This window comes from Chaetodon auriga, chromosome 8 (assembly GCF_051107435.1).
Source record: "Chaetodon auriga isolate fChaAug3 chromosome 8, fChaAug3.hap1, whole genome shotgun sequence".
Lineage (NCBI taxonomy): Eukaryota > Metazoa > Chordata > Actinopteri > Chaetodontiformes > Chaetodontidae > Chaetodon > Chaetodon auriga.
The window spans coordinates 8388250-8507860 of NC_135081.1; the positions used below are offsets into that span (position 1 = coordinate 8388250).

Here is a 119611-nt window from a genome sequence, read left to right on the forward strand (position 1 = left end):
AGCGAGGAAGAGGAGAACTCACGGCGAGTGAAGCTCATCTACCAGTGTGATTTAATGTCATCTGCTGGCTCGCTAAAGCCCCCCCCCCCCCCCCCCCCCCACCATCCCTGAAATGTTGAAAAAAGGACTTCTATTCAAGCCGGCATATTTTTATTCCTCCTCTTCTCTCTCATTTCACATGGGCTGCAGATGCCTTAATTGTGCTCGCTCTTCAAGGCAGCCTTTTCGCTTGCTCTTGATAAGTCTTTGATATTCTGTGCTTCACTAATTGTAGTCGCTGCAGTACATCTATCTTTTTTCAATTTCCTGATAATTAGCCTCTAACTCTTTCATCTGTCTTTTCAAGTGCACTAAATCTCCTTCTCTAATGAAAGTTACACTGAACCCAACAAGGTTGACGGCTGGTAAAGAAAAAAAAAAGGGAAAGGGAAAAAATACTGACGACTCTCTCCCTCTATCTCTCTCCCTCCCTCTCTCTCTCGCCATGGGCAGGCCCTGTCCTTGCGTCTCTAACGTGAAAATATTCAACCAAAAGAACACAGGAGCCGTTTAATAAGAACATGCTTCAAAATGACTCCAGTTTAATGGATGGGAGATGTGAGGTGAGCGGAAGAGCTAACCTGGAGCGATCTGCTAAAAAGATCAAAAAACTCAGAAATCACTCAAAGCCACCGCTGCACTCCCAAAAGACCACCGTCCTATCGAGAGGCTCGGAGTAATGAGCTGGATTGAAATATAACTGAGAGGGGGGCTATGTTATGTATATGATAACATATTAGCACAACATGATTCGAGTGTGACAGCCTAGTTTGTACTCCAAAGCCCACCCTCAACTCCTGCTTTGGCAGGATTTATTCTTCCTGCATATTCAAAAGCACAATCAGAGCAGAAAGATGAAACGCCAGAGAGGCAGACTGGGATAAAGGCTATCTGAAGCACAAGGAGTGTTGCTCTAATAGTTTTATGTCTTTTGATTCAGTGTTTCCACGGTGGAAATGTGTTATTGAGAGCATTAACGAGAGAAATGCAAACACGGACGGCGTGAGAGGAGAGCAGAGAGGAGGAGAAAAAAACAGGCATCAAAATTGATTTTTCAATCATGCTTGCTGTTTCAAGAGGGCGTCACATGTTCTAATGACCTCATCCCTCTTGTAGTGATGTGAGTTATTTCACACCAGGCCATTTTAAACTAAGAGGAGTAAGGTGGGTGGGGGGTTAGTGCTGCCGCTAAGTAGGGCTCAAAGCGGTGAGGGTAGTAAAGAGGAGAGGTGGGGTGGGCTAAGGGAATGGTTAACAGGGTCATTTAGATTGGATGGGAGATCGATACTGAGAGGTAGAGAGGAGGTGCATCTCTGTCACTGTGATGTGTGGCTTCTGTGTGATTGTTCTGCAGATTACGTACAAGGGAGGGGAAAAAGAAAAGGGAAGTGCTGTCTCTCCCTGTCTGTGTGTGTGTCTGTGTGTGTGTGTGTGTGTGTGTGTGCTGTGAACAATCATGTCACCGTCCTCCAGTGATTTAAAACACATTTCATGTTTTTTGTTTAATATTCTATCCCCGCAGAGTAGGAAATGAAATGCAATGTGCAGTGAATGTTAAGCTTATCAGTTTTCTTTAAAGATTTATCACTTTTTTTTTTTTCTTCTTTTTGAGGGGGGGGGGGGGGCACTGTGATGATTACATGTGACCAATCTATTCATTTATCTAAAGGAGACATGATGATAAGATGCTAATTAAATCATGCTTTTGGAAAGTATATGTACGGGAGGTCACGGGTCCAAAGCCACAATTAGACAATATGCTCCTTCTCCGCTGCAGCCTCTGCAGAGGTGCCCTTGAGCAAATCTCTGAACTCTAATAGAAAATAATCTCAACTCCGAGAAAAAAGCTTAGAAGAGGGTAGGAAATTGTGACAGGACTCTGGCTGTGTTGGCAGTATGCAGCTACAGGAACTTTCCAGGTGTGAATATGCAGTGCATGTGAGGCGGGCAGGGTGTAAGAGTGTTAAGGATCATTTAATGATCATGCTACGCCTCAGTTCCCGATTTTGTTCTCATGTATTCGTTATCATGTACTCTGTCATGTCAGTGTGTCTGTTTGTGCGTGTGTGTCCTCCTGTCACATGCAGCAGTCTGGGCTCCAGTGCTGCCTGCAGCATTCCCTGCAGTGTGTTATGGCCTTCTGGCAGACGTGCAAGGCGTCGAGATAAAACTGTTTACACAACATTAGTAGAGGGAAAAGTCATATGAGAGGATCATAGCAGGTTCCTTCATAATGGAAATCCTCACCTTTAGCCTGTTACTGGAAAAACGTAGCTGATGCAAATTCATGTAAAGAACTTTTTTTCACCAAAACCTGCAAAGAGTGGTGCTGATTCACAATATTAAAATAGCTGTAAATCATAACACATGACATCATAATAAAACTTTCATGTTAAAATCTGTTTATAGCACTTTATAGCTCACTTATACAGCACATACTGAACTTTCTCCATTCAACAGTGTACTCGAGTCATTTATTTTGTATTTGTTTTTTTCTAATGGCGGCTATATCCAAGCAACGAATTCCTGTTTGGCTATATCCAGCAGCAGTCATTGATTAGCATATAGAAAGAAGATCATGCTGGTAATTGGCAGCCTTGTAAAACTAGAAGACCACAAAAACACTCTACGGGTTTTGTCCGACTCCAAACTCTAAGGCTAGTTTTAATAATCAGAAACAAAAGTCAAACCACATAATACCTCACTGATCCCTGCAGGAACACTGTGTGTTCTTCTGGCTTCACAGAGGTCAGAGGTCAGGGTCAACAGCAGAACAGCTTGTAGGGACTCAGTGTGTTGATCAAAGACCCCTCTGCAGGCAGGACGCTTGCTGACACAGCTGCTTAGATCCAGTCTGAAGGACATTCTCTGTAAACACACGGAAAGAAGAAAAACATGACTCACTCACTGACACTAATACTTCTGTATTTGTTCTTGTTCGGCCTGACCTTTATCATAGCAAAGAAGTTCATATAATGTTTTTGCTTCAGCATCTAAGAATAGATTAGATATGTCACATGTCTCATATTTAAAAAGCAAGATGGGGAAATAGATATATGCCATACCATGGGGTTCCTCTCTGAGTCTTAGTGTCACCAGCTGGATGTATTCAGTTGATCCGCAGATCGCAAAGCACCATCTAGATTGACTGTGTAATGATGGCGGGCACACAGCGACGGGATCATGTAAACTTTTGAAATGTGTTTTACTGGATGTGATCACAGAGTATCTCCTCCAACAACAGCCATGTGGCTAAAGGCTTAATCTCTTGGTAGGCCTTGTTATTTTCTCTCAGCCCCCCCATATCTCTACTAAAGTGGCTCAGCTCTTAAATCAAAATAGAAGGAGGAGGAGGAGGAGGAGGAGGAGGAGGAGTGGGGGTAACAGGAAACGCAGCTCACATCTCTTACACTCTGTCCCTGTTTGGAGGGCTGGGATGTGACATATTTTGTTTTTTATTTTTTTTTCTCCCTCTCATTGTCCTTCTGCCTGTGCTGGGATGTGGGAGGCGGATCAGATATCACTGCCTTGGGTGTTCGCCAGTGCCGCTCGTTCATCACGCTGCCCTCCCTTCCTCGCCTCCCCCCCTTTCCCTCTGGGGCTTCTGGGAAACGATGGACGGAGGGATGTACGGCCAGGGACGACAGGTGTTCATCTTCCAAAAAACACACCAATCAGGTGCTCACATCTCCAGCCCTGTCACGATCTGGCCTTCTGTAATTTGATGCAGGTTCCGGCGACTCATTAGTAAATCTGGATCTGAATTCTCTGCTATCTCTGTTATTTTGCAGCAAAAGTGTGTTCTGGCATTCATTGACTATTTATTTTTCATCGTACTGCACAGTGCTTCTGGTTTGGAAGTCCAGCATATTTGTCAGTACCCAACACTGTCTACTGTTGTAATGAGGCTGTTTTGGGACTAAACTTTGAGGGACTCTGCAGGGACTCTGGCAAAAGTCTGTACATCTGACATCATTTGCAGCTGAAACTTTGTGACCTGCTCATATCAGTAACATTTCTGGTCTGGTCAGTACGGTGAAGTCATGTCAAATCATTATTAATTTAAAGGAAAGACTGGTCCCAGATGTCCCCTGACACATTAACTCTAGCTGGTTTTTCACTCGCTGTTGGTGCAAGATGAAAAATCAACGAAATTATTTCATATCAAGACATCAAGGCAACCGTCTTTTCACCCTAATAAGAGAAGCAAATGATAAAAGAGATCTAAATATGCCATGAGAAATCAGTCCGTTGCTTGTGACAGCTGTGACTGACAGTTTTCGACCGAGCTCTTCCCACATGTGAGGGAAATCTGGAAGTGTGCGTTTCACAGTCGATGAGGTAACATGCTGAAACGTCCGCGGACTCCTTTAGAACGTCTTTGACAAACATGATGGAACATGACGAACTCATCTCATGTTTGACGCGAGGTCAAACCGTGTTAAACACACAGAGGTGGTTTATTTCTAAACTGACACGCTGGATGAAGCGCCCGTATGAGTGCAGGACGCTCTGACAGTGAATGACACTCGTTCCGTAGCCTTCGACCACGGGGTTTAAGCGAAAGCGTGCGTGCCTGAGTGTGAGTGTGTGTGTGTGTGCTCTAAAATCTCGACATCGCCGGGCAGCAGCTCTCCTCACATGTCATGTCGTTTATTTTTAAACGCAGAGGTGACATCAGTGAAGCATCAGGTAATTGCACAGTAATTAATTTACAGTCCAAGTGGTTCCTTAAAAAGTGTGTTGTGAAAAGTACAATGTGAAGTGTCGTGATAGCTGTCACCGTGCAGCGACGGCTCAAAGTGATGCGAACGCCGAGCAGCTGCTGGGAAGGCGAGTAAAAAGCGAAACAGAGTTGTGCGTGTCACGGCTTGATGGATCATTTTGGCGTTCGTTTCTCTACTAACTTGGACTTTCTTGGGTCTTTTTTGAAAAGCACGATCATTTAGCCTACCTAAGAACAACATAGGTGTCAAACTGGACTTTTAAGGACAAATAGCGGCATTTACTGTATGCCCTCCCCCCCAAACGCACACACACACACACAGAGTTTTGTTTGAGCTAATTTAATTTCTTTCTCAAGGGTGGGAAAACTAGCTGCCTCTTCAAACTTTCAGAGTATGTAATTTGGTGTAAAACAGTAGCACTTTAGGCGTTCTCCACCAGTGAAATTAAATGGGACCCTGCGGGGTTGTGTTGTAGGGTATTAAGTAATGTTTATTGATGTTTATTCTCCGAGGGAGCTGCGTGGAAAAAAATCACTCTTCAGCTTTGATTAATTTCCCCCCTTGCTCCACGTAAACGATGAAGCTGAAGCAAAATCGCTCTTTAGCCATGACTAAGAGAGACTACAAGTGGAGCATCTCTCTTTAAAAACCCCTCATGCTGTTTTATGTAAAAAATGGACTGTGACCGTGAGGCCTTTTTTGAAAAATGATGGCTGGAAGCCTGCAACACGATTCATCACCTATGAATTTGAGCAGCTGGTATGTCTTCTTTTTGCTCCTCGTGGATGGAGATCACAATTTAACATGGCCGCGGCTTCAGTCAGAGCAAATCCAATCTTGTTTTTGTCATTAAAACGGAGGGCAAAGATTAAACAAAGGGAAGAGTTTGGATCAAAACATAATCATTTAAGCTTGTCCTGATTTTGGTAACACATCATACTACATTTAGGAACATTTAGTATTTAGTTAATTAGAGGACAAAAGTGCAAGCAAACACTTACAATTTCACTGTTTTACAGAATAAGATAACAGCCTTTATTCACTTCCATCAAGTCTCAGAAATGTCTGCGGTGGAGCTTCTGTTTGTTTCTTCTTTGAATCACCTTTTCCTAAGTGTTCCTGTGTGTTTCTGCTTGGCTGGCTGCAGGACTGACACCTCTCCCCAGATCCGAGCATGTTCAGTCGCCGTCCTGCTTGCCCCCTGTGCCAGCCTGTCATCTTACCTAACCCATCACTCTCTCACAGCACAACAAGTCCCCACCTGTCACACACACACACAACACACACACACACACACACACACACACACACACACACACACACACACAAACACAGAAAGTAACTTCTCTTCTTCACTCAATGATAAAATGAAATGAAAGGCATAAAGAAAACAATGACAGCGTTGCTATGACAACCACAGGCTGAAACCGCACATTTCCATCCTTTCTCCAGCTCTTTAACACAAATCTGTGTGCGGATAAACCTTTGAACTTATTCATAACGTAAAGGGAACGCACATACAAATTGAGGGCCACTTGTGAGACAAATATACTGTAACCTTGCTTTGCACATATGCACTCTATATTGCTGGTAGTTTGCGATTTGTGCTAAAAGGTCTTATTTGATGTAAGCTATAGGCGATAAGAGGCAGTGCTTTACAGTGAATTAAGAGCATCAAAGAGGCGCTGTTAGGCATGATGCAAAGCACAGTTAAAGCCTCTAAGCCATTCTGAAATCACTGTGAAGCACTGCATTGAGTGGCTTATTGCTTTTAGAAAATGACGTTATTCTAATGTTATTCTTCACTTAAATAGTCCACGATAGGGTTAGTCTGATTTATTAGTATGACTTTATTGGAACTCTTATTAAAAATCAGATCTGTACCTCTTCAGTGGTTTGCACGTCCATTAAGACTGACATAATGCAGAGTGATCAGAGGCTGCAGGAAAAGGGTGGATTCAGGAGAGAACAGGGTGGCACAGACGAGAGCTTTGCTCTGAAGAAGATCACTGGGCGGCGTGTTGAATGGAACACCCTACTGTACATCCATTTCATTGACTTTCAGAAAGCCTTTGATAGCCTGACACCCTATGGAGGATTGTGAGAGCATATGGAATCATTCCAAAAATGGTCACACGGATGGGGTTGAATGCCGCGTCACTGTTAATGGAAAATCATTTGAATGGTTCATTGTGGAGTTTGGTGTGCAGCAGGGGCGTTCCATGTCTCCCAATTTCTCCCATCGCCATCGACTGAATTATGAGGAAGACAATAGCCGACAGATCCAGGACCTTCCACTGTTTTCCCAACTTCAAGATCTAGACTTTGCTGATGACCTTGCTGTTCTCTCTGAGAAAACTGGCAGACTGAACAAGTTCACAACCGACAGGCTTGAACATCAGTGACTCCAATGTGCATTAATGCCACTCCAGATGGTGGACGGGGACACTCTCGACTAAGTCGAGGACTTTACTTACCTTGAAGTGTTTTCAGTAAAGACAATATAGCACAACAAGACATCAGAGGCTCATTGCTTTTGCCAAGCTCCAGCCTATCTGGAAGTCAACAGCAATGTAAATCCAGTGGGGTCTTATGGCTTCGGAATGCTGGTAAGTGACAACACATGACATGAAAAAGATCGACACTTCGAATTCACAATCAGAGCTGTGGACTGTGATGTCTCACAATTAAACCAAACAACAACCAATTTTTAAACAATTTCTATCAACTGTTATTAATATTATTGGCTGTTAACATTGTACTGTTTATGTCCCATTGCTTAATGCATGGCTAATATGAGCAAAGTGTGGTCTATAATGTAATCGCTCCTCTGTGAGCTGCTGCTTTATATTGCTCTGCTTGGTTTCATGTGCTGAATTGTGGATGTTTTGCTGCTTCCTGTTGCTCAGCATGATTTGTGCATTGTCCTGCAGAAACTCTGCATGCAGAGTTTATTGTCATTTCAGTGCCTTGTTGTTCGATATCTGTATTTCTTCACCTGTCACTTCATTGGTTTCAGAACGTCCTTGCCTTGAGACTGCCATGCAGTTGAAAAACACTGGCACATTTACACCAAATTAAATGTAATGTTGATTGATGTTGATGAATGTGCGCTGTCCTTTAAAATGAAGGAAATAAAGAAAATGAAACCTCCATTACTTGTAACTAAATCTCTTTAGTCTCAAACACCCACCCATTCACATACACACACACACCGGAAGGCCTTATAATAAGTGACAGCTGTGGTTGTGAGAGGCCAAATCTGCTAATGACCCCCTGTCATATTCATTAGGGAGCCTCATCAGTGTCTGCGTGGCTGCAGTGATTGTCAGGCAGTTTACCGCCTGTCGCTAACACCTGAAAGCCACTTACACCTGTGCTGGTGGCTACAGGTGTTTAACTGCTGGGGTGTATTATTTTCCCACAGCCTGTCTTATCTTCATCATCATCAAGATGGGATCATTTTTCCTCTCTTCTGTGATTTTTATTTTAACACCCCTGGACCTCATCAACTTTCACTTTGAAAAGGTTGAATTTTGACCAATTCCATCAAAAAACAGTGGGAAGTGGGATTTTTTCAAATGAATTTCATTATTCTATTTAGGCATCAAAACAACAACTTACCTGTATTGATTGGCAACCAGAAGCCCAGAGTACATTGCTTTAACACATTGCTTCCCAGCATTGAATGCAAGTCAGAGCACAGCTAAAAAGCAGTGCAAACAAAGAGCGCTGGTAAATAAACTCTGGCCCATAAAAGACTCTGTTCATCCATAACCAACATCAGCTCGGTAAGTGACCTGTACTACATCACACGCTGAAGCAAACAATGAAAACAATAGCTGAGTAACTACAGTACCAGTCAGACACCAAACAAACACAATACCCGCAGCAAGTCAAACTGCACCACATCACACTAAAAGAGATTTTCAGTTCCAAACTTTATTCATTTTGTACAGGAAGAGAGAGTTGATGCATTATTTCGAGCAGGAGAGAGTTGCATCAGTCCTCTCCGTTCTGACTGAAGTCAATAAGCTCCATGTTGCCTCATACTGTCCCTTCCCCCTTCCCCTCAGCACACTGCATTGTGGGACATCCTGTTGGTTTATCTTGCTCTGCTGCTTGTCTGGTGGCTGTCTGAGCCTTGTCCATGTTATGTTCTGCTCTTTCTCTCTCTGCCCTAAAAGAATGACGGGGCTTTGAAAGGCCTGGCTGTCACGATCCTTCAATAGCAGCCGGCTAATTGCTGACCCTAACAGGCCCAATTAGCACTTACAAGCTTGGCGCAGGGGCCCATGGGAGCCGTCTGCGCAGACATGGGGATGAGACGTGGCCACCGCTACATCGTCTTAAGCACAAAGAGCAGCCACACGGCCGCTCCTCTTTCTATCTGCTTCTCTTGGCTTTATTACCCCTGCTGCCTCTCTCTCCATCTTTCTCCATCTCTTTCCATCTTTCACCCATCCTTTAGTCTCTGTCTGCCCAGCCGGGCTCTTTGCTTAGGCCCTCAGAGCCCTCCTCAGAGAGATCTCTTGAAGTGCAGGGAATCAGAGGCAGAGGAGCGCTCTGGGAAAGCTGGCTGAGCGAGAAAAAGGGGCTCCAACGCTGAAGCTGGTATCACGACAGCAACAAGCGTGTAATCAGCCCTCTTTTAAAGTGGCTTTTCAAAGAGGATGAGGGCTAATGTGCGCAACTTAGACTGATATTTTCGATAAAGCCCCACATTTAGTAACTGGCAAATATATCAGGCTGGCTGTTCCCCTTTGAGTGTGAAATGTGATAAAGACATACATCTTCCCACTGATAAGGAAAATGCGGGGAGGAGCTAGAGTGGTTGGCACACAAAAGAGGTCTGTCAAGACATTGGGAGTTTGGTGATTTTACAAGCCATAATTCTCTTGCTGAAAACGAAAAAAAAAAAAAACTGCAGAGAGGAAGATGATTAACGTGGGCCGGACTGCTCGTCCCTCATCTATTCTGTTATCTTCATTATTTGGAAGGCATTAAAAGAGGCCAGGGATGGCAGCTCGGGGAGAGGGGCTCAGGAGGTGGGGGAAGTTCTATGTGCTGGGATACTAATTACAGTGTCCACTAATAGCGCCTCAAGTAAACCAGGCCAATGCATCTTGCTTGATGAGAACATGCATCAACCAGCTTAATTGAGAGTAAAATGAGGCAGGCGTGCCACAGGACCTATTAATCAACATTGATGAATGAAAGTGTAATTAGATGTGGAAATACAAAAAAAGGGGAAAGGAAAAGCAATCGGTTAACTTAAAGTTAAGGCTACAGTTGTTCACTAACACGATGCAATATTGTGCACATTAGGCTTTATCTTTCAGATGCCTCTCCCTGCCCAACTTTTTTTTCTTTTACGTCGTGGAAAAATATATAGGTAAGAGTGTGTTTGCTGAGGCATCATTTTGATTATGTAGATATTGTACTTCCCGCGCATTAATAGTAAGTATTGCTGCACCTGCAATACAGACTGCACCTGCTGCAGAATACACACTCTGGCCTAATTAGTTTATTCAAAGCACCTCCATCAACTACAGCGCTTGATGCATTCATCCCTGCTCTCCTCTAGGCCACGATGATCATTGCTAATATGGTCCACTCACTGCTACATCACTACTGTTACTTCCAGGACTGGATTAAGCAGGTGTGACACCAGGCTTTGCCGAACTATCCATATAAATAATGCTTGTCTGTGGCAGTGCACTTGAGGCTAACAACCATCATCGTTTTTAACATGATCATGTCAACACTTTCAAGGGTTACTTAATGTCATGAGACTTGGGATCTGTGTATGATGTAGCGTGACATATTCAGCCTTAATCTGTGTTTATTGTTCATCATATTTATCTTGTGTTGCAGCGTTTTCGCTCCTTGACATTGACATTCATTGCCGGTCCTGCGCAGCCCCATGAGCTATGTGAATAAACACAGCAAACACAACACCCTTGAAACGCCATAATCCCTTTTGTTTTGGTGGAGGCTCTTTTCGCTGTGTATGCAAGTGGGAAAGCCTCTCTGTCTTCACACACACACACACACACACACACACACACATGCGTGCATACACATGGAGACATACAAACAAACTCGCAGGCACAAATGTGCGCACAGACACACAGACACAGACACACACACACACACACACACACACACACACACACACACACACACACACTTTCCTCTCTCTGCTCACTTTCCCTTTCAAAAGCTCTTATCTATTTATAGACTTTGATATGTAAACCTATGAAATCTTACCTCAGGCAAGACAATCAGGCCTGTTCTTCTTCAATCCGCTGGAATCAAAAGACAGAAAGGGGAACAAAAAAACAGATGAGAAAAGCGAAACACAAAAGAGACACAATGTAAGAAGAGAGAGGCAGAGGCCTGCTTATACTATAGGGTTGATAATTACAGCCAAAGACAAGGCAGATTAGGACGACGTTTTCACCAAATGCTTCCTGAAGAGGAGACTGACAGAGGAAGCAATGTGTTTTATTTTTGAACCAAACGCTCACATTGCCTCCCATCGCTTTGCATTAAAAGAGCAGGACGGCGTTGCTCTGCTGGTGGAGGAGGAAAGGAGGCCGGCGATCTGTCATGGGACGGTGCACCCGATATCTGAAACGCGCCATAATGAAGTGGACATTGGGGGAAATAAGCGCAGCAGATTTACCAAATTTGGTGAGCGGCAAGTCTAACGCGGCATAGCAGCATGGGGCATGAGAGGTCAGCTCCATTTTCTCCTGCACCCACTGACATCATCTAAAATGGCCTGGCTGAAATTAGCCTAACCCCCGGAATGACATATCTCTCCGCATAAGCCATGTGGACGCGACGAGCGGCTGAACGTGAAATCCAAATCAACACATTGTTTTTGCAGTGTCAGAAGCAGCCAGGGAATGACCATCACTCTCTGGCTCGGGGATATTTGTTGTCAAAACGGTAGCTCTGCAAACTGTTTGAAATAATCTAATCCAGCGAATCTTGACTCGTTAGGGTCATTATGCAGGCTTGACCTCGTTCTGTAGGGATGGATCTCAGCTCAGCAAAGGGGTAGAGCAGGCGGACAGGGGCTGTCTGCAGAAACACGTGGAACTTCCTCCGTCAATAAGTGTGACGCATGTTGGCTTCAGAGACGGGTGGTTGCCTGGTGGAAGAAGCACGACACCCGTTGACTTTAGAGCCCTTTACGCCGCCGGCACCAAACAAGACAACACAAATACAGTCATTTTAAGCAAGGGAAAAACACACATTGTAGGGCTTAAGAGCACTGAACTATTGTTCTGTGGAACGAGGGCCCCTGCCTTCACAGAAAATGTCTTCTTGACCAATATAGATTACACAGGACATTAACGTATGGATACCTAATGAAGCTCTCTATTTATTGATCTGAACCTACGCTTGCATGGTACTGTTATTTATACATTTTACAATACTGTCCAGCACGCATGATTACAAGGTCTTCACACAAAAAGCATTTACTGTTTTTAGAAAATTGCACTTTTGAAATTGCATTTCCGTTTTATGCTACTCTGTACTTTTACTCCACTAATTCTCAGATTGTAGTTCTTTTTCTTTTACGTACAAAACACATCATCAGTGTATAAAACATGCTGCATTTCAGAAATAAAGCTACCTACTATAAAAAAAAGCAACAACTACATAGATGTTAATGCAAAAATCCCAATCCAGTAAGAATAAGAATAAGAATAAGAATAAGAATAAGAATAAGAATAAGAATAAGAATAAGAATAAGAATAATATTGACTGGGGCTGTTTATCTGAATACTTCCTCCACTACATTTCAACTGTATGTAGAGCATTTCTAGTTCAATAAACTCTTCTGGAATATAGCACTGAAGTATTGATTGCGTCTTAATCTTAATCTTCATATAGCCCAATAACATGTCACCTCCTCTGACACCTCATCATACCTGCACAAATTCAGGCATGACTAAGCATTCTTCTTTCTTTTTTCCACTAAATTCATACCTCAGTTGTAGCAGAAATTATTTATGACGTGCAGCATAACGTTCACCACATTGTATAGCAGTCAGGCCTAATGTGAATAAACTTTAATCCTCAAAAGGAGACATGAACAAACTCAGATTTCGGCCGGTCTCCCTCTCCGCCCCTGGTGATAAACTGCTGATTTCACCGTCATCTCCATCACTGTACCCTTATGTGGCCAATGGAAGAGGCAATCCTCTTTGCTGTCTCCTTGTGTCTCAGAAATAATAAATACACTTTTTTTAATGGCTGACTTTATGTTGCTTTTGCAGCAGAGCTGTCGCTTGGGTAGTAACACTAAAGATGCAATCACGGCAGTCGGCGGGTGGAAGATGGACGAGTGAGCGGGACAGGTGGACAGGTGAGATAAGGAGGTTTTGTGAGAGGCAGTCAGGCCTGGATTTGTGTGGCTGTCCGCTGCCGGACGCTTAATAGCTGATGGCAAGCTGTGATTGTGATGAACATTTTAAATCTCTGGTCCAGTTTACCTTGACCTTTTTCCTTCTTCTCTTCTGTTGTATCGCATTGCTGGAAGCTCATCCGTTGTGGAATATTAGTGTCTGTGTTTCACTGTGCGCGTCACTTGGATCTTAACTGTGAGATTTATGTAATGGGCTGTTTTTACAGAAATAAACGTATGACTTATTTTACAGTCCGGCCTGTTCAGTACGGGAGAGTTTAGCTGCCGGTTCAGTCCATCAAAATTACAGAAGAAACACATTTTCCCAGCTACCTCTATTTGTATGCAAATACTTGAGATTTGCTTTGTCCAGGGTTCGAGAATCTGTCTCTTACAAGCGGGTAAAATGGAATTTTGTTTGTGTCGTCGAGTGCATTGACAAAAAACTTCAACAACTAAAGCTTGTTACTCCATCACTCTGGATGCAACTGACACCTTAAAACAAAGCTCAGTCTACTCCACTCCCCTCGTCACAGGTTCTATCTGTGTGTTGGCCTTTTCAACCAAAGATTTTAATTGTTTTAAATGAATCCCTTTACCGGCCTGAAGACGTGAAACTATCCAGTAAAAGCAGAAAAAATGCGAAAAAGAAACTTTGTGCAGGAGGACGTCATTTTCTGCTTTCCTAGCCAACTAATTATCGACCACTCAGATTCATCTTGAGACCTGTTGAGCGGTCCCGACCCCCAGGGTGGGAACCACTGCTCTGGATTATCCACAGATGTGGTTTCAACAGTTTGCACAGGGCCTATTTCTTTAAAAGAAACCAGTGCCAGTGGGTCAGCTACAATGTGTAAACAGCAGTAAAATAAGTCAGCTTTACCACTGTCAATCAATGAATTAATCAATTCACATCCATTACATGAAAGCTTTTACATTTCCCATGATAAATGCCTGCTGTCACTTTACTTGGAAAAATTCTCTTGTGCAGAGGGGGTCGTCTGTTGTACATTTATGGGAATATCAACTGTGGTTTGTAATAGAGGAAGATAGAGCAGAAACAGAAGAGGGTAGAAAGCAGCTGTGGCTGATCAGATAATGGAAAGAACTCCACCTCCAAAAACACAAACTTTATCCGCAGAAAATCCCAGAAAGAAGACATCACAGCGTTGGACACTGGCCGAGCTGTTTGACTGAAGGGATCTCTTTGAAGTGCAGCATGATATATCTTAGAAATGATGATGGAGACAAGTAAAAACAACACAAATCTTACACAATGGCAACATGTTTGGCCCTTATGTAAAACAACTGCTACAAGTGGTGCACATAAGTGGTTTAAAGCCAATCTAAAATGCATAACAGGTCTATACATTTCCTCTCCATACCGTTCAGTCTCTCGCTGTTTAGCCTCTCCGAGAGTGATCGATGCTCTCTGGCCCACTCTGTGATGAAAGAGTCATCCTTTTGTTTTCTATTGCTGGCGGATTTGAGCGAAGTTTGATGGATGTGGGTGGACTTGTCACACGTGGGTGTTATCTCTTTGTTGTGTGAAATGGAGACAAAAGAAGAGGAGTGGATGAGAAGACTGTGATTTTTATCTCTGAAGTGCAAAAATGTTTCTCGGCGCAACACGGGAGGGAGTGGGAGAGAGATTAGAGCCGTTGAGGAACAAAAATAGATTGATCAGATAGCACGATAAGAATAACGGATGGCTTTGTTTGTTAATTCTCATTGTTTTTTTGTCTATGTTGTGTTTAACATTTCCCTGATCCTCCCCTTTTGTCTTACCTTACATCCTGCTTTTTCATGAGCAGTAAATATGGAAACGTCTGTATTTACACCTTGCAGTAATTAGGCTCCTTGCCTCCATAGATTAAAAAATAACCTAATTAGGAATATTATTGTTTTGCTTGGCTCCACACCTGTGCAGCATTCTGCATGTGTGTCTGAGTGTGTATGAGTGGGTCTTGTGTGTGTCCTGGCCTCCAGGGTGGCGGTCCGCCTGCCTGGTGTGTGCTCCCGGCTCCAGGGCCTCCGTGAGTCATGAAGGGGAGTCAGACGCGGCCTCCCAGGCTGTCAGGACCAGGCTAGGAACACGCCCCGGATTTACCTGCACTTAATCCCCATAGAGAGGTCAGGTCCCAGTTCCTGCAAAAACTCCTCCCTCATGTGGACGAAAACACCTGCGATCCATTTACTTCTGAGAAACAATGTTCTTAAAGAGGCCCCGCGGGAGCCCAAAAACATGTGTGTCGGGGGGACTGTTTGTTTGTGTTTGTGTATATTTATAATAAAAGGGCTGAGCCATATGTGCGTGCACATGCATTTTGTGCGAAGACATGACTGCATTTCAGCGGGAAAGAAAGCAGGATTTGACGAATCGCAGCAGACAGTTCAAATTACTTTCATGACTTTACTCTATCATCCTGAATTTGCCAATGCGAGTCTTCTTTTTGCCTCTAACCATGTAACCTTTTACTCAAATCTGACAGATGTGCAAGTAATGATGCCTTCTGCAAGCGAGGCCTCGTAGTCTACAGACCCGCGTCTCCAAAGGCGCAAACACTACCTGAGGGCTCTGATAGAGATGATTTCAATTCTTCTCAGCCGTTTAATGATGGATGAACCTGCAGCTGCAGGAACATTTGACAAGCCGCTGTCAGCTGTGACAACCGGGACTGAGTGACTGAAGGAAGGGAGGCAGGAAGGAGCAGATACACACATGGCGACGTGCAGACAGACCACAGATGATGGCAGATGGAGTGAAGGGGGGATTGTAAAAAAGATCGCCGTTCAATCAGCGGCATTGACAATATGGTGTCAGCCCCTCACTGGGGAGACGTGACAGGCTGGCAGGTGGGCTCCTGCTGTCTGTGTCACTGACTGGGAGATCAGGGCCGACATGCAGAGATTTCCCACAACCCAGGCTCCGGGTTCTGAAGCTTATGATTGCGGCAGAGGCCGCGGTGACACATGAACTCACTGTGGCACACACAAGCGCGCGCACATGCTCGCGCACATACACACTCTGCGGGTGTAAAGTTACATCGCCTATCGCTAATTACCGCCACAGAGCCAGCATTCGGAGCTGGGGCTCCAAATTACACGGCTCAACCACAACAAGGGCGATGTGCCCAGGAGTCATTTGTCAGACTAATTATTTGTCTTGGGCTTGTAATTGCAGTGAGAACAGGTACTCAGGTAATTGTGTGGTAAGCTGCAATGTTAAGTGATGCTTTCCCTCCATTTTCAGGCGAGATGAAAGGAGTAACTGCAGTGCTGAAATACGTTGTTCAATCTGGCCTCCCAGTCAGACATTGAGTCTAAAAATATATGCCACAGATGAGTAGAAGAGCACCTTGATGTTAGGATCATCAGCACTGGGTAATGGTTCTTTCCATTAGACTGGCTACTTCCTGACTTTATGTAAATAATCAAGTCCCTAGTGTATGCTGCAAAATAAGTTCATTAATCACAATCCACACTCAGTGAAGGTAGAATACTATGGATGTACAAAGTAGAGGAGTTAAAGTCTCATATCTGTTGAACAATAGCTGTGGTAATTCAAAGGAGCACATTTCCACTTTGTGCAGTATTATGCAGCTGCATACAAATATAAACACACAGGCCACTGTCATTTGCAATGATGTTTGCCTCACTAGCACTGTCACCTATCATCATAATTATGACTGCGCTCTCTGTTATTCTTATTTTTAAATGTGTATCCCATGATTCCTCACAGGGGTTGCACAGGGACGACTGGACACGATGTCAGGTTGAATATTATAATGAGCAAAAAATAAATAACTCATCGAGAAGTATAAACAGAGGAATTTTTGTATTTGCCCTGAATCCAATAGCGGCCCTCCCGCTGTCTGTGAGACTTGTCTGATCTGGACAATGGTCACCGGAGTCCTCCGTGTCTCCTCCTGACGAGCAAATCAGTCTCACCACGCGATCGTCTCCGGCCATCTTGTAATGCTGCTCCTGTGCACAATATCGCCCAGGGGCCTCCTCGTTCTTTTGTGTCAGGGAACACGCAAGCTCTTGAAAAGGATCCATAACTATCAGCGACAGCCGGGGCCAAGCGTGGCCGGCCTCATGCAGAAAAGGCCACTTCTACATGAAAAGGTAGAGACGTAAGAGAGGCCTCTACCTTCCCTTACCTTACGTTAATGTGGTGCATGGCCTGGTCATGTCTTTTTCATGTGCGCTGGGGCAAGAAATGCCGGCTCTGTCATTAATATCAACAGGCACGCCGACAGTCCCTTCGGATAAACAAAATGTTCTCTCTCATGAACAGAATGTGTTTGGGTGTCCGTCAGTATTCAGACACCACCTTTAGCTTCCACTCCAGGATTAAGTGTTTTGCAGCTCAACACAGTCACCGTCTGTGTAATGTGCATGATCAGTGTGTCTGTGGAGGATGAGAATAAGGAGTAGGCGTGTGTTTTTTCTCTTTCTTTCTCCTTTTCTCTCTCTCCTTCTCTCTTTCTTTCTCTCCACACGGAGGAGACACCACGGTGCCATCTGCTTTGCATTTGTTTAACAAAGATTTATTGTGCAGCAAGACACTAATCCAAAACACACACACTCACACACACACACACACACACACACACACACACACACACACACACACACACATCTCGCCTTCTTCTCGTCACAGGCCGCGAAAGAAAAAAAAAAGTGAGGGATGTGGGATTGGAAACGCTTGGCGCTCTCTTTGTCAACTCTCACTCTGACGAGAGGAGAGAGAGCCGGCTGGCACACAGAGGTAGGAATGCCAATTATGGCCTCCTCTGCCTCCATGTGGCACACACCAACACGCCGATTTGGAGCTACAATTATAAACTTGTCATACACGTGTTTATGGTGAGGTGGAAGCATAAAAGTGCATGACTTTGAGCAAAAAAAATATAAAAGATGCAATCAAAGCAGGGAGAAATTGCTCATCTGTAGCTCTGCAATGACAGGATTCATTTGTAATGTGGCACAGAAGGTGTTACACACTTCAGCATCAAACGCGTTTCAGTAGGCAAGGATTATCTTCTTCTCATAAAGGGAAAACAGGTCAAAGTGGCTCTCAGGAACAGCTCTTATCATGTCAGCTTGGGAGGCAGGGCGATGTAGCTTGGCGTGTTACTCCTCTCTGTCCTGTCCAGGTGAACCATCGTATCTGCTGACTCCTCCTGCCCTCTTTGTCACCCGCATGCCAGGTAGAGAAGAAGGGTCCCGGGGGCAGGGGCTGTACGCCCCTTCGACTGGAAAAGGCCACCACAGAGGGTTGGTAGGGCCCCTCAGAGACGACAGAGAGGTTAGAGGGCCCCAAGGATGAGGCGGTGTAGAGTCTGTCGAGCCTCCTCTGAAACACTCGTCGGCATGTTACCCCACTCCAAGAAAGGGCCGGGGGTCCCCATCTGCCAACTGGTACTACCAGGGTGTTCATCATTTAGGGGCTAAACACCAAGAGGCACAGCCATACACACAACTGAGGCACATATGAGCATGTGTTCTTATGTATATGCACTTGTACAACCAAACAACACATACCCACTTGCAAAAGCACAAGCACGCACGTGCGCACACACACACACACACACACACACACACACACACACACACACACACACACACTCTCTCACACAAACACACTCACATGCCCAGTCAGGATGTAACCCAGAACCTCCTATCCAGTGCCAGTGTTCAGTGCTGAGCCCTCCAACCTCGGGGTGAAGCCCCTGCCAGTTCACCTGCCAGGGCTGGACAAGCAGAGCACTTAGCGCCCCAGAAAGGCCACCCTCACCCCCACCCGTCCACACCCACTGTGTTACTCAGGGTCAAGGAGGCTTCGCCCACGCTCCCGTTAGCTCTCTGCCAAGCATCACCCAGTGTCACCCGTGCACAAGGCTCGACAGCCCACGTTCTTTAAGCCGCTCTCGCCGTAACTGCTACACTTGTGAGCGGTTACTTCCCGCAGCTTCTCATCTCATCCAGGGTGGCATGTTACTTATTTCACAGTGGGTTTTTATGTTGTACAACACAAAAGATACATTAACTCATACATTAACTTTAACAATCCCGTCACTTATTTTTCACACAGATATTCACTTCGTAAAAATTTTAGAGGACCGACAAACTCAACAAAAATATGAAATAATCGTCAAAGGCTTTATGTTTTGTGTGTTTTACTGTACAAAAAAGAGAGGAATACAGAAATCAAATGATTGCATTTGTGTGGTTTTCCAAGGCAGAATTTATTACTTCAACGGTGGTATTTATTGCCTTGAGAAAAAAAAAAATACCTCCACTTCTCCCTCTGTGCTAAATTAGCCTGTTGTTGGTGCGTGCTGCATGCTGTGCAGGGTTGCATTGCTGAGAAGAAGGCCTGCTACTGAAAAGAAGAGACATGAATGAGGAAGAGTACACAGATGAAAAGAAAGATATCCACCCTGGGAATGCAAGCAAACAAGAGGATGTGGCCAGTTTTTCTCATGACCCCTTTATTTAAAAAAAAACGAAAAAAAGTAAAGAAACAATCTTTTTTTCTAGTCTCAGTAATAGACAGAGCTTTCTGCATTCATCCCCCATCAAAACAGCAATCAGTCACTTTGAGCAAGCAGGATGGTTCCGTATGGAATTTGACCTGGTTAACCGGGGCTGTGTCTTACAAGACAGTTACACAAAACTGAGACTGACAAGTGTTGTTGTAAGGCACCTCACATACAGAGCAAATGCAGTAGTGTGTATGCTGTGTTAAATAATGAACAGTAAGTGGTAAATTCCTATTAGTACACACAATTTGTAGAAGAATGTTATGAGTTTTGACAGGCAGTTTAGAATTTATTTTATTTTACAAACTGTGTGTGTTGCGCTCCCTCTGACTCTGCTTTTCAGAGGACACTCAAGTTCTTCTCTCCTTTTACTTTCGGTGCTTTTGCAGTGTGATGGTAAGTAATCAAGCGAAAAGTGAATGTCTTGATATTTTTACATTGTTTATACATTTCTGTTGTTTTTCTTTTTTTTTATTTTAGTTTTTAGTTTCAGTAGTTCAGTTTTTTGAGAGTTAGATGAGAAGATTAATGCCACTATGTCTGAGCAATAAATATGAAGCTACAGTTAGCAGCTGGTTAGCTTACCTCAGCACAAACACTGGAAACAATGGGAGTCAGTCTGATCGTAATGGTGACACCAGAGGCACCAGGAAGTTCCTGTCCCAAGAAATAGCCTGACAAACAAACTCCCCCGTAAAACCTAAACATGACTTTTGTCCTTTGTAAGATTTGGTTTTTGAACAAATTACTGTCTGCAAACAATTGACATATACTGTGTTAATTAGTGGGCTTTAGCTTTGCTGGTAGGACAGTTTCCAGTCTTTATGCTACAATAAGCTAAGCAGCTGCTGAATATACCTTTATATTTAGCGCATGAAATTGGCATTGATCATCTCCTCTAACTCTGGGCAAAAAATCAAATGTGTGTTTCCCAAAATGTCAAAGAAGGGCTGCTGTGTAGCTTGCAATGCTTGAATGCACTATTGTAACCGTGTTGGTGAGCGTGGGTTCTTTTGTGACAAGCTTTGTCTCCAGACCTCAACGGGGAAGTTTTGCTGGTGTCCTTGTCCACTGTACAAAACAACACAGACTTAGATCCATGACTCAAACAGAATACCATTAACGTCCAAAACCCAAAAAGACAAGTTTGGTCACAGCCTTGGCATAGTATCAGATATGCAAAGCAGAGCTATGTTGATAAATAGCAAAAGTAAATGCAAATGAGGAAATACATACAAAATATAGCTCAATTGTGAGAAAAAAAAAAAAACTGTGAACCTTTCATCTTTTACTTGTGCAAGTCAGCTGAGTGTGTGTACTTGTAGGCTTTGGTGTGGGATGTTGAGGGATCTGCAGAATGAGAAGGGCAGACTGAGGATGGTGATTGCCGTTGGGAAGAAACTGTTGTTGTGGCAGGTGGTGCTGCACTGATGCACCAGAACTGTCTTCCAGAGGATAAGATGTCAAATAGGCGCTTGTCTGGCTGGAAAGGGCCAGCAGCCATCTTTTCTTTGCCCTTTTCTTTGCTCTGCCATCCTACAGGTCTTTGATGGAGGGCGAGCGGCAGCACACTAACCTCTCAACTCCTCAAATGACATCCTGCAGTGCTGAGAAAAGGCAGAGGCATTATAGTTGATGTAGTTAGACCACGCTCAGCAGTGACATGTTGACATGTGAGCCCAAGTAGACGTAGGAAGAACATCCTGTGTTGGGGCTTGTTAATTACATTGGAGATGTTTGCATCCTTTTTAATGGTGTTGCAGACGATGGTCTCGAGGGAACTTGAATGACTCCACTGTGTTCACAGTAGCGCCATTTGGGCCTGTGGGTTCTTGTGGATGTCAATCCTCACCGACACCATCTGGACAGTTTTAAACAGAAGATTGTTTGTTTAAGCCTACTGATGAAGAATTTTTTTGTTGTTGTTGTTCAAATGAAAGATAAAAATGGGAAGTGTCAGTTTTTCCTTGGGTGGCTCACCAATCAGCAGTCCCATCTTTCCCCCGCTCTGAAACCCATGTAGCAGCATGAATCTCTGTCACTGCCAACATTGTTATAACAACACACTCCTGCAGATTCATAGTCCACAACATCAGGAGGGTACTTTGATCCTCATCCAGACGGCTGAAGCCCAGCTGGACTCCAACTTACCCAAGTTATCACCCACTACAACACTTACTCTGCACCCTGCACAGTCTACCGGTGGCTGCTCGAATCCACTGGTCCTGACCTGTTGTCTGGCTCATCCTAAATTCAGGACACTGTCAAACCAAAAACCCACCCCATCCACTATGCTTTGCTATTGCCAAACTGTTTTTTTTGTCCCATACTATGAAGAAGGCCATGCTATCGTCACACAGCCACCACAGAGCTGAAAAATGTTGCCAAAAACTGCAGTTCCTTGAGTGTCCACTTGAGGCTGCTTCCAAAACAAGTCAATATTTACTGTATATTTAAATGGCCAAATTTAAAGCAGTAGAAGTAGAAGTAGACGTAAAGTCAGCATTCACTAATAGTGGTAGTAGTCACTGGTGCCAGGTGAAAGGTCAGTCTTTTTCTCAGAATATGTGAACAAGCAGCATTTGGGACCATATTCAGCATTTGCAACCAGTGTGAAATCATTCAGTCTGTGTTGAATAATGTTCAAATTAAGGCTGAATGAATGAATCAGGTTGCAGGTTAAAGATTAAAAAGTTTTATTCTGTCTAACTAAATGAAACACCAATTAAAAAGCAATCCACGCTGGAAAATCAGTGACATACAGTAAAAGATATGAAAACAAATGCAGATAGAAAGTGTTGCTCTCCTTGGTCCACTGTCACAATAGACTCGCTGCTAAACTGCTTTGAATTTGCCTGCAAAAACATTATCCCTCTGTCTTTCTTTTACATGCGGGTCTTCTAACACAATCCAGGCCCCAGGGACAACTGAAATTGCACCAACCTCATTTACATGACATGTATTGGTAAATCCTGAACAAAACAGAAAAAAAAAAAAAATCTTGCCTGTTTTATTCTCCCAGAAAGTAAGGCCCCACTCTGTTTTCAACACTTAGAGGACACACTGTGTTTTGGGGTGAATAAAAATAGTGTAAAGTCTCCTCTTTTGTTTTTTACCACATCAGGATATCTGGAAACTGCACGCTGGCGTTAGCTGGGTGGTGGAGACACACAGGGGAACTCTCATTACATCTCTGTCCTCATCCATCTCACCTGAAACAATCTTTCATAAACACACACATGGCCATATACACTACATGCACACACAGACACTCCTCACATATCTAATTAAAACAACAGCAATATGGTATAGGGGAGAGAACGGGTCCGAAGGGAGACGGCCTGCAAAACATGCAGTTTCATCTACGCTGTTGTTTATCATATTCACATCCATTGTTCCCCCAATGCTCCTTCCTCTTGTTGTCTGTACCCACCAGTTCTCCATCTTCCGTTCGAGATTAACTTTCCAGTCCTTTCTGTCTCTCCCTTTGGCCCTCCCCTCCTCTAATTTACCCTCCAACCCGCTGCTTTTGCCATGTACAATTACAAAGGGGAGTGCTAGTTAATGTGCACTAATAATGTTCAAGCTGAGAAGGTTTGTCAGTAATAATTACTTCCTGCAGAATGAGTTATAGTAGTCACAAGATGTGGATAAATACCTACCGTTGCTCTGCCTAATTTTCAATTTCCAATGCAATTTGATTGTCTCCTGGTGCTATGTAAATCATTTTGTTTTGTGTGTGAAATTTGCCACAGGTGACAATGAGGAGAGAGGAAAAACAAAAACCTCAACGCAGAGATGTGTCATCTTACATTTATGCTCGAATTGAAAATAGTCATTGAATTTTAGATTTGTAATGATTTTCATTTCATTATGATTTTTGGAGTTTCACAAAAAATTACTGAATGGTTTTGTCTCATCACAGGTACACAAGAAAAAATAGCCTTAAAAAGCAGGGAAGGGAGGGGTTGGTGACGGCACGTCCCTTCAAAGTGGATCAAATTCCAATCTTAGATTGCCTCCTTGGATAATGTGGAAATATTAGAGAAGCCTTGATCTAAAATGGAGCATGGAAATGAAGTGGCAGAGGGAGCCCTGAGGACAGGCAGCAGACACAGTGCTGGGCCAGCCATACATACCTCTGGGAGGCTGCAAGCACAGCCTGCCTCTCCTATGTAAATGTCCCATTCCACACATTAGTCATACTGCCTTCACCGTGCACTAAAGTGCGCCTCGCCCATCAAACCCTGCCTGCCTCCATGAAGATCCCTCGAATGTTCCACAGATAAACCCCAGAGGCCCTTCCTACCCCGCTACCACCCCCACCTTCAGGACCACAGAGCGGCGGATTGGTTAGATACCCCAGGTAAATGGTGAACACTCTAATGGGACACTTGAATGCTGATGTCAGGAATTTTCTGATATGGGCAAATTGATAATATCTGTGAACAAAATACCTCTGGATAAAGACCCTTGTCTTTTGGCTTTCATCAAAATTTACTTAAATTGTTTTTCATCATAAAAAAAATTGCATGAAACAGTGTCATAAAACGAGACAAATACATGATGGAACTGCAGATTGGAAAATCAGAAATCAGCATTTAGCCTTGAGTCGCTGGCTATCGATCACCATAACTATTGACTTTCTCATGTGTGTTGATTTGTTTCTGGTTGTAATGCACTGTCAGTCACAGAGCTCTAAATTACAAGTTATGAACCAACTGAGCCAGGAGCAGCCCAACAGTCCCATTACCCTCCTGAAACCTTATGAGCTCCACCTTATGGCTCTCTGCCCTGCCCTATCCCACACCATCAGTCCCTTCTTCTCCCTGCACTCTTTCTATTGTTGAGTGGTGAGGTCTGGGCCAAACTGGCTAATTTATTCCACAATTAATTGGTCTCGGGCTGTATGGCTGATTAAAACCTGTAATCGGTTACAGGGGGAAAGAAGGAGAAGGGGGCTGGGGTACCGCTGCTAACCAAATGACTATATTAAACATTTCACTGTCCAACCAGATTTATAATCTCTGAGACGACGCTTTCGATTTTTATTGTTTCATCAGCTGATAAACTGTGAACGCTGTCGGCTGTTCAGTATTTACACAGTTTAATCAACAGTGCCATTGGATATTATTTTTCGTGTAGAGTATTTTTTTGTATTGTTATTATTCAACACAAGTTCCTCTGAAAATATAGTGCAAACATATAAACTGTGTTGTTTTTTTAAGCTGCACTCAGCAATATCTTTATATTGACAGTGCATAATTTAAGACACATCACAGAAACTGATTACACGACTCTGCATTGCGGAGTGCTTTAGCATCTTATTTAGCCTCTTTTGTTTTGGTTTTACGACTCATATTCAGCAGGTGGACAGAAGTACAACTCCAAATTAATGCTAATGTCACTGACGCTGCCCCCAAGTGGACAAAAATAAAACCTTTTATTGCAGCTTTAAGTTTGTGTGTCTGTGTCTATGTAGGATACCATGAAAGTGATCCAATAATGACTCACGATAATACAATTACAATTTGGATGAGATAATTACTACTTTAACTGCCTCTTGGACCATAACTAACTGAGCCCGGGTTGTCTTGTCCGTTCTGAAGCTCTGAGCCAGTTCATCCTCTGAACATAGGTTGATTTGTGTCTTTCTGTGCAGGCAGAAGGAGGAAAAGCCAAGAGTCAGACATCACAGAGATTAATATGTTAGCAGCATGACAGAGGTCTTTTTTATCATTATGAACATGGCCGCTTTAATCACGCTTTGCTGATAAATACAGCAGGTATTCAGACTTCTAACTCCTCAGCGGGATGTGACTGCTCCGTCTTTCCCAGGGTCACTGACAGCAGTTTGCCGTTCTTAGCATCTTCTAGCATTTCCTTGATGGTCAGGTTGCTGGTTGTGTTGGGCAGACAGAGGTAAGGTGATTCAGCCTGATTGCTATTCTAATCAGGCTCTATATATGCTGGACTCTTGGCTCCAAACCCCACCAAGTTAATGTCATTAAATAAATAATGAAAGATATGTATTATCTATCACTCCATCCAACATGGGATCATCTATGTATTATGCATTACCTTCTCTAATTTATTCATTAAGACAAAACGAAAGTCTTGTTAGCCTCATTTCTAAGACATGAGCCCAAGCCATGCTACACTCCACACTCATACACCCCTATTTATACACAGTCACACAGGACTACAAGACTGTTTGCCGCCTGAGCGACAAGTCCACCGGTGATTAATTGAAATATGTGACGAAAAAAAGCAATAATTGATTTTATGTGATGATGCTCTTTTCATTTAAAGTATGATCGTGTTTTCTGCTGTCAGACAGACGAGAAGGAGGAATAGCCTGCTTTCAAAAGCTGCTTCAACATTTACTTTAAAATTTGTTTGGAGAAGGTAGGATTTGAATTTGAGTATAAAAGTGACTCTTTTTCTTTTATTCCATTTAACTTTGCACACTCACAATCTTGTGTTTTTCCCTTTCTTTTTTTAAAATGTAGATATTTATTGTTTATTTCATATTTGCCTAAAGCAGACCTATTATGTCATACACACGTAAATATTACTATTGGTCTTAAATTGTGTTTTACACACTTTGAGAGGCATTGTGCAGTTAATAGTCAGAGTGCAAATGTCTGGTTTACAGTGATGGAAAGTAATTAGACAAATTTATGTAATCACTGTAGTGATAGTATAATTTTTCTATACTTGTAATTTACTTGAGTATTTCAATTTTCTGCTGCTCAACACTTTTTTCTCTTCTACATTTTCTACATTTTACTCCACTGCATTTATCTGACAGCTATACTTACTGATTACTTTTCAGATTTTACGCACAAAACATATGATTGGTTCATTGAAAATGAATAATAGAATAAAATACAAACAATTTGGTCCATCTTGACCAGCTAAAGCATTAAAATGCTGTTTACATGTTGAAGAAGCAATAATGATCCAAGTATTTATAATAACTGACAGGGTTCATGATAAGCACTTTTACTTTTAATACTACATTTTAATGCAGATACTTGAGTACTTTTAAAGTAAAATTTTCTTACAGGCATTGCAGCGTTACTTCTTTTACTTTGGTAAAAGATGCAAGTTCCTCTTCCCCCACTGCCACATTGTTGATGAGGGTACTGCTAGAAGAGCAGGGTGCTGGTGATAATGAATGAGTGTGTAGACATTTTTCTATATTTTAAGTGTGAGGCAACATTTCTTCCCCCCCCCCCCTTCTGCTGTAGTTGTGTGATAGCCTCTGTACCCCACACAGCTCCACACACCCACTCCTGTTCCCACACTCCTGCTCCACAGTGTGCAAGTGTCAATAAAATCCATAGCAGGTTAATCTCCCACCAATGGGAACATGAACACTTTATCCAAAGCTGCATATGTTTCACACCCGGGGTCGATTTACTGTATGTCAGGGGCGATATTAGCATTCATATTAGCTGCTCTGCCCATGTATGATATTCGTCATTGCCATCCCTTTAGCACACCAACACAGTTCAGGGATACTTATCTCATGAGCCATAAATTAGGGGATGAATTCCCTCCGAAACATCGAAGGCGAAGGATGGAGGATGGAGTCATTGTGCTTGTGTGGTGTTTTGACACTGTAATGACACATGTTTTACAATCACCCCCTTCCCCTTTTCATTCGGAGGAGTGGACCTGTCCACTCCTGTTGGAGAGAAATGGGCCTCTCGGACATTACCACCTCCTCTCAGGGGACACATAAATGAGCGAGTGGCAATATGGGGAGACTATAGGAAGAAGAAGAAGAAGGTAGAACTGGAGTGTGTCCAAACACTGGAGGAGGGAGGGAGTGTGTGTGTGTGTGTGTGTGTGTGTGTGTGTGTGTGTGTGTGTGTGTGTGTGTGTGTGTGTGTGTGTTTGGGCGAGTTGATGGGGTGATGCAGAAAGGGAAAAGAGAGAAAGAGAAAGAGTTTGTTTTTAATTGCAACCGGGGCTGCTGCACAAGCACAAAGGTGCATCATTACTTACCTGACAGAGCGCCACAATCACAGGCCCTCCCTAATAAATACTCGTTACTAAAAACTAGAATATAAATAAAGTGAAGGTCACATCTGAGGGAGGCGTGATCTAGTCCAGAGGTGTCTTACCCATCAACCCAACCTCCCTCTCTCTCCCTCCCTCTCTGCTCTCTTTCTCGTACTCTGCCTCTCTTTCTTGCTCTTTCTCTCTCGCGCTCATTACAGGAGAAGCCATGCAGTGCTGGTTAGGAGAACGTGTGATGAGCCTTGGGAGATATATCCACTGGGAGGGAGAGAGGTAGAGAGAGACTGAAGGGGAAGGGGAATAGATAAAAAAATGCTGACTTGTCTTCAAAGGAGGCAAAAATAATTGAAATGGGGTGTGTGTATGTGTGTGTGTATGTGTGTGTGCGTGTGTGCGGGAGGGGTGGGATGAGGTGGCCGGGGTAGATTGAGTGGCTCCATGTTCGAGTTGGTCATTAATTGAGGAGGAATGTGAAACACTGTGTGGTCCTCCGCCGACACTCTCGCTGACACACAAGGGGAGATTGATAGAGGAAACGGTGTGATAAAGATATGAAAGGGGGAAAGAGAGGGAGAGGGAGAGGAAGTGAGCGGCGAAAACATAATAAAGTGGAGGGAACATTGTTGGGCCTGGCTGAAACACGGAGGAGGGAGAAAGAGAGAGAGTTCAAAGTGTGCCTAGACTGAGTCCTGTCCTCGCCGTGTCCTTCCTCGAGCCCCGAGTCACGCATCGCTCATCTTGTCACATTGAACTCCAGATGCTCCTACCCTGGAGAACGCTCTGGCCGTGGCCATTTTTCTTCATTCTCGCTAACAATTTGGTAATGAAATATTGATTTTTAGTTAGATTCATATTGATGCCATTAGCTTTGCATTGATAAATCACGTTTGGCTGCTTGTCTAGCGTGGCAGAGCAAGAGCCAGGGCAGAGAGATTACAATCAAAGCCACTGATGTGTTAATTTGATGGATATTTCCCCTTCACCAACCCCACACACACCCCTCCTTCCTTCTTTCTTTATGTTTCACTGCGTTTCATAACATTGTTTTTTTTTTTTTTTTTTATTACAAAGCACCCCGTGAGGATATTTATGTCCATGTCCATTTCTCCTGAAATAGCCTTTCAGCCGGACTGCCTGTGGCAACACTGCACAGTCTTAAAGTCATTTCATCTCTTATAGACAAGACAAGGATATGAGGGACTGTTTCACACCCGTTGAGCCAAATGAGGGAAAACAGGAGAGGGCACGACTGTTTCCACGCCTTGACACTGACAAAAAAGCAGCAATAGTGATTCGCAATTTATGAGGGGCCTTTTTGCATGCGATAACCATAATCTAGGAGGGAGAGGAGATATGGATTTTATTCAGTTTTTCAATATTTATTGTCAAAAATATTGGCAATATATGTGAAAGCAGGGAAAGCAGCTCTCAGGGTGCATTTTTTAAGCAGAGGCTCGTTTAAACGTCTCAAAATGTTCGAGCTCTCTTGAGCGTTTCACATGCTAGGTTGGGAGGATATAACATTTGAGAAACATTAGAATCATTTTCCAGATTAGGGCGGTTTTTAAATGAGTCTCCTGCCGCAGCTTCGCCTTCCAACTGCAATATGTGTCTGCACACAGTCATCTTAATGAAAGGAAATGATGGCATTCACTTTAATGACGTGGAGTTCAAGGACTGCTTATTGTTCCAGAGAAAAGCCATCTTTTTTCACGGTAATATGAGTCTTTCTTTTCTTTTTTTTTTTTTCACGGTGCAATTTCATTTTGAGAAACAGACACCGAAGGTTAAACGTGCTGTATAAGTTGTCAAAATACGAGAGAGAATTCAGGATGGGAAACAGATATATTGATAACATGCCCTCGTACGGTTATCATTGTTTTGATAATGCTTCATCTCAACTTTCTGGCCATTATGCAAAACAGAATGTAGTCCTAATTATCACAGACACATGAGCCGCTCTGTTTTACTCTAGTTATGAAGCAATGTTACCGCAGATGATCAACAAAACTTCTCCCTCTAACATCCAGCACACATTTCTCTGCAGCTTTTTAAAGAAATGAACCAATGACAGCCCAATTTACAGCATGTTTACTGTGTGTGTCATAAAACAGCCCGCCGTTTACATTTGTTCTCTAATTTACTGCTCTGCGTGGAGTGAATCTCCCACATGCTACTTCTCCAAATATTTTGGTCCAAATGTGATTTTGTTTGATAGAATGACAATAACTGGTATTAAAGGGAGGCAGATGATTCCCAGACGTCTGGGGTGCTCTGACATTTACTCGAAACACAATTAAACCCCAGAGTTATGGCTTCTTTAGGGTTCCACGCTTTCCCTTTGATCCCATACTGCTCCCGTCTCCTGTCATGGATTATAGGGCCAAACGGGCTATTTGGGGAAAGGCCAGTCAGGTCCAAATGGGGCTGGTGGAGGAACACAGGCTCCACTGGCCTCGGGGAGAGCTTCGATATGACTGTAACAAATCTAACAGTCCAACTGGCTGCCCTCCAGTTTGGCTCCAACCTGGTTGATACTCAGTGCCATTCTTTGAAATAATGTTGAAAATAAGACAATAAACTAGCAGCAATGGATCTAATTATTACCTAGGAGGAGACATTTCTGTTTTGGAACTCCACCTAACGTCGGAGCTCCGTTTTGGCTTCGGACAAGTGTCGTCCTGTCTATTGCTGTAATTTGGCCCTGGTCTGATTCCCATCACTCCGAACTTCCATCAAGTCCAAGATGCTGCTCCTCATTGATTTGGCTTAGAGTCCCCACCTCTCTGGAGAAATTCCCCCAGCTCAGGAGGATTTACTATTGATCCCCACTTCCTGCGGGGTGATATACCTTCCTCCACACACATTTAGTGTCGAGCTCACCAACAGGGTGTGCGGTGCAGATATACAGAGAATATTATGACAGAACAGATAGACTGAGAGGGAAAAGTTTTTCCCTGAGAGGCTACTCGGAGAGAGCTGACCCCTCATTCAACTAAGAGTGAAACACCTCAATTTAGATTCTGCATGCGCTGATCGATGCGTCTTTATGTTGCACTGCCCTTTACAGTAGTGTACGATCAAGCTCTTTATTACTTTAATGCCTTTCCAGTGATGTCATCCTGAGGTCATGCTTGGACGCAGGGGCTGTCAGTGGCGTTTTGATTGGCAGAGGCACTGTTGAGGCTCAGCCAATGGCGGCACGGGGTGGCAGCTGGTTGTCATGAGAATGGGTAGGCAGGGGAGGGGCTTCGTTAGCGCCTCAGCCATGCAATGGAATCGATATCTACCCCCCGAGGCATCGCTGTGTTCCCTCGGCCAGCCGGCAGAGAGGGGAGGACAGCAATGCTCACACTCACTCCACAGCTCCAATACTACAGCTCACAGCCACTAAATGAGTGGTAGAGAGAGGGAAAGAGGAGGGAAGGGGGCTGTGGTGGAGGGGGTCTGAGGAGAGAAGACAGAGCAGTCAAACATTTCAGGGCCCGCCATTCCAGAGTAATGAAGCATAGCAAGAGAATATACCTCTGCAACATTTGATAAAGATGGGCTGACACACCAGTCCAAATAGGTTCCTCTGTACGCCGGCACATGTCTATCCATCACCGCTCCGCATTACAGACAGGAAGAAAGGAAAGGAAGGGGGAGGGCAGTAACAGGGAGGGGTGCAAATAGACAGCAAAAAGAGAGTAAAAATTGACTGACAGAGAGAGAACAGGTGGGGAGGCAAGGGTGGATAGAGAGAGGTGTGGGTGAAAGGGAAGGGAGAGAGAGGGAGTCAGTGTATCCTTGGCAGCTGGTGGATCCTATCAAGGCCGATTGGTTGGTGAATGAGGCTCGGGAGGCCCGTGTCCTTGTACCCACCGGTTTGTTTTCCGCTCACTCCCTCACTCCGCTCCTGCAGCGAAAGACAATAAAGAAGCAAATGAGTAAACGTTGCACATTTTACGTCCTCATCATCCCTGCACTCTGTCTCTCCATCTGTTACTCCCTCACCAGCGCCGTAAAAAAAGAAGAGAGAGGACAGGAGAGAAGAAAAAATGAGGGAGAAAGGCAGCGGTTGTGTTGTGTGCCTGCAGTCGAGTGGGTGAAAGTTTTAGTCAGGTTAACCTTTGAACCTTTGAATCCCTGCTGTTTCATTGCCAGGAGGTGAAAATTTCCTGTTTGATCCCTACCTGATTTCTAATACAGGGGAACAGAATGACATGTAAAACAGAGAACCAAGCACTGTTTATAGAAAGGTTTTTGATGATATGATATATCAACAAGAACAAGTACAGTACTCATAGCTGCAGATTTTTACTCCTCATCTGTTGTAATCTTTGGGTTTGTAAGAACGTCTTGTGTCCAGATCGAACGTGAGGCGAAATGTAGAGGTGGTGCAATTACATATAGAGTCAATGAAAAGGTGTGATGAGACCCAAATTCCCCCAGGATGACTCTCTGGTGAGTTCTGAGTTCAGTCAGACTGAGCTCAACACAAACACACAGAGACACTTCCACACTCACAGTCAGTGCATCCTTTGCTAGCTAGCTGCCTGTGGCTGTTTGCAGTGGATAAACACTGCACAGTGCACGAGTCAAATGTGCCTGACTGACACTAATTGTAGCTTTCTGACATGATAGCAAATATAAAAAACTTGAGGATAGGATGGTTTGTTTTAATTCATAAAGGTCAACGAGGCTGGTCTGCATTCAAGCTAGCAGCTGTGCAGCAGTGCTTTAAACTTAATGCTGATGTCAGTCTGCTTGCAGACTCTGGCAATGCTAACAGGTTTGGCAGGCGTAATATCATGTTCACTATTGCTAGTCAACACTATGACACGATGGTCATTTTCCAGGTTTTCCAGGTACTTGGTTATTTATTTGATAAATTTAAATTTACCTGATGAAGGCACCAGAAGTATTGAAATTCACACACACAAAAGGCATCTTTATGGTGGCGCTAGAGGAAAAGTCAGAGGATCACTTAAGCCTGAAGTATACATCCTCTGGGGAACATAAAATCTCGGTTTGCATGTGGACAGTAAAGGGAAAGAATGTGGAGGAAGTTAGTGCCTGCTTCCCTCAAACAGCAGTGACCTATGACCTTTATAAGTTGACAACCGGAGAGAGTTCAAACATTGACTAAAACACTTGTGTCCCTTCTCGATGTTAGAACAGCTCCACCTGTCCTCTCCTGTTGTGCCACAGAGGCCTGTAATGACATGAATAATAAGCCCATGTTTTCACAGTGCAGACGTTCGTTGAGCAGCCGAAGCAGCCGACTGTCTACAGTATAATATGAAAAATCTAGTAGTAATATTACTGGCCTGTAATTTAGATTTTGAGCTTCAGAAGGCGCCTGCATAGACTTTTTAAGCTGAAACGTGCTGCAGCTCCAGTCACCTACTTGTAGCGCTGCCTACCATCATTGCACAGTTATAAAAAGTGGAGTTTTGAAAGCCAGAAATCTCAACACCTGGCCCAGTAATTGTTGACTCAGTTGATATTGATCAACAGCCACAACAAGCCCCTGCTGAGATATCACGGTTATTTTGTGCTACTGGACAGTAAAAACTTTTCTTTTTGCTCCTTTCAGCGAATTCTTTTTGGAGAGACTGTGTTACTTGGAACCATAAACAGTAAGACAGAAAGAGAGAAGAGAGACAAATACAACAAATAAGCCTTGCCATAACATAACGGAACATGGCTGTGCGTCATCCCCAGGAGGTTGTATACGGAGGCCCGCTGCCTGCTGGCCAGCCAGGTACGCTGCTTTGCTCTCAAGTCTTGCGGTGATTAATGAAATCTTAACGGCAGGCCAGACACAAATATTCATCACCTGGCTGCCCCTATTGTAATGCATGTGGAGAAGCCGGAGCGTGACAGAGGAGAGGGGAGACGAGAGCCGGCCCAGAGACAAAACACAACATGGGGCACAGGGATTATTACCAGGCCCACGGAAACAACGCTTTTTGTTCTCCTCAACAAAATGGAGGCATGTGATTTATGGACAGCCAGCATCTGTTTGGAGCAAGGGGAGACACAGATTCATGTCTGCTATTATGGGCTGTCCATGTTACTGGGGTGAGAATTTGAAAGGGAGGGGAGGTTGTTGGTTGGGTTGGTAGGGGGTGCTTGCAAGACCTTCTGGGAAAGTACACTGTGTCAATTCCTTGTCGTACCGTGAATCTGTGACATTGTGGCGTGTGGGTGAGGTGTTATATTACATTGTATATCACAAACAGATGTAGGCCTACGAGCCACCCGGGGGTGGTTTTTGGAAAGAGTCAAGTGTTCGGTGGGTGGGACAGAGAGCTAGACACACAGAGACACAGGAAAAAAAAAAAAAGTTTGATACACCAACTGATAATGTGTTACCACACAGAGCATGAGGGAGGATGAAATCTATTGTATCATCATTCCTTGCAATAAATACGGCTTTGTGCGCAAGACTGATATGATCATTTTGATTTATGACATGCGTGCGAGACTTCCAGGAATCCCTAAGACTTTGTGTTCACAGGGGTTTGTGTGTGCGTATGTGTGTGTGTCTATTTTAGTGTCTTTTGAGAGGAGCAGAGGCAGAGGGACAAAGAGACATACATAAATACAGAGAGAGGGAATGAAATGGCCAAGCAGCGGAAGTGAGACAGAGTGCAGTAGACAGTGAGGGAGATTGTGTGTCGGTGTGTGCAGTGTAGCATTGACTCCTGCATGCTCCCAGTGATAGATAGTGTCAGGTTAGGCTGCTCAGTGGCAGGTCTCACACTGTCAATGCTATGGCTGTGGGGAGAGCAGGGGCCTGAAATGTTTTAACACCCATCGCTGATCCCTGTCAACATACACACTAACACACATGACATCAGGCGGCGCCGGCTCGTACGCGTCATGTACATGTGCACCTGAGTGTGTGTTCTCACATGCGCGCGACCCCGGCGTGCCCGCGCGTAACAGTGCACACTTCACGTTCCTTTGTGCATGGCATCATCTTGTCTCATAGCTGAAAAAATAAAAAAAATACTTAACATCTCAGAATCACAGCCTTAGAAAACAATTATACCAGCCCAGTTTTTTTTTTTTTTGTTTTGTAAGGATCTTTTTTTTTCTTTTTTTTTTTTTTTTCCTCCAGGCAGCAACAGAGAGAAAAAAGGCCCTCATTGTTCCATTGTTCACATTGTGTCATTCTTTGCCTTGGAACAGCGATTGTTTGCTGCACAGTTAGGAACACAATGGTGTTCACATAAAAATGAGCCACTTAGCTCTCACACTAAATTGCAAATTGCATAGCACTGCAGAGGAGAGTCAGGCTTTCCAAATTCGCTTATTCACATTTTCCGCTCCTTACCAGCCCAATAAAACCAGCCGCTTCTGCTGAGGTGGACAGAAACGGTGACAGCCGTGGCATACACTCTATCTGTATCCTGTGTTTTGATAGAGTAAGAAAAGAGATGTTCAATTATGTGGGGAGAATTGTATTATCATTCGCCGTAATCATCTGGAATCAAAATCAATAGCCTGTTGCAAATAATATCTAACAACAAAATCTAGGGATTAACCAGAAATGCAAACATGTGCAGCACAGTTCATGAGGTGTTAGGGGGAAGTGTAATAAGTTTGACATATATGCCTCCAGCGGGAAATCCTTTCTGTTTCCTTGAGAGCCGTATGCTCGTTTTTACTGTAAATCTAACGCAGCACATGTATGTTCCCCCCCCTGCTTGCATAGCAAAAGGAGGCATGTTGCACCACTGCAGCTTTAAATCTGAAAAGTGGCCATGAGGTGCTCCTGGTGACGAGTGACTGGAAAGTATTGTGTCATCTGTAAAGAAGAAAAAAATGGTGCACAGGAGTGGGTGATTTTTCCAGGCGCTGTTAAAAAATAGTTTTGCATGGGTGCCTTTGCTCTCCTGTTAGTAAAACACGTCTCGGAGCCCTCCTGCTGCCGTGACCAGGAATGAAGTACTCTCTTGGGCCAGACAAAATCAATTTCTCACTCGGGCAAATTTCCTCCTTCCTTGCTTTTTTTTTTTTCAGTTCAGCTATTTGTTTTTAATGCTGGCATAGACTTATGGCTTGGGGAAGGCAGTTATGCCAAACAGTATAAACTATATCTCCTGACAAACATTCAGCATGCCATTGAACTTTCATTCATTTTTGGTGGTGTCAGCCTCAACTTTGCAAGGCTTTGTTATGAAAAAGTAGTGTTGTGAATTCCACAGTTCCTCAAATGCGGCACACCCTTTTTTTCTCTCTCTCTCGTTTTTTTTTTTTAGAACACACATCTGTCTATGTCTTTTCAAAGCCTGCATTTATCATTGAGATCAGTTTATTTGAATGATCCCCTGGATGAATTACCTAAGCCGGTACATGCACAGCATTTACAAGAGACAGAGGTTTTTTCCTGTGGGAAATCAGAGTCACTGACTCAGTGCCCAACATCCCCATTAAATCAAGTATAATCCTACATTTACTGCCTCACACTTATCCATAAGTACAACACTTGTGTCATTAATTGATGTTGCTCACTCAATCATAATGTACATGATGTAGAACAGGGGTTTTTTTTTTCTTTTTTTCTTTCTTGGCAAGAACTCATTTGCACAAGTGACTTTTAAACCAAAATAATCCGTGTACTTGTGCTTTTCTCAGTCCTCTCTGTAATGCTATAGATTGACTCAATGACTGGCACATGATCGGGAAATGATCTAGATGTCTTTTCATCAAGTTGTATGCAAGACATTCTGATTCTAAACGATCTCAAATGCCAATTTATAAGCTATAGATTTGAAATAGGGACTAACACGTTGGCACAAGAGGAAGGCCATTGTACTAAGCACAATCCCCTTTTTGATAACATAAAAATCCCCTTGTGAGCAATCATCTTTGTGTATTTGGCGAGAGTGGGTTTCACACGGTTTTCAGCTCCTCCTCCTCTCTTTCTGTGTCGACCCGGGGTGATTTCCATGAGAATCAACGTGGCGATTAATCACAGTGTTCCTCCACTCCCAGATGTCATTCAGGGCCTTTTAAAGACATCAGTGCTCTGTGATGTTTATGGGAGGAGAGAGATATGAGCTTGGCAGCCCAGCCCAGAGACCCTTGTGTAATCTCCCTCTGGGACACTCATACAGTCAGTCAGCTACTACTGTCCTGGATCATCCCAAACACAGTCAAACTTCCTCCTCCAGAGACAGAAGCAATCAAAGCCAGACCTGACCGACAGCTGTACTCAATTTCTGATTGATCCTGGTTATAAAAAGTGTTCAAGACAGTCCCACACACATGCTGTCTGTTGTATATTCGCAGCTTTTTTTTCAGCAAAGTGGGTTTAATTCACTGTAAAAACAGTACAGTAAGAAAAAAAAAAAAAATTCCTGAAAGTCTGATTTACTGGTGTGATTAAGATGGCTTGAGAAGAAAATAGAAGTAGATTTTATGCTTTTTAATCATAGCAATTTTACTAATTAGACTAATTAGAGAAAAATGTATGTATATAGTGTATAGTAGCTTTTTTCAAAAAAGTTTTTAAAAATTTAGAATCACAAACCCTCTAATGCACTTCACAGCCCGGAGTCAACAGAAGGTGTTTTGACTCACAACTTTCCATTTATATAAACTGAATTTTCTCCATGATGTAAGAACTGGTTGAGTAGTTTGTGATGTATCAAATGATGAGCAGCAGACAAAAACTCCAGCTCATCATTTGATTAATCAGAAACAAAATGTGGGATTTGGGGCGGGAACAACCTCTCAGAAAGCCCCAGTAGGGATGCTGTGTAAATGTAAATAAAACAGAATGCAATCATTTGCAGACGAACTGTGTTTACTGACAACTGTTTTATGAAGTGTTCCTGAGTCCATGTATTAATCTCCTTTATCCAATCATGTGTTCACAAAGTGGTGAACCTCTCTCCATCCTTGCTTGTGAACGACTGAGCCTTTCCAGGATGCCCCTTTCATACCCAATCATGATACTATCACCTGTTGCCAATGAACCTGATTTCCTGTGGAATGCTCCATGCTCAATGAAGTTGATGAGATAAAACATTAAATATATTGTCTTTGAACTGTTTTCAATGGAGTATATGTCAAAAAGGATTAGTGAGTTATCACATTCTGTTTTATTTGTGTTTTACACAGTGTCCAAACTTTTTTGGAATTGAAATTGTTGCCCTACATGAAGCAAAGTAAATCATGACGAAGATATATACAATCCTCCATAAGGTAGGATCACTCAAACCCTTATCTTACTAACAATAGTTAGAAAATACATACATAATTATACTAATATCATGTTATGTGGCGTCAATGTATTTAATCTTATATGAATGTAACTGATGATGCTTACGGTGTAGGAAAAGTTTCTCTCTGCTTTATAACCTGCTGCTGGTCCTGCTGTTTTCTCTTAATTTCATGAAGTAAAAACATGGCCTCCACAGGAAGTACAGACAGAAATGTAGACAACAGAAGCAAGCAAAGGGAAATTCCCTTACATGAACTGAACTAAAAGGTTAAGCTCTAACAGGTCCGTGATAATGAAAGGGAAAGCGCAGGCTTCAAGTGACGTCTGAGTGAAGGTGGTGGGTGGAGGGGTGAGCTCAGTTTAAAGAGTCTAGTGGAGTCAAAGACGTGTTAATAAACAGTTATGGAGAGCCCCGGGGGTGGGGGTGCTTGGGGGTCGTGAGGATGGAAGGAAGCAAGAAGGGTGAAGGGGCTGGGGCGGGCACGAGTGGGGGGGTGTGCTGGGTGGGGTGGGGGTTCAGGATCATGGTAGTCAAACCGCTGTTTCCTCCTGGGGAGAAGAAAGGAGTTAATGACACCCTAGAGCTTCCCACCCCCACCCGCCGCTCCTCCCTCTCCTTTATGGAGGGTGAGCGACACACACAGCCCCTTCGGAGGTGAGGAGGCCAGGGCGACAGCCATGCCATCCCACCGCCCCACTAGCGGGAGGCTCTAACAAAAAGGAAGGAGGAGGAGGAGGCGCGATAACTGTGATTATTATTACTAAATATAATATAAAACAGTCAGTGCGGGGGCACGGGGAAAGAGATCCACCCATCCGCCCACATGCTCACCATTGAAAACTGTTGAAGATGTGGGGACAGGTTTAAAGACAGCGCCTTTTCAATGCCAGGGGGAGAGGGAGGGGTTAATGAGGGGCTTGGTGAGGGAGCTTATGGCAGGGTGAGGGGTGAGGGAGGGGGGGGAGCAGAGAGGGGTAGCGGGAAAGGATGCCTGGCTGCCATGGTGTCAGTGGAGGAGACGGCAGAAGCAGACCTGGAGACAAAGCTGAGACACGGCGACAGTGCATGTCTTCTCCCCAACAAATGAGGGACAATGAGTGACAAACATGTCACCATGTTTTGCGCTGTAATTGCAGCTTCCTCTTTTGGCCAGGAAGTCATTTTCGAGAAGGTGAGACACTTCGTTTCTCCAGGTTTTGTCAAAATGGGACGCACGAATGTCTGGAGAATCCAACCTGATGGGGACAGTAGCTTTGCCTGCCGTGCCATTTTGAAAATACCAGAATGTATTCGATGTGGGGTGATGTTTTTACCGTTCTCTTGTCTGTGATTTATCATTTCCCGAAGTTTCGTCGAAAGTGGAGCAGTGGTGACAAACCAGTGAACAAACAAACAAACTGACACAAAGCCTTTCTTTGATTCGTGGATGAAAGAAGGAGTTAACCTGACTTGCGAGTCTCTCCGTGATGAAATGACAGTCGCAGCAGCGTCCCGGCGGCTGCAGGAGAGCTGTTGACCAGCGGAAAGTCAAGTAGAGACAACACCGGTGCAAGTCAAGGTCACAGGAAATCAGTGGAAAGACAGCAGTTAAGTGCTGATGTGCTGTGGCAGCAGCACTGAGCAAAGGGGCACTAAGTACGGGACGGTCCAGGCTGGAGTCCCAGGGCTATAAATCCCTCCTCTCCCTGTCCAAAATTCATTAATGGCCACACAAAGTGGCCAGTGATACCAGATGGAGGGAGAAATGAGAGGGGAATAGGTGGTGTCGGGTGGGTGGGGGTTAGCGTCTATTCTTGGGGCAGAGTGGGTCCTGGGATAGGGGATAACTGGTTCCACTCCAGTGTAGTGTGAAATTATAAAGCGTTACCTGCTTTAATTTTCCAAATACAAATTAAATCCTCAGTAAGCTGACTTTAAATCAATAGTTTCATTTAAGAGGGCGCATGATTTAACAAAAATGAAAACTAGCTGGTCTGGTCAATGGAGCCGGGTCATAAATCACAGGGCTTTGGGAGGCAAAAAGCCGATTTGACTTGTATATGGAGCGGTCGGTGGCCAGGGGGGAGTGCAGCGGGGAAATGAACTCACGCTTTATTAGGACTCATATTGACCTGCCTCTCTTCTCCCAGCACCACCTTCACCCTCACAGCGTCATGCTGTATACACCCCCGATTGAAAACCAAGAGGTGTTCGACTGGAAAACATTTATTCCTAAAGTCATATGCGAACCTGAGTGAATTTTCAGTTTTTGCTCCTCAATTCTGGTGACTTTCTGGTTCAAGAGGGAAGAAAAAAAAGAGATAAAACAACCCAAACTTTTAAAAAGGGGGAAAAGGTAAACTTGAATCGAATCTGGAAACAACAGAAACAACAAATGTATTGTCAAAATGCAAGAAGAAAAAAAAAAAACATCTCTCACCGGTGAGGTTTTTATTTGTACATCAGTCGTGCATGCCAACATCAAACATTTAATGTCAGCATTCTTCAGAGACACAGACGAAAGGAAGAGAGATGCAAGGCTCACATTGTCATCACACAATCAAACAGTCATCCGCTTCTCCAAACAGCTTGCAGCTCAGCTCAGCTGGCACCAGACACTCACATTACAATAAACATTCTCTCCTAATGTTGTGCTTACACCACGCCATGCTTACACAGACACAATGCACACAGACATAAAAAAAATAATACTCTGTTTAATAGGTCGGCCTGACAGCTGGAAAATGAAAGTCAGAACAAGCCGCACACAAAACAGCACACACACCGACATGCAAAGATCAGCACTAGTTGAAGTTGCTCTTGCTATCAATGCTTTGCCAGAGGATTATGGGGGAAGGCCATGAACATTATGCTTGATTGTGAATGAATGGTTCAGAGCGCCACAATAAATCCATTATCAAGTTGTTATGTCATACTTAAATTCTCCCCCAAAGTGTTCCCATATATCTTGTTAGTGGTTCATTAGCCATTTGGACAGGTAAAGCTTTCTGAGTTCGGCCCACAGCTGACCCCACATTCTGCCTCTGTGTTCCACTTAAAAATAATGGACATCCCCTGTCCCGCATCCATCAATCACACGGCGAGAATCCCTGGAAAAATAGTTTAGAGGGTTAGGAATTACAGTTACAGCGGCTTTCTGACTGGGGATAGATTAGCCAGGCATTAGCAGTGTTTCATTAACCTTGCGTTAAGTGACATCCTCACATGATTAATGGACATTATTAACAAAAGGGAGATTGTATTTCCGAAAATGAACCTTTTGTGAGATGTCTGCTGCATTGTTAATAGGTTTGTTTATTAATCATTCATAGCAGAGGGCCTTCATTTCTGAGCTAGTGATACATAGAATGGCTATGAAGGAGATTGACAGCAGCACTGAGTGGGGTCTGTGCAGAATGCAAGCATTTGTCTGCCAGTGCACACTGTTTGCATTTAAGTGTTCAACAGTTTTATGCAAGCCTATGCAGTGGTAGAAAGTAACTGAGCACATTTAGTTAAAGGACCAGTGTGTAGGGTTTAGTGGCATGTAGTGGGGAGCCTCCAGGTTGCATGTAAGGAGAACCTACAGTGGCTGTGAAACTGGAGAAAAATGCAAAAGAGGGCCCTCTCTAGAGCCAGTGTTTGGTTTGTCCATTCAGAACTACTGTAATGACAGTGCAACATGGCGGACTCCATGGAGGAGGGCCCGCTCCCTCTGTCGAAAAAATAGAGCTCTTTCTGAACGAAAACACAATTCTTATTTTCAGGTGATAAAACACTGATGACAATATAATTACGAGCATTATATTTTATTTCTGCTAATAGAAATAAATCTTACGCATTGGTCCTTTTAGGACTGTACTTCGTTTAAGGACTTGAGTACGAGTCCATTTCATGCAACTCTACATTTCAGAGAATGGCATTTATTTGTCAGCTAGAGATAATTTTCCAAATAAAAGAACACAATAAACATAAAGAACACAATGCATTATTGTAAATGAAAGCACTTGTTTTCAATTTTTTGACCCCTTACACAAAAGACAGCGTGCTGTTGGGGCCCCTTTACGTTTCACATGTCTGCCAGTTTGCACTTTAACTTCTGATTTGATGTAAACTTTTGAGGCCCAAAATGTAGAAGAATATTGTAAGTAAATGATTAGAGAAACATCCAAAAATGTAATACAGATTTGTGTAGCATTTTATTTTTATCTTTCGGTGCCATTAATCATCTCATGACCCCTCAGATTTATTTTGTGACCCTTTGGAGGAGACTTTGCCCCAACGTTGGGAACCACTGGACCAAGCTGACCAAAATATGTGCAAAGTAAAAATAGCTTCAGCACAACTCGCTACAATAGTAAAATTGGCATTGATTTGTCAGTCACAAACTAATAACATCATATATTATGATAATATATCACTCGCATGGGCCATTTTATTGCAAAAGAAATACTTTTATGTTTGATACTTTAAGCACATTTCCCAGATAATACTTCTTGAATAAGTGGGATCTTGAATGAAGGACTATTACATATGTAATGCAGGACTTTTTATTGTTACTGAATTAAAGGACGTGAGTACTTTTTCCACCACTGCTCATATGTTCATTTTATATCTGTCAATCATTATATAACACAATCGTGAATCAAATTCGGGCTGTTATGAAGGCTGTGACGTTTGCTGGTCTGGAACCGAGCGTGTGGCAAATAGGAGGTGATGCATTTGGCATTTCAGATTGTATAAATAGAAGAAAAAGGGTGAATATGAGCAGTGATAGCCACTGCTGCTAAGCAGACAAACCAAAGAGCACCACCTATAGAAACTTTAACTCCATCAAAAGGAAAAAAAAGACCCCACGGACACACCTTGATTGACACATGAAACCAGAAAGCACAGACATCACAGCAATGTACATAGACTCCAACAAAACACAAGCATTTTGAGGATTACCGCTTTAACTCTGTTGCCTTTTCTGTTGCTTTATGTCACAGTGAGCTGTCTGTCCATGACGTCGGCCAGAGAGGGTGAGAGTTCACACCAGAGACGGCCTGTCCATCACCTCTCATCCTGCCGGGCTCTTCTGAGGGTTGCTGTCCTGCACGGTGAGAGGCAGTGGGTGAGGCTGGAGGTGAGGCCGGGGAGGGGGCGGGGAGGGGTGAGCGAGACGAGGCGAGGGCATGAGGTGCTGCTGTCCGGGCCTCCTGTCCTGCTGTCTGGAAACTCTCCAGGCCACATGGGAGCTCACGGCGCTGTCTGCGCTGTCGGATGACCTGACAAACCGGGCTGCCGTCACATCTTCTGTGTGTGTATGTGAAGTATTGTTTGAGTGTACACCTGTGTTTGTGTGTCCTTGACTGTCATGAGTGTTTGTAGCGGGCTGTTATCTGCGCTGCTTCTGGGGTGACATATTGCACCCTCCCGCAGCTTAGCCTAAAAAATATATAAAGCAGCATAAAATGAAATAAAAATGCAAGTCTAGCCGTCAGGTCTGACAGGATAAGCAGCTCAATCACCATCTTGCCAGCTGTCAAATCCCCAAGCCAGACACAAGCACACACTCACACACACACACACACACACACACACACACACACACACTCACACACACACACACACACACACACACACACACACACACACACAGCATAATGCAAAAGGTTAGAGAGCCACTAGAGGGTCTTTGGACCAGCTGAAAAATAGGTATCACCCAGCCTGTCTGTGGGAATGTGAAACATGGTGCCGCTGAAAAGAAGCTCTATCCTCTTCTTCTACATCGAAATGTTACAAAACCAAACGCAGGGCGCGTGATGTATTTTCACATTTTCCTGTGAGCACAGGACTCTACTCCCTTCATCACCACCTCATAGTCAGCCTGTGGTGGAGGTCTTTGCTCCCCCCTCCTCCACCTCCTCCTCCTCCTCCTCATCTTCCTCTTCTCTGTCCCACAGCCTGCTGCTGGGCTGAAGGATGACTGACGCTGTCAAAACGTCTGGCAGTCATACAGACCCGCTCCTGACGGGTGGCGGCAAACGCAATGTGACACAGCCAGCAGTATCTGGTTTCTCCTGCACCGACTACATTTCATATGGCTCAGAGGGGCTTAGAGCGGCCATGGGGAGGGCGTCTTTCTTTCTGTGTGTGTGTGTGTGTGTGTGTGTGTGTGCCTATGTGTGTGTGTGTGTGTGTATGTGTGTGTGGCTGTAGGAGGTAATCGAGCAGATGTCAGGAGAGAGTCTGAGAGGGGATGTGTACACTGAGGGACGACTGAAACCTGTCACATTGATTTTCAGTGGTCTTGTAGCATGGGCGTGTGTGTGTGTGTGTGTGTGTGTGTGTGTGTGTGTGTGTGTGTGTGTGTGTGTGTGTGTGTGTGTCTTTGTGCAGTGTGTAGAGTTTAGGAGCATGTCCATGTTCAAAGCGGGGATGTTATGTGTTTGTGTGCTAACAGAGCAAATGTAATCACACTGTCAGAACACAGTTACGTTCACTGACTGTGTTAATATCGGACTGCGCGTGGAAGTAAGAGAGAAGTAATATGTAATCGTGACTAAAGAAATAAATGTATTTGATATTTGAAAACATCCATATCAGCTTGTGCTCATAACACGTGTGAGTATAAGCCGTAATATAGGCAGTTCATGAATCAGACTGCATTCTGAGAGGGCAAATTTCACATTTCCACATGTCGCAGTTTTGCGATAATGATTACGTGATGACGATTCCCAATTAACCCACCAAAAAAAGGACATCCCAATCACTCATGTCTGGCAAAAAGAAATAGTTTAGCACGGATTTAGAACTGCCTCTGCAAGCACGGGCGTGAAGAAAGAATGATTAAAAGAAATCAGCAACACCCATAAAAAGACAATTTTGTTGGGATTAATGAGCATGCTTCATGACAAATTTGTTTAAAAAATGATGTATGAACGGATCTTTTTCATTCCCCTCTCATTTGTTTTAGGAAGCAAAAATATTAACCTGCACAATACGTCCTACCTGCTTAGTTAGTGCATTTATTTTCTCTATGAGACGTTTAAAAAACACAAATCATCCGCATAACCATTACTTTCAGCCGCATTCTCAGACGGCACTGTAACTCCACATGTTCCGCAGACAAAATGAACAGGGGGCCTCTCACATGAAATGTCACAGCTATGTATCCTCAGGCTCATTTTAGTGTGAAAAGCAGCCACAGTAGGGCTTGTTGAGCAACGTGAGCAGAAGCATGACATCCGTTCACCTACCTAGCTCCTTCTTCTCCCTCCTCCTCCTCCTGCATGAATCCTGGAAGCAGAAGATTCCCAGCAGAGGAAACACAGGCGCTCTCCAGGTTCTGGGTTAAATACAGACACCACTGCCGCCACAACGCTCATCGCCACCTTCTTCCCGCCATACATAGTGTGCCATCTTTTGGCCGCTCAATGAACTGCTTCCCCTGCCTCTTTTCCTTTTTTTCTGTGCAGGAAAAAGATCATAAAATCAGTGAAATAAAGTGAAATGGTTGTCTGGGGATGGATATGTCCCTTGCAACGTGAAGTGGAACTTGAGGAAATCGACGGATCTCCTGCAGCTTTGCGGAGGACTATTGCTGCGGGGCTCTTTTTTCAAACCCTTACAATTTATGCAGGCTCTCCAGCCGTAAAAACACACATTTCTGCCTTCTGATGTCTCACACGCTCGCTCCTGATGAGAGGATTGGATGAATGAATGAGCCGAGAGCTGAAAGTAATTATGGTGGTTAAAAACAATTAGACATAAATATTACAACTTCGTATGAAATCACGAGGACTTGTGTGCACACACGTGTGAATGTGTGTGTGTGTGTGTGTGTGTGCGTGTGTGTGTGGATGGCTTGCATGCATACACACAGCAAAATACAGAGAGAGAGAGAGATAGAGATATTCACCTTCGAAGGGTCACTCTCCTCTTCCTGGCTCATTAAAAACAGCCCCATTAGCAGTGTTCCTTCAGAGCTTGACTGCCGACAGATATGTGAGTGTGTGTGTGTGTGTGTGTGTGTGTGTGTGTGTACACTGGATGGTAAAGACATGCAGCGTTTTGGAGGCCTCTGGGCTGCTGAAGAATACATTAAACAGCAAAGAGCCCCTCTCCTCTTCCTGACTGACTCCTGCTGGGACTACTTAGCATTTCTGGGGTGAAAACTTCTCCAGCAAGGTTGTCAAACACTATATACAAATTACAGCGGAGCTAAATTGCTCCTGTATATAGTTATTTAACTTTTGTGGTGGCTCATGTGTGTTTTTGAGCGTGTGTTTGTCTTGGCCTGATGAAGGCTGTATTCCCCCGATACACTACGGGCAATGTCGCTGGGAGGGAGAGAGCAGATTTGTAAAATTGCAAAAGAGACGTTCAAAGCTGCAAATCCCACAAGAGTCCAAAACAACTTCACAATCGTTTGCTCATGAAAATTCTAGCAGTGTTAATGTGTTTTTGGGTCACAGATGGTAAGAGACAGTAAAAGTATCTCATTTCTCTGCACTCATTGTGTGGTGATCCAGTGAGAATTAAGATGAAAAATTTAAAATTTAATTAAATGCTAATCACAGTCAGTCCACATGCAAGTTTGTCCTTGTTGACCCATAAAGTTAATGGCTGAGGTTTGATTGGCAAAGGGCTGATCTCAGATCAGCGCACTGCAAGTCAGAAAATGTCTCCAAACTACTCTTCATTTGATCTGTCCGGGCGGTGCAATGAGAGGCGTTCAGGTGTCTCTACTGTAGCCCACTCTGAACTTTATTGTTCTGTTTGTGAGAACCTGTGGGTGCTTTAGACTGAAACTTCAGTGTTGGTAGAACTGCTCAACCTTTCACTTACATAAAAGTACAAATACAAGAATGTAAGGATAAGTAGAAACAAGCTGCATCCAGATTAAGACATCAAAAAGTATTATCAGCAACACTAAAAGTATTAAAGTAAAATGAGTCATTATGCAGAAACACATTAGTTTGGTGACATCAGATTATCAAACACATCAGTGTGGAAGACGGTTGTAGCTGGTGGAGATGGAGCCTCTTCTCACTATATTAGTTTGTAGTTCAGCGGTTTAGTCAAGTGTGGTCCAACTATGGGTTGGACCCCCTCCGAGGGGTCACAAGATAAATCTGAGACATGAACAGGGAGGAGAGAAGAAAAAACTAAGTCTTGCATTTATTTTTGGACTTTATTCTGATTGTTAATTCAGTTTTTCTTTTGTGTGTGTGAAATTTTAGATATTTTTCCCTCTTTGTGTCTGGAGCAGGTATTTTAATGAAACTGTCTGAGATGTTGATAGGAGAAATCTCTTTTTTGGTGGAACGGCTGGCAACTTTGTTATAAGGTGTTACACATGTGGTAATCTTTAACAATGTGTTTCCAAAACATTTTACTTTTTACCTTTGTGTTAATTTTGGTGGAGAATGAAACGGCCCATTTTGTGAGAATTTTAAAAATGTTTTCTATCTACATTTGCTGAAAATGTTGTACAATTTTTGTCTATAAAAGGAGATTATTAACATGATTATACATTTTTGGAATTTTAATTGTTTCAAGACTGAAACCTTAATTTAGTTTAGAATAGGTTTAGCTTGGGCTAAACCATACTGTAAGGCAGTGAAGGTGAGGCGATAGGGAATGAATTGTGCCTGGTGTCCTTAAAAGGAAAGTAACACCAAAGTGTGCGTGTGTGTGTGTGTGTGTGTGTGTGTGTGTGTGTGTGTGTGTGTGTGTGTGTGTGTGTGCGTGCGTGCGCGTGTGGACGTGTCTTGTAAGAGTGATAATAAATCACCTTGCTGCTCACCACCACCACTCATCCATTAAAGCTGAACCAGGATTCAAATACTCAACCCATCAGAGGTGCCAATAACGAGCAGCGCCATAGAAAATTACAGGGGAATTTAAGTATGCTGCCTAATGGCATTGGCACAGACACTTTGCCAATTCACATTTAGTGGTGTGGTGGTGCGGCTGGCCCGGGGTGCCGGTGGAGACTGACACATCTCTCTTGAGTCTGTCCAGGCGGGAGATTGGCCCGTCTGTCAGCGGCCAGGTCTCTGCCATTACCCATGATCACCCCCAGCTCTTCTTACCCTTTTAACCCCCCACCCCTGCACTAAAATGCCCTCTCTTCTCTCTTTGTCCACAACAGTCCTCTGTGTTTTCCTCTTTCATACCGCCACCTCTGTCCTCCATCCTTGTACTACAGCAGTGTTGTAGTGGTAAACAAAAAGGTGTTTAAACTTTGCCCTGCAGTTGATGATCTTAATGAGGCAAAACAACTTAATAAAAAAAATCAGATAAACCTGCAGAAAGGTATTAATTAATGGGCTTTTTGTCCCTTTGAAGATTCTTCTTTATGAGGCTTAAATTGCTCTATTATCATTAAACACTGTTTCTCCTGGTTTGTTTTCTACAATACTGGCAAGAAATGATACAGCTAATATGATTGCTCTTAAATAACCGAAAAACACATTTCTCTGTTCTTTATTTGTGAAATATGTTACATGCCCATACTAGCTAATTATTTTAATTGGAATAGAAGAAAAATGGGAATATATGTTCAACTCAAATTCTTAGTTTTCAGTTTCATTAACTCTGACGTGGTCAATATGCAGACATCTATGATACACTCAATTTCTTGTCTGTTTTCATTCTCAATATTTTAGCAGAAAGTCAAATATGCATGGCTCAAATTCCAAAAATGTCAGAACGCCGTGTAAAACATGAAACAGAATGTGATAACTCGCATATCCTTTTTGACATATACTCAATTGAAAACAGAACAAAGACAATTTATTTAGTGTTTTACCTCATCAGCTTCATTGATTTTCTAAAAAATATTCTTATTCTGGATTTGATGCAGCAACATGTTTCAACCAAGTTTGGACAGGAGCAACTAAAGACTGGGAAAGTTGTGGAATGCTCCAAAGCACCTGTTTGGAGCGTTGCACAGGTAATCAGATTGATTGGTAACAGGTGATAGTATCATGATTGGGTATGAAAGGGGCATCCTGGAAAGGCTCAGTCGTTCACATGCGAGGATGGAGAGAGGTTCACCACTTTGTGAACACATGATTGAATAAAGGATGTACTAAAACTGTTGTCATTCACAGTTGGTTTGATAAGAATTGCATTCTGCTTTTATTTACATTTGACACAGAGTTCCAGCTTTTTTGGAATCAGGCTTGAGTTTTTCTTACTGAAAAAAACATGCAGAAATTAACTCAGCTTGTAAAAACTGTTGGAAACTATTGCTTAGACATTCTCAAATTAACAGTTTTTACAGTGTATATATTGTGAATTTACAAATGTATTGAAAATAATCAGTTTAGGGGATGTTACATGTGTTTGTGATGGTTTACACACATTATATCCCTGCGTCCCTCCCTTTGTTCCATTTCACCCTCAAATTTACCGTCATATTCTAAAAATTTGTAGCTGGAGAGGCTGATGTTGAACCACCTTCATCACATGTTTGCTCTGGGATCAGGTGACCTCCCTATAGAAACACATGGGACAAGCTCACTGCCCTTGAACAAGGTTGGAGACCATCACTAATTACCAGAGAGGAGGCGGAGGGCTGGCAGAGACGGTTGTTTGATAGGAACACTACGCTCATTTTTCATGGAATAATCTCCATGTACAGATCTCAGCAAAGAAATGACAATAAAATGCCAGCAGTTCTTCAAGCCCTGTTATCCTCTGTGATTTGGCTTTGCTGGAGCAAAACTATAGCAGACTGAGATTCAAGCCGCTGAAGGAGAAGAAGAGATGAAGGGTATCGGACAGCATTTGTTTCAACAAGAAGGGCTGAGGGTGATAGAGCAGGCGTTGAGCCAGAAAGGAGATGACCCCCACCCTTTTTCTTAATCTGCTGCGATGCTCATGTCAATTGGTAAAGAGGGTGTGACCGATAGAATAGATTCTCAACTTCAAGGCTTTATTCCACCCCCCCGCTCCCCTTCTTTAATTCTCCTTCCTTGTTGTCTTCTTGCAAAGGAGCAGAAAAAAGTAAAGTGCAGAAAAGGGCGACTGAAAGATTTCTGCCAAAAGTGTAACGTGAAATTTAAGCTGAAAGAAGCAGCCACCAGCATTAGCTGGTTAAGTATCAGCGGCAGAGAAGAGGTAATGAATGTAGAAAGGGAGACATATGAAATGTCATTAATGTTAATTCTAATCACTTTTTGGCTATTAAGCACAAATTAGTGAAGGCGATGTTAAATGTCATGGTCTGTCCTGGGATTCATATAAGAGAGGGTGGGGGCCACAGAATAGGTTCTCATTTACATGCTTAAGATCCAACTTAATTCTCACAAGGGGTGATGGAAAATGAAGCCGAGCCGTAAACCGATGACGATGACACGCAGGCTCAGGAAAAACACAAACGTTTTCTGGCGGCTGATTCTTCATTGTTCGCGCTCAAGGTTATTTTCTTGAGCTTGTCGTCGAACGTCATTCCCTTGAATAATTCCGCTCAGGCTTTTCCTGCCTCTGGCTTTAAGGTTTGCGCTATTTAAGACCAATCATGTCAATGTGGAAAAGAATTAATCCTGCTTAAAAATATATTACATGACTAGAATGTATGTTAACATCCCCCTGATTCTGTCTCTGGATATAGACTTTAGTTTGGTGGAGCAGGAGATAGTTGAAGTAAATAATCATGTGGGCTAGATATCAAGAGGAGTTCATTGTCAAGTTCACTTATATACTTACTAGAGCTTGTTTTCATGTAGGTACTCTGTATCTGTCAAGCGCTCCAATCCTGGAAAAAAAAAGAATCAAGGCAGTGAACAATGCAGCATTTTAAAAGCAAGTCAAGCTAAATCCCCACAAAAACCATGTCATGTAATTCGTTGCGATAGATAGATTAACCTCAGTGCACCGCAGAGGCCTCTGCATTCTTGTCCACATTGTTCTAATGGCAGCCCACGGTCTTTGGGAATATCCTGTTTTTTCGCTGCTCTCTCTTTCTTTCCTCTGTGGCTACAGTTGACTGTGGGAGAGTAAATAACATTTGATATGCATAAACAGCCCCTTCCTATTCATTACTGTCAGAGCGTTGGAGTGCAGGAGGCGGAGGTCAACATGTGAAGGTCCTCCTCAGGCAGGAGAAACGCCTGTGGTAGCTGTCACTCCTCTACTACCCCCCCCTACCACCACCACAACTCAACCCCCAGCCCTCCCTCCATCACCTCCTCTTCCTCCCCCTCCCTCACTCCCCTATTAGCACAGGCTCCGGGTCATAACCTTTCCGTGGCATTTTGCGATTCCACAACCCTTTGATTAGTGCAATATTTACATATTTCACAGTGGAGAGGGCGTTCTTGTGTCGCAGACACTTGAAGTGTTGTAAATGCGTTTGGCCTTTTGCCTGGGAAATGCGGAGGAGTCGGACTCTCTAGTGGTAACTGTAGTCAAGGCTGCCGCACTGATATACGCCGTAGTGTGTTTTAAGTATATTTACCCCCTCCACCCTGCCCACGCTGCTGCAGCCATTGCACTTGTACAAGTGCCATTTGGTCAGTGATGTGGCCCTTGTCCTCCTGAGGAAGGCCGTTTAACAGCCATTAGAGAGGGATAGTGCTCCCTGGTGGCAGATACAGATCAGGCCCTCTGACATGGACAGTACACAGCAGAGCTACGGAGGGTTACATGCAAAGAAGAACAGAGGAAGCTGCTCTGGTAGGAGTTCATTGGTACATGCAGGAACAGCATGAGAGATAGCAGAGAAACATCAATGAAACACAGGCTTCAGAGACACGGCATGCTCAGGGTGAGCCGCACTCTACAGAGTACTGTAACAGGGGGAAGATATCTGTTCGTTATTAGATGGATTTTTTTCTTTCAAAATATTTTGATGGCTTGTTGCACAAAACTGTTTTAAACAACTGGATATGGACTGATTTTTTGTCTTTCTAGCAGTTCACCTTTAGGAATGGTAATGCTGGCCTGTCGATTTGGACTTTGGTACATACAGTCATGTTCCCCTCAAGATGACTTTGGTAATCCCTTCACCTTCCATATAGTGCCATCATCAGCTTTAAATTTGGCCATTACTGTAGAGTGGCAGAGTAGAGTAAAGCGTTCATGTCCCTGAGGAGCAATTTGGCTTGCAGACAGCAGTCGGTAGTAAATGCAACAATCAATAAAAAAATGGGAATCCATACAACATAGACATATCTACATATATAAACACAAGTACACAGGTTGTGGGACCGAAAACCTGCAAAACAAATGAAAATCCTATTAGCTTCAATAGTACTTGGTGTTTAGTACTAAACAAGCTAAGCCTCACCCTCACAGAACCCCAAGTGTGGCTTCTGGCTCTCAGTCTAAACCTCACCCTGTCTTAAAGAATTGCTGACCCACTTGGACAATTCATGCTAAATGTAGTCCAACCACATCTAAAGGAAGGAGGTTTATAACTGTTGGCACATTGCAAATGGGCACATTCAATGACAGGGTGAAAGAAATAAAGCTGGGGAGACACAATAATCATTCAAATGGGGATAACGGTGCACGTTTTTATACTGTATCTCGTCCAGTTTTTCTTGTGTGTTGCACTCATTCGAACAACATGAAAGGTGATGAAAGTATTTGTGTAAAGAATGAAAGGAGACAGTTTAAGTCCTGCCTACTTTCTTACCTCAGTACTGCGAGAAATGGGCTTGCATGTCAGATTTGGTTTCCTAAAGTTACAAAAATTGTTAGACATAGCCCATTCAGTTCCAACATCAAAAGCTGCTCGAAAGTCCAAACAGAATTTCTTTTGAAGCATACTGATGTTTTCATTGTTCTGTGGAAATCTAAATGCTGTTTTAGGCTTTCCCCCCTTTTTCAGAATACAATTCTGCGTGAAACATCTTATCAGAGTCATTAAACTGGTCTCAGAATATCCCTCACAGTGAGTGTCAATCCAAAAATCCTGTCTCAAAGACCTGTATCAGCTGAACCCAAGGTGCAACCACACATAGATAAGCTATAAATATGCAGTTAAAAAGGTAAAACCTGATAAATGTTATGCACAGTGGGAAAAAGTAATACCCCTGTGGTCACACCTCTGTCAAAGAAAAGACTTCCAAAGAGAACAACAACAGCTTTCTACAGTGACATAAAGACGTGAAATAAAAAAAGCACATTATACTGCGTTCTCCAGCACACCTATCCATCAAATCTGAGTCAGCCTGACATTCGGCGTATTTTCCACCTCAGTCATTCAGTCAGTCAGTCAGCTTCCCTCTGCTATGTGACAGAAAGAAGAGATGTCAGCGAACAGGTTTTTCAGGGAGCTCAGGGCCGTCACGTCTGCCTTCGCAGTGACTGATGAGGTTGGGAAGAGTGACGGGCAGCTGCAGTCTTTTCTCAGCCCGCGGGCCTGCCTGGCATTAACGTTATGTGCCATGTTCTCAGAGGGAACCCGTCATTCAGCCGTCGCTCAAACCGACAGACAGATGGTGCACATAGACACCGAACATGAAAGAGACTGGCAAAGTAGCAACGAATCCCTAGGTGGTCCCTCGTAGTTGAAGGGTGAGGGTTTCTCATCACCGTTGCTTGGCAGCTCGACTTCAACCGCACGGCCACACATGGACATCAAGGTGCCAACGGGCCCGGACGAACATCAAAGTCGCTATCCATCAAACATGTCACATGCTATGAAAGAGAACAGCTTGCAGTATGGCTTAGGTCTGATTTGTTTTCACCTCAGCCTCATGAATCATGCCCACTTTCACTTTCTTCTGGAGGTAATGGAGATTGTGTGTGGAGCCAAATCAGAGCCACCATTAGAAACAGCAGACTGCATTCAAGAAGCAGGTTAGTCGGCCATCAGAGAGTTTTATCAAGTACGTGAATGTGTGGGTAGATCATTAGCAGCAAATGTGACTGGGATAGACAAGAAGTAAATAAGTAACATTCCACTACATGTCTTTTGGAGTGAAGTACAAGTATATTGTGAGGATGGAAATGTGTGTGAATGAGCATGTACATCATAATGAGACACTGATCCAGATAAAGGAAATGTGTTCGAGTAAGCGGCACCCTAAGACAGTGCGGTCAGACCCACCCTTTGATCCATGCAGCTAAGCTGACACCTATCCGAGCATTATTTCAAAGGCAGTGAAATATCCTCCACACTGGATACATCACACCAGTTAGGCTGCATGCATGTGACATGTGGGGCTTCAAAAAGAATTGATATACTACACCAAGTGATCATGTGAAAATGATGTGATGGTGTGAAAGGGGTCACTCGTAGTGATGAACCTGCAGAGAATTGCCACCTAATCTGCAGCTCCCCTCAGCTTTACAGAGCTTTGTGGCAAATTTCAGTCGTGGGCCCACAACTTTACTGTTATTGTTCACTCTCACCGCTGTCAAAGTGTTGTTTGCGGCCACAGCAGACAGCTGTTTTCAGCAAAAAAAAAAAAGCTCTTAAAACCCACTGTGCACTCTCTGCCCAGCACCAAACAGCAGACAGACATAGTTAGCGACTAGCTGGTGAACACAGTGGAGCATTTAGCAGCTAAAGAGCCAGATATTTCCCTCAGGAGTTGGTAGAGGCCAAACACAGAGCTAAAAGAGAGTGAGTATTGGACTGGAGATTCACCAGGTGGCCAAAAACATGACTCTAAAAGAATGATGGTGTTGCTTTGCAACTGCCGGAGATATTTGCTGACAAGTTCACCACATCAGCTTAAAAGGTGATTATATGACAATGTTGTGTTCACAACAACTGCTGCCAGGTGCGCAAAAAGGTGCCATTATTGCAGGTTTAAGTATACCCTAAATGTTAAAATCACAACCTGTAATAATATGATCCATGGGGAGAGGGGGAGATACCCACTATGTGCTGCAGTTAAAAAGAGATTTACTGGCGTTTAGGGGAGGCGGCTAGAGACTAAACAAACCAAACTCCTATAACTCTGGTGCATGTGTCACCATGGAGGCTAGGCAGATACTACTGAAGGTGACTGTGGTTTGTCTTGCTTCTGGCTCACACTAAAATATACCATCAGTTGGTTCAAACTGTTGAACGTGGGTGGAAAGATCATTTCACTCAGAGGTGGCGAAGTGAGCTCAAAAGCATGTTTGCATGTGAGCTTTTATTTGAATTTAAATAAAAGTACATATAGTGTGAAAACCAAAATTACAGGCAGGCTATTTGTAACTTCAGGGTGCACAACACCAGGCCACTGGAACACATACAAGCCTGGTTAGGAATCAAAGGGTCCTGCAACCTTTTCATGCCCTTTGATTACACAGTACACATATGTAAATAAGGCTGTTTATTGAAGAATGTTCTACCTTTGTGCTTCATCCCTGCAGGTGCCATTGTTTTGTCATGATTTTATTGTAGATTTAGTTTGTTCTCTATGCTATGGAACAATGTTAACCACATAGCAACAAGGAAAAAGACAGTTTTCATGTCGAATCTGAGATATTAATTGTGACAAAATAAAATTGTAATGCTATCACAGGGTTTTTGTGTGCTGTGGCTGTGGTCACCGAGACAATGTGGCCCTATTCATTGTTTCGGAGTGATATACCAGTCCAGCTTGTGTGCACATTGCTGACAGTAACATCTGATGACAGTGACTGACCATGGCAAGAATAAGTTGTGTGAAAGACACAAAAGAATGCAAAATATGCTCAGCTTTTGATACTGTCAGTATTCAGAGACACTGCGCTGCTTGGGTCTTTGTAAATTTCACACCGACAGTGTGAGTAAAAGGGGAAAAGAAAATTTGCAAACTGTGAATCTGCGAAGTTTTTTCATCTAAACTTGGACGCGTTCAGTCACAGTGGTTGAGGTAAATTTAAAACAAACAAGCAAAACCAGATGAAACGGCGCCAACAGGTGCCATTTTGTGTGTCTTTATTGTGGACATGACATTACATCTTTTTGAAATGATGTACAAAAGTGTAACAGAACTGAGAATGGCTCAGACGAGGTAGAGCTTTCACATCGGCTTGCTGGCATGAAAACTACACAGTATAAAAACAAAAACAACCCAGAAAAATCAAATTAAACAAACGCTCCTGTCTGCTTCTGTCCTCTTATCCTTTTTGAAGTGATAATAAATACAGATATCAACCAAATACATTTGGAATAATAATGTCTTCTAAGGTAAACTAATCATGAAGTTCATAACAAATAAAAAAAAGCAATACGGACACAAATAATACAACTTAAGAGGCATGATAAAAACCCCACCAAAGAGAAAAGAACGACACCTGCCAGCCCCTCTGGGAGGGCAGCCATGACTAGCTACTGAACAAATCCTACAGTTTAGCAAAGAGAAAGACTAAAAACACACTCTTACATCTTTATGAAAAAATAAGCACTGCTGCACCTAGCATTATCAAACTTTCCATGAGGAAACGTAGCTAAAAAGCTGTGCCACACAGCCGTCACAGAACATATCGTTTGTCATTAAAATCTATGGAATTACCCTAACAAAAAGCCTCTAAACAAGACATGACATTGAAGTGTGTTAGCTGGCACCATTAAAAAGACATTCTCAAAGAAACCTTAGCTAGAATTGGACAAGATGAGAACGGTTAAAGCAGTAACCTAGTCTAAGTGCACTAGTAATGCCATTTGGTTTCTACCGCTGTATATAAGGGTTTGGTAACAGTGGATTACAGATATACAGTTTATATTACATACACTCACTCCTGCTTCATAGTTTTTCTAAGTCACACTTCGGAGTAAAAATTCATAACTGAGGAGTTAATCTTAAAGGGAATTCTGTACAACATTGGTATTAGTACTACGCTATGTCGAAGGCTAGAGTATCCGTTTCAAGTATTTTCACTACCCACACCTTCAATATACACGTTTGTATATTATTAGGCATATTCAAGCACACAGTATTGTATGCATAACTCACCAACCCACTGGTATAGGAACCATTTCATCATCGTGTAAAAACTACTGAGGTCTCAAAATAGATGGGAAGTACAGTACTCTATGCTCCGTAATCGTTAACTGGTTTGAATTTTGATTTTATGTGTACAAAAGTGTCTCCGCAAATCCACAGTTCTACTCTTGCTCTGTAAGTCAGGGCTGCTTTGAACTGCCTTGCTTTTCTTCTTCTTTTCCCCGATGTGACTTTTTCAGGCATAGAGGAGAGAAAACCAAGCCCAGGACACAAAGAAAACATCTCCTAGCTAAGAACAGGCCCTGCTTCATAGCAGCCAATAAGCTTCAAACAGGCTTTCATTGCAAGGGAGATAGGCCAGTATACAAAGCATCTAGAGGGAGGCTGGAGAACACAGAAGTTAGTCAACCTCTTATACAGTATGGAGTGGTCTGAAACGAATGCATATACACACGCAGAAATGCACACTCTCACACACACCTGTGTTAAGGCTGTGACGGCTCTACAATTCAAAAGGCTTCAGAGCGTCTCCAATTCGTGTATTCAGATCTGGACTCTCTGGAAGCCTGACCTCCTGACCTCTGGCTGCTCTCTCTCTCTCTCTCTCTCTCTCTCTCTCTCTCTCTCTCTCCCTCCCTCCCTCCCTGACCTCCTCACTCTTTCCTCCCAGAATGCAAATCTTCACAGCACCACTTAAGAAATTAGACTGACGGTATGGGAGTGTGGCTCAGTCTGCTTCATTGTTTTGGTAACAAAATCAGCTCTGCATCTCTGGCTGTTCTGTCCGACGTGCGTGCTTATATACAGTGGATATGTTGAACGGTACATTTGTTTTATCTGTTGGTCAAAACTGCCAGCTTTAGATGGGAATATCAATACCGCTTTCATGTCTGCCATTCACTATGAGACGACCAGCTAGCAGCCAGTTAGCTTAGCTTAGCGCAAAGACTGGAGACATGAGAAAACAGCCACAATGTCTCTGAACTTTCCTTTGCAGATGGTTTAACTGGGTAATGTGAGTATTTAAAGGAAAACTGGGAATGTTAGAAAAGTCCAAAAAATAAAAAATAAACCAAATTTAATGTGGAAGAAGTTTGAATCTCTCCGGTCTGATTAACTATCCTGTGAGCCCTCAGGGAGACTGGATTGATTTTGGTACCGAAGCTTCCATCACATATTGGGTTAAGGAGACCAACAGGTCAAAAGGTCAGCGTTGCCCTTTAGCAATAGCAAATTAAGATGCCTCTTTGCTCATTAACACTAGTGGTACCATATTTTCTTTTGCAGGTACACAAGTTGGAGTTTCATCTGTGCGATATACAGCCGAGCTAGCGTCTTCCTGTCGTCCCCACTGTTTTGGAGTTGGTCTAATTCAAAGTCAGAAGTGTCGGAAACACTCCCTAATATGAAGGAGTTATGGAGGAAAACTGCCTCCACTCAGCCCCTTCCTCTTAAATGGACAATAATTGAATGGCCATAAAAATGGTACACTCGTTTATATTGGCTATTAAAAACGTGCACTCTTTTTAATGAGCACTAAAGCAGACACCCCATTAGCGTTTCCTCTTTCTCCCTCCCTCTTTCTCTCTCTCTCCTTCTAATCATCAGCTTCACAGCCTCAGAGTGGTCACTACACTCCTTACATTACACTCTGGAGTGGAGGGAAGTGAGTTTAACACACTTGTGCGTGCAGACACACACAAACACACACACACACACACACACTCACACTCACACACAGACGGATGAAAGTCTTCATCTTCGCGCCTCAGAACCCAGAGGAAACAAACTTGTAATGTGTCAGTTGGCTGTTGATGATTTAGGTTAGAGCATCTTCTCTCTCGTCTCATCTCTGATGATTGGTGTCCTGAGGAATGCACAAAGTCTTACACAATAAAGTTAAAACAAAAATAAGAGGGGGGCAACTACAGCAGCCATGCAAAGCCACAGTCCTTGATTAAAACGGCAGCAGTTGCATTCAAGTTCAGTTTATCCGCTTCTTTTCATAAATATTTGCTTTTCTTGTCAAGCCGCACAAGGCAGCTTCACTTGTTGGTACCTCCAAAATGGCAGCAAGAGGTAACTTTGAATTTCGAGGCCTTCTAGATTCAGAAATCCTTTAAGGTGATGTAAACTACACACATCTGCTCACGTTTTGCCAACCTTCACGCTAAAGAAGAGCAAGGGAAGCAAAAGATCGATCGTTGGTGAGCCCAGCTTCCCTGCTGAGGAGACGCTTTATGTTTCCCTCCTCGTTTCCTCGGTGTGGAGAAATTGTCCCGCCTGTGTGCACACCTGAATCTCTAACTGCAGAATTTCCCCAGAAACTCTTTCTAGTAGTACATAAGACACTCTCCTTTGCTGCAGACCCCACATTGTGATTTTAAAACGTCCTAGCACAGCTTTAACTAGCTTCTTATTTAGAAAAAACAACTTTCAAAAACTACAAGAGCCTTCATTGTAGAAAATTCTTCTCGGGTCATCAAAGGATGATGGGTGGAGAGGAGAGGCTCAAAAAGTCAAGCATGAGTCCAACTTCCAGTCCTCTGGGTTTTAGGATTGGTGATGGTGTCTTTCGGGTTAAGTGATTCCTGACTTGTCCGGTCCAGATCCTGGTCTATCAGATGGTCTACTGTCGTTGTGGTGTTGGTGGGTGTTTGGCAGCCAGCACTCCCGGCTCCTCCTGGCTCAGCAACAAGCTCCTTGTGTCGGGGTACTGGCTGTTGTCAAAAGGCATATGGTGGACACTCTGGACGTGCGTCTTTAGGTTCCCTTTCTGAGAGGCTCGGTATGGGCAGAGCTGGCAGCAGAATGGCCTCTCCCCTGTGGAACACACACACATACACACAATACACAGGTTAAGTTGAAAGGTCAGGTGGAGGCTGTCATACAGAGGATCTGAGACGTTTTAGAGATATTTGAATATACGAGGGATTTAATAAGACACAACGATGTGAACCAGGGACGAGACTCACTGCAGCGGAAACAGAGAAGGGAAAGAAGCAAACACACAGACCGACACAAACCAAGACACACGGTGGCATTCAACTAGAAACTGGGAAACATTACACGTGTTAAGAGAAGCATTCACATTTAATTTTTTACATCTAATTTCACTTAAACAGAAAACTCCACTTCTCCATTCTGACCCAGATGGACTGACTCTTCTCTTTCCTGCCATCTGGAGAAGAGTGCCACTGTCTGTACAGACCTACTTCAGTCTCAGTGTGTTTCTCTCAATCACCCGGGCCACCCAATGCCCCAACACACACCCCAACACACTCCACACACACCCTATACTCTCTCTTCTAATTAGACTGACCTACAATGGCAAAGAAACCTCGGGAAAAATATAAAAAAATAATAAAAGAATAAGCAACACACACCTGAACAAAACAAATGAGATTGCCATTTAATTGCACCTAATTATCATTTTGATAAATGGAAGAGTATCAAAGCGGGAAAACAAATGACTCCCTGTGCCCCTCCCGCACCCTTCTCCCTAAAGAAGAAACAAGGAAATATAGCTGTTATCATACATCATCACAAACACAACGGAGAGAAAGGAGGGGGGGGTGAGGAAGAGAGAGAGAGAGATAAAAACAAAAAAAGGTATAATTAATCACACAAAAAAAGAAAAAAGAAAAAAAAAAAACAGCTGGAGAGACGGCGAGGGTGAGACGTGAGAGGAAAGCGAGAACCTCCACGACACCGTCCTGCGAGGAAACATCGCTGACGGAACCGGTGCACTACATTATACCAAAGGTTATCGTCACCGTAAAGCAGCGTCAACACTACATCTAATTGGACCCCTCTGCCGTGCCTGCTCCCATCATTCATAGTGTGCGGTAAATCTGAGTCCATGTGGGTGTGTGAGTGTGTGATTAATTAAGATGGAGGCGCAGCACGTAGAACCCAGCTCTCTCCGAATGTCAGAGCAGAAGAGATTTACTCCTCTGTTCCCTCCGCCTCAACTCTTGTCTCTATGACTAACTTCGAAAACTCTGAAGACATTTCACAAACTACAGGGGAACGTATTTCTTCAAGTCTGTCACACGTTTGTATGAAGGCTTATTTACACTTGCCACTTTTCCCTGTTTCTAATAGAGGCGACTAACAATTATTTTCATTATGGTTTCATCTGCCATTTGTTTTCTCATTTTAGTAGTTGATTCTATGAAATGTCAGAATTGGTCATTCCTGTTTCCTGACCAACAGTCCAAAACTCAAAGATATTGAATTTGCTATCTTATAAGACAAAGAAAAGCAGCAAATTCTAATTTGAGAATGGCTTTTTGCTCAAAACGTGATCTAAATGATTGTTAGATTGTCAAAATAGTTGCAAATAATCACCAACTCTATCTCAATGCTGTGATCTTTTCACACTACACTTCCTAGAAATGGCCATTTGTTTGTTCATGAAGTTTGACTTCTTCTACTTGGAGCTCTTCTGTTTGTTAAGTCATGCATCTTCACCCTACATGCAGATATTTCCAGCTGAAACACACTGCAGCCTGCATGTCAAACGTTCTTTTGAACATGTCCTATTTTTTTTCCTCAGTGTTGCACTGCAGCGAAGCAGAGACACAATTACACTGTAACAAGTGTAATTGTTATGATCTGACAGTTGAATGCTCAGATTGCAGTTTGCAGAACTTTGCAGCTGCAAATGTCTGCAAGCAGATTTGACTGACTTTAACTGCTTTTATGGACTAGTTATGGCTGAATTGCTGTTCTATTAAATCAATTTATAACAGAAAAAAGCAAATGTAATGCAGAAATGAAATCAAAATGTACTTTAAAACCAGTTGGCCTAAATTACCTTTCTACATGGAAGCAGATTTGGTATCATATATTAAAAGTGTAAATTCAGTGCAGGCAAAGATGAACTCACGCTTGTCCAATAAAAACAAGTGATGCAATCATGAGTTGAAAGAATCTGCAGTTTGGTGGGACGAAGGGAAACTTCAGTATCAGTGTTATGAAAAATTAAAGCACAAAAAACTACAGCATGTGCTCCTGATGTCATCCAATAAAGTGCTGAGGGAAACTGACAAGCATCAGGTTGCTTTTTCTCAATAAAAGAACCACTAACCCTTGAAGTTTAATTAAAACATGAAAGTCACCATGATTGAAGTTGTCGAAGCAAAACTGAAGCCTTTCAATGAGACAACTGTGATATGTGTACCGGATACACGCGCTGATGTCAGGCATGATCCGGCAGCATGTGAGAATGCCAGGTGTTAATGCCAGGTGCAGAGGGTGCCACGTGTGACTGTTACACACGAAAAAGAAAACACTCACAGAAGCACGGGGGTACACACACACACACACACACAAACACACACACACAGGCATGCAGAGGTGAGACAATAATAAGAAGAAACATGCAAAAGTGATGAGGGAGCCCAGTGGTTAGCCATCGTGCCACATACTTGTTTGGGAGCTTCAGAAGTGGTGGTGTGAGCGTCAGTACCTCTGTGGAGTCCGTTAAAATCAAACCCAACTGTGGGGGGAGAAGGAGGATGGGGGGAGGAAGAGGAGGAGGAGGAGGAGGAGGAGGAGGAGGAGGAGGAGGAGGAGGAGGAGGAGGAAGGGGAGGAGGGCATTCGGTTAAAAGCTCTACCAGATCAAAAAAAAAAAAAAAAAAGAAAAAGAAAAAAAATTCCACCACCACCCGCACACAGTAGCGTTTGCCATCAGCACCCTTTCTAATAGAGGGGAGCTGCCACTGAAGATGGTGATGATGGTGGTGATGATGGTGATGGAACCTGGTGGAGGCAAGTCAGTGATTTAATATGACGCATGTTAATAGAGGCCTCGGGGTGGCTGGCCTTTTCTGCGTGTGCACGTCCATGCTGAAGACAACCGTCGGTGACAACATTAATTACAGCCTCTGCGAGTGTTTACGGACCCTATGCATGGGTGTCTGTGTGTGTGTTAATACAGTGTGTGTGTGTGTGTGTGCATGTGTGTGTGTTTACAATACGGCTTTGGGGGAAGCTGAGCGCTGCATCACTTACCATTTGGCCTCTGTCACTTAGAATCACTGGCTGTGCCACGTATCATTCACACTCTCTATAAAGAAGCTACTTATCTCACTGTCTGCTGTGATCACTGCCAGCCTGGTTGATGGACATGACAGGACAGGAGAGGGAAGAGGGGGGAGAAGGGAGAGGAAGGGAGGAACGAAGAGGGAGAGAGGCAGACAAATAGGAGAGGAGAGAAGATGGAGGGGAGAAGGAAAGGAAACAGGTAGGGGAAAAAAGAAAAGGTGAGATGAGAGGAATCAAGAGAGGGAAGGAAAGAGGAAATGGAGATGAGAAAAGGTGAGAGGAGAGGAAATGAAAGGAAAGAGAGGGGCAAACAGAGAGAAGAAAGAGGAAGACGAGAGAAGAAACAGAAAGACGAGGAAAAAATAGATGACATGAAAAAGGATGAGGAGATGAAAGGGGGTGAGGTAAGAGGAAACAAGAGAGGAGAGTAGAAAGGGGGAAAGGAAAGGAAAGGAAAGGAAAGGAAAGGATTAAGGAAAGGATTAAGGAAAAGCAGAGGGGGAAAGGAGAAAGTAGAGGAAAAGGCAGTACGTCTAAATCAAACTGTTTAGTGAATGGCATCGGGACGCATGCAAATGGATTCATGGGGTTGGCGTGGACAAATGCTGATCTGCCTCATTAAAATGCGCAATTCCATCTCTCTAATTGACATGTGATTAATAATGTATACAATTTGTCACAGGTCAGTATCCGGAGCAAATCATGTTTCAGTTTAAAAAATAGAGACAGCTGCCCAGCCCAGGGCGGGGAAGGACTCACAGACTGGCTGTCACACTCAGCTGAACAAAAAGATCTGTTTTGATTTATCTTGGAAAATGCAGGAACGTAGCAGACGTATGGAGAGTCAGATGATGAAATATTGTTGAGAATGTGAATCCCCATGCATATATTCTCTATATCTCATGTGAGTGTTTCTGGGTGAATAAATAGTTGCGAGGGTGATGATGTGTGTGCACAGGTGGCATGGGACTGAGTGACTGTTGGAGGAGTGGCCAAAAAACTGGGAATATCTTGTAATACATGAATAATAAGGTTGTTCAACAGGTTAAAGCAGGATGTTGGACTTTGTGTACATAAAGTATAATAAATTGGCTGTTTGCTCGTGAGGTTCTTTGTCTATGTCTGTCATATGTTTCCCTTTTACAGCCCCGATTCCAAAAAAGTTGAGACTCTACGTGAAACATGATTAAAAACAGAATGCAAACAAACTTTGTTTAGCAGGTTCTGTTTTCTGACGTGTTCCCGAGCCCATGTGTTGATATCCTTTATCCAATCATGTGTTCACAAAGTGGTGAACCTCGCTCCATCCTTGCTTGTGAACTACCAATGAACCTGTTTACCTGTGGAATGTTCCAAACAGGTGTTTTTGGAGCATTCCACCTGTTTCCCAGTCTTTAGTTGCTCCTGTCCCAACTTGTTTGAAATGTGTTGCTGCATCAAAATCAGAATAAGCAGATATTTACAAAAATCAATCAAGCTGATGAGCTAAAACATCAAATACACCTTTGTACTATTTTCATTTTAGTATATGTATATGTTTAGGATTAGCAACTTAGAACAATGTGTTTCATTTATGTTTTACACAGCATCCCAACTTTTTTGGAATCGGGGTTGCTTGAGTGTGTGCAGGATGACATACTGTACATTTCTTTGTCTGTGAGTGAGTTTTTGGCAAACAGAAGTCATATATATGATATTGTAATACTATATCATGCATTTTCCATATCGTACATAAAACATTAAATATTTCCTTATTTGGTGCAACGCCAAAGCTTCATGCTCATTTTTGTATTTTATCACGTTAATCAAATATGCAAGCTGAGTTTGTGATAATTGGAGGGGTTACCACTTAAATTAGTTACATATTGGGTTTTAATTAGGTCAGAAAAAAAGAAAGCACGATTATTAATTAGATTAATTTTGCAGTTATCATTATCATTTCTACAGATACAGCAGCGGACACTGTAAAGCCAATTTCAACAAAATACAAGGGTTAAAAGCTGACACACATGGACAATATTCAAGTTTCTGACTGTGAGTTGATTTAAAAATGCTTTTTCATTACCAGCTCACGTGCGTACGTATGCAGTCTGTGTTCCTCTGAGTTTGTATATGTGTGTCACTGTGTTGTGGCTGTATTTACCTGTATGGGATCTCATATGAGTGCGCAGGTGGCTGGGCTGACTGAAACTCTTCCCGCACTCATGGCAGAAATACTGTCCCTGCTGCATGAGAGACCTCAGCATCCCTGATCACACACGGCAAAGAGGAACACACAATTAAACGGAGCAGTGAAGAGCAAATCCACAAAACACCACAGGCTCAACTGAGGTTCAAAAATTCAAAATTCAAAATGTGGCTTTCTTGCTAAACCCATTTTTAACTTTTTTGACTAGTATTGCTCACGTGTTTTGTGCTGTTAGCAGTTTTGATCTCGGAACAATGCCACTCTCTCTTTAAGAAAGGTAAATTGAAAACATAAGCACTTTTTGACATTTCACATGCCATGTAAAGGCCAGTGTGTCCTAAAATCACGCACGCTTTGAATTCCCATGCGAGAGTTCACATGTGAATTTTTCTGAGATGAGTGGTGGAAAGGGTGGACATCAGCATCAGTTTATTCCAAGGCAGAAGACATTTTCACGTGGGAGTGTTTGCGGAGATTGAATGAAGACATAAAGGTCAGTAATGGGCAGAAAGTGAGTGGGAGTACATAAGCACAGATCCTGGCTGGAGCGGTGGAGGTAGGTAGCGTCAGTAGTGGACTCACACAGGAATCATTAGTATGTCTAATGTGTCATTATGAGCGGCTAGCTCCAGGGGCTGGACTGCAGCTGTCACACAGCATCATCTCAGAGGCTGACAGCCAGACACACACAGCACACACACACACCGCATAAATTACAGGCAATTAAAACGCCCCGGCTGTGATGTGCCCGCTCCGCTGCCTGTGTGTCACATGTCAGGTGTGTGTGTGTGTGTGTGTGTGTGTGTGTGTGTGTGTGAGTGTGTGTTTCAAGAGTTGAATCTGTGAGTGTTTGAGTGAGGCACAGGCTGTGGCGCATACTGGCTACATCTACACACAAACACACACACACACACACAAAATGACACAACAATACTCCCATTACATGCACATGCAAGTCAGCTTTACATGTTAATGACCTTAAATGGCAAAACAGAGAAACTTGTTGAATTTTGATGACTTAAAATCTGAAAAATCATGTCATGTGAAGTTAACTTGGCCTGTCAGTATTTAGAAAACACTTGATCTGCAGAGTTCATATGTGATACAACAACAGGATTTAGGAGAACTGGCTGAATTTGATTTGTCGTATTATTGCAACATTTCAGTGATGTGCCTGAGCAGAACTGGACTGAACTTTACTTAAATATTACAAAGCTCATGATTTTAAAACCTCAAATTTACTGGACAGCATCTCTTCTATGAAGAGCATAACTAGATTATTTGCAGGTAAAAAAAAATTTTTTAAATTTTTTTAAAAGACGTTTTTAAGAGATGAATCAGTTAGGTCCATATTATGGCTGATAATTAGCTCATGGCAGATACATCAGTGCTGGCGTGTATATCAGCCAATGGGAAACAAGAAATTGTGCAACAGATATATCAACCCAACTTTGAGCTAATTTAGAAAAGGAGTTATTACTGTTTCACAGTTTGTCCATCAGAGAGCACAGCAAGTGGATCTTTGAAATGTCCAGCTCATTATGTATCACAATGAAAATCAATCAATCAATCAAAGGGATCTGGATCAAGATCGTTTGTTTCGTGTTTATACATATAGAAAAATACTTCTGGCTTATATATTCTGATCAGATTCTTTTCATTCCCAAATATGGACCTCAGTATCTGCCTCAAAAGTCCGTTTTCCGTCGGGCAGCAGTTTTTAATGCTACATGGATTTTACTTGAAGAACAATTTAAAAACAAAAAGAAACCCCCACAGTTAATGAGAGTTCTGAAACTATAATGAGGCAGTATAAGAAAACTGCCACCAGGAAATAAATTGTTAAGGGACATGAAGTCCAACTGTGTTTGGCAAAGTAGACGGAATGCATACCGAGTGGCTCAAAGAGTTCATTCAGCACAAAGAAACCTGTCGTTACATGATGAGCAAAAATGTGACTGCATTTAAGACAGTACATTTTTATCATTTAGATAACTTTTAATGAGGACAGCCATGTTATTATCATGTTTTCATGTTCAGGATTTTTTTTTTTTTTTTGGTCCTGGTGTGCATGTAAATGTGGTCAGAGCAGCTGGAGCCACAGGGACAGCAGCGAGAGGTAAAAGCATTTAAAGGAGGTTGGATGCATTTGATGACACTGACCACTACACACACACACACACACACACACACACACACACACAGATATGCATGTACTCCTGTGACCTCTCTTGCTGACAGATAACAGGCCTGGGGGGGTTTGGGGTTACTTTCGGTGAGGGGGACGTTTGCTGCACAAAGCCCCAGCAGACACATCAACCCCCCGAGCGCTGAGGCTGGTACATACCTGGGCAGTGCCCAGTAGTTATGTGCATGTGTGTGTGGCAGACGATGGGGGGTGTTGGAGGGACACGGCAGGACAAGGAGGACAGGGAGGAGGAGGAGGTGACAGAGAGTGTCTCTGGCAGCCCGACTGCTGGCCTCTGGATACTCTACTTGTACTCTGGGCCGCCAGCCCTTCTCACTGATGCACTAATGAAAGACAAGACAGAGCTGGACGGAAAACACAAGCAGACGCACACACTCATACACACATTACAGAGAGAAACGGGAGAAAGACTCAGTTGCTCAAAAAAGGTCACTTTATAGCATGTGACTCAAAGGGCTAAGGCAGATCGTGACGATATGCGCCTGGACGGGTGACAGCGATGTCATGCGTCTGCTCTGGGGCTGTTGTCTTTGACCCCTGGCTCCATACAGCCCCACTTGACCTCAGAGACACAACTGAAAATGGGCAAATAATGTGGATGTTCGGTAATGACCATTTCCAAAGCAGCTGGTGGGGTAATTATTCTGTCTCATCTCTCTCTTTGCCTCTTATGTTCCCTTTCTCTCTGTTTTGCCTCCCTCCATTCGCATCTGTGCGAGTCTCTCGTCAGGCAGAGCCGTGACCTAAACAGTTTGTGACAGCTTTCTGGGAGAGTGGAGCCGGAGACTAGGCATGCCTCGCAGACCTGAGAGTAGCAAAGGTTCTCTCACGTCTTTCACAGAAAAAAAAAAAAAAAAAAAAGTACACACGCACACACTTCTGCATCTAAAAACCAAAGCACATATGGACACACATGCACAAACACAGACGCTGCCCCAGATACGGCGTTTTATCATATCTCAAAAACATGTGAGCACACGTGTTTGCCCATTTAATGGAGCTCCTCTTCATTATTCAAAACCTTGTCAGAATTGTGCAGTATATGTGTCCGTCAATCACCTTTTGCCAGATGGCGGGTTAGTGTGAGAGACGGGGTATACAGTGCATACGTGAAGTGTGGATGTATGTGGTTGTGGGTGTCTTTTCCTGGTTTAGCCTGTCAAGTTTAGCCAATTGTACTCAGCTCTTCTAACAGCTCAAAACACGATGCTCAGTCAGTGGAAAACATTTCTCTTCAACTCCTGACATTTGGCATTTTCTCCAAAGCAAAGCTCCTCTGGGCGTTTTGTATGTGAGCTGATGAGAGATTTCACAAGACTTTTTCCAAGACGGCCTCTTCTGAACTACCTTATTACAAAGACTTAAACTAACAAAAAAAAAACAACAATATATATCAGTTGGTCAAAAAATGGATCAGGACATGCTCCCTACCAGTGGGATCCAGCAGTGCATTGGCGGCACCCCAGCGGTGGTAGAGGGCAGCCAGTTCATGGGGACTGTAGTTTTTGAGGAAGCTGAGGATGTCTGGTGGCGTCTCCGGTGTCTCTGCGATTGGCTCCTGCTTCACATCTCCACGAGCCTCTGAAGGCAAAGAAGAGGAGGAGGAGGAGGACGAGGAATTCAGCAGAGTGCTTCCATGTGCCTGGGAGGCTCCATAGCTGTGTCCTGCTGTGGAGCTATGGGTGATGGTGCTGGGCCTCATAGCGTTAGCCCGGCTCTGGCTGTGGGAGTTGGGAAGCGGCTGATGAGGGGACCCCCTGGCTCGGCTGTATTCTGCTAGGCCATGTTTGCTGGAAAGCATGAAGCCCAGACCCTCTTGAGGCATTAAATAACGGTCAGCAATCCGTGATGCCGTGGCAGAGCTGGGGCTTGGGGCTGAGGAACGTGAGAGGGCACCAGTGCTCTTCTCCAAGGAGCTGGAGGAAGACAATGAGCCTCCCCGAGGGTAAATATCCACTTTGGGTCTGGATCGAGAGTGATGACTCTGGTCCTCCATGTGTCTTACGCTGCTGCTGCTGGTGCTGCTGCTGCTGCTGCTGCTCGGCCGGACAGGGACTCTCCCAGCTTGGGTGCCTGAGGTGGATGAGGAGCCCCTGGAGGATGAAGAGGAGGGAGTAGAGGAGGATGATGATGATGGCATGGCTGCATGACTTGCTGGCTTACTCTTCTTTTGAACCTCGCTGGAGTAAGTTGGGGGCCGGGTGCGTTGAGCACGCATCACTGGAGGCAGCGGTGGACATTCCTTTCCCTCCAGGACCGGTGGAGGACCAGTCCGTCTCCTGGAAGATAAGAAGTTGTCCCTCGAGGCCTTGGAGCTGTTTTTCAGGGCCCATTTAGGAGCAAGATTTGAGCTACTGCTGTTGATGCGGTGAGCCACAGTCTGGTGCATCCAGAGCACCTCGGGGTAGTGGGTGGAATGAGAACAGAAGGAGCACTTGTGGCTAAGGAGGCTCTTCCTGTCCAGATTTAGGGAGGCTATGCCCCTGCAGCCCTCAGCCCTCACACATAGATCCACAGGGGTCATGCTAGGATCGTGTGGGAAGGATCGAGTTGAAAGGTAAGCAGGAGGGGATGCAGAGTTGTTCAAACCCTGAAGAAGAGCTTTCTTCAGCTTTGGATAACCACTGGGGGTGCCTCTGTCCGAACTGGAGCTGGGGCTGGGAACGGGGCTGGGTCTATCTTCAGGGGCCGCCGGGTGTTGGACACGAACGTGAGTCGAATAGGTCTTGAACTCTGTGGTGACAAAGTCACAAAGGCTGCAGACGTAAGGCTTCTCATCTGTAGGGAAAATGAATGACAGCATAAAGGTCAATGACTGCGAAGAATTCATCTAGATTACACTCTTCTCTAATACCAGCTATCAGTCAGAGCTCATTACAGCTGTGCCAGATTCACATTGTTCCATCTGGATGCAGTTTTGGTGAAGAGCCACCAGGCTGCAGTATTGGCCAGTATTCCAATATCTCCTCATTTCATTTCACATGTGAACGTATCCTGAAATAAAACTGTTACTTCTACAATTACAATGATAATAAACACATCAAACTAAAAATAAACAGTTAATAATTACATCATACCATTATCAGATATTGTTTTGATTTTATATTTGGTTGAAGGTACACAGTGACCCCGTAATGAATAGTACTCCAGTGAAAGTTATGATATTCAGATGTTAAAATTGTGTGAAGATAGGTGTTCATTCATCTCTATGGTAATTATTGGATGTGTTATTATGTTCCATTTGGTATGAATCAAGTACACCATAATATTACAAATTACCATAGAGTTGAATAAACACTGTTTTGACACATAAGACAAATGGGATATTATAAGAAAGCAGAAGGATGGTTTATTTATTGTAAGGCTCTATTACTGTGACTGAACTGGCTTGTGCATGTGTTTCCTGTTCTGAGCCAGTATTGCTTCCTGAAATACAGCTCTATGAATGCCCCACAAGGTGGCGCTTGTGACCTGTCTTCTGGAGTGAATTTGACTTTTGTCGCTGGAAAAGTTTGTTTCTCCCTGAGTGTTCGGGAATGAGGAGAATAAGAATATAAACAAAAATAAGACCTGTGCTAGTAGATGTAGTTATATTCACGGAGGCTAAAAACGGTTTTTAAATGTACATTAATCTTAAATCATGAAAATCATCACGTTTCATTTCAGAGGTTTTGAACATTAAACCACAAAATTATACAGCAGCTGGGTCATAGAGCATTATATCTTACACTCATATATGCACACACTGAAGTATCCAACATATCAGATTCTGCAAGTAGCACATTATGGCACTCTCCACTACCCCTCCTATTTTTCACAATAACACCAGTGACCTGTCATCTGTTTTTCATTTGGCTTCCTGTTGGCAACACTGGCCAACACACACAACTCAGACCGCCAATGTGACGCCCTGGGGCAGCAAGTTTGGTAGGGAAGGTGGTTAAGCTGATGTGTACTGTTTATTGGTCCCTTCTTAGTCAATTATTGACCAGTTGAGTCATAAAAGAAAGACAAAAGTAACTGAATATCATGATTGTCAAGAGCTTTCTGTGCAAAATATTCTTATTCCTTCCAAAATAAAATTCAGTCAGACTTGCACTTGTCAGTCTTGCACATTCACAAATACATAAAAACACACACTAACACAAACCCAGCCCAGCAGGACTCAAAGAGTGAGGCAATTAAGACAAAGTATGCCATCGTGCTGACGGTCTGTCACTGCCGTAACGTTTGTCTTGTAACGGATGAAACAACATGCAGTATCCATCCTTGGAATAAACACAACAACAATCTAAACTATCCATGAAGCCATGTCACAGAAACCTACAAAAGCAACTCCAATTTCACACTTGCATAGAGCCGTGCAAACGAATGCGCAGATGTCAGCTCTCACCAGGAGAGTAACTGAACTGAAAAACACATACAGTGTAGATGTGCATAATGCAAAGCTCCAACAGCCACAGCTGTGTGAATGTTTTTGTTACTGTGCTTGCACAATAATTACCACCAAGCAAAATGCTATTAATCTAAAACTACATATATATGTATATACGTATACATACATATATGTATGTGTGTGTGTGTGTGTGTGTGTGTGTGTGTGTGTGTGAGCAAGCATATATATATATATATATAGCCTATCATATTAATATGTGCATGTACACTGTCACCTCTAATTTGCATTCCCAAAAAGTAGCTAAATGGCTGTAAGGGACATCAGAGTGTTTGTGACTAGAGTGTCCTCTGAGTGTCTCTTTCCCCATTGCCTACATCCCTCTCCATCGGGAGGTGACTCTATAAATAACCAATCCCTCAGACATCAGGCAGCCTGGCTGGCTAAATGGTAAGAAGAGTGGATGAGAGACAGTGGAAGTGTCACAGGAGGTAAGATCAGAGATTAGGAAGGAGTCAGAGGGGACAGGGAGGAAAGGCATAGAGAAAAAGGATGAATGGATGGATAGCAGCCTTTACATCTTGATAAGAACATTCTTTTGGCAAAACCTGGATTATTATATTGTTGGCTTTGTCACAAAGGTTCACAAATTCTATAAAATATAGTCGTAAAAAATTAGCAAATAGTAAAAAAAAATCATCAATAGATCAACATGTCTCTTGATGTTAGAGGCTTTGTACATGCATTTTATATACATTTATGTACAATGTATATGTATATAGCTAAAAAGATCTTGAATTCCAAAAGCAAACAGACCAGACAGTGGGATGCAAACGGTTCGGGAGAGAGTGAAGACTATACAGTCTGTTTGTTACTATAAAGGAAGTTAACCACACCTTTAACTGCCAGAGTACAGTGCTGTTATGGTGTTTCATATGGAATAATTGGTTATTTGTTATACAACAAGCAACACTAGTGAAGAGTGAAAGGAAACACGCAGACAGATTTTCATTGCAAAGACATAAAAAGGAGAGCAAAAAACATATTCACACACAGATAAGGGGGGTGAGGGGAGTTTCCTGAGACAGGAAGACCTGAAATAGCACACAGCTCGATCAGGCCTGAAGAAATGTTGCTGCTATTTTTGAATGTCTGTGCTAACAGGGAGGAATGGAAGCAATCAGTACACTTCTTAGCCATCCACTACCCGAACCTGTACAAATAGTGTTTTCAGAGGGTTTAAAAGTTAAAAGACACAGGCCAGAGAGCTCTGAGGCGCTGCATACACAGGAATCTTCCCTTTAGCATATTTTGGCCATGATTATGGGTGTTTTGCCCTCGCATGGGTAGGCTTTCTTTTTTTGCTCTGCAGTGTTTATTGGTTGAGGAGGTGAAAATATGATAGGCATTCCAAAAATGCCATCTCCTCCACTGACATGCCTACCACTGCTGACAAAGTTTCACTTAACGGTTAGTTTTATTGCTCTATGATACAAAACAATTGCAGTGTTGTGAACAGAAATTTTAATGGCAGTTAAACTTTATTGACCATAGCTTACAGTATTTTTGTGCAACACTCTATAAAAGAGTGGAAGTCTAATGCAATTTCTACATTTGGCCACATGGTGGCTCTAGCTCCCGCTCCATAGAGACTGATGAGCTGAGGAGAGGCACCTACACAAAGCACATTTCATCAACAGATGTTTACTACAGAGTGACAGAGTCAGAGGCTCGAGTGGGAGGCTTGAAAAGGGCTACAGTCATTTCTGCCACTAAAAATCCTTCAGACATTTTTCTACTTACTTACTGAACTTATGTGTGTATCATACCATTACTTGTATAACGGTTAGATTTCCCCATTGTTTTATGCTAGAAAATTAAGTCAGTATCTTAAAAAGACAAATAGACTACTGACTTGGTCATGGTGGCCATAAGCAACAGTAACAAAGGACCTCCAGTTTTTGTTATTGAATTGTTATAGATAAAAAACTCCAAACTCTGGGTCCCAAGATCACATCATACTATAATCACACATTAACACAATTAAATTATGCTGAATATGTGACCAAATGATTGAAACAATAAGTTCCAATCAATCTGAGGGTAAGTTTCCCAACATTGTTCCTTTGATTGCAGGTGATCTCTTCAAATCAAAGTACATGAAAACAAACAAGATACACCCACAGAAAAACTAACCTGCAATGTCTCCAGAGTTGGCGGTACCCATCTCTGAGGCCTGATCTCCAAGGGTAGAGGCTGGTGGAGAGTCTCCATACCCAGGAGTGTTGGGCCGGCTAGGGGAGCCTGACTCCGGATCACTGGTGGAGCCCCATCGGTCATCTCTTGTAGTTCTTTCCTTATCTCCCACAGATGCCCTACCTCCATCCTTTCTGTGGACACGCTGGTGGACAATCATCTGGTGACGACTGCGGAACACCTTCCCACACTCAAAGCACTCGTTGGACTTGGCAGAGGCTTGTGACTGCGATGATCGGCGTCGGTCCTGGCGGGACAAAGGCCGGTACTCGGAGTCGCTGAGGCTCTCTGGTGTGCGGTCACCTGAAGAAGCATGGCTTCCCAAACCAGAGCTGCTGCGTCGCCCCGAGCTACGTTTCTCTTGGCCTTGCAGAACATAACGGCTGCTCTCCTTTTCAAAAACCACGGCAGCTCCGGTGAAGACTTCCTCCCCCATACTTCCTCCCCCATAGGAGGCCTTGCAATTCGGCTCGACTGGCTCCACAACCCTCCCTTTAGTAGCTAATTGCCAGGCCTGGTAGCTGCAAACTGGATCTAGCTCTGGGATTCTTTGACCTAGCATCTTCTTTTCATTCTCCTCTTCTTCATCCAGGTTCTTTTCCTCAACAGGCTGGAGGTTTAAGAAGTCAAGGTAACGTCTCTTAGCGGCTGGTGAGTCCTCATCATCACTCAGTCTGCACTGGTTCTGGGATTTCCTGCCGTAGTTAAGACTATGGACCTTTTCATGGGCCCTCAGGCTCTCTCTGCTGTGGAACAGGTTCCCACATTTGGAACACATTTGATAGATGGATGTAACAGAGCCAGTGACAATATCAGGATCCTGGGCTACGTCATTGATGGTAGCTGGATGCTCAGCTGAATCTGCTTTTGACCTTGACCTGGATTTGGTGTTGTGTGTTTTCATGTGCGATTTGAGAAACCAAGCTTCGCGGAAGCGTCGTCCACAAATACGACAGCAGTGATCCAGGATTCCTGCATGTTTCTTCATGTGTGACTTCAGAAACCAGGCCTGGGTAAAGACCTGGCCACAGGTCTCACAGGGGAAGGTCCCATCACTCTGGGGTTGGGGAGCATCAGGTTCGACCACAGCCTCTTCCTTAACAGTGGTCTCCTCTGTGTCTGCTGTTATGTGAACCTTTTCAATATGGCTGAGGAGCTGGTCTTCTCGCAGAGCCTCGTAGCCACACAGACGGCAACAGTAAGGCCTCTGGTCAGTAACAGACTTCTCTCTTTTCATGCTCCTCCCAGGCAATTTCCTCCGACTCTCCTCACCACTATCCCCATTGATCACCCGGTTACAGGCTGAGCTGCTCTTAGTTGGACTTGTACCTCCATCGAGACCCTCTGAAACACTCATCTCCTCCTCCTCGGCCCCAGCCTCTTCATCCTCATTGGTGTGGTGACTTGAGAGTGTTCCCAGTTTGTGGCTGCGAATGTGAACTTTGAGGTTGCCTTTCTGAGACGCCCTGTGGTCGCAGTAGGGGCATTTGTATGGGCGCGCACCTGTATGACGCCTCATGTGCTGCGACAAAGAGCTGAGGAATGGGAAGCTACGTCCACAGATGTTGCAATCATAGGCCCCGGGGACTTTGTCATCCTCAACGTCAACATCATTTCCAGGGCTGACCTTGTCTCCAACCAGCTTTTCCTTCTGACCTCCCGCCTGGGTCTCCATCATCTCCACACTGTCTCTAGGATTCATTGTACAAACTAAACTACCGTGTCTATCTGGCCTCTCACAAGCTCAATAAAACTTGAAACTACTGCTATCTGCAGTTGCACATCTAGGGATGTCTCGTGTGCCTTTGTTGGTCGGTTAAAATGCTATCTGTCTTCAATCATCCAGAGATCAAGCTGCTTACACAGCAGCTCAGTTAGCACTCTCCAGCTACTGGGTGCAACACCATCTATCCATCTTCATCAAGTACCGCCAGTGAATCAGTGGCTCAAACTATCTGCATGCCACTGACACCATAGAAAGCAATGTACGTAGCTTTATCATTTACTTAGACACATTTAGTAAAATGTAAACTCTTCACGCTAAATGAGTCCCAGCATGTAAATCATAACTGACATTTAATAGTCTCTTGTCAAAATAAGGTGGAGGTTTTCACTGAATTCCAGGTCATCACTGTGTCAGAGGAGAGATGTTGTGAGAGATCTTTTCATCAGCGAAGCTAATCCACCACGCTTCTTTTCATCATTTTATTGGCTTCTCTTCATTCTCTTCGGTTTTCAAGCACATTAGCAGCTTTCAGGTCATATAACATTGAGCTCCCCATAGCACAGCCTGCACCAACTGTGCATCATTCACCTGAGAATGAAAGAGAGAGTTGGAGGGAGATGAAGAGGGGGATGAAGAGGGGAGAGGGGTGAGAAAAGAGACAAAGCACATGTAAGTTAACTATTTCAAAGGCATTTTCAGTTACCATTTGCATACACAGCTAAGATAGCTACAGTATGTAGGAGGATTGTATATGTCAGAAGGTAGAACAGCCTAAACTAAGTAAACTCCACTTGGTGATCATATTAAGCAAACCAACAGAAGAAATAAAACAAAATCAATCTTTAGAAACATGTGCATTTGTGTTTTTTGGGTAAGACTGCAAATGGTAACACTCTAGCAACTTATGATTAAAAGTGTTAAGTGAAAATGACACCAGCAGCTGTAATTTTATTTACAATGTTTTATTGACAGATTGTTTATGCTTTCTTAATACTCTAAATCCATTGTAACCTATATGAGTCTGACTTTGCCTAATAAAGATTTCCATCAGTTAAATTAAGTGTAAGTGGGTCATTATCATATACAGTATATAGTCTATTATGTATATGTGGCACCACTATGCACGTGCATGTATGTGTGTGTTGTGCTTGTGCAAGAGCTGTGCAGGGCTCGGGGGCTCTGACGCCACACTGGCTGAGTCGACACTTTACACAATCAGGGTGGGGGGTGTGGGGTGGGGGCTGTGTTCACATCAGCAAGATCAGCAGTGCCACCATATTCCCTCCCCATACTGGCCTCACGCACCCGCCTCAACTGACACAATCACATGACAGGGATCTTAAGTACACAACAGGAAGTGGCTCTTCAGACAGTTTGCTTTGCTCTATTTCTCAAACTGGAGCTGAATGGGGTCAGGGAGGGAGTCAAACAGAAAGAGAAAGAAAGAGGGTGATAAGAAGAGAAAGATAAACACTTCACTAATTTCATAATTCATATATTTCCTTCAATGGCTGGAATATTTGTAGCACTTGCATACTGAAACGCTTCTGAGTTAGTTTGCTCTACTACTGTTGTTTTGAAACCTTAAAATCTGCTGTAATTTATATGCATACATACATTGTACTATGTTATACACATGTCAAACCTGTATTCACCACATTTTTTTATGAAAGCCTTTTATTTTTTTCTCCCTACAAATCTTCTCACAAGAATCAATCAAGGTTCATCACATCTTTATTCTGTTCTCCCTGCGAGGTCAGTGATGGCATCGTTAAACGACTCTGCTCTCAGTTGTACCTTTTGGATCAAACTGACACATATTTTACTAGAGTGTTAATTTCAGCAGATGCTGGAGCCTGAAAGTGTGGACTATATGAAACGTGACTGACAGCATTATTACAGGCTATTATATAAAGTGCCAGAGCCCATAAGCTGAGTTACTGCCAGGCTCTAATTATAAGTGGATAATTGATCATAATCATAAGAGGATAAGGTGGTGGAGGAGGGAAGTTAGCACAAGAACAATCATATGTCTTTAACTCTCATACTGAAAATGACTACCCTGCTCCAGAGCCACCTATCTATCGAGAATGATTTATGCTATTGAAATCAGCGCGGCCTCAATGGTTCACCATGCTTCCTCCTGGAGTGCTTAGTAAGCTCAGGCGTCCAGCTAACAAGAACAGCACAGTTCCAGCCAGAAGTGCAGCTGTGGCTGACATTATTTTGAAACAAAATGTATTTTGGGATCCAGAGCTTTCATAGTCTATAATATACAAGGCTTTATCAATGTCAATCTAAAAAAGGACAGAGGCTCACTATTTTTGCTTGCATTTGAAAACTCCTTTTTACATTTTAGCCATGCTAGCGGTGTGGCTCTATGGATGGCACTGACATTCTGCTGGCCAGACTGAAATATCTCTACAACTACTTCACAGATTGCCACTAGAGTTTCTACATACATTCATGTTCCCCAGCGGATGAATCCTAATTTCTTCTAGCGGCACCAGCAGGTCAAAGTTTTCTCTTATTCTCAACATTAACTTGATGGATTGGCGCAAAATTTGGCAGAGACATTCACAGGACTTAATGCTTGTTTCTTTCTAGTACCACTACGACGTTCACATTTGTGGTTTTGAGTGAAACGTTTGAGCAACTGTGGGACGGATTGCCCTGAAATCTGGTAGAGACATTATATTGCTCCGTCTTGGAATGAACTGTAGTCCCTTTGCTTACCTCCTGATTTTTCATCTAGAGACACCATCAGGTCAAAATTTCAATTTGTCCAATACTTTTGAAATGAAAAATAGAGAAAAAGGAAAACAGCCATAAACTTGATGCACCACTTAAATAAGGAACGACAAAGCTGAGGGGAATCTCATCCAGTGCATGACAAGATAGACAATCAGGTGCTGATGGACATAAACTGGCTAAAGAAGGACCGCAAGCCCTTCCAACCTCATCTATCCATCCACGTTAGTTTTCCCTCCATTTGTCCCATCTGCTCTCTGTCTCCACATCCTAGTGTCACTCATTAGTACTTAGTAGTTTCTTCCAGCTCTGGCACTAAAAACAGAAGATAATAATCTTATTTCCTATTAAATGGCCTAACTGATTGGGGGTCAGGAGGGCTGGAGGGGGTTGAGACTATTCAGCAGTAAGCCTGTCATGTAGCAGACAGTCGCATGTGCAAATTGAAATGTAATGAGATTAGCCTCCAGAAGGGAAACAATGCAGGCTCCTCGCCACATGGGCAAAGTGGGGGAAAAAAATTACAAATTGGCTTAAGGAGAGAGAAACTGATGATAACCAATCATCGAAGTCATCAAAAAAGAGAAGACGCAACAAAGCTTTGTTAAAGGCCAACATGGTTAGGGTTAACCTCTCTCTCTCTCTCTCTCTCTCTCTCTCTCACACACACACACACACACACACACACACACACACACACAAACACACACACACAAACACACAAGGATTAGTGTGTAGACTGGTGTGTTGCTTTTTTCTTGCAGGAAAATGACCATCTTTAAACCCCGTCAAGAAGTGTAACCCTAGTTGGGAACGTCATAGGTCTGATATTAGACATGCCATTAATGGACACTTGAGCTTCCCTACCATGAGTCACTGGGAGTGAGCGGAGGCCTACACTCAGCTGATAATGACTGCAGTGTCAAACACAAACAAACTGCTCTTTTTTTCCTCCATCCTTGCATGCTCAACCTCTGCTGTTCTGCTTTCTGAACGTTGAACTGTAGCAGCTGAGGTCCAGCAAGAGGAGGAAATCCACTCTTATTTTCCCATCCCTTCGCAACCATTTCAGAACAGCTTGGCTATTTCTGTTCCCGAGGCTCCTGAGGTTCACATCTGGAGTGAGTCTCGAGACAAACAGTGTCAAACTGTGCATACAGGCCAGCAGAGAACCTGCTAACAGCTGCACGGTTTTCTGTTTTGTATTTGTTTTCACACATTAGTGCTGTCACACACCCAGAGGTTTAACTTAAAAAATATGTTGAATATCAGTAGTAACATGAAAAACACACAAAAAAAAATGATCAGGCAGTACAATAACTTGGCCAGTTCTGTAGAAACTTTGGATGTTAATTAGAGTTTTTTTGGACTCTCTCAGTGAAACAGCTCAATACCTGTCAACAAGACAACAAGTTCTAACTTTACCTGTGCCAGCCATTGTTGAAAGCTGCTCGGTTGCTCCCTCTAGAGGCCACCAATTCAGCTTTCAGAACACATTTGGTGCAATAATGTGAAATAAAATATTCAAATTTGGTTTTAAAATAGAGCTACTGCAGTCTGCTATTAAAAGAGCATTGCTTTTTAACAAAGAGCCACAGTAACCTCACTGCTTTGCTCCTCTGTGATAGAAAACACTGTCATCCAGCCAGGAAGCACCTTCATCATAGCAATCATCTCAGAGGCAGCCATGACACAAATCTCCTGCACCCAAGGGTGCGGAGATTGGCTTTCATAACACACTGACTCACTCACGCTGTCACCTTATCACTGATAATGACTGTAGGTCGTTCTCGTGTGGGACATCCTTCAGCCGTGATGGGATCCGTGTCCCTCCCACACGGCAGCACAGAGACGAGCATTTGAGGTTAAGAAAAAATAGACGGCGGGGGAAAAATAAAGAGTGGACCTCTTGTTTAAACACGCACACACTCACGCATACATGCAGGGGGACTGAGGAATTAAGAAGCAAAACAGAGGGCGCTTTTAATGTTGTCCACACACACATCTTTTCAAAGTCTATATGTGCACACTGTGAGCTTTTAACACTATTTCATACAGGCAGCATTGAGAGCTTAATGACCCATACAGAGAGCTGCTCACACACACGCAGACACACACACACTAACGCATACACTGTTTCACGGAGCATAACATACAGAGAGCACTTTACAAAAAACCTTGCTGTCCTCTGTACAGTTGCTCATAAAGTGGAGACATTCAGTGCTCAGAGTGGGATAGCGGGGATGGTATGGAGTCTTTAACACACACACACAAACACACACACGCACACAGTGCAGAGCCAGTGTATTCTCAGACCAATCAATAATCCATTATGAACAAACTGCTCTTCACCTCACACCCCGCTCTAAACCGGCAGACAAAGAGGTCTGCTGCAAGCTCCATGATGAACAGAGAGTGAGAGGGGGAACGCACAGCTGGATGCACACCCACACACACCTACAGGCTGTTTGCAAAGCACACACGCTGGAGCTTGAGGACTTTTTTTAGGGTGACGAACATGTCAACTGTGGAACAAAAAAAAACTCTTTTTGTGACTTTTGTGTTGACAGACAAGGTTCTGCTTCAACTGCTGTTAAATACTGGAGTTACCTCCCATACATCACATATACAAACTCTGAGAGGGTGAAAACACATGCATCAAAGCTCTTCTCTTCTTTTTATATGAAAACTATAAACAACAGGACACTTTGCTGTTCATGTATTTATGTAAATGACATACTTTCACATACTTGAACCTGGAATGTATTCACAAAGAATTTTGCTGTGTACATTATTCCTGCATTCTTATTACTATATTGTTAACATGCATGTGCTCATTCCAGCATTAACTTACATAACTCACATACTTGTACATAACCACATCTGGCCATGTATGCATTTCTCTCTGTGTGTGTGTGTGTGTGTGTGTGTGTGTGTGTGTGTGTGTGTGTGTGTAAGCTAGATGGGACAATCCTTTAGAGACTAAATGCAGATGGATGTAGTGCAGCTGAATGCTTAAGTCAGTTTTGTTCCAGTGTTGTACTGGATGCTTCCTGATTTAGGTCTGTTCTGACTCTAGATTGTGTCCAAAAGTGACTTCAGTTTGACTAGAATGGCAGCTCATTACGTCAACTTTAGCTCCTTTTTTCACTCTATTTTAACTCACATTTTGGCTAAGGAACCATATGACAGATTTTGGTCTAGTTTGGCTCATTGGTGCTCATTTGAGCCATTTTTGTTTGACATTGAGTAGGAAAAAAAACATGTACACACACATCACTGGATCTAATGATGTCTGTTTTCCACACAGCACCATGCAGGTATTCCAATTGTGAGGGAATTTGTTTTAGTTTGACTGAGGTTTGGTAGTTTGGCTCGAGTTTGATTGACCAGACTCCTGTCTGGACTCAAAACTGATTTAAATTTAGATCTAATGTAGGACAAGTTTGGATTTGGTCTACAACCAATATGGATCCAGTTTGGGCCTAGTTGTGTTTTAGTTTTGGTCTAGTTTCCCTCTAGTTGGGGTCTGTCTCTGGTCTGTCAGAGCAGGTCATGCTCATAAGCAGGAAGAGCAGTGGGGGGCTTTGTGGCATTGTTGGGGTCTCCAATTCCCATCCTATCCCTAGTTCCATCCCTGCCCCCCCATCTCTTAAACCCAGCCAGAACAATAGAGGGGGTCCACGCTGTCTGTCCCTTCTCAACCCCTCCCTTCTGATAAATAGGCTGAGAGGGGATCCTGCCTGCCTACTCTATTTGCGTGAGAAGGGCTTTTGGATAGAAAAGAGTCCACAGGGTCCGTGCATGTGTGTGTGTGTGTGTGTGTGTGTGTGTGTGTGTGTGTGTGTGTGTGTGTAAGGAAGTGGCAGGTGTTTGGGTCAATACTGTCATGTCACATTTTGGTGACCGGTCCATGCTAGTGGGATTACTGGACGGGTCAGGAGGAGAAGGGGACTGTTCTCAGCCCTACAAAGTACACTACAGAGTACACAACAGAGTACATTACACACTAACAAAACTACTTTAGAGTAAGTGATGGAAACAGCTTCCTGTTTACACTGATCACTGTGCACCTGTATGTTGCTCTTTGACTGTTGCATTTCATACTGTTCTGTATTTTCCTGACATATTTTTTCTGGATTTTTGACCAATGAGCATAAATGACTTAAATTTATTTATCTGTTTTTAAATGCATGCCTTTTTTTTTTACTCCTCTTGCTTTTTAAATTTTTACTAACCTGATCAACATAGAGAGATACCTGCTACAATAATTTCGCTCAACAAGAACAAGAGCTGCCTGCTCTCATGGGCCCGACCATCTTCTCCAGCTTCCAATGGGACTCAGTGTGCGTGTGTGTGTGTGCGTGCGTATGCATGTGTGTGCATGTGCATGTGTGTGCGTGTGCATGTGTGTGCGTGTGCATGCTTCCCTCCCCCCTCCTTCTCAAACTCTGACTGTTTTTCTCACACCGCTCGTTAACCCCTGGGTGCTCCTGCCCATAGAACTCCCCCTTGCACCACAGCAGCATTCCTCACACACACACACACACACACACACACACACACACACACACACACATACAAACACACACTGAGATCTAGTGTCAGTGTGCAACGCAGACTAAACTATCATTACATGATCTTAACTCCCTTACAGTTCACTAACAATAGACATTCTCACTGCATAAAGTCTTCTTGAGCAGGTTTGCTGCTTTTAATCATTCGTCTCCTAAACCCAACTTTTACCCTGACCTAGACCTTAATCTAACGATAAACCTAAATCCAAATCTTAATCCTGAACTACCAGACTAGATGTAAGGATGATCAAAATGTGCTTATGTAACAGGTTCTTGCTCATTTTCCCTAGAAGGATAGACATTTAAGAACACCCAAACATCCACAAACAAGTTACAACCGTGCTTAATCAAAGATGACATGTCTCATTATTTTCTGTCGGATCCATTCGCATGGCTGTGTACCCGTCACAGTAAAGGCATGGAGAGGCAGTATGTGCCGGAGCTGCATGGAGCAGAAACAGAGCAGGAGCAGAGGTAAAACCAGCGCCACTGCAACCTGTTGGAGTAATAGCGGTGAAAGCAGAAGAGGCACTCATGGTAATACTGTTCGATTTAAATCTAAATTGAAACTCCTCCATCCCTTTTCACTCCATGCCCAGTTGTCCACTCCTCTCAGAACTCTCCCTGCCTTCTCCCTCCTCTTCTCTGCGCTCCCCCATCCGTCTGCAGCCCTGAACAACCTCTGAAACTGAACCTAAATCAGTCTCTCTGAAGTGTAATTAGACCACTGACCTCAAAGCTGGCAACCAGTCTTTCACACTGTCACACTTTCTGATATAACCATTTTATTTTGCCGCTCAAGATGGCCCAGTGGTGAGTGAGTTTACACGCACACACATCGCTCACGCACGCAGACAACATGATGGAATGGATCCAATGTTGCCGGATTACCTGCCAGAGTGTTCTTTAGCAAGACAGAGTACATATTTCAAGCTAATCACGCTGTTTTGTATAAATGGGCATCTGTGGTCTGGCATAAATGGTCGGGACAGCAGCATGAAGAGAGCGCATTAATAAAACAACAGCCAAGAGTTTCATTTTGTAATTTGGCTGACTCACAAAATGAACATTAATAAGCGAGAGCTGATAAAATCTACCGCAGACAGTTGTCATTTCACACAGCAAGGCTGATCTGAGAAGCCTGCGTCCTATACTCACTGCACCAGCTGTCTACCAGAAGGAAAAAAAAGAGAATTTCAACCTTTGTGGCTCATTAAAGGACATTGATTTACAGGAGACTGACATGTCATTCACCCCAGAAGCACTGATAGAAAAATCACCAACACCACATTTCAATATCTGAAATTCCACCTCAGAACTGTTCCTTCATAGCTAAATTGACCATCAGTGCATGCTTGTAAGGACAAAAGTCCATGCTGAGGTGTTGCACTGGCACTGTACTAGCTTTTGTCTGTGCATGAATACATGCAGGATGTCTGATGTCTGAATTTTCTTTGACTCCACGTTTACTTGGCTACTTGTTTTTGTTACTTGCTGTGTGCCTTGTTTTCAAGCCTGTCTTTACCTTGAGGCACAATCTGAAGAAAACATCCTGTAAGAGTTGTCAAGAGGAGATATGAGAACGAACCAGGGCAACAGATCTGATTTTGACTCTTCCTTACCGCCTGCACACGCTCGCACACACACACACGCACACACACACACACACACACACACACACACACACACACAAACTGGCAGGCAGGATGGGAGGGTTTCCACAGAAATCTCCTGATGGCTCTACTACAGAGGGAATGTGTGGGCTCCAACAGGCAGTTGTTGTTGTTGCGAGGTGGTTCACACACTGCTCTAAAGTACAAACACACACGGCAAGAGAAAAAAAAGGGGAAAAAACACATACACATTACGAAGAAGCTCAACTCCAAACAAAGTAACCTGTGGGTAAAATCAAATTCCATCCCCTGGAAAAAGCATTATTGTGCACAGCGCACTGTATTGAGTATCGAACCCTCTCAGTGCGTGCATGTGTGGACGTGTGAGAGCACAGAAAATAAAAAGCAGTGCCATATAGAGTCACTGTAAATCCCTGCATGACTATCAGAGACTTTTTTTTTTTTTTTTTTACTAAAACTGATATACTGTATAATCTTAATAAACATACATTACATCAGAAAAAACTCATGTATGTAAAATAACTTTTTACATTCATCTCCATTCATCCTCAATTACATCTCTTTGCAGCAGTTTTTCATTAGAATTTACTTTGAACATTTCAATTTATAGACACCCTAACCTCACCACTGAGCACCATAAAGACGCTACAAGTCTATCTGTGCATTCAGAAAGAAGGCAAAGTGAATTTAAGAGGCAGTGCAACTGCATATAAAGTCAAGGCGAAGACACAATTTTGACATTAATTCATCCAGGGTGACGCAGATTGAAAGTCTGGGGGAAAATGCTAGACAGAGCTGGAGTTTCTGGTGAGTTCTGAGTATATTCAAACCACTTGTTGTTTTTACACTTTGCACTTCTTTATATAGGAAACTAATGAAACGTAATGTGTTAAGTAGTGAGCAATAAAGGATTTGGCAGGTGGGTTTTGTTACCTTTGGACAGAGCCAGGCTAGCTGTTTCTCCCTGTTTCCAGCCTGTGTGCTAACTTAACAGGCTGCTGGTGAGAGCTTCACATTTTCCATACAGATATGAGAGTGGTATCATCCAACTCTCAGCAAGAAAGCTACATGTATTTCCCAAGATGTCAGACTATTCCATTAAAAGAGATACAACAGAAATGCTTTTACCATCCACTGTAATAAGGCACCTTTAAATTCACTATGATGGCCTACAAACATACTTTGAGTCCCTGTGGGATCATTACAGGAATATGAAAGCGATACAACTGGAAATAAAGAATACCACAAAGTTCAACAAGGTCACCTTAACATCATTATTGTCCATCATAAGTCCCTGAAGGAAAAAGACTGTTCTTTGTGTATGTGTGTGTGTGTGTGTGTGTGTGTGTGTGTGTGTGTGTGTGTGTGTGTGCTGAAACATAGCCAGATAGACTTCATAGCCAAAAACAATAAAAAAAAGAAGCACCACACAGGAACTGGGGCTGCTAGATGAGAATAACAAACATTGTTAGACTTTTATACAGGACACAGAGTTTTTATAGAGAGTGCACTGAAGCTACATGACACATTTCTTTCATACGCAGGCTGACAGGCATTACCGTGAGTGAGAGCTTATGTGGCTACGTCGTCGTGATGGATGGCTGTATAAAAAGAGCTGGAGATCCCATCTGGGTCACGTCTTATCAGGCTGACTGATTCACATTGATGAAATCATGTCGGCTTGTTAACCCACCCAGTGGAAAAACTCTAAACTAATACAGAGGAAAACAAGGCAGCGTCTGAAGAGAGAGGGAGAGAGATGCATGTCAAGGAGAGTAGAAAAGGCAGAGCAAATAATGAGAGGGAGGGCAGCAGAGGGAAGATAAGTAGTAAATAGAGATGTAAAGTCACGGCAGGAGATAGATTGGGATAATGAGAGCGGACTGAGAGGGAGAGAGAGAGAGAGATCAAGGCAGACAGGGAGCAGGAAGAGAGAGAAATGCAGGCCATTGGTAGCACACTATAGAAAATGCCCATCATACAGGAGCATTTTTTAGAAATTTTGACTATTGACCACTGTCTGATGAGAGGATGAGCAGGAAAAACAGACGTGTCTTTCTGGTTCCTAGCTCTGTCTGATGTTTTTTCAGTCTAGCTTTCTTTAAGAATGAACGGCTCAAACACTCAATACCAGACTACACGGCTTGTTATGACAGATATTCTTTGCAGTGTAGCCACAGCACAGGAAATTGGCCACAATCCACTCTCTCAACATTCATCCAATAGTCCTACAGAGACAATCTGCTAGTATGGTTACACTCTCACCCCCTCACCCCCCAATCAACCTACACTGTCCTGTGCAAGTGTAGGTGGGTGTGCAACAGTATGTGCAGCACCTGTGTGTATTCTTCAGGTTTGTGGGCGGCTGTGTGTGGGAAACGGTAAGTTCTCAAGAAAATTTGAGTTACTTTTTCCTCTGTTATGACAGATGTTTCAATTTAAAGACATTAAAAGTCAAAAGAAATCTCCCACTAAGGAGCTGGCCATTCCGGTCTCTGTGCTCAAGTACCAGTAAAGCAAAGTCACCTATTTCTACCACTGTTCGCATGGCTGAAAATGAGGTTTGACTGGAAAAGCCGAAGCGGCTCAGCCTACTAGAAATGACTGCTAGAAAAATGAAATGACTAGAAAACCGGAATGTTTCCTCGCAAAATATGACAAAGAATGAACACGCCTACATAGATAGCTGCGTTATGTTCAAAATAGGAAACTATTAGTTGACAGACTGACTGAATTACATCCAAGACATATGATTGAGAATCATGTGCTGAAGGATTTTAAATCCAGTGGAATACTGTAAAGGGAAATAAGTATGCCGCTGAATCAGCCATTCCTCTGGTTCATATTACCTTCTGGTGCAGGTGGGCTTAAAAAAACCAAATCGCAGCATCCTGTCGGTAAACAAGCAGCATTCCTCAACTTGCCTGTTTGCAATAAACTCACTGGCACAACCTGATGTGCACCAGTTGCTGTGTTTGGACAGTAGTGGATTTAACAGCACCTACAGCGGAATGAGCGTCAGGCTGACAGCCGGCCTGATAATGGCCTACATAATGTCAGTGGGATATTAATGGTAACAAATTGCTGTCTAGTGACAACTTTCAAGTTTTAAACTTTCTAAGTTTTTCTTTTAAATGAAGGACACTGTCCTCCATGTTGGAAACATGGTATGGTCAGTGTTTGAAACAGCTTTAGTTTGGTAGAATATGATCAAATTCATTTCATAGTTTGTTATGATGTGGTATTGCTTCGCCATTCTGTCAAATTACAAAGATTGGAGCTTTTATTTTGAAGGTGATATGCCAGAGGGAGGCGTAAAAGTCAGTTGAGATCAAGTTGGTGATGTTGACTTTTCCTTTAGTGTCACTGTGAAGTTGACATTTGTGCTTTTGAGTAAAGTTTCCGTAACTACTGAATGATCGGCCATGAAATTAGGTTCAGACACTGACATCCCCCAAGAATAAATTGTAATAAGTCTGACCATCCTTGCACTTTTCATTAAGCTCCATTACTGAGGCAAAATTTCAATTTGATAAGTACCAATGTTAGCATGCTAACACACTGAACAAAGATGCTGAATGTGGTAAAGATGCCTGCTAAACATCAGCATATTATCATTGTGAATGTGAGCGAGCATGCTAGCATGCTTACATTAGCATTTAGCTCAAAGCAAAGCTGAACTTAATTGCATCTTACACAGAACATGAGCATGTAGCATGGCTGTAAACTTGCTTTTTTCCCTTCAGCTTTTTGTGTGTGTGTGTGTGTTTATGGAGCAACCGTGCTGTGTATTTCCTTCATCGATAAAGTGAAGCTGAGGAGTTAGACCATTATTTAACCAGGGAAGCTATGGACAATATGGTCCTTATTATGGCGTACAATATAGTATCAAGCCTCTGTGGTTGCTCTGTGTTAGTTGCTATTAGACACCGATAATCAATTGCTGATGGTCATTCTGTGACTGACCTGATATTGAGGACAAACTGTAGCGTAAAATGTTGGCTGCTGAGAGCTCTGCCTCACTGTCCAGAGACAACTGGCAGGAGATATGTGCCTGAATTTGAATGCAATTTATAGTAGATATGACAATATGATGTCTACACTCTTACACTCTACACTCTTTTAACACAGGAAGTGTTGCACAGGAGTGTTGTGTGATATGTTTGTACTAATAAATTAGGCCAACACAGGACATGTGAGATAGGTTTTCATTCAAAGTGGCAGTATCAGCTCTAATAGTATTAGTACTTCCATTTATGAGAGGCTTTTGTATTTTGACAGGCATGAAAGTGTGAGGAAAAGCCTAATTAGTTGTTAATTTCCAATATTTGTGGTAAGAGTATCTGATTCATTTTCAAATTCCTGCAAAACATCGTGGAATATCAGCTCCGCTCCACACTCCACTGCTGCACTATTAATTCAGAGGAGCAGTCGAGGGTAATACAGGAGAAAGCAAATGCAGTCATGTTTGCGCAGCTCTCCCTGGAGAGATCAGAAGCCTCCGACGGGAGTTACCTGCACCACCAGGCAGCAAAACAGCCATTAAGCCAGCCAACCAGCCAATCGGCCACCACTAAAAACCAACAGGCCTGTTACACAAGAAGTAAGCGACAGAGGATTATACACACTGTCATTCTCTCCACATCGCACCAGTGGACAGCTTTACACAACACACCGTGCCAAGCCCAGACTTGATGAGTTACTAAAAATGGAGACAACTCACTCCTAGAGACGCACGCACAAAGGGAGAGAGCCTTCTGGTTCACTTGCATGTATTTGTATGAATCTACGATAAGCAAATCAAATAGTGCCGTGGGTATGAAGTGAAGAAAAGCTCACAGAGCTTACTGAGACAGAAGAGAGAGGTGTGACTGTGATCAATATTGTGCAAAAAAGGATTGAGAGACAATATTATGAAAGGATCAGGAGGAGTTCCACTGTAAGTACACTGTAAATAATCAATGGCAGATATTATGAGCTGAACTTATGTCACACAGTACATACAAGAGATTGATTGTTAGAAAAGATGATCATGGCTGTTTACTGCAAATCAGACGGGACCCGCTCACTGTTAAGTGTCTGAAATTGCTGATATCATCTTAATTGATTATATATTTATTGCAAAATTAATCACTTGTTGAACTGATCCTGATGATGCATTTTTAACTGGTCCACACTGTTTGTAGAGGAACTTGCTATACAGTAATATTGTATGAAATGCTGTTTTTTTGGCTTTTGCACACTAACTATTTGGACTTCCACAAAAGGTTTTAAGATGAAAAATGGCCATTTTAAAAATACTGGAATTTGGCACATAATTCTCTGCTGCTTCAATTAAAGAGTTGGCAGTGCTGGCCTTCAAAAATCCTAATACATACAAGTGTGTATCCAATCTATCTGGGACAATGATGCCTGTGGAGCCAGCTGTCCATGTATTTAAACCTCAGCATACCAACTGCTTGTGGGACTGCTGGCTCAAGCCTAGTTGTGAAAATCAATATGCATTTACAAAGAGTCATATCAGAATATGGACAGCAGCCAGCTACAACCTTAAATAGTCACATCAGAGGATGGTGCACCCATAGCATCTGCAGTTTGGGTGTACCTCTCAGATTAAGATGCTCTCAATGTGGTTTAGTGCAAACATGCTTCCCGACAGAAAAATGCAGATATGCTGTTTTTCTGAAGGGAAGACAGGGTTTTGTGGCCATTCTTAAGACTATTAATTGGGTAATTTTGTGGAGTTGGTCAGGTATAATCTGATGGGATTAGTGGCTGTACTCTTTAAATAGAGTTCGACGGCCAGGGATTAGATGATCACAGTCAGTCGGCCTCAAGAGCAACAGATTTCATCTCGATGGCTTTAGTTTAAGAAAAAAAACATAGAAGCACTCATTAGAAGGATGCAGAAGGCCATGATGCTGTATATAGATGCTTGTGTATACGTGCACAACTCAAAACCTTATGGAATATTGAAATGAAAGTCTTAAGAGTGCAAATAAGATTAAAGTGGGATATGCACTGTGCAAGTCTCATTTGTTTCTGGTTCTGAGCTGATAATACTGGAAAATCTCCAGTCTTGGGACCTGTTTAGATGGGATGGTGCATTTGAGGCTGAGGGTGGAGGAGGGCACAACCAGGGGCCCCTACCTTCCTCCCCTCAACTATCCTCCTCACATCTGGATACAATGTGGGAGCAGGGCACTGAGGCCAGGGGGATAGCTGAAGGGAGGGTGTGAGTGTGCTGGGGGATTCTTTACAGAACATCAAGAGCCAATGGAAAAAGGTGGTGGTGCTGCTGCTGGTGGTGGTACATACGGGGCGGAGGGGTTGTGTGTGTTGTGGTGGTGTGATGGGGGGGAGGGGGTACTAAAAAGCTCCCTGTCTTTGGTCTCTTCTTCCCTGTGTAGTTGACTGCAAGGCCCCCGAGCAATAGACAGCCAGAGAGGCAACTGGGAACTGAGGTAGCAAACAGCAGCCCAGGAAACACATTGTGGGAGCTCAAATCCAGACAACGTAAAAACCTGGTGTTTCTGCTCTGAACAGGGCAGATACACTGGATATAAGCCATCAGTCCAGGTATAGAATGCCATATATACTTTTTAACTCAGTCACTGAAAGGAAAGGAACACAGACAACCACTGTGCACAAAATGAGATAAAAGAGTACCCCACCATTTTAGCTTTACATTTCTATAACACTGTTGGAGTTGCAAAGGACAGTTTTAAAAAATCAATGCAACAGAAGGAGAATCATCTCTTTTTATTCCACATATTCTTCTTCCTTTCGAACCCTGGCGACATTACCCACAATCAGACTTTTTAAGGCTTAAATAACCTCATAAAATTTTATTTAATGCCTGTTTCACAATCATCCTGGCCACAGTATGAAAGTATGATGCAGGGATGATATGAAGAAGAAGAATTATTTATTAATATATCACACTTTCAGTACTTCACAGCAGTATACATAATAATTCCTAGCTATATAATAAATTAAATGAATCTTCCCTGCCAGTTAAGCAGCACAAAATGAACGGATGGATTAAAAAATGACTAATTAATTTCATTCAGACAGTGCAACCTGGCTGCCGACAGAGAGTGGCTCGCTTCTCTGTAACTTTCCAACTCCACGCTACATGATTTTCAAACTCTTCGACCAACGTTGTGACATCATTTGACACAATTTACCAGACCTTGTGCACCTCTCTCTGATGCCACAAAAAAAGCTGCATACACATATACAGTAGCACCTGTAAACAGACTTTGATGTGTAAAATCAGGGCACCTTTCATTAATGTTATGTAATACATTTATCTTGTAAAACGGAAAGCCACTTAGGTGAAAAGCGAAAATAATCTCCAGAATCTGATTTTCCAACATGAACAAAGCACGGGCTACAACAAGGGTCTCGCTTTAGTGAGCATAATGTCACGTCTCACAGCCATAACAACACTTAAGTGATTGAGAGAGGAGCAGTTGCACTACTTTAGTCTGGAACAGGCTTTCTTTGCCATTTTTTTTTTTTTTTTTTTGCATAAACATGAGCTAGAAAGATATGGAATGGAAAATGGAAAGCGGGATGAAAAATGAGGAGGCTTTTGCTTACTTTTCCTCTTTCCCTCTTTGCTGAATAGAAACCCTCAGCATAGATGATGCCTGCAACAAGCGCTCGCATCCAGTTTACATTGATCTTGCATGCATGCTTGGAGTTAAACTGTACCTCTGATCCACATGTGGATTTAGGGGTGAGCTCATTAGCCCCTGGGCGACCCTCCTCCCCCTCACCTCTGTCCTCAGTGACCCTATAGCATGCTCGACCCTGCCAGAGCTCCCGTACTTCTCCCTCGTCCCTGTTTCCAAACGCCTTAGCTACAAAGTCGTACATTAAGTAGAAAAACTGAGTGAGTCAGACTGTCATAGCATCACTATCACAAGCACTGCCCAAATTTGGATGTTCTAGCGCTTCCATTTGACTGATAATAAGGCCTTTACGTTGCACAAATATGGTCACTTGTTAGTATCACTCATTCTTTCGACTCTTTTTGAGGGAGCCAGCAGTTTCTGGCAGCAAAGGAGAAGTCTTCTATATTTCCATATGAGTGGGTCTGGCCCACCGGAGCAGGATTTCTTTCCTTTCCCTACAGCAAGAGGACACAACAATGGTGATATGCAGCTACGTCAATAACAGAGTTAGTCCTGCTCATTTAAGAAGCAATGTAATCGCTTCTGTTTATTGTTCTTTGGGAGCGTGCACATGTTAGAATAATTGTTGCATTTATAAGTTGTAATCCCACAAATGAGATGCCGTTCTGCTCTATAATGATCAGAAAAGCAAACATTGACAAGATGAAGTCCAAACTTCCGTCCATCGGTGCCCCCCCTCTCCCATGTACACACGTGCACGCACACACACACTCACTAAAAAGGCATCGCGGAAAGGTTAGGCTGACATCAGCGGCTAACGATCAGCTCCTCTGTGGGCTGAATGATTAGCTGCAGTAGCCTGGAGACATTTCCAGCTTGTTTCCCTGAGTTGGTCAGACATGCAACATCACTGGCCTTCAATCTGCACTAACTACATCCACTCTCTTCCATTCTCTGGAAAAAAAGAGCAAAGACTTCTCCAGACTAAGAGATGATGCTAACAATGTCGTGAATGCAGGCAGTTGAGATGGATGCATTCTTGTGTGAGAGCAGAAAACAGGCATTTCACTTGTTGTACTATAAGTTGTTTTCACACTCAAATGGAGTAACAACGGTGGTTCCCTGAGGGAGACGTGTGTGTGTGTGTGTGTGTGTGTGTGTGTGTGTGTGTGTGTCTGTGTGTGTGTGTCTGTGTGTGTGTGTGTGTAAAGAGGTGGAATAAGTAGCAGTTAACTATTTGCATCAAAGTGAAACTAAAGTGAGAATGAAAGGTTGCAAGTATTTACATACATACATTTAAAGCGGTTACCAACGACTACCTGTTTTGCCTTTATGTAGTTTCCAACTAAAGTCCTTTGTCAAAAAAAATACTCAGCTAACAAACCTTGGATTATTCTGTCTGTGAAGTTTGAGCTCCTATGGGTGACACCCTGTGCTGACTACTTCTTCTCTGTTATTATTAGTCTAAAACAGCTGGAAACAAAGCGTGACTTCCCAAGCATCAGAGGAGTTTTTTCTCAGGAGGGAACCATAAAAAGTCCCAGATTTGACTTTTTCATTCCCATTTAGAGAGTGTTTATTAACTGCAACAGAATGGTGAATGCTAAAAAGGAGCCTCCCTGCTTAGGAAGCAGTTCACCCAACCCCCACACACCCTTAATGCCCTCTGGGCTGCTGTGAGTTTGGATTAAGTTTGGGTGCCATGTCCCCTCCCTGCCGAGCCTGGCCATCACCCCTGCAAAACACACATGGAGTTTGTGTGGCCCATCAGACATGAAGAAGGCCTCTGTCTTACAGAGATAAACAGACAAGGTAGAAAGAATGCAGAGGTAAGGAAAGCTGCTTTCAACAAATGGATAGTGATGTGGTGCATTACTAATTAGATCTATATTACATGTCCATGGTTCATTGCTTTATTAGACACACTTCAGCGTCACATGCTTCCCATCACTCTTTACATGATCTTGCTTAAAGGAATTATATTGACACATCCTTTGTTTCAAAGTAAATGTTGACTTAATGCAAAAAGGTGTAACAGAATTGACAGCATCCTTTCTCAATTCACATTTCAATGCTATCTAATTGAGGTATCGCGTGTGTGTGTGCGTGTGTGTGTGTGTGTGTGTGTGTGTGTGTGTGTGTGTGTGTGTGTTCGTGGTGTGTGCAGGATGTGTTTGTGTGAAGCAGTGGATCAATAATGGTAGTCTAAAGTGACATCTGGGCTGGACAAAGAGTGCCGTTCCTTCCCCCGGCAGCTCTCCCTTCTCCTGCTCTCTCTCTCTCTCTCTCTCAATCCCTGATCACAGCCACGTGGTTCTCTGGGCTATTTCTCCCAGCTAAGCTTATTTCTCTTCTTTAATCCAGCAGCAATCATGGCAACAATGCCAAGCGTCGGTTCATGGACACAGGCAGAAATCTATTAACTATGATCACTATGTCAGCTAAACATGATAAGCACTGCTAATGAATCCAGCACATTCAGCACGGCGCTGTGTGCTCATGAGTGTTATTTCATAGGACCATCAATAATGTGTAAGATGGAAAATCAACATGAGTGACGGTGATGGATAACACAGGTTGTAATGTAGTTAGCGGTATTCTATTTGAGCTGAAGAGAGATGCTCATTTCTGTAAAATCCCCAAAAGATCCAATTCAGTTCAACTCTTGAAAAGCATGCACTGACAAGGAGCCCCAAAGCTGCTTGCATCACTACAGGCCCAGGCTGCTGTGAGCGTCCTCACTTAATACAAGCAGAGCTGCACTGATAAATTGGGTCGATATCCAACCCTGATTATCAGATTACCAGGCACTCAGTGTGGTCCACCTCTGATTTAAGTGAGGGTTGCAGCCTTTGCACAGCTGATGAAATGATTATTTATTAGCACAGCTTCTAGCAGTCATAGTCCAACCAGGCAAATTGTCAGTGGAGTTATTTAAATGGAAAAGTGTGCAAACAGCAAATATTGCAGACACACATCTAAATGTGTGAGATGAACACGACCAACACGACCACTAACTTCTGAATTCTTTTCACTACAGTTAAGTTACAGTAAAGAAAGAAAAGGCATTTTATGTCAAACTAGTCGCATTAACTCCAGCTTCTGTATGCTGGATCAAAATGCCTCGCCCCAACTTGAGCTCTCTAATAGCTGCACATTTCAGCAACTGCAGTCATCTTCTTTCATCACTAAAAAATTTGTGCTCGTCCCTGCGAATGATCTCAACACTGAAAGACTTGAAATGTTTCCTATAAACACTGTCATGTCAATTACGGTCATTGAAGAGGAGGTGTTCCCTTTGCTTTAACTTCAACATCCAGTGTGGACTTTATTTAGTTTTGGTTCTATTTTCACTGGTTTCAATAATGCAGCCTATTTCTATTTACACTTGTATTTAAACTTGACTGCATTAAGCTGTCAATGTAAAACAATTGCAGTCATGATACTTATACTGTGGCCTTTTGCAATATATGATGAAAAAAACTTTGAGTACAGATCTAATTAATTAGTGTGGGTTGTTTCCTCACCCACATTCAGCTGTTGTTACTTTGGGTAATGACAGGACCTGTATAAATAAGGCTGTTATTTTTTTATTAGTAAGCCTGATAAAAGCGGAGTGCGCTGAAGTATCAGTTTAAAGCCACATTAAATAATTACCGTAAACAAAATGTGCATGTTCTTTTCTTTTCCACTTCATTAACTTGATTCTATTTCTGAATATTTCCTTATTTCTGCTAGAAAATTCGAGCATTTCTCAGTAAAAGCACGGTGAGCTTTCAGCACAGCTGATGTTACAGACTGTGGTGAAAACATCCACGTCGTATGGCTTTTACAGGGGAGTTCTGGAGTCCCATGCTGTCTCCGAGGGGTTTTCCACCACAACAACAATGAGCTTCTCATGAAAAACTGAATCTCTGTCATAATGGCAAAGTTTGATGATGACATTCTCATCACAAGATATCAGCATCTTTAATGAAAAATAGCAGTGTGTGCAACAGTTGAGCCCAACACAACACCACTGACATGTTCCTCCCCCCCCTCCACACCACCATGGGCGCAGGCTAAAATGGCCATGTGCCTAAATCCCCCTGCCAGCACCTCCCCTACCCCCCACCAACCCTAACCCCACTCCTATCTTAATCCTCTGATTACTACATCATTTTCTTTGGGTCTAATTTACACAGCTATCAGGCTTCACACTTTACTACCTGGTCAGTGCTGCTTGTTTTGGCAGAGACTCTATTGATGCATATGGGTGGGGAGAATACAGGTGTGACCCAAATAAAGGGATTAACTGCCCACCTGTTAGTAAAGTTTCAAGAAAATGAGTAACCTGGAATGTTTTGGGACACATCGATATACTGGAAATGAGTAGTGTGGCAGTTGCAGGAAAGGTAAATTCCTTCTGAGTAAGCAGTACGTTTCCCATGGAGGGCTCATTTATAATTTAATCCAGGATCTTGGTGTTTCTAGGCTAACACAGAGAGACTGCCCTTTCAGAGTGGAAACCCCCACCATGCAGCAGGGAATCAATGCCATCACCACAGAACAGACACTAGATCTTGTATTAAAATGATGTGTCTGGACCACCAGCACAGAGAGGAGCACTTCTTCCTTTTTTCCCTTCATTTTCATTTTTTGTTTCACACCCCCAACCCCCCCAAAAAGGGAACAGCTGCCAAAATGGGTTTGCACTTGTTATTTGCTCTGCATAATCCAACCTCAGTGCGCCACAGAAAGTTACTTAAGCCAGAGAAGGCAGATACGTCTTTGCTTTCATGTAGAAAGGACTGATACAATCTAAAGCAGTGTTTCCCAACCTTTTTCGGCCACGGCACATATTTTACATTAGAAAAATCACAAGGCACACCACCAAACAAAAATATCACAAAAAAGCATATTTATTGAAATATAATGAAAATCTAGTGTCAATTTACTCAATTTACTCAGTGTGCAACCTGGGCCTGTTCAGTTGAACACTAAGCTGATATTCTTGCAGGAATTGAAGACAGACACACAGGGAGATTTCACCTGATTGGTGCTCTAAGCCTTGGTACACCAATCAAGTGAAATTGGATAATATTCCACGGCACACCTGATGATTTCTCACAGCACACTTATGTGCTACGGCACAGTGGTTGGGAAACACTGATCTAAAGCATAACAAGGAAGAGTTGAGAGAAAGAACAGGATGCACAAGACTTCAACAGACTGACTTTGTAGGAAAACATGTCTGTCTTTACATTTTTTGTAGATATTAATTCAAGTTCAAAGCCACGCAACATTAACGTGAGCAGTGTGGGCAGAGGTGAAGAAGTGGAGGTGACATAGGGTAGCAATTACACTCTATGAGGGACTGAATGGGTTCAGTCTATGACATAAGTATGCACATGTACAACGCAACTGGAAGTCTTCCAGACGTGAATTCCACAAAGTGCTGGAAACCACCCACAGAGACCCTGTTCCACGGTAACACTAGATTCAAAAAACTGCTTTTCATCGCTCCAAAGGTCTCTATAGGAGGTCTAGACACTGAAGCCACTGCCATTTTCCAGGACAGTCCAGACATACTAACAGGGAGATGCACCTGATAACGTGAGTAAATACAAACCTGCTTGTAAAAATGTAAGGCAAGCAGAAAGACAGTCCAACTGAGAGAATAAAACCTTAGTATTCTTAAACCTGCAATTTTTTAATTTGTATTTTTTTTTTTTTTTTTTGGCCACTTAGGGGCAGCAGAAACAATCCGCATGCAAAACACTGCACTGACATATCATCAACTTTTAAGTTGATCAGGAAAACATGTTAGCAAATGTTCGATGAATATAAGACCAATACTTACTCTCCTTTGAGCTCTGGTGAGGTCTGCACCAGCTCCGGAGGGGAAAATCTGTTCTTAAGCTGCTCAATGCTCCACTATATGTTAGCTAGTTGCTAATTTTTTGTTTCTGATGTTGGGTTCTGAACAGGCAGGAGGATCTTTAGCAATGATAGTGAATAAGAAGAGTCCATAATACCAAAACAATGAGCTAAAAGTTGCTAGAAATCTATAAACTGGGTGATGATTCACCGTGTGTTCATCACTTCGAGCAACACCTTTCACGCTACACATAGCCATTTGGTCCATTGTCAAAAATACATGTTTTGACCATAACAGCAGAACCAGTACCTTTAAAAATCTGCCCCATATTCAGCTCACTAATATTTCCTTCAAAAATCTCCCATGACAGAGTGTGTATAGTGTTGAACCCCCTCTCACTTGGTGAAGGTAAATGACTATGTCCATGGTGAAAAGGCACAAGGCAGTAATGAGTAATGAAAACAGCCGAGTTAGTGCTGCCATTCAGTAAAGGGCCTGCTGCTGTGGAATGTGAGGCGCCATTCATTCACATGGGTTAAAAATGCATTTCTGCCACCACAAAGCCGTGCCTTGTGCTCATTGTTTTTCGCCACACCAATAAAACACTTCCACATTCTGAAGGGAGAAGACAAAAAAATGAAATTGCTAATTTTACTCCCACAGATACAGGGAGAAAAATGGCATGGCGGGCGGGCGGGGGGGTGGGGGGGCCTCGCAAAACAACCAAGAGATAAAGAGTCATGGTAGAGTTGAAAGTTTGATCATGATAAGCAGGGGGATGGAAAAGTAAGCACACAAGCTGCTTACAAAAGACAAACAGTCCTATTGACAAAAGCTGAATGTATGAAGCATTTATTCAGTGTATGAAAAGAGGCACAATGGTGGAAGGCAATCAAATGCAAAAAGCCTCACTCGAGTCATGTGTGAGCTCTCAGAGGATCAGTTTGTGAATATGAGGCATCTGTGACCGGCTCTGCGAAGAAATAAAACAATCTCATTTTCCTGTACAGGCTCGGCTATGTTGCAACTGCGGTGGAGGCTTGATTCAACATGAATCACATTTGTCATAGTCCACTGATAGCCACAATATGTCACATTCAGACACGTTCCTCTTTCGCCTCTTTTAACAATGCTCAACAAGTGATCTCAGACATGACAGTGTTTAGACACTTGTATGACATAACCATCGAACAAAAACACTCCCACACTGACATCTTCAAGCATCTCTAAGCCTTCGGGTTTCCCTTGAGCAGACATGTAGCCAAAAGTCGGCCTGTCATTACACAGAACTCAATCAAATGTTCAGAAAAGCAGATCTTTACGTTTTCCCTAAAGCTCCGCCGACTAAATGTTTCTCTTCAGATCTATTTCTAGCACTATGAATGGCTTGGAGAACAGGTGGCGCTCTTAAGGACTATTTGTATCTAACAGTCAATTTGCTGAAGTTAGATCATTTATTGTGGTTGTGCTGTGTTGCAGGGTGTTGTATTTACTGGCATAACCACAGAGTGGGAGCTGCAGCTGTAGAAGAAACATTTAACATAACGTCTGAAATCTGACATGGGGGAGACAATGTAATCCTGTCTGCAAAACAACGCTGTCTCCCTCCCTCCCTCCCTCCTCTCTATCGCTTTCTGTATGTGTGTGTGTGTGTGTGTGTGTGTGTGTGTGTGTGTGACCTGACACAGGGGAAAATACTGTATCTTTACACCACCAGAGAGGAAAAGCAATACACCGCAGAAAGTCAATATCAAAGGAGAGGGGAGAAATGCTGTCAAGTACAGAAAACTCCCAGCTGATGATCCCATGCACGCTGTGAGTTTGTAACACAGAAGTGGAAGGAAAAGCATGCAGGATGCACCAACAAACACGCATTCATAGGAGTTACATACACTCAAGTACTGCACACAAATGACAACAGGGATGTTACAGTGTGTGTGTGTGTGTGTGTGTGTGTGTGTGCGTGCGTGTGTGTGCGTGTGTGTGTGTTTCCCCCCACACATGCAACTACTCCGCGTCAAAATTCCAACAACACCAGAAAATATAACCTCTAAGCTTTTTTTTCCCTCTCTCATCTGTAAACTACAAACACCATGGGAGCCTGTTTAGTCCTGCGCGCGCGCACGTGCACGCGGCCACTGTATTCTCTCTCTCTCTCTCTCTGTCTCTCTCTCTCTCCTGCAAACTATGTGCTTTTACGTAACTATCTCCTCTGATAACTACTCCAGCCTGGCCCTGGGGGAGGATCACTAGGACAATCCTTTCATATTCCTCGAATATCGCTATGATAGGTATCTTTAATGTTTAATGGCTTTTATTGTGACCTTATCTTTACCTTTATGGATTTTTTTTTTCTCCTCCTCCCATTATCACCTATGGTTGTAGCTGTAATTTTCACTTCAGGGCTCCTGCTGCTGGTTAGTTTAAGTTTATAGCTCTCTCGTGCTACTTTATAACACTGTCATATTGCCTGTAGAATTCATGTGAGAACTTCATTTTGCCTGTTATGTGCAAGTCTTACTGTATCACTGGAGCACTGTGGCTCTTTCTCGCACTCCGCTATCAGTCAAGCATTCCTCAAAATGACCCTTATCTCCGCTGTAGCACATGTAGTCTGCTGCCCGTTTCTTAATCAGTCCACCCTACACTCTTAAGGAAATGACTAGGTTAAAACCAAAGAGTCTGTAATAGCCAAAGATTGCGTTAGAGGCATCGGCAGCAGCGGCAGCCCCACGAACGCACCCTCCAAATAACAAACAATAACAATGATATACAGTCACTTCCTTACCAGTGAAAACACCGCTGAGCTCAAAGCACTCACACACACGCACCAAAAAAAAAAAAAAAAAAAAAAAAAAAAAAAATTAAGAGAGAGAGAGGAGACCGGTGCAGCTCTCCAAAAAGCAAATGTAAAGAGTCCAGATCCAGCTGAGATAAGAAGGGACACACTGTATCTTCCAGGGCAGCGGCTGACAATGGCGACCCGAGCCTCAACTCTGCAAAAATCGTCTACAATTATTATTCTCTGTGGCGAATTCCTGTCTCCTTGTGTTGTAGAACAGTACAGGTTCCTCTCTCTCTGCTGTTCCTCTCTCTCTCTCTCTCTCTCTCTCTCTCTCTCTCTCTCTCTCTCTCTCTCTCGTCTCTTGTCGTTTCACTGGTGCTGCCTTCACGCGTTGTCGGAAATGTCGCAAGTCAAGAGATAAAATTGGCAAACGTAGAAATTCCGTCGTAAATTTCTGGTTAATAGGTAGCTCACCGATCCAGTTTCCAGAGAAAAGTGGAGTTTTCCTTATTACTGTATCTGTGCTGGTGCATACAGTTTGACTCATATCAGGCCATGTGTCTTGAATTAAATGTCCAAGACTGGAGCATTGGACTGTGGGATATTAGCTGTGTTATTTAAGCTATAATAAGGAACTGCTATGGTACACCATGTTGATATTAGTTTTGCAACAATTAGGAGATTGGCTGGATCGAAACAAATGAGCACCTTTGTTTTGATGAGCAATTCAGTGCTTTTCTTGCAAAAATGCTAAACATTTGTCAGTTCCAGGTTCTCAAATGTGAGGACTTGCTGATTTCTTAGTCATATGATATCATACAGTACAGCTTTTGGTTTTGGACTGTTAATTGGACAAAACAAGACACCTGAAGACACTTGTTTTGAGCTCTGGGAAGTGTTCTCTATTTTCTGCATGCTATATGATTGAAATCTGACTTTTTCCATGACACTGATTGAGACAAATGTCCACTCGATTTCCCATAATTCATCTGTAAGGAGGTGCACAGAGTAAGCTCACACAGATGTTCTTGTGATGAAACACATGTGATCAGAGGACATCCCACGCATCACAGCAGAGAGTGCAGCTGTCTTCCCCCTTCTTTAACTTAGCACGGGTATTTCTCATCTAACTCGCGCGATTGAATCGTGGAAATGGCGGAGCCCTTAGGAGCACCTGAACGCACCGTGAATGGAAAGAAGCCCTGCGTGTGTGAAACACCGAGGACAAGATCGAGGGCGAAAAAGGAGAAGTAGAAAAGTTTGTCCTGACGACGGAGTCCCTATCACTAAACCTCTGCCCACACACACAAACACACACACGCCACTGTGTCTTTGTTTCATGTATGTCTCCATCGCTTCCTATCAGCTGGATCAGCTGGTGTGTTCGTGTGAGTGTATGTTTAGTCTGAAGTGTGTAAAAAAGAGAAGAGGCAACATTGAACTATTGTCCCCAGCTCACCAGAAGTCGCGGCACCATACATGCGCAATCGGCGTCGTGCGTAAAAGACATGTTGGTGCCACAGGCTGATCGCGCTCTCAGTGATAGGTCTGCGTGCTTCCTTTCTGCCCACATACCCTAATTTTTGTTTCAATCACCTGTACGTACACGTCAGGAGACACCAGAAAACGTCACTGATTGGGATTGTCTTGCACTGAGACCCCCCGGAGCGACATCTTTTACTCCCATTGTGTCCCTTTACCATAACAGCAGGCTCACATCCTGTAGATGCATCATCATTTGAGGGGGGGGAAAAGTTACATGCACAGACCCCCCATCACACACACACATGAAACACCCGACCCCTCCTCCCTTCACTCCTCCCTCGCCACGTTTCCGCCCCCCCAACATGCGCTCTCTCTCTCTCTCTCTCTCTCTCTCTCTCTCTCTCTCTCTTCACACACACACACACACACACACACACACACACACACACCGCATGCAGATGAGTTGTGAGAGCTTGATCCGGCGCAGAGATTGAAAGAAGAAGAAACGCGATACACCAGAGATCTTCCAGCGGTTTCAGATCCTCATGTTAATGACGAGAAGAGCTGTTCCGGCTGCGGGCACCTGTGCCTTGCTCAGTGGCAGTTGTGCCATGTCTATTATGTAGGACACGACTTCCTAATATGGATATACCCCCTTTACCCCTCCCTAACGTCCACCTCCACCCTGTGTGTCTGTCTCTGTGTGAATAAAACAATCTTTTAAAAAAAGAGAGGAGAAAGTGTTCTTCATCTTCTGAATGTTTTCTGTTCTCAGCCCTCTTTAAGAAAAAAAAAAATCTACTTGCACTTTTATTTTTATCACGAATCTGTGTGTTTGATGCTGCGGTGATAGAGTGTGTTGTCCAAACAAATACTCAAGGAAGAGATGAGTGTGTTTGGTGAGCTGGTGGAAAGTTTGCTTCACCTCTGGGATGTTGGTGGAGGATATGACTCCGGCCATGCTCAGTTTATTCCTATTTGTTTTCATTAGAATAACTGACTCTGGACAGCTTTTTAAACCCTGACATTAAGTATGATGACGAGTATCATAAAACTACTGCAAGTTATCTGGTGTCTATGAAAAGTGGATGCTGGAAATTGTTTCTCACACACTTGTGGCTCTGCTGCCTTGAAATGATGATCGACAGGGTTGTTGTTTTTTTTTTTTTTTGTTTTGTTTTTTGTTTTTTTCATCAACAACTACACCCTTGCGTGTAACCTATTTATAAATCAAGATCAGACAATCGCCTTCCACCTACAGCCCATTCAAAGCGCGTGAGGTGGTTCAGTATACTACGCGTGTTACAGAGAGAAAATCAGAGATATTCGTACCTGCTTTGTCCAAAAGAATAATCCAGGGTGACTTCAAGAAGCATAGACAATCCTAAAGGTGAAAGCATGCTCTTTGCAGTGTATGCTGAAGTGCATGATTGAGTAGGTCGAGTCCATTTTGTCCCGCAGGGGTGGACATGGCTTCCTCTTCGCAATTATTTGCATATTGCCGATACGTTTTATTTTGAAACTAAATGTATAAAGTCACATAAATGTTTATGGATACAGCAGCAACCACCATTAAGCATTTCAGCATTAGTGCCTCAGCGCGAGGTTTGGTAATTTCCTGACACCCCTATCCCGCGGCCGAATGGTTCCTCCCGCATTAAATGGAACTATCTGCTATTGTCTCATCAGCGAAAAGTTGTTGGTACTGCTAAGGACACACAAAAAGTGAGCAAAGAGTGTGAGAATGTCAATCGGCGTCTTATTCAAACTGACGAGATGCTTTAAAATGATGTCATGGCAAAGCGACGGGACACAATGATGTCATTTAACTCTTTGTCAATCGAGTGTCATTATATGAGATGGCCAGAGAGTCATCCTGCCTGATCCTCCCTGCTCCAACACCCGGACAGCTGTTTGGAAGCCAAAAACATGAGGCTACACGTGATAAAGCCGTCTTATTTACATTATCTTATTGTAAAGTGCAGCACCCAAGAGAAAATATGACTGATTGAAAGTCTGAATGAGTAAGTAGTAGTAGTAATAACTAGTTAAGCATGTGGAAAATCAATTTCTTGTGTTCATAGGGAAAATCCCTGAAAGTAATGAAACTGCATTCAAAGAAAGTACAAAAGCACATTTGTCCTGCCTTAACTGGCAGGCTTAAAACAAAAAGATTTTAAACAATATTAAAATAGATATCTCTTCCACTAAGACAACTATTGTTTTTATTCTCTTACTGTTTGTTTGTTTTCCTTCCTTGCGACACCCAACTACAGCGTAATCAGTTGTTTTCAGTCAAGCAGGTTGTCAATCCTGTTCCACACACTCTTGACAATGACAAACAAAAGAACTGAGCAAGAGTTTAAGGTCACTCTTAATAGCTTTAACTATGAAGCAAGTACAACGCAGATTGCTGCTTCATGTTTGAAAAATACGCCTAGAAATGCTGAAACTAGTAGATTCACTGGACTGTTTCACACAAGGCAAGTAAATGCCAGACAAAAAGGGTTACAATTCACACCCTCGCAGAACTGGAAAATCTAGAAAAGCTTGGAAAATAAATGCGATAACCCAGTGGTGTACAAATTGTAGAATGAATGCAGTTATTCAGTCACAATAAATCAGATTACACCTTACGTATATGTAAGTGTGGATCGGTGTCTTTTCTAACACTTACACTGAGTTCCTTGTGACTATCAGCACAGATCACCTTATAGTCCATCTTATTGTTGGCTAAAGTCGTGTGTAACAACTGTCACTCCATAGTGTTGTTGTGGGTGTTGTGCAGAGGTCAGGTTTGTTTGCTCAGCATGCGTGCAGTGAGAGGGAGCCACGTTGCTGACTGCTGATGTACCGGTGAGTTAAGACACACAGACATCTTATCAGCAACAAGCCCCTGAATTGTAACGGCGGGCACAGTGCTTCATATCTGCAGGCCCCCGGAGCTCCACGGGTGCTCCCTGAGCATTTGCACATATATGCTGAAGCGCACACTCATATACACATTGACAGATGAGTAAGATCCACGCACATGTAGATGAGCACACGAGGCTGTGAAGTACGTCATTATGTGCCTGATGAAATATGATCTACTCAGGAGAAGAAACACACACATGAAAACACACTAATAGCCCCTCAAACGCTCACATACGCACATGTACACACAGAGTCGCGCACACACAGCTACCAAAATGCAGAGGTGAATTCTTGAAATGTGACCTACTCACACACATAAAACACACGTCGACATCCACACCATCGGACTTTGTGTGCAAATGCATGCTTGCATTGTGTGTGTGTGCGCACTCACACTCACACACTGTATGTTTAACATGGAACATGGGTGCTAAAAGACATCATTCCATGCTTTGAAAAATGTGACACTCCCACATGAACACACACGTAGTCACTACTGATGTTCATTATTACATGCATTGAATAAAAATCCACACCCATGAATGTAATGACAGAAGCACAGATGCATATTAGTGATACACAGTTATAACACAATGAACAGAGCCTCCCTGCTCTCTCTCTCTCTCTCCCTGTAGTGTGTGAGTCACTGTTCAGATACTTCCTGTTATAAGAGAGCAGTCTTTAAAACAGCCTCCCTCTCTCTCCATTCCTGCTTTCCAAGTCAGAGGGAATGTCAGGCCAAACACACACCAAGGTGTCCTCTCCCACTCTCTCTCTCTCTCTTTTCTCTCTGAAGCAGAGAAGCTTCCCTGTCGAACGCCCTTCAGTCTGCAGGTCACCCACTCAGCATTTTAAAACCTTGGTGAACCTTCACCTTTAAAAACCACGGTCTGAAAATCTTCTACTACTCACTGCACCAGTGGTGCATGCAAACAACAATGCAAGCATGCATTTGCACACTAGTGCATGCATATCTGCACAGACACATGCGCACACCTCGGGGCAGCTCTTACAATAGCTGCACGTGATATCCAGCACAGTGATGTGCACAGTTCGAGGTAACATTGATTTACATTACTGTATATGGTGTGTGTGTTTGTTTGGTTTGTAGGTTAGGTCAGGTTGATCTCTCTCTCTCTATTTTCATATATATATATATATATATAGCTATGTAGATATAGATAGATAGATAGATAGATAGATATGGATATATATATATATATGTTTGTTCTGAGCACCAGTACTATAAGTAGCAAATGTGAGTCATGACAATAAGGAAGCTTATTATCCATATTTATTACTCATACTGTCAATTCAACACTTGAGACATAATTCCTTTTTTACACTGACTTTACATTTGCTCATGTCGTGACCCACTTTTCTCAGTTGGTTCAATAAAGTTTTTCCTCTCTTGTCTTAAAATGGCACTAGTGTTCGCTACTAGGATACGCATACACCACAAGCCGTCTCCAGTGACTGACACCTTCAGCCCCCTTGTGCTCAATTAGCTTGTAGTGCATTAGCGACCGCATGCTAATTGTCAGCTGGCAAAGGAGTGCAAGAAGAACCCTCAAAGAGATACCTCAGGGAGTGTCGGAGTGGTGGTGGTAGTGGTGGTGGTGGTGTGCTTTGTTGCCTAACCAGCCCCTGAGCAAATATCTCTGAGCAGCAGGAGGAAGCCCATGTCTTGCCATGTGATGTGAAATATTTATGGGGTATCACATTACCTCTTTTGAATAAGGCAAATAAGGTCCTTTTAGGACTCCGGTGCCACACCTCTCTCAATTCAGCTGAACAGAAAAGAATTCAGCTCAAGTCAAATGTGCTTTGTGGGCATGAGACAAATAAATCTTACTGACACAGAATCCACTTTCTCTTCTTCTCCACTGTTAATTGTGTAACATGGTGGCAGCTTTTTGCGCCCGTGTTAAATGTATTTTTCTCTCTCTCCAGATGACGTTTCAATAGGGACAAAGGAGGATTCCAAAATGAGCGTGCACAGTTTTGAATTTAAAAGCATTGTGTTCTTTTACTACTTCATCGTTACAGGAAGAAGTGCTAGTCCCTCACTCTCACTCTCACTCTCTCGCTCTCTTTCTCTATCTTGTTGACTCAATCTGAAACAGCTTTTGGATCTCATCTATTTCCTGGTTGCACTCCTCCCCTCCCTCTCCTGTTTAAAAAATTTCACATCCTCCTAACCCCTCTCTCTACTCCTCTTCTTCTCTTTTGACCACCTTTCCCTTCCATCTTATCAAATTCCATAGGGTGGGGAGGGGAAGTGAGGGTGGATCCACCCACATGAGTAATCGTTCATGCTATTTTAGCGACGTTGCTCTCAGCTGGCTTGCAAGACATCCACCTGCAAAAAGCTCCCAATACAATACAAATCTTGTTGCATCACTGGATCAACATGGAGTCAGAGACATAAAAATGGCAATACATCACAGCACAAACATCGTTAAATCATGCTTATAATAGCTAATTCACCAGCAGCAGGGAGGATAAAGATTAAGGTAAATAGCTGACTCCTGCTGTTGTTAGTTATGGGTGTGTACAGTGTGTATGTGTGTGTGAGGCAGGGAGGGGCTGTTGAAAAGTCCTCTCAGTATAAAGGGAAGGTGACTGATTGAGAAGTCCCAGGTTGTGTTCTGTTGCTAATATAGTTATGTGGTGTAATCGTGCAGTAATAACATCATAATCCCATCTGGAATGAGAAACTGTGGACTGTGTGCTACAGTGATTGAGGCCATTTCCTGTGTGTGTATGTGAGAGAGGGAGAGTGTGCATGTGTGTGTCTGTGGCAGTGCATTTTAAGCAGCGGTGACTGCAGGAGGCAGCCTGATGGATACAGGATCATACTGCAGCGCTTACATTGTCTTCAGTCCTCCTCCTCTTCCTCCTCCTCCTCCTCCTTCACCCTCCCCTACTGTCTGCCTGCCTCTCAGCAGAATTATCACTCTAAAAACACACACACACACACACACACACACACACACACACACACACACACACACACACACACACACGTACACGCTAGCCCTGAACTGATGCAGGAGCAAGTGCAGCCACATGCAAGCACATGCACATTCTCTGCATGAAAAACACGACACACACTGAAAAAGTGCACAAGGTGATTTGCAGGAGAACTGATGTCCCAAAGAGCACACAGGCAAACACACACTCAAGAGGTAGCTACATATTCCCTTCAGCAAAACTACTGTCCCCCCCAACCCCCTCCCACCTTGCTTGCATACAGTACACACATACTCCCCAGCTCACTCAAAGGCAGCCATGCATGTTCAGAGACAAGGTGCAGCGAGAGCAAACAATAAGACAAAAACCGCCACCAGGGATACACGGAAAATATCACAGCATGGGATTTCATCATTTAATCTTATGTCATTTTGAGAGTGTGTTGCAGAGCTCACACAAGGATCCCACGTCTGACTTACACAAGGCAAACAGGAAGTCAGGCAGGGAGCTGTTGTACCTTGCCATGTGGGCATGCATGGTTTATTTTACCGGTGACAGCGACCCTGTTACATACAGCTTGACACAGAGGGAAGGGAAGTATCCACTCCTGTCGTAGCCCTTTAATTCAAACACAGAGCCGCCTCTGTCTGTCCTCGGGTTCAGAAGAGATAGAGGGGAGGGAGAGGGTGTTGGCTGTGTGTAAGTGTGTGTGTGTGCGTGTGTGTGTGTGGTAGGGGGGCAAGAAAAGATGTCTAAAAATTCTATATGGTGTCTACGTATCTGCTAGCGTTCACACCTGCCTGTGTATCAGCCTAGTTCTATACACTGGCACACAATGCAATTTGATGCTACCACTATTGTGCTTTAAATTGTGTCACCCACTGTCTTTGTAACCAGTGCTGCTTGTACTCATGCATATATGGTGTCCACTGCCTCTATTAAAAAACACTCATATAACATCCTTTTACCGACTTCTCACAGTATCACACTTCCATTTTTCGCATCAGGTAAAAGAAGCCTGCCAACATGTCTGCATATTTACAAAGGATGCATACGCTGTTACTGTCCCATGTGTTAGGATTTAGTAACATCAGAATCATATGTGATGGTAATCATATATCCTCAAAATTCCTACTTTTTTGACAGCAAATTTTGTGTAAGGAGGCGCTAAACTGCAGCCAAGTAATTATTCAAAGTTGCTGTTTTAACAGCACTGCAGTCATATTGCTTTTGAAACGTAATAATACCTCCCGTTGAAAGCTGTCATATTAGCACAGTGTTTATCTGTGTGATGATGCCGTAATTAACACATTGCCCTGGATGTGTTGCCTGTTTGACATTGTGTCTGACATTGAATCTGGCGGTAGACAACCGCTCAGAGGCATGCGATGAGTATGCCGGCGAGAGGCTGGTCTAGACTCCAGGCGACACACCATATGATATTGATTATCTTTTGTTTGGCTATCTCTGCAGCTCCTTGCCCTAAAGGATTTAACTCACATTATTGTCTGGCATGAGGCTCTATTACTCCAATTTGGCGAGCTCTCCAACCAGTGGTAAATGCGCCGCTGTTGAAATGTGTCCGTGAGATCCCATAACAAGGCAGCTAAGCATTTCACTAACAGGCTTGAGTTACACAAACTTTTAAAGAGAAATAATCTTACTGGGTTGAGTTAAATGTTAAATGTGCCAAAGAGCTAATTGCTACTGTAAAAACAAAAGGAAATTTGAACAGGAGATCTAATATCAGCAGTAAGAATAGAAAAGATAATTATATATTCTAAATACAGCAACTTCATACTAACATGAACCATACACTGATAATCTTAGCAGGTTAGCTGGTAAGGTAAATATCTAATCAGTAGAGACTAGGCTTTAAAAAGCATACAGTGTATTTTCTTGCTCTTCTTCGGTCAAAATTCAGTTAATTTGGGGTCTTTCAAGTAAATGTTGGTTTCTTCTGTCTGGTTTGGCACCTGGTTTAAAGTGTAATACTCAAAAAAATGTCAGGGCAGTGCGTTAAAAAAAGCACATTTTGTTTGTAATGTGCACAGAAAGCTGTATCTGTATCTGTAAGTCGTTGTCCCGCTGGAACTTCTTTCTCATCTCAGCACGGTTTTATCACTTCATATAGTGGCAAAGTTCAGCTATGCATGAAATGACCTATAAATGAGTGATAAATGTGTGAGTGTGTGTTTCTGTATGAGATCGAGGTGATGAGAGTGAGACGGAAGTGTCACTTGGACCAGTGGTTTACAGTTTGTTTTTTTCAGACAACCCATTTATGTGACATTCTCTGCGCTGGCGAGCCAGGTGACAGTGAGCTTACTATAAGGTGATGCAATTTCACTGTCGTGTGTATGTACAGGGTTTCCTACATTTATTCCAAAGTTCTTCAACAATTAAAAATGACTTAAAAATGAAATGATCTTCCCTTAAAAGAGATATTATGGATAGTGACAATGACTTTTGTGATGCCAACAAGCTATTTTACAGCTACAGTTAAGGTAAAACTACAGCTGTACCAGTAAGTCAGTGGGTTCCACGAAATGAGAAACCAGGAACTATACTCAGCGTGAGCAATGTATTGATATGTACTTTACATATCTGTGTGTTAGTATCTCTTTCTGTTCTCATGCTAATGCTTGTCTGAACCCTGAGACACAAAAGTCAAAGTCACTTCACTGTTACAACCCGTGTCTCCCTCTGCCACAACAATTGGATGATACATTTTAAAAGAATTCGTTTTTAAATTGCAATTAAGGCTCCCTGACAATCATAAGCCTGCATTAAATAATCTGACAATAAATCAGGCTTTAAATATGCTAACGACCGCAGGATTAGCATCTGTGCTCATCATGCTGGTGTGTTTTAAATAAAGATGAAGGACGAAGACAAGCATGTGGCACATTATGGGCAGTGTAGTTTTTGTTGACATTTCAGAAGCACCCTGGGAGAAATCTTTTAGCAAACACACTAACTTGAGTAAATTTAGGTGAGTCCCAGTGTCACTACTTTCCAGTTTATCGCGCAGCGCTGCTGACAATCCATGAAACATGATTTGAGCTGGAGCAGCTATAGAGTTCAGGCCCCATATTACCTGCTTTGCAGACACTTACAAAATCTGAAATAGTACTATATCTAAAACCTGCTTACACGCCCACTCGCCTAACCCTCGTCTCAAACACTTTCACTTGCTCACCATCGTGCCCACCCCCACACTCACTCCCTCCCGTCAGCGCTGAAAAGTTGAAACTACAACTTGTAGTGCGACTACTGTTACTGCTGTTGAAACTCACAGCAGTCACACCGTCTGGACTGACACCATTAAAGATGCAATCAAAGCAGCAGAGGAGCAAACAGCCGTATCTTTGCAACGCCACAACCGGAGCACAGTCTGTCTGTTCTAAAGGTTTGGTGTCTGAGCCTGAACTCAGGGAACCCAGACATTAAATCACTGCTTTCACATAGGCACACTAGTACTAGTTAAGTAACATTTTTTTTTTTTAATGTGTGAAATGATCCTATTTGTGTCATTTGATTTTGCTCTCTGCACCAGATTTTCAAGCTTAAGATCTAAAGTAAAAACCATCTTCCATGAATTCACTTTACAAGGACTGAAGTGAATCAAAGAGACAGACAAAAATGTTTTTTCAAACACTCCGATCACCTGCTACCAAGCTGAACTTAATCCTGATCACCAGTTATTCACACTCAAACCACTAAATGGAAAATTCAATGTGTTTCTCAGGCTATGGATTGGTCAATAGTGCTCATTAAAACAGTTCCAAACGCTCAAACAAGCATGTGAGGCCAGTTCATAGCGATAAAGTCTTCATCAGCGATACGTCAAAATCCAGAGAAGAAAATTCTGAACATGTATAACTTAATAACACAAACAATAGTAGCCAGTTATTTATTGTTTTACACCTTTCTGGCACATGACCGAGCAGTGCAAACCATATGCAAACTAACCAGCAGTCCACCATTGTTGTTGTTTCAGACACACACTCTTTGCACAAAGGAACAATGGGCATGGACACACACATAGAGATAAAGCAGGGTTTGAAAAAATCTGCAATTGAGAAGACATTTAAAAAAATCTCCATTTAGTTCCCGTCCGTTTTAGTGAGTGAAGCCCAGACGCAGAGAAACATTTTGATTTGCTAAATATCTGTTTAACATGTGGTCAAGGTTAAATCACCTGCTGCACACGAGCTGGTTAGAAAGCTGCACACACACGGCTGGGCTGCCTTGCTTTTTCCACGCTCTGCTATACGTTCATCACCCTCAGCTGTGATGAACTGAACAGCGTGAACTAATACACAGATAAACATGTGGTCACAAGGAACATTTTCCCCGTGACATTCACCTCAAAGTCGGCGTGCAGTTATCTGCAACTGTGAAACTTAACAAATCCTTGTTTTGCACAAAACACACACAGACGTCTTGAGTTGCCCTCCACTTATCTTGATCTTACTAATTATATGCGAGGCGTGTGTGTGTGTGTCGCTGTGTGCCTGTGTACGCAACTGTGTGTTTGACTTTCCTGCTTGTGCCACAGACAGCTGTTGTTTGTGTTGCTTCAAGTGCTCAAACTCACTTTGTAATTTGCCCTATTTATGTTTTACTTTACTGAAGTGATGAGTGTGTGTGAGTGTGTGTTCACAACACCCTACCCAACCCCAATCCCTTCAGCAAAGTAGAGCCTGAATTGTCTGCACACACACACACACACACACACACACACCCGCGCACACACACATGGCTCCAGCCAATAACAATAGCTCCAACACAGAAGCCATGTTCAAAACAGCTGACATTGAAAAGTGTTAGTTTATGACCTCACTGCAAAAGAATTGAGGGCATATGGAGTGTGTGTTTGCACGGGATCACAGCAGAGCAATATTTATCAAAGTCTACCGGCAAATCGAAGCTGCTTACACACACAGAAACCTGTTGAGTCAAGCAGCAAACTTAATTAAAATGTTATTAAATCAATGCTGGAGTCAATAGAGGCGCACGCATCGGGATAAATGTCATCATTTTGAAGAGCTGAAGAGGAAAGTTTCAGTTGAAAAACAGGCCTCGTATGAGGAAGGTGACAGAGGAAATCATGGCAAGGCAGGCATTTTTTTTTTTTTTTTTTTTTTTTAAGCGAGATGGGGGATGGGTGGCTTTTTTAGATTGTCCCTCCTCCCTCTTCCTCTGTCTTTTTTTCTCTTCCCTCTCATCTTTGTTCAAGGGCTGCCTGGCTAAAACAAGCCGCCCCTGCTCACTGAATGAAAGTCACAATAAATGAGTCAAAAGTGGTCGGGGGGGAAAAAAGTCGGCAAGACATTGTCACTAACTGGGAGCTGGTGTGTTTACTTGAGATACTGTGTGTTATTACTGCGTGGTGGTGGTGTGTGTGCATGCGCCTGTGTGCTCGTGTGTGAGAGAGAGTGAAAGAGAATCTGTGTGTGCATGGGAATGAGTGGGTGTGGTGTCAAAGGAGTTGCAGTAAAGTGAACATAAATGAATGAATAAACATTCTTATGTCACCTAAATAGAAGACTCACACTTTGAAATAAATAAATATCAAAAGCAAAACTTTTATTGCTTTATTTATAACATCACTTACAGATTTCAGTCCTTTCTGCGACGAATAATACACAAAAGACATTTATGATGACCACCCTCTCCCCTTTTCCTTCTCCCCTCCATCCCCACACTACAAGTGGCTCTGGTGTATCTCCTGGTTTAATGACCGCTGATGACGCACAAGCACAATTTCCAACTCCATCTATATGCTGCGGCTGGGCAGGGACACACAAAGCTGCCTCACTGAAAACTCCTCTCGCTCTCCGTCTCCCTCACAAAGCCTGCATGCCTCTCATTTGTAAATCACTTAAAAGCATGACAAATGTGCATTGGAAGTTTCAGAGCGTCCCCCTTGAAAGCGTTTGCAAGTCTCTCATTCACACCCCTTCTCCGATACACAACCGTATTGTACTAACTAGACATACAGCTTGGCGTTGGACGCATGCTTGTTGTGGCTTAATTGCTATCAGCTTGAACGTGGAGCAGGAATATTGAGTTTGCTGAAAAGTGTACATTAGTGTCACCTTTTGTTTTCTTGTTTGAGAATAATGAGACGTGTTTAAAGTGATGGTGGCAGGTCAGCGCGATGTGGCTGATTACATTCAGCGTGTTTCCAGTAGCCGAACAGAAAGGAGTTTTGTGGTTGTGAAATGATTTGAGAGCAGTGAGAATGTTAGACTGAAATCCAAAACAAAGGAGTCTTGTCTACAACGCTAATCTCTCAGGAACGTTTCTGCCCTTAGACTGGGAATTACTGTGTATTTCAATCATGTGATGGGCCATCAAGCAGGGGGTTACAGCATTTTCTTGTGCGTTTGGGTCTGAATGTGGTCTAAGCTGATGGGCAGTGCAATGAATTCATATGGCCATGACGGTATTTTATAGTAGGATCTGAATGAAACATACTGCATTTCTTTCTTCTTCGTTTACTGCATTAACAGATCATCTCATTTATATAAATATGTAGGAAAAGGAAAGGGAGGTCAGAAAAGGGGGGGTCACAAAGGGGTCGGTAATAAGAAAAGAATGTAACCAACATTAAGTAGATTATCTGTGGGTGCAGTCTCTCCACTGGAAAACAAATGGAAGTGTTGTTTTTAATATTTAGATATTACATTATGTACAGTGAATAAAAAAAATTCACAGCTGCACCACAAGAGCAGAACATACCAAGATCAAGTGGTGTAAATGTCCTGGATGCATTTAATTATTTTTGATTTAAGGGATGCTTTCATTGTAATGTCAGAATAAGAGACTCTGAACCACAAGTACTTCACTGCACTGCTTCACTCAGATCTCTCTTGCCAATATTCATGTTAATATTTTATTAGGTGTATTTAGAAGTTAGCAATAAATTTAGCAACAATAAATTCAAGACAAACAATTTGATTTGATTGTGATATAAAATTTTGGACTCTCTGGTCTGTAGATTCATTAAATGCAAAATGCTGTAATTAAGTACAATGTAGAGGCAATTGTCCTTTTTAGTTTTTCCATTTTATGACAGTTTATAATTTTGCTCCACTACATTCATTTGTCAGCTATAATTTACAAAATAAAAGTATCCATTAAAGAACATACAATAAAGATCAAAGCTGAAAAATCAAAGTTGTGGTCTGCAGACTGTTTTCGGACATTTTTAAGGGTCTTTTCTAGTTTCAGATGTATGTGAATTGTTAGCAGTTCCACCAAAGAGACATTTCCCCTCTGAACTTCTCAGACAATTTCATTTAAATAATTGTTTGGGAAATATTTTAATGTTTTACAAAAAAGTAGCAGAATTAAAAAATATATATATATATTATTGTTATTTTTTTATTCCTCTACACCCCACAAATCATCCCACAACCCCTTAGATTTATACTGTGAGCCTCTGGAGTGGTCTTGAAGCCCAGTTTGGGAAACACAGGACTAAAGTACCTGACTGTATATAAAGTACATAAAAGTAGCTCCACTTCAAAGTAAGATTTTCAATGCAAGACTTTACTTGAGCATTTTTATGTCTTGATACTTTTACTTAAGTACAGGGTCTGAGTACTTCCTCCACCACTATCCTAACCAAACAACAGATGCTTCCCTGTGTCTTGTAGGAAGCCAGATCATGCATTCACTGTGGTTTAGTCAACATTTTCAGCTGTTTTACCACTGGCTGGTAGACAACCCTCGCAAATTTAATTATATGATTAAAAATACATAACCAGTCACTTTCAGAACAATGCCAGCTGTCAACAGTGACGGGATGTATGACTGTCTGCCTACAGACTAGACAGTTATTACAGACACAAGATGGGATTTCGGTGCCAGTCCCCTGCATCACAGTCAACCAATGGCACAAACTCTAAAACAGCTGGGTTTACCCTTTAAGGTTTTAACCATAGGTGGTCCTTTACCTCTACTATGTGCTTCATTGTTAGTGGGATCAGAACTCATATTCAAGCCTTCAATGTCTACCTACAGTTTATTGTCAGAGGTCTTAAAAGTTACTGCTTTCACAGGAAGTTATGGTTTACCGTCAGACCTGCTGTTGTAAATACTTGACATACTCAGAGGCATCGGACTGGGGGAAGAAAGGGGCTGAGTATACACAAAGATACTAGAACCACTAGCTGTGGATTAGGGGAGGGTCCTTAAAGAATTCCTATGTGCAGGGTGCAGAGTATAGTGCTATGCCCCTGGACCTAATTGCCATCGCCACCATCACTGTGGGTTTGCTAACCCGTTTAAATATTTCCTTGCTGGCACTGTGAATTACAGCCCTTGGAGTTTGGTTTATATTAAAGGATTTACAACCATGTGAAATAATAACAAAAACTGGTTATCTAACAAACCGGCTGCCAAGCAATTGTTGCCATCCTAACATAGAAACCCTGACAAAAGTCTAACACTGCTGCCCGTAGAGGAATCGTGTTGCACGGCCGTTTACTACTGCGTGGAACTCCCCAAGCACATGAGGTGTGCTTGTTATTCTCATGAGCCATGAAATACAAGAGGGAAGTCTGTGCTGCTGCTTTCACTTCACCTTTTCAGCGTTATCTCTGTCTTAATGAGATATTCAAACAGCCAAACCTTAATGGTTTATGTGTAGAACGAGTCACATTCGCCTTGATATCAGCTCGCAAACTGACAGGGAAAAAAGAGGCAGCGATAATTTGGTCAGGAGCGTTATGTCTTACTCTGTACACCTGACAATTTAAACAGATGCAGCGATCAGATCTTCATGATTCGCCCATAAATATGCTGCAATGAAAAATTAATGAGGTATACTTTGTCAAAGGATCAATTATTTATCTCTGCACAAGATTTCAACACCTCCATTAAGCGTCTGGTCACTCCCTGCAGGACTGTTTTGTGTTCTACTTCAGTGCAGCTCACACAATGAAATGGATTTCACTCCACATCAAAGTTTGCAGCTCTTGTCCTCAGCCCCCTTTATTTCTGCACTTTGGTGCCTTTGTCCCCCGAACGCACTTTCGTGATACACATATGCACACCTCTGCTCCCACACCCGCACCACCACCACCACCCTTCTTGTCTTTGTATGAGACCCCTGCCTCATCCCCATTGTCATGTTAATTACCTGTTTGCTCTGTTTTGCAGGAGCCCACCATCCATCAAAGCGTCTCCCAGCTTTTCATCTCGCACAGTGCATCTCCACCTGTAATTAGGTTTGGGGCGAGGGAGAAGATGGATTTTGTTAGCACCCTGCAGAGGGAAAAGAAGACATTAGGAAGACTCCATGGCTGTTCTGGGACCAGCCTTTAATGGTGTCTAATTGATCTGAGCTGTCATGGGGCCATGGCTTCATGTGGTAGGAAGCTGATTATCCTTATGTGTCATCCTCAGTGCACAAGCATTAGCTCAATGCTCTGGCTTTTTACAGTCCAATAAGGTGGGTGCGTGCATGTGTGTGTGAATACAGGTGTGCACCAGTGTGTGTGTGTAGGGAAATAGAACTGCAATTTTTATATACTCTGCCTCTGTGTGACTAGAAGGAGGGGGATGGGAGCCGTTTTGTGCTTATGTCTATATGTGCATTCAGGCAGATTATGCACTATATTGCTGTGTGTACAAAAGGTGACTATGTATGTATGTGTGTATGTGTGTATGTGTGTGTATGTGTGTGTATGTGTGTGTGTGTGTGGGGGGGGGGGTTTGTGTGTCTGTATTTATAGCAGCTGAGGAGAGGCTGTGCTGCGGTCAGAATAATTTAACATCCAGATGTGCGGACGCTTCGGGGAAATCGATACAGACGATGGCTCCCATGCAGGTGATGAGCGCACTGTCATAATGCAGCAAGGATGGAGAGGGATTAATATTTAACAGTAATCTGGACTGAGCAGATGGCCGTTGATAAAAACGTTGTGGAGTGCGAGGACGAATTTACATCAAGGCCAAGCAATCACAATAAACGGCAATAAAACAAGTTGAAGTAATAATTAGGAGGAGATGATGATAACATCTTTTGGTAACACTTTAGGGGAAGGAGGAAGGTGAAATGTGAGGGAATAAAGGGGGGGAAGAATTTTGTGTTTAAGAGGAACTTAAATAAACTATGCTGCAAGCATTTTTCAGATAACTGAGAACCTATTCAAAGATCACAATTAATATTTGTGCCACATGCAGTTTGGCTCCTTTTCACAACACCGCTGTTGTGAAAGGACAGACAAGCTCAGTCTGCTCGGATCCTGCTGCACCTTGTTATTATTCAATATGTGCTGGGTAATTCAACAAAAGTCCTCACAGTATAATTTAGTTGGAAATCCTGCCTAAACACACATGTTGGCTCCTGTACTTCATCTAAATCTATAGCAGTTCAGTGAGAATCTCCATGCTCCCCCATATTACACTGTAACTTGCAGGCTCTGATCTAAAGCTTGTTATTGAAAAGATTCGATTACACAAGCAAGTTAATCAGAAAGCTCTCATCTAACTATTAAAAGCGTCCCTTCATATTAATCACACGTATGGAAGGAGCCATTGTAATAACGATTGTCTGTATGTGTTTACTTCCTCGTGTTATGCACTGTAGGGACGTCCATGCTGCTCTGCTGACCTTCAGCATGAAATGAAAAGTGTCTGATGCCTCTGGTGTGTTTGGAGGGGCTTTCTCTTTTCCGAAGATGGACAGCCATGCATTATTGATTACAAAACACTCCTGCAACGCTATTTCATCTTTCAAGCACAACTGGTTGTGAATTGGGGCTTTACTGTTTTTAGATTTAGTTTTGTATGTAGTTTTCTGTTGTTGTTTTTATTTGTGTGTGTGTGTGTGTGTGTGTGTGTGTTCAATGCTTTCTCCCTCTTTGTGCCCCCTCTCCCCCCCTCCGTTCCCTGTAACACCCGGTGGGAGGCTAAACGGTAGATATGCAGAAACAACTCCCTTATCTCCACATCCCTCTGCACATGCAGCACACTGACAGAGAACTGCACAAGACAAAAGACAAAGGTAGGCAGAGACGAGCCGACGTGGAACAATGGAGGGGTGAAATACAATCTAATGGTTATAACACCAACTCTGACACATTCAGCGGGATATTTCTGGCTTTATTTTGAACTTTGTGTCACAGCAGTTATTACATACACATCTGTGTCTACGTCGGATGTTCACACCTCACTGCCTACATTTTATATGCTTGTATATTCTAATGCCATTAATGTTGCCTGATTTCTCTGCCTCACTATGCTCTATTTTGCACAAC

At 43.1% G+C, this 119611-nt stretch overlaps 1 protein-coding gene across 4 annotated transcripts; it reads right to left on the bottom strand.

Moving 5' to 3' along the window:
• Nucleotides 1-55333: 55333 nt before the first annotated feature.
• On the bottom strand, nucleotides 55334-103822 carry LOC143324821 (zinc finger protein 516-like). 4 transcript variants are annotated; one of them, XM_076737575.1, is made up of 6 exons: nucleotides 100956-101239; nucleotides 73914-76287; nucleotides 68756-70102; nucleotides 65071-65175; nucleotides 62307-62377; nucleotides 59511-59694 (listed from the first exon to the last, which is right to left on the bottom strand). In XM_076737575.1, the coding sequence occupies exons 2-6, from the start codon at nucleotides 75673-75675 to the stop codon at nucleotides 59635-59637; spliced, it is 3345 nt and encodes a 1114-aa protein (XP_076593690.1). In that variant the 5' UTR covers nucleotides 75676-76287; nucleotides 100956-101239; the 3' UTR covers nucleotides 59511-59634. The 4 variants fall into 4 exon arrangements, with proteins under 4 accessions (XP_076593689.1, XP_076593690.1, XP_076593688.1 ...); XM_076737574.1 differs by lacking the exon at nucleotides 62307-62377 and having other exon boundaries at nucleotides 55334-59694; XM_076737573.1 differs by lacking the exons at nucleotides 59511-59694; nucleotides 100956-101239 and adding an exon at nucleotides 103770-103822 and having other exon boundaries at nucleotides 61433-62377.
• Between the last annotated feature and the right edge of the window lie 15789 nt (nucleotides 103823-119611).

Bases quoted from the DNA above. Each gene is read 5' to 3' on its own strand.
- LOC143324821 (XM_076737573.1), bottom strand. From the start codon at position 75,675: ATGAATCCTAGAGACAGTGTGGAGATGATGGAGACCCAGGCGGGAGGT. The intron at 65,176-68,755 runs GTAGGGAGCATG...GTGTGTGATCAG, and splicing joins TGCACTGCTGGATCCCACTG to GGATGCTGAGGTCTCTCATG. The intron at 62,378-65,070 runs GTAAATACAGCC...CTCCCCCCACAG, and splicing joins TCATATGAGATCCCATACAG to TTGGGTTTGATTTTAACGGA.